We start from the raw sequence: 116,250 nt of genomic DNA, 5'->3' as shown, positions 1-116,250 counted from the left end.
AATTGAAATATTTATATTTTCTCAAGAAAAACCAGTTTCCGATTAAAAACGTGTCTTTTGACTAAATTTTACTCTCTTCAATAAATCTCATATCTGAAACGTAGTAGTGAATAATTATATGATATTTTAACTTAAAAAGAAGAAAAAACCATCTTAGAAATTAAAAGTAATTGAAACATATATTTATATATTTCACAAGTATCTTCATCACATTATTACTACTAACAACATAAAGTTATTGGATGGTAGCTTTCTAGGATAATTATAATTTGAACGATTCAACATTAACGATTGGGCCCATGCTCATTCGCTGAAGTAGGTCCACTTGACCTTCACCGTAGTGGGCATAACGTAACTTTTAAAGCATTTATTTTTCGGGTCTCTCACCTTTTTCATGAAAGACTCCATACCTCTATACCTCTTCATATGACATACACCTTCCGTACTTTCAATCAACCCAATTTTGTTCTTGTTATTTTTTTAGTACTTGCTCCGGGCGACATCGCGGTAAATGCAACAGTTTATATGTGTGTACAAAGGATTGCAAAGATATTGGTTCAATGCAAATGTAAATACTCATATCCGATTGTAATACACTTCCATAAGTGTTATTCATGTTTGTTCGATGTCAATGTTTAATTTTTAATAGAAAACGAGTACCATTTTATTAATAGTGTCTATAATCGTTAAATAGGGAATTTTTTTTTAATAGTTTCGGTAAATATACTTAAGTAGGGCGTCTCATTTGGCTATAAAAAATATGAATAAAGGATTCATATCTTCTATAAGTTTTTAAAATAATAAATACAAAGAAACAATTATTTTTAATTCAATATGTTTTATTATTAAATTATTATTATTATTATTCATTAATAATAAAGTCTAAGATTTAATATTACATGAAAAAAAGAGTAACAGAAAAATTACAGTTCCTTCAGTAATAAAAGAAGCACCGAGCAAAAAACTTAAAAATTACCGTTTCTAATAACGTTTTTATAAAATAAAATCCCAAGTATTGATTTTTACAGTTTAAAATGTAATTTTATATTTCTTAAAAATGCTTTTCTTTTAGAATTTGTAACAATTAAATTTCCAAACAGTAATTATTTAATTTTTTCACTCGGAGCACCTAGCTTATATAAATTGTAATTTTTTCTGTGTAATTTAAAAAATTTATTGCTTTTATAATTTTGATGTTAAATTTAAATTTTCATGTCACTATATCTTCGACAAACAACAATCATGTGATGAATAAATATTTAAATTGTCTACCAAATTATTTAAACTATCTAGGCGGCAAAATAAAATGTTTAAGAAAGAATAAGCACACTGGTTTGAATTTATCAAGAATTACCATAATACTCTTTCTATGGAATTGAAGTTTTATTAAACGTATTTTTTTAATGACATCATCTCAGTTTTATTTTTTTTTTTATATTTAAGTTAAATTTTATAATGAAATGTATTATTTTTATGTAATAAATAAACCATGTTTAATTTTTTTTCTCCACTCCAGAAATTCTTTATTGTAATTTTATCGTTTTAATTATTGATGATCTCTTTTCAGTACAAAATTTTCCATAAACTCCTCAGCTTAAAATGCAACAAAAAAAAAAGAGTAAACCACACAACAGTATAAGCCTCAAAAAAATGAGAACACTTCTGCATATTTACAAGTAAGTTTTTATTAACGAAAAAAAAAGATCAAAAGATTTTCCAATGGAACGAATTAAGAAATTTTCATACAACTGTTTTTTTTTGTTTTTTACTTCAGTGATAAAATTTCTAGCTAAAATTCTTCAATACCCCTGTAAAAATAAAAATTTTAATGTAACATTAACTTCTTTATCAATAAAAGTGTATTGCGCATGTAAGATGTGTGAAGTAGTCGAGGTTATAGAGCTGTAAAAGCAGTAGCGCCGCTTGACTGCTCGACAGACCGGCTGATCGGGTACGGACTGTATCTACTAACAAATGTTTTTGTAACTAAAAACCTGAAAATACAACTTTTTACCAATCATCTTCTTCCAGTGACCTCTAACTAAATAAATACATAAATAACAACAATAACTAATCAATAAAAGCCGTCGCAGGACGTAAAGTTAATCGTAATAAAGTTCACCGAGTAAATGCCGGAGCATTGAGAGGACACCATCATTGATCAGCCGAGGGTGGTTTTTGGTTCGGTATTAATATCCGAAATCGTATTACATATATTGCTAATTTTAATTACTCTATAAAGCACACAGCTAATAGTATCATGTAGTTTAGGTAATTTGTAGAAAATTAATATTTACATTTTTTATTTTTAATTATTATAATAATTATTTAAATAAGTAGAATAAGTACTTAGAATATTTTTTCAACAAATTACATATTATTAGAGGGCATTTTAAAACGTCATGTATGCTAGCAATTTTTATATTTACTTTTCTTCTTTAATAACAATAATAGTAATTTTTTTATTTCTTTTTTTAACTACTTTTGGAAATAATTAAAAATGTTCCGTAAAAATTTTTTTTTTTCTTTAATTATTAATCAACAAAAAAATGTGAATGTCTGCTGAAAGTTATCGATAGCAAGTACCGTTTCTCAGCCTCTTTTGCTCCGAACTGGGTGTATACTGAGCAATTCACTCAGAAAGGTGTATAGTATAATATATAAGCACAAGTATCATTATCGAGCTGTAGCGCATAGAATATAACACGATAGTTAATAGTTATGGTAGAGCAAGAGGAGATGTCCCGCATTGCGTTCACCTTCGATTTCTCCTAGTTAAAATGATTTTTATCTTCCCAAGAGATTGATAGAGCGTTTTTTTCCCTTTAAAATCACTAATTTGTTAAAATTTTATCACAACTCATTCCATGATTCTCATTTCTTTTAGATTAGGTGTTAACCACCAACGAAAGAATAGTAAGAGGCTGAAATAAAAATAAAAATAAAATAGTTTTTAATTTAAAACATTTTTATTTTTTTTTTTTAGTTTGTATAAATTATAAATTCTCACGTGTACTTTGCGTTAAATATAAATATACATTTTTTTCGCAACGGCTTATTAATTCGCAGGATACAATGAACCCGAACGTGTTGCCTACAGCGAGATTAAATACTCGAGATGAGATTATTATAATCGAGTTACATTACAATAATGTAAAAAAAAAAATCATGTCCTCGGCCGTGGGTCCATCATTGGTGTATTCAAGGTCAAGCTTTTAATTTTCGTGAAATAAATTAAAGACTGATTAAATAACTAGCACAGGCTGTAGACTTAATTGTCTTTAACAATTAAACAATCGAATTAGTTTTAGTTGAAATAATTGGGATAAGGTACAGACAAAAGTATTTGATGAATTACCACAAACGAGGGAAAGTTGGCCGGAAACTGTCGAGGCCTTGAAGAGATTCGAGACGATGACACGGACAGTTAAATATTGCAGAACAAGTGTATGCATGGTACTAATATGTATAAATAAACGTCTCAGTAAAAGACGTAAGAAATAAAATAATTTAGTTTAACAAAAGATAAAATAATAAACTGGTAATCGGTGTTACTCATTTTTATTTTTTTCGAAAGGGACCATCTTGCTACGACGCTCGAAAACTCGCCTACGTGATATTAGTCACACTTTTTAAAATATATTTGTGTATAAATTAAATACTAATTAAAACAACTTTTAATAAAATATTATTTTTAAGATGGGTTTATACTAAAGTTTTTATTTTAATAGTAATTGCTAACAAACAAATGAAAATTTTCACATTTTTTTCCGAGAAATTCAAATTTCAATGGACTAATTTATCATACTTCAAGTGTTTTCTAATAATTACTTAGATTTGATATTCAAATTTATATTAAACGACACATTAACTTTCTTAATTTTCTTTTTTTGTTTATTAATTTTATTAGTCTTTTGATTAATCTTTCTAATTTTGTTTTAAATATTAAAGTTTACTATTTAACTAGACATTTTTTTTTTTTTAATAAATTAAACTTTATCTTTCAAGATCTTTGTTAAATATTTTTTCACCTTAAACGAATCTCGGTACATAAGAGTGAATATTTTAAAAAAATTAAACCTAAGTGAAGTTTTAAAAAACTTAACATTAAGATCATGAATATAAAAAAATGTTTAAAATTATTTACGAAACAGGTCATGGACACTTTGCCGATCTTAAAAATGTTCTATTACACTTATACTAAAAATTTAAGTTCAATATAAATATCATAAATCAAATAAAATTAAAAAATTTATTTCTTAAAGTTAAAAAATTATATCTTCTTTTCTTCATTGATAACACAAATAAAATAAATCGAGTATCGAGGCTTAAAGTGAGGTAATACTTGTACTTATAACTTAAACATGATTGTAATAAATAATAATTAGCGTATATACTGTAAAATTGTACATTTACATACAGCTATTTCATATTCATCAATGAGTCACAGCAGTAAAGCAAAATGTAAAAATAAAGAGAAGGAAGAAATGAACAGAAAGGAAATGCAAAAAGTTTTAAGTAATCGAGAAATGAAGGTTTATAAACGCTCCGGTTTGATAATTGAGGATTTCCGGTGATGATTTACAAATAAATATACAACAATAACAGGGAAATACAAACAATCGTTTTGATTTCAAAATATTCAAATTGCCGACCGTAATATAATTAAAAAGCATACATTCATATAATTAAAAACTCATTTGTAATGAACCCGACAGTTAGAAATATTAAAATTACAAAGTTACATTAAAATAAAATTACAAAAAAGTTTGTGAAATTTTTTTTTTTTTCCAAGTATTGCCTTAAGCGTATATTGTATTATTTATTCTATTTCGTCTATTTATTAAATTACGTAATAAATTTATTTAGTGAAATATTCTCGAGACATCTATTTTGAAAGATATTATGTATTAAATAATATTTTAATGCCTATCACATTTATAAATTTATTTGAGTACGCTCCGAAACATTTTTTTTTTGAGAGTTACTATATATATTTGACGAAATAAACGTGATTACGAAATAAGTTGTTAACATTGGTGGATGTTAGTGTCCAAACAGGTTTGCCCTTTAAGATTAAACAGCACGTAATTTTTCTAATGGTACTTTTTGATTATAATATTTCATCGGGATAAAAATGTCAATATATTTAATTGCTCTTTATTATTTATAATAATTATTATTAACTTTAAAAGAAATTATTCGTTAAAAAGGTGACTACATAAATCGGTTAGTGTCGTTTTTTTTTTGTTTTTTAATAGTTACATTTTTTGAACTACATAGAAATGAGGATAATGGTGATTAATTTTGAACAAAAACCATTATTTAACTGTTTGCTAATAAATAAATATTTTAACCCATTTATTTTATTATTAAAATTTTCACGGTGTGAATAAGATGAGTGACTTTTTCTCCGTCCTACTATTATTTACGATGAGTGATAAATGAGGAATTTGAAAAACAATGACTCACTTTGACTTTGTTGAAAGTTTATACAAAGAGTTAAAACTTAATTACATGGATTTGAGTCGCATTTGTAAAATATGTTAAATTGTGACGTAAATAGTTAAATTTATGCTAAAAAATATTTCTCAAGAAAAAAAAATTTTAAAAGTTCTTTGTAAAATTTTATCACAATTTTTCACGAAGTAAACTTTAACCTTGCACCTGGCAATGTTCGATTTATGGCTATTACTTCGCTCTTATCGTTGTTATCAACGGAAATTATTCAACGTTTGACGAAGGCAAACACTAGGAAAATAATAAAAAATATTTACCTGTGGAAATTTTTCTAAGCTAGATCATTGGGACTTTTCTTTGGAAAAAAAAACCTTTAAGCACAAGATATACCTCTCAGATATACCTCTTTATATTTATATATTTATGTATGATACCTGTTTATATATTTTCGAACTAAAGAAAATATCGGGAATACCGTGACCAGGTGGTGGGAGATAGTTTTGTTAATATTTCACGGGAGACAGAGTAACTCCCATAAGTGGGACATACACTCTAACATCCCCGTATTTCGTTGTGAACTCGCGATCAGTTCGGATCGTTTTTGTCGCCTCAAGTGAACTCGAAAAATTAAGTACGATTATTTTATACAAAGAAGAAATATTATTAAACCGCTATTGTAACAAAGGATCATTGGAATTTTTTTTTTTTTTCATTTTGAGAATACAAATTTTCATTGTAAGTTTTATTTTTTATTTTAAATACTAACAATTTATTAATTTAATTTATTAATTAACAGGGTAAATTAATTAATGAAAAATATTTTAATGTATCGGCCTGATGAATTTTCCTTTTAATTAATTATTCATTTTTAGCTTGTAAGTCATTAGATTTATAGCAACTATTAGACTATAAGTAGACTTGAACTTATTAATTAATGTTTTATTATTCATTATAATTTATTAACTATCAATTACTAATTATCATCTTTTATAAGCTGAGAATGTAGAAAGCTCTTGTAATTTTAGTTTTTTTTTAAGCACCTTTACAGCCGATTCATTATACTGTGAAGAACACGTGTAACTAAACCCATCACGCATCACTCTTTCGCCCGACATACTTTCATAAATATTAGAAATCCATCTCAAGACAGACCAAATCAAATGATCAAGCAGTTTTACTGTTTTTTAACCGAAATTAACTATTTATGAGCGTGTGATTAATAAAATTATTAAGCAATTTTATAAATTACTAATTCAAATTTTTGACCATCACTAACCGAAAATAAAAATGTTTTAATTAAATAGATAATTTATATAATCGTTAAATTTACTAAAACGACTTTTTCATAATTTACATATTCGATTTAATTATTCTCTCTCTATCGAATAATTTATTTAAATATTTATATTCGAATTATGTTATATATTATTATTTTCTTACAGTATTATAATACGTAAGTTTTTATTATCAACTGGACAGCAAACAGAAACAATTATCGATAACAATAAAAGATAGCAAAAGTTAATTAGACTCGTTATCGCGAAAAAGCACGTATGCTTGTTTGGTTTTCCTCGATGGATAATGAAAAATTTTTTATTTAAAATTTTCTAAAGATATAAATTAAAAGATTCGTAAATAATTACATCTAACGGAATATTTAAGTCGACAATAATTTGCGACAAAATGAGATAGAAAGTCAATAAAAGTAAAATAATAATAAAGAGCTGTCTGATGGAAGAAAAAATTAATATGTGAATTAAGTGGAGATCGACCTGAAAAGCGCCATTGACCTCGATCTTCACTCAGAGTAGAACCCGTTTACGTTCTTGTCTCTCTGTACAAGTTCTCTTTTCTTCTTTTTATACGTAGAGATGTGTATACATTATTGTACGCTGTCTTTACTTCTTCCTCATTTCACTCCCGGTCCTCCCTCCCTCCCAACCTCCACTTGATCACATCTCGTGCTCGATAATATAACGGCAAGTCCCGTTTACTTCGTTCATTTATATTATATTTTCTCTCTAATTTCATCTATGCAGATGACGTCTTATCATTTTTATTTTCACCATATAATTTTAACGTCAATAAACAATAATTACATCTGTGGTATTTATGTTTTCTATTATTCTATAGCAAGTGTCGTTATCCTAAAAATAAAATATTAAAAAAAATATAATTATTCTAATAAAATGTTAAAATATTTTAATAATTCAAGTAAAACCATTAAACTGACCTTTTGTTTCTGACCTTTTTTTTATGATTATGTTGAAATAAATTTAAATGTAAATTTAGCCACCAAATTTCTTCATAGAATTTATAATTGAATTTGTTACAATATCTAAATCAAGAGATTTTTTATATTAAATAGTATAAAAATATATAATGTTATATTATTTACAGATAAATAATGGCGCCGAATCTTTTTGGCAATTCGGCGACCCTTTTTTTGGAGGCATCACAAAATGTTGCTCAGGATAAAAAAATAGATGTAGATATTAAAAACAATAAACCAGTTAAAGTAGCAACCAAACAACCAAAAGCAAGTGATAAAAGTAGTAATAGCGTTAATAAAGATTACAAATGGAAAATTGTATGGAGAAACGTTATCGCATTCGTTTATTTACACGTTGGAGCTCTGTATGGCTTGTATTATTTAGTTACCAGTGCTAAGCTTGCAACATTTGCCTGGAGTAAGTACCAAAAAATTATCACAATTATAAATTAATTAAAAATTAAATATGAATAAACAATAAAGTTTTTTTAAATTACTTCAGTGTTGGGGCTTGGATTTTTCGCCGGAGTTGGAATCACAGCAGGTGCTCACAGATTATGGGCACACAAAGCGTATAAAGCTAAATGGCCCATGAGAGTTCTTCTCATGATTCTGCAAACTGTCGCCTTTCAAGTAATAACTTTTACCATAATTATAATAATTAATCATCATTATCATCATCATCTTCTTCTAATATTAATAATTACTTGCAGAATCACATCTATGAATGGGTAAGAGATCACCGTGTGCATCACAAATTCACCGACACAGATGCTGATCCACACAACGCCAAGCGCGGATTCTTCTTTTCACACATGGGCTGGCTTTTGATTCGTAAGCATCCAGATGTTATTAACAAGGGAAAAACAGTTGATATGACAGATCTGGAACAAGATTTCGTTGTTGTTTGGCAAAGAAGGTCTGTGTTGTATTTACAATTAATTATCAAACAACTTATTCAATACTTGATCTCCAAATTAATTGAAAATTTTTTTTTAGACTCTACCTGATTCTGATGCCAATCTTCTGTTTTTTGATTCCGACTTGGATTCCAATTTACTGTTGGAACGAAGTACCCTTGTATGCTTGGTACGCAACTATATTCAGGTACACATTGTCACTTAATCTCACATGGTTGGTCAACTCCGCTGCTCACATCTGGGGAATGAAGCCTTATGACAGGTAAGTCCTTACTAATTTCAGTAAAATTAACATTCATTAATCTTTAACGTGTTTCTTCTTTTTTTCCAGCTCAATTAGTCCTACGGACAATTTCAAGATTGCTCTTGGAACCTTCGGAGAAGCTTGGCATAACTATCACGTTCGTACTTTTTTTTTTTTTGTTGGTTATATTTGCTAACATATTTTGATATAAACATACTCTTGTGCTACTTGAAGTATATACTCATTATTTACAGTATTAAAATTTAAAATTGTTCTACAGCACGTTTTCCCATGGGATTACAAAGCGGCTGAACTCGGAGATTACAGCGGCAATTTCACGACTGCATTTATAGACTTTTTTGCTTACATCGGCCAGGCTTATGACCTCAAAACCGTCCCGAAAGAAATGATTGAAAAGCGTGCTGCTCGTACTGGCGATGGTTCAAGGGTCGCTCAAAATCACAGTGAACATTCCCACGAAGGAGCCATTTGGGGATGGGGTGACGCCGATATGTCGGCTGAAGACATGAATCTAGCTCAGATTATTAAAAAGAGTGATTAATTGACTTAAGATAATTATCACTTTTATACTAATAAGTAATAAGTAATAAGTAATAAGTAAATAAATTATTCATTAGAAATTTTTATCAAAACTACTTTTCGGCACAAAGTAGAAAATTTTATTCAGGTAAATATTTTTAAGCTGTGAAGAAATAATTATTATTACTACTATAGTAACACCAAGTACTTAAAGTCTGCGATATATATATCGCGTGCCTAATGCCGAAAGGGCGTATTACAGCAGTTAGATAGGGTTTTATGCCAAAAGGGCGTATAAAAAAATTTTTTTTTGCCATTCTTTCTAGAATCGCTCGAAATGTAAAGATCTGCAGAAAAAAAATTTTTGACGTACTAACGCCAAAAGGGCGTATCTTAAGATATACGCCTTTTTAGATTTAGGACATTGTTGGTCTAAAGCCAAAAGGGCGTATAAAAAAAAATCAGGATTTTTCAAAGTTTCAAAAAATAGTCTTCAAAATTGTTCGGAAAAAATTTGTATAAAAAAAATTTTTTAAAAGTCAACATTTTCGATGGTAGTAACTTCAAATTTTCATCATCTTGGACAGACCAATGATTAAAAAAGCATATGAATTAAAAATTTTTTCGCGTACTAAAATGTTCATATTTTTTATAAATTTCTTTATTTTTTTTCAGACGAAAATGTAAAAGATGCACGTATAGAAGGTGCAGGAATTGTACCCCAATAAACTTTCCGTATTTTGGTATTAGTTTTTTCTAGTATTTTTTAACTTCGAATTATTATAATAATTCCTTGCCCGCAAAAGCTGCAATAAAAGATATATTTTTGTTTAATTGTATACTTTAAGCGCAAGCGTAGGTATGCTCTACTCGCCTAAAAATTCAAACCACCGATTCCGTTGCGTAAAATTGGTGTTAAAATCCATAATATGTATGCATAGAATGAAAAACACCTTAACGGGAAGTTAAAAATTATACGCCCTTTTGGTTTTAGATCACTAAATTTTCAGTGTACTAAAGCCAAAAGGGCGTATAACTTGAGACATACGCCCTTTTGGCTTTGGAAATTTTTTTTTCATTTTTAGGCTTAGAACATGTTTACAAAAGGATTGGCACCAAAAAAAAAATTATACACCCTTTTGGCATTAGGCACGCGATATTACTTAAATAAATTTCAATACGCAAAATTTTTTAATATACTATTGTATGAATTAAAAAGATAAAAAATTCATCACGTCTTCCGGTATATTATTATATTTCTGTTATTGATATAGAATTTTAAATAATGTATATTTAATAGGGAATTATTTCCCTAAAATTTTTCAATATTATTTTAATGATTATTATTATTATTTCTTTTATAATTATTCTTATTGTTACATTATAAATATCAATTTTTTTTTCACTCTGTGAATAAAATATTGTAGAGACTATATATATATATATATATATATATATATATATATATATATATATATATATATATATATATATATATTATAATTTTGTCAATTAAATTACAAAATTACATGATTGTTTAATTAAATTTTTGTTATTATGTATTGTATATTTTTTAACACCCGAAAATGTGAATATAAAAACATAATAACTTTTACAATGTATTTATGAATAAATTATTACTATAAAAATTAATAAAATAATCCGATTAGCTTTTTATTACCCGTAACTACTTAATACTTTTTTAATTTAATAAACTTGATATCAATTTATTCTTAGAGTTTTATGGAGTCACAATCTATGTAATACATATAAAAATTATCAAATACTTTTTTTTTTTATTACTATTTGTCGAAATTTATATATAATTACATGGAATTCGTCTATAATTATGTTATGTAAATTTGTGTAAGACATTAAACTTGATTCTTGACAGTTTATTTTTATACGCGTGACCTTCACACCGTATCTACTTAAACAATCTCGCAGTTTTAATATCGAATAACGATGTTTTCAAAGATGTTGAAAGTAACCAGAAACTCGAGTTAAATATTAACAATTTAAAAATTATACAAATAAACAATTCAAATACGGAAGAAAAATGTTTAAATTCACCCGTTAAAGTATTCGCGATTGCCGACGTCATCATCATGATAAATATAAATTAATTAACTCATTAATCCATACAAATTGACCCTAATTACATTCAATTCAAATCTAAGATTATAATTACAGTGTAAAAAATTTTTATTTAAATATTTTTATCTGAAAATTTATCTGATTTTTCATCAAGCTGTCAAAATATTAAAGAAGAAATAATATTTAATTCGACGCGTTTTTCAGCGCATCAACAATCACTCAATTTATCTTAAAGACATTTTAAAACCTGTTTGTAAGCTTACGTTACGTGCATCAATAAGAATAGTGGAGTAATAGGGAACTATATATAGTAGTGCTCAACTGATATCGGCTTGTTGTATTACAGCAAGCAGTTGTACCGTGCTTGAGGAGCCGATATCAGTTGAGTACTACTGTTGAGTTCCCTCTCTACCATCAGTCCGGGTAGCGAACGCGCTCACTTTATCGAAAATCCGCTCGCGTTCAATTCGCTATTATTTGACCCCAATCAAAAATTAATTTTTTTCAAAATAGCCAAGTTTTTCGCAATTAAATTCTAGATTTTTGAGAATAGGTGCGAGTGCTGTAGTAAATTTAGTTTCGGAGATATTGGCTTCTAAAAAAAGAGGTTTTTTGATTTTTAAAAATCAAATTTTTGAGATAAAAATTTTGAAAAATGTCAAAAACATTCCTTTTATTACCAGAAATATGTGGAAAAAAGCAAAAATAAAATCGGTTGATTTTTCAGTTTGCTAGCTCAATTTGTTTATAAAACTTCGATTGTTAATAACTAATAAACTATCAGTCTGACGGGAATTTACCCAAATGCAAAGTTGTAGGTTTTTTTAAGCTCTACAAATTTTATGTGAAAACTTAACCCGCCAGATTGATAGTTTCTAAGATATTTAATTTTTAATTTATATTTTTTTTGTTTACCTGTTATTTATAAACAAATTGAGACCACCAATAGATACTTGTTAGAATTTCATATTAATCTACTTGGTATCGAAATTTCAAGAAATTATAATTTTTCGATCAATTTCTAGTTGGCACAGCCGATTTGACTAATTTCTGTGGACTAAAATCATTTTTTTTTTTCAATCATTATCTACAATTCTTAATATAATTGTGAAAGAATTTTTTTTTTTATTTGAATTTTCATTGTCTGATAAAACATTAGTTACAAAAAAATTTTCACTTTCATTTTATTTTTTTTCCGTAGCTTTGAAAAATTACAAATAGGGTAAAAGACCCCATTAGTGTCGGGGATTCCATTACTAACACTTTCTTTGATTTTGGCGCTTATTCAATTAATGAAATCACTAATTTCTATTATAGATATAATATTTCTAATCTTTAAGACCTTCACGGAAAAAAGTAAACTGTAATATTCACTCGGATTCCGGTTAATTTTTATAGTTTCAAACAGTAAAGCGGACATTGGGGTGGCAAAATTATAAATATTACAGAACTTAATGTAGAAAGTATAAAAGCCACAATTTATAATTTAATATCCAAAATGAGTGATTAGTAGCTGTCACTATAGTAAATAACGACTCTTTCATCTTTAAAAATTACAGTTTCAAACAGTAAAAATTGCCATTTCAATATATAGTCCATATTATGAGGAGAAGGGGAACTCAAATAAAAGAGAAGAGGGTCTCATTCTGGGAGAATTTAACATTTGAAATAGTAAAAATTATACTTTTAAAATATACATTTTACCAGTCCAAGCAAGTCAATAATTGTTTGATTTTTAGCGTTGCGTTTAAAATTTATCATTTTACTTTGCAAATATTGACGTTGCTTGTATTAGAAATTTACTAATTTTGTTTTATACTTTTTACATTTCATAACATAATTTTTTAGGTATGAAATGATAAATATCAAAGTCTGAATTCTTAATTATTATACTTTAACATTTTAGACATTTACATATCGAATACTACTGTTTGAAATAGTATTTTCTTCCATGTAAAGAGTAAATTGTAATGTTTAAATGGTAAATATTATAAAGTGAATGGTAAAATCACGATTTTACTGTTTGAAATGGTAATTTTTAGCAGTTGATCATTACTTATTATAAATCGACTGTTATTTATTACAGTTTACTTTTCCCGTGTTTAGATCAAAAAAATTTTTAATTTTTATTCCAAATAGAACATTTTTTCATTGAAAGAAAAAGTGCCACTAATGGGGTCTTTTATCTTACAGCCATGTGCATCAGAGCTGTAAAAAAAAATTCTTCTCTATTTTTTATTGAATTATAAAATACTTTACCCCATCAAGGTTGAAACGGTCAACTATTTTATCAACTTATTAATTGTTATAACTTCTAAACTATTGATCATACGGTCTTTGACATTCAATACGATCTTTTAGATAATTTATTGATTTATAGAATAAATTTTTTTTATGCTCGAATCAAAGAAAGTGTCAGTAATGGAATCCCCGACACTAATGGGGTTTTTTACCCTATTTGTAATTTTTTAAAGCTACGGAAAAAAAATAAAATGAAAGTGAAAATTTGTTTGTAATAAATGTTTTATTAGACAATGAAAATTCAAATAAAAAAAAAATTCTTTCACAATTATATTAAGAATTGTAAATGATGATTAAAAAAAAAATGATTTCTTAATAAATAATTTAAATGGTAGATTTATGAAAAAAACAATTATAAACAATGAAGAAACTTTTTTGAGAAAAATATTTTTGTTTTTAAATCATTATTTTACTAAGACAATAAAATGACAAAAAAAAATTTTTCAAAAATATTCAACTTGTCCATTTGTTTACAACAAACTTTTAAATAATTAACGTTAAAAATTTTTTACCCAAGGTACTATACACAATATATTATTACAAAAACGACCAAAATAAAAGATTTAGGAAAAAAAATTTTTTTTATAACATTAGCCGGATATTTCAATTTTTGATAACTTTGAAAAATCATTATAAACAAATGAAAAAACTTTTATAAACTTTTACAACGGGATGTTGTTCATTATTCATATAACAAGAGCTCCCAAGAGAAAAAAAATTTATAGACACATTTTTTAAACTTTTATAAGAGATTTTATAAAAATTCAAGTCTACGAAAAATTAGTTAATTAACAATTACATAACTTAGACAAAAAGTAAGCTAAAAAAATTTTTTTTTGCGGGACTATATTCCTTCAAGTGTCTAGATGACACTATAATTTATTCAGATTTTTAAATTAATATTGAATGTTATAAAAAAATTATTTTGTGTTGCATACTTTGCTTGGCGGCGACGCCTAGGCACCGAAACGGCCGCACGGAGTCCAATTTTCAACGTTAAATTAAAATTATAAATAATGGAACTACAACTCCGGGAGTCGAGACTTCTTTTACTAAAATTTTCTCTTCTTTTTGGATCTTTTTTCAAATTTCAGATATCTTTAATATTTTTATAGTTATAGCTACAAAACGGAGACTTCTTTTTTTTCTCTTCGTTATTCGTTTATAACAAATGAAATTTTTAATGGCGGATAAATTAAAAAAATACTACTTCCTCATAATTACATTCTGAGTCCAATGCATCATTTGCCATATTTTTAAGAGCATTGTAAGTATTTTTTTCAGAAAATTAACTTCTCGACTAGACTGTATCGGGTTGGATCGTATTCAAACGGATTGAAAAACGGTGAGTTCAGAAACTGTGTTGAATTGTGTTAAAAGCGGATAGGATGTTGAATCCGACTTAATCCGATCCCGTTTGCTGGGTAGATACGAGTTTAGTTGAGTTTTCTTTTCGTGTCATAGCCAACAGGTTTTAATTTCGTTTGGCAATTTGAATGTTTATATCGATATTATCGTTAATTAAATAATAAGTTTCAAAATAAATTCCAACATCTACAAGGAATAATTTAGTCAACATTAGTAGATTTAAAAAAAATTATAATATTAAAAAAACGTGAGAATTGACAGAGAAAGTGAAACGTAGCGTAATTTATACTTGCGCTTATATTACAATATATAAAAAAAAATCGTGACATGACTACAGCCGATTGGCAGTTTCACTTTATTTGAGCTAAGAGTGTTAATACTAATATAATACAGAGTAAATTTACACTGAAAAATCAAAGCCTATTCATCAAATATTTGTTTAAGTGTTGCTAAATTTATTTTTTAAATAACGTAAAAAAGTGGGTTAACGTTACTTAGTGATTACGTGAATTATGTAAATTTATTGTCAAAAAAGGTGATAAAAATAGGAGAAAAACTATTAGTGATATAATAGCGAGTATTTTTTAAGTACGTAATTTTAAAAAAAGCGCGTAGTTACAACGCGTGCGCAATAAAAATGACGACGAATTATAATACAAACGAGGAGGTCAATGAATTTCAGTGTGACAACATACAGAAATTACAGGTTGAAAATATCCGACTCCGAAGAAAAAGTTCGCGTAGTAGTTTACTTATAGGTTGCTCATTTGGTTTCTCAATATTTCTTACATTTCTTTGCTGCATTTTAATTAGTATTATTTTACTGATTTATCATAAAAGTGATTTTTGCGCTTACATTCAAGGTGAGAAATTTTATTTTTACATTAAAATCTATTATTATTATTATTGATAATTTAACTTTACAATACAATTGTTTTCCGTACGGCTGAAGATTTTGCTAAGCGCATGCCCGTCGAGTATGTTATGGCGCGAAATTTGAACCATCCAATTCTTAAACATTTATTTCTAATAGTTTTGTTGCGTTTTAAAATAGTAAATAGAAATTACGAGTGTTCTTAATTTAAAAAAAATTTATTTGTTTAGAATTTTAATTAATTTATTATTTGTAATCAGAATGAGCGTGATATTATGTCGGATTTTAATTACAAGATTACCTCGAGCGATAAGATTGAAAAATTTGAGATTTTTATCTGTTTTAAATAATAAATGTATATCTAAATGTTATCACAATATTATTGGTATGTATCAGATATATTTAAGCATGGTACTGATGCATTTAATTAAATGACTAATTAAATTTTTTATTGCAAATTCTTACTAGTATAACTTTTGAAAAATTTTTTCAGATCCAAGTAACCCCGACAGGTACTACAAAATGGCTTACAAAGAGCAAGAACGATCGGAGTTATCATTCCGCTTGCCGAAACAAGTGAAGCCACTTCATTACGACCTGTATCTCCATCCAAACTTAATTGATGGGACCTTCAAAGGCCACGTGACGATTTTAATTGACGTGATGGAGGTGAAAAATTACATTGCTTTACATCAGAAAGATCTCAACATTACAAAAACAACACTAAAAACTTACGACCGTAATGAAAACTATGAAATACCGATAAGAGATACTTATACCATTGAAAAGTTGGAGATACTGGTTGTTAGTTGCAATGATAACCTACCGATTGGTGTCTATCAGCTGTATTTTGAGTTCAATGGGGCATTACAGCCGGATAAAATCGTTGGATTTTATGCTAGTACATATAAAGATGAAAATAACGCCACTAGGTATACCTTGCATTTATTATTATTTATTATTTTCTGTAGAATAGTACTTTAAAGTAAATTGAATTAAATTGGCTTTTATTTTAACTGAAGAACAATCGCTACTTCAAAATTCGAGCCGACTTACGCTAGAAGATCATTCCCGTGTTTCGATGAGCCGTCATTTAAGGCTGAATTTACCGTCAAGCTTGTTTATCCTTCCACTGATTGCTATGGAGCGCTTTCCAGCATGAATCTTGAAGTAATTTATACTCTTTTTTTTTTTTTTTTTTTTTTTTTATTATCCAATAAAATAAATTTATTCAAGCTTCTTATATTTGATTGATACTTTTTTTTAAACAGAGCACCGTAACTGATCAACCGGAACCGGGGATGACAACAGCAACATTTGCCAAAAGTGTGCCAATGTCTACATATCTGATGTGTTTCATCGTAAGTGATTTTGTAGCAGTAACCGCGCCTGCTAAAAAATTAGACCCCAGTAAGAGTTTTCCAATCAGCGTTTACACTAGGAGAGCTCAAAAAAAACGTGCGGCGTTTGCATTGGACATAGGAGTTCAAATAATTGAAAATTATACCAAAAAATTCAGTATTGACTTCCCCTTGCCCAAATTAGGTATGTCATTTACTTTTGGTAATAATTCGTTAGCCTGTTTCGTAATTTGAGATTGGTTGTAGCTTTAGTATAAATAAGTATCAATTATCTTGGTTAATTGGGCTGACATTGCGGTTCAATTAAAGATTACATTTGAAACTAGTTGACAAACTAATTTAATTATTATACGAAAATAGACATGGCTGCGATACCAGACTTTGTATCCGGTGCGATGGAAAATTGGGGTTTAATAACATATCGTGAAGCGCGACTGCTCTATGATGATAAAACAAGCTCTTCGGATGATAAGAAGAATGTTGTACTAGTTATTGCTCATGAATTTGCGCATATGTGGTTTGGAAATTTAGGTAAAGTAATTTCTTAATGATAAACTATTTTTGGTAATAATTGTAAATTAATTAATGATTGTTGATAAATTTTTTTTCTATATTTCAGTAACTATGAAATGGTGGAATGATTTATGGTTGAATGAAGGTTTTGCGAGCTATATGCAGTACAAAATTTCCGATCAAATTCTTCCAAACTGGAAATTAGTAAGTACAGTATTATTAATTTTTAAAAGAATTATTTAATAATTATAATTATTATTTACAGATGGATAGTTTTTTAACTTCTACGCTTCATAGTGTACTTGTGACTGATGCCAAATTAAGTTCACACCCCATAGTACAAACTGTTGATAATCCAGATGAAATCACAGCTATTTTTGATGTTATTACTTACAATAAGGTACTGAAATTTTTCTAAATATTTATTTTAAATAGACAAATATACTTAAGAATTGAAAATTAATTAATAAAAATTTTTAGGGTGCATCTGTGTTACGTATGTTAGATAATTTTATTGGAACAGAAGCATTTGACGCTGGTATAACGACATATTTAAACCAGCATGCTTACAATAATGCAGAAACAGCAGATTTATTCAAAATCCTCCAAGAATCAACAAAAAGTAACATAAATATAACAGCAATAATGGACACTTGGACTCGCCAAATGGGCTTTCCCGTAGTTAATGTTGTCAAAACAGGTTTGAACATTACATTGACGCAAAAACGATTTCTGCTTGATCCAGAAGCTACTTGTGATCCACAAGAGTCAGATTATGGCTACAAGTGGACAATTCCGATAACATACGTCACCAGCAAAAACGACACGCCAACTCTCGTGTGGTTCGACAAAGATTCCCCGAAGTTGACGATCAAGTTATCGGAACCAGTCGAATGGATTAAATTTAATTACAAGCAAATCGGTTATTATCGTATTAATTATGACAAACAGTCATGGGAAAGTCTTTATGACGTACTGCGCTGGCACCACAAGCGCCTGAGTATCTCCGACCGTACGAATTTGATAGAAGATGCATTCAGTTTAGCCCAAGCTTCCGAGTTGGATTATTCGGTTGCGCTAGATATGACTTCTTATCTCACAAAAGAGCGTAATGCAGTGCCTTGGGACGTCGCCTCCTCAATGCTACTTACTATTGACAAGTTGCTATTTTCAACAAGTATATCGTCAAAATTCCGTGATTACGTTAGAAACTTGGTTGAAATACCTTATCACGATGTAACATGGCAAGTTGACAATATCGAAGATCATGATATGCTGACATTACGTCGTATTATTTTGAATTTAGCCTGCAGCGTTGAGCACGTCGAGTGTTTGGACGAAGCTGGGGTGATTTTCAAAAATTGGATCGATGATCCCAATGACACTAGACCCCATCCTGATATACGTGGGTTCGTTTATAAATATGGTATGAGTCATGTCGGCAAAGAAGCTGACTGGGATATAATGTTTAATCGATTCATTCAAGAAACAAACGCCGATGAGAAACTTAAATTAATGAGAGGTTTAGCCGGTGTTAGATCAAGTTATTTGTTGAACAAATTTATTGGAATCGCTGTTGATCTTAAATATGTAAAGTCACAAGATACCTTCAATTGCTTGATGTCAATTGCGGCCAATCCTGTCGGCGGACCTCTGGTTTGGGACTGGGTAAGAGAAAACTGGGAGTTTTTGGTCAAACGATACACATTGAATGATCGTTACTTGGGTCAATTGGTACCTGGAATTGCCAAGTATTTCGCTACTGATGCCAAACTTGCGGAATTGAAAGCTTTCTTCGCCAAGTACCCAGAAGCTGGCGCAGGAAAAACTCAAAGAGTTGCTGCGCTGGAAACAGTTGCCAATAATATCAAGTGGTTAAAGAAAAATAGCGAAATATTAGACAATTGGTTAAGCTCACATGTTAAGTAATTTTTTTTTGTAATTACTTTTCGGTTACATGTAATATTGATGTAACATTGCATTTAATCGTTTATTTACTAATATATTATTATTAATACATTGCAATGATTAATATTAATCAATCAATTATTTGTTGATTTTGTTTATTAAACTTCTATTGTTCCATTTATATTAATTAATTATAATAAAATAAATTGGTAATATTTATGTCTTTTACTTTTACCTGAACCGTTTTTTTGTGATAAAATATTTATAATGTAGAACTGAATGTAGCAATGAAAAATTTGATATCTTATCAGTGTTTCTCGGAGGTAAAAGTATTCTGCTAGTACTTAATATTAACGTTATATTTTTATACGCTGTATCTTTCTCATCGTACGAGTTTATTTTATAGTAGATAATTTAATTTATTATGTAGCTAAATTACAGTTTATAGTTTTTAAAATGACTCGTTATAAACAATGGACGTCTAAATATTTTAGAATTATAATAGGTTGTATTCTTGGATTCGTGCTCTTTTGTACCAGTTTCGTGAGTAATTTATTATTTTTCAATAAAACCATTCATTTAAAGACATTTTTTAATAATTATAAATAATTACGTCAAAACTTTATTAAAACTTTAAATACGCTATTTTAAACAAAATTTATATTTATTCATCCAAATTATAAACCTTGGAATTTTATTGGCCAATTTATAATGATAAGATTTTACTTAAGTTCCAATTAAATTTAGTTTTATTAACGATGAACGTTTGTGTTAGTTCTAAAATTAAATATTAAAAAATTTGTATCGATTGTATGAATAATTTATTCTAGTTCCTGACGTAAAGATGAGTGTCAAAAGATAAATTTATATACTTGTTTTTAAAAATTCGTCACTAAATAAAAATATCATCAGTGACAAAAGTTAAATTTAATTATCATTTAAAAATAATTTTTTTATTCTTTACTCCGTGATATATTTCAAAAATATTAATAAATTTTAAGAAGAAGTCTTAAATATTATTTATGATATAAAAAATGCCAAAATGTTTTATTTTTAAACAAATAAATAAAATTCAACAGAAAAGAATAAAACTACTGCGTACATACAAATTTCAATCATCAATAGCCGACATAATTGATTTGGAAATAAAGTACATGCCAAATGAAATTTACCCAGAATCAGACCATTGGGTTTCAGTTCAGTCTTTAAATGGTCATATATATTCTGCGTACTTGGATATGCGACCAGAAGTTATAGTCAATAGTAATTACAACTCTTATATGAACATTGTTTGGGCAACGATACGAGTCATCGCAATTTTACCCTTTGACACAAAATCAGACGAGGTAGTTTGCGTATTTAAATTAGAATCTAAGGACCGTGAGCTCTTTTACAAAAAAGTGACCGCAAGCGAAGTTAAATTCTTCGATGACAATTGGAAATTAAAGTATTCAAGTGCATTTATTACTTGCGATCTAACTCATGTCAGTTATTACAATTATGATATTTTTTACGAGAAGCAGCAATTACCACAGTCTGTTGGAATTATTCGAAAGAATGCAGATAACTCTTCACTACAATTTGTAGATATAAATTACCCGCCGAATGGAATCAGTCAGATGGACCGGCCTTCAGATAAATTTATGGCCCTTTGTGTTCCAGGTTTGTTTGCGAATCTCAATCTCTCGCTTTAAACTTCAATATTCAACTCAATATTTAACTTTCATCAGCTAATTTTAATTAAAAGTGAATGGATTTATGTTTAAACTCCACCTAGTTTTTAATTTATTCCTTTTTTTTTTTTTTTGTATGATGCTAAAGTTAGCTGACAACTGTCAAATTTTTTAAATTTTTTTAACAAATCAATTACAATAAAAAAATTTCCACTAATCATTTTTTTTTAATTTTCACATGTGGAATTTTTTTATTAAATTTTTTTCATAATTCTATTGATGAAAATCAAAGTAGCCAACATCTGAAAATTTCTAAATTATATTTTTTTTTTATTGAAAAAATTATTATAAAAAAATTAAAAGAAAAAAATTTACCTATAAAAGATTTGAAAAATTATACGTACAATATTTTTTACTCGCTAACTTTAGTATCATATTTCATTGTTATAAAATTATAAGAAAAAAATTTTTAATGTCAGTTAACTTCAGCATCAATTCTTCTTTATATTTTCATCAGTTTTGCATCACGAATTTGATCGCCCGCTGGAATTAATCGAATTCATCGAGTACTATCGATTGATGGGAGTGAGTAGATTCGTTTTTTACAACTCATCAGTGTCAGAAGACGTCAGTAAAGTTTTGAAATTTTACCATGCCGAGCAGTATGATTTAGTAAAAATTCAACAATGGAACTTACCTGCTTTGTATATTTATGAGAAAACTCTCCGACTGGAAGGACTTTATGGTGCATTAAACGATTGTCTCTATAGAAATTCACTGCACAATTATTTTAGGTACGTCGGAGTATTTGACGTTGATGAATTTTTAATTCCTAAAGTTCATAACAATTTTACTGGTCTTATGAAGAACTTAGATCTCTCAGAAGAAAATTATGGTTATGTGTCTTTTTTATTCCGCCATGTTTATTTTTATACAATGTACCCTGACGTCAAAGAAAATTCTACTGGCAAAAAAGGTAAATAAAATTATTTGAGGTTCATTAGTATTAATTGACACTTGGAGTTATTTTCTAAAATTCTAAATTAATTAGTGGTATTTTAATTAAATTAAATTAAATTGTAGCAATTATTTTAATTAATTAATTATTAATCTAATTATTTTGTGTTTGGTTTAGAATCTAAAATAATTGGTGGGAATATAAATGAAATATTTGGTTTTGAAAAATAGAACAAACTTAACTAATTAATTACTACATTTTCTAGATCCATATCTTTTTACGAGCGCAAAAATTCAGCGATTACGAGATCCACACCCAGCAGGTGTTAAAAGCAGATATATTATTCGAGCTCGCGATGCAGTTGAAATCGGCAATTATAAATCTACTAAATTACTCAAAGGTACGTTTATAAATTTTACAAAGTGCTAACAAATTGAGTTGAAAGTAATAAAATTAAATTGAGAGTTTATTCATTAAACACAATTTTATTAATAGCCAAGAAATTGAAAGTTTTTAATTTATAGATGCATCGGGTGAAATGATTGTTAAACCTGACGTAGCTCTTTTGCACCACTATGCTCCATGCGAAGCAGAAGAAATGGGATGTTATTTGAAAACAGTTGAAATTGATAGAACTGCACTTAGGTTCACTAGCGAGCTAGCTAGAAATGTTGCAAAAGCATGCAGAGAAATATTTAGCAACCACAAGTGTCCTTCTCCTAAAAAACGTATGCCTGGTGAATTAAATTCTTGAAATCGAATTCACTGTTTTATTTACTTGAAGAGAAAATGTTTTAAATATTGATATGAAATTTCATTGTATAATATTCATTCATATTTCATTATTTTTCACTTTTATGAATATTTATTTTGTTTCTATAAAAAACGTGACGTTTGATATTGAAAACAAAAACATTATTTTATTTATTTTCTTTGATTTCAACAAAAAAAAAAATTTTTGTTTCATGTAAAGATTTATGAAACGCATACATTGTAAACAGAAATTTAATTAAGTTGTCTAATTTATAACATAATTTTCAAACAAGCTGTTTTATTAAGAGTAATGAAATTTTATTATTGTTTAATTGAAATCAAGGTAATTACTTGTCATTTATGGATTATATATTTATATTGTTTGAACGTTAGTGTCAAAACTTAAATTTTTAACTTTGACGCTTAAAATATTGATTGTGTTTTATACACAAACAGAATAATTTGCTTGATTGTATAACCAATTATTCACTATAGTTATTTTATTTATAATAATTAGTTGTTAGAGAATCTCTTTATAAATAAAATTAGGATACTTTTAAAACTTGTAGCTAAACTACCTATTATAACAATCTTTGAGGAAATTTATAAATATAAGACTTAGCTTATAAAATTGAAATACTTTTAAACTATGAAATGAGCTATCGCTCTTTTTCTATAAAAAGTTTGTTATTAATTATAAAAATATAAAATATATAAAGTATAAAATTTTTAAACTAACGTATGTTTAATGAAATAAGTTATATTACAATATAATAGCAAAAAAAAATTTAATTTTATCAAATATTAAATGAAAAAAAATTCCGAAATTATTAATCAATTGCTCTGTACCGCGATATGACCTATTACACTTTACGGATCATATTTCACAGCAAAATATTTGACCATGAGACATTATTGAATCATATTGCTATTAATTGATTGAGACCACTGTCTGAAGAAGTAATTAAACACTAAGCTGTGTATCACTCACGAAGAGTTTATAACATAATAATTAAGTGTAGTATCGAGACAGTCGAAAGGATTGGCCTTCATCTTGAATCTTGAACTATAATTTATGTGACAAAAAATTCAGTATTTTAAAATTTAGATTTTTTTAAATTTACATGCCAATAAAGGTTGAAATTTTGGACTTTAATCAACTCTAAAGATAAACAGCAACGGAAGAATTTCTATTGAAACATTCAAACTCTTAATGTTTCGATTCTTTTACGAGGTTGCATTTATTAGTTCAATTAAAATGTACGCTCTATATTCGAAAGCTTTCTTTATATGCACAGCAGTTTTTTTCATATATCCGAATCTCATTGATTTCCAACAATAAACCGGAAATAAAATACGTTATGCATGGTCTTTAGCATTTTTGCTTTATTCCAGTTTATAGTCGCATGCTTACACTGCGCCAAAAAATATACCCGTGAGCGTGAGCAAGAAATCGATTGCATAACTGTCTTGAACCGATAGTTTATTTCATTAATCAAGAGTCTTTTTAAGTATTACCCATGTGGCCAAAAGAGGCATATCTTATTACGAAATGTCCGATAATTTACATACTTTATATAAACTTCAATGATTATTTATACTGCAATTTGTTTTAACATTAAAATAGATCGTCTTCATTACATTATCTACTATGATATTTTATATTCTTCCTTCACTTTAGATTTTCTTTTAAACTACACTAAGAAAAAATATTTCTTTTGAAAAAATTAACAATTTTGTTATAAGAAATTTTAATTCTTAGGTCAAGAAATCAAATTTTTTCTCATAGTAATTTTCTTGTTGAAAAAAAGATTTTGGAAAAAACAATTTTAGATAGACAACTTGTAAATTTTCATCCAAAATTGTTTTTTTCCAAATCTCGAAAACTTTTTTTTGACAAGAAAGTTACTATGAGAAAAATTTTAATTTCTTCACCTAAGAAATAAAACTGTTTAAAATTTTTAACTTACTAATTTTTTGTAACAATTTCCATTTTTTTCAATATAAAATTGAATGAATATCATCTTTATATTTCTTTAAACTACCATAATAAACATTGAATAAAAAATATTGTTTTTTCTTTTAAAAAGTATTTTTTCAATAATATTTAATATTAGATATAAAAGACTTTTATTTTTTGCCACCTCCTACAGTCACTGGTAAAAAACAAAATTCATAATTTATAGCTGAAATATTTAAATAAAATTAAATTTATATTTGAAAGATTTATTGTGATCACAAGAAGAATAAGACGTTTTTTTTTTAAATCTTTACACTTTTTTCCTCTTTGGTCTTACCATTTATTTGGAAGATCTCAAGGATCTAGACTATGGCCGATTAGGTTGTCGACTTGACAAAATCCTTAGCATTCCCAATGGACGTGTGGATTTTCTCAACTAAATTCATGACATATGTGCAATATATAGCTGTATATTATTTTTTTCTTACCAAACAATTGGAAGACTTCCAGCTCTGATTGGCCGTCGCTTGTAATATATAAAAAAAACTGGGAAATCCTAGTTCGGAATGGCATTAAATTCAGTGTTATTGTTCTGGGACAATACCTGTAATATTTAACAAAGTCAACTATTAAAATTTTTTTAATAAACAAGTTCAAAAAACAGATAAATGAATTGAGCGCAGTACATAATAATAATCGACTCGGCGTGCAATTGTAAGAGAACAATTGGTTTCATAGATTCGGGAATTTTATGCATGAAAATAATCTGTGGGAGATATTTATCTGTTGATACGCCTACGCGAACTATAACTAAATATATATGAATTCAAATCACATATACAAACAATAATACACATGAAAATATTTACCTCTGGTTATTCATCATACTTTTCTATGCTATCTCTTGCGGAGAAAATAAATTTCAATTCAATCCTCTCGGGAATCCGTTGGCACACTGTATACAACAAAATAATAAAGTCGTAGGGTACAAAAAAATAAATTGTAGAGATAAAAAAGGAAAGTGCGTAAATCGGAACGGAAAAAGATAAGATAAAAAAATAGAAAAATTTATTAAATTTTATCCTAAAGTTTATAGTTAAAAATAGCAAATAAATATGTCAATTAACATAATCGTCCGTGTGAAAGTTTTTTTTATAAATAAAATAAAATATGATGTTGATTGTGAACTAGCGAATATTTTATACCAACTTGAAAAACTTATAGAAAAGTACAAACAAAGAAATAAACTTGTTTTCTTCTTACATCTTTATTTTTATTTTACTTTTATTCTTCTAGTCTCGATTTCTCTAATTATCTGACTTGAATTTTATTCGGGTGCGAAGTAGAACGAGGTGGCTAAAGGGAGTTGTAAAAAAAGTTGAGCCCAGTCTATATAATCTAAAAAAAAGTTTCCTGAAACTTTTTTTATATGCCAACCAAGATTTTCTTCCCAACAATATCTGAAAAAATACATCGTTAATAATTCTTTTGCGGAAAAAATGTTTCTTTTTTAGACGTGTCATCCTAGTAAATAAAAGTCAGAGTTATCTTTCACTATCAAATAGCTTCTGACTGCCGGTTTACTTTATAATCTACATACTGGGCAAAAATTATAATCTGGTTTTATTTCATACAGATGAATTAGCAGCATAACTCGAAAAATATAATGTCATTGATGTTCTTGATTAGATTCATTAGACAAACTGCTCAATTAAATGCTACAGCGCAGATTAATGTGAAAGTCGATACTCTGACGACATATATTAATTCGTTTTTGTGTTAAATAAAAAATTACGGCAATATTAACGTGTGGTGTCCAGAATTTATAAACAAACTCGATGCATCTGAAAATATATGTAGTAAAATGTACTATTTTTTTTTTTTTTTTTTTTTTCATTAATAATAATAATAATAATCTTAATTATAAATCAAAGCCTTCTCTATCCTTGTTTTAATATTAATTTTATTAAATTATTTGCACAACGGCTCGGTAAAAACTCTTTGCACTCTTCAGGTGTTGCTTACAATTGACATTTTAATTTAATTTACAATTCAATATAACATCGTAATATAATACCAGCTTCATTTTACCAACCCATTATAACATCAATGTCAAATTTAATGCTATTATATTTTTATATCACAAATTAAATTAATTAATTTAACCGTAAAATAATAAAATAAAAGTTTTCATCGAAACGTTGGGAAAATAATTTTATAAAATTAATGTCAAAACAAGGATCCAGATGGTTTTGATTTATAATTAAAATTACAATTTTACCAATCTTGAATATTATTTAAAAAATAAAAAAAAATTGTAACATTTTATAATAATTTATTATTTCTTTAAGCTTAAAATTTTCCCTTAATTTTTATAAAACATTACATTTATTATTATTAATAAAGTTGTCTCAAACTTTAAAGATAAACCATCTTCAAACATAAAAAGTAATATTAAAATTTCTTCTTTCTCTATTTACAATAATATAATTATTATAATCATCGAACCTTTAAACGGCGATAAAAAGTGACCTAAAAATAATAATTTTGCCATACAAGCATACATAAATATTTATGATTCAGGGATGCCTGAAGGTTTTGTATATGTATGGTATTGTATTGTGCTGAGGATCGCGAGTCAATGCGTATTTATCACCGGACAAGAGAAGCGCTCGGGGAGGAGCTGAAAGTGATAGTAATGATGAGAACACTGAATAAAAAAGGGGATAAAGAGAATAAGAGTTCGAGTACATCGTATAGTACTATATATTACATAATATATTTATTTTATATATTATTACATGTACGTATAAAATAAATAAAAAGAGATTATGAGTTTGCGAAGCAACAGCAGCCGCGGCAGACAGCCGAGTATGTGATGAGAGTCACTCGTTGTTAGCGCTGACGCGAACTTTTCCCACTACACCCTCGAACTCCAAGTCGAGTTCCTCCGACACGCAACCAGTCAGATATTGCAACTGACACGGGATTCAACCGGTAAAACTGTGCCGACTTTGTCAAAAATCAAGTCTAAAATTCGCATATTTCTTCTTTTTATTATATTTTATTTTATTTGAGTTCTTACTCAATCTGTGATTTAAGTTAGGCGCGTTGTTTCAAGTTATTGGTGAGATTTTAACAGAATAAATTAATAAAAAAAAAAAAATTGTCATTTCTTCTAAAATCGGTTCTGGAACACGTTAGGTCAACTTAAACTTGTGCAACAGGTCACACCAAACTGATGGTTAAAAATCAGTTAAATAATAATAACTTTAAGCTGAAATAATTTGAAATCAATCAACATACGCGACGTTTATTTAATACTTACATACGACTCTTGGAATAAATGTTTATACCACGAGCTTTATTAATTTAATGTCCCATCAAATGAAGAAAATGTACTTTTTATTATGATTAATAATAAAAAGTGATTGAATTTAGCAGATAATAAAATGTCTTTTATTGCAGAGCATCTTTTTGAGAAAATAACCGACGAGATTCGATATCAATACAAACAAAGATTCGAATGACATTAGTTTAACGATCTCTATCATTCGATACCCGAATACGCATAAACGTATAGATCCATACTCCCTCTTCGACACCTTCCATTGGAAGAGAAGAAAGAGCCCTCGATCTCCTGCAAGAGAAGCGGATCTCCCAGTTCACGTTCAAGTTGTCCTCTCACACCGATCGACACGTACGGAACCGCGACATCAGTACTGATGTAACGAGGGAGGACACGAGAGTTAACTTCCAGGGATGGAATTTCACCTTATCAAAAAAATAATTCTTTGATCCTTCGAGCCAGCATTTTCCTTTTCTTCATTCACTTGATCCATTATTTTTATATTTATTTATATTTTCATCTCAAGCCGGTCTCACTACCTTTTTTTCTTTTTTGAAAAGAAGTATTACTACCGAGTGATAAAATAACACAACAGTAACAGTAACAGTAACAGTGATCCGGGTGATTGAATAAAGTCACGGAATAAATGAATAAAGAGGATTTTTTTGTTCGGGAGCCAGCCAGCGGTGCAATTCTTCTATAAGAGAGTAATCGTATACCAGAAGAATGATCCAAATTGAATGAGGGTAATTCAATTCACTTGTGTATTTGTGGCGAGGATATACTGATAAATGTATTGACTATTTTCCGTCCGATTTATCAACGCACTTTCAACGATTGTTTAGTGACCGTTGAAATAAATAAAAAATAAAGTTAACTCAACTCTAGAGTCTCGAGTGTCGGATTTAATGGTTAAAGTTACCGATTAAGAAAAAACTATTATAGTTACTATTTATTAATAAAATAAATAAAATACTCGTTTGTTTATTTAATAAAATATAAAAATAAAAATATCATTACGATTGCAAGTTCAAGTTTGCGTGTAATCTGCAAATAAATGTAGGTCATCATAAAAGTATTTATATTTGTATTACATAAAATAAAATTTAGTTAAGCTTTGAAAAAAGCGTTAGATATTTCTTCTTCTTCTTTTTTTTTTTTTTTTTTTTTTTTTTTTTTATTATATTTCTTCAGCTTCCCCGATTTACTCTAAATCCAGTGTATACATTCATGAAATAAAATTTATCTGGCAGTGACATTGAACAGCAAAAAAATAACACAAAATGATAACAAAATTTATTAAAGAACAAAAGTCATGTTTTATTGTGTTAAATCGATAGTAGTGAAGAGAAAAAATGTTAAAAGAAGAAATAGGGTTGTAGGATGATTGAAAACGGAAAGACTTGGGTAGGTAGTGCACGTGAGGATGATGATCGCTTTAAAATAGATTCGTTTATGTTCGAAAAGAAAAATATTAAGACTGAGACTGGTATTGAGAGTGTTGCTGTGGATATTGACATTGATATTGGCAGTGATTTTGAGTGGGTATCCTCGATGCGATTCAGTGACAATTACACGAATTCATTGACGGGAATGCTGACGGCAAGTGTTGAGGCGAGTTTTAATCAGTCGACCACGGAGAGAAGAGACGCGCTTTATGTCGTTATACCGGTAACCATTATTTATGCAATTATTTTCTTAACCGGTCTGGTAGGCAATGTCTCGACATGTGTTGTTATTGCGCGAAACCGCTCGATGCATACGGCCACTAATTACTATTTATTCAGCCTTGCGATTTCCGATTTGCTGCTACTTGTTTCGGGATTACCGCCGGAGATGTATTATATCTGGTCCCACTTTCCATATATCTTTGGAGAGTCTTTTTGTATGATCCAGAGCTTCGCTGCTGAAACATCTGCTAATGCAACTGTACTTACTATTACGGCGTTTACTGTTGAGAGGTAATTTTTTTATAAGTATTGAATTTTTTTTGTTGAATTGTTTATGAGCGAGAGATGTACTAAATTAGGACATTAAGGATAAATAAATTATTTTTGGGCTTAATTACGGTTAGTTTTCTTCTTTTTCCTTGTTATTTCAAGAAAATTATAATTTAATGGCAATTGAAGATTTTATTAATGAAATTTTATGGTTATTTTTAAATTAAATTGAAAATATTAGTTAAAATATTTTTTATAAAGAATTTATTTTTTAAAATTGAAAAAAGGATATGTTATTTTTATGATTAATTTAAGAAGAAAAGTTAATTATTTTTTCTCTGATTTAATAAAGATAATTTAAATACGGTAACACGTATTTTAATTAGTAATAATAATTAATAATAATTAATTAGTAATAATTAATGAAGTTTCTTGTTTTACTTCACCAAAATTCATTATCTTTAAAGTATTTTGATTGTATTTATAAATTTTTTAAATTATAGTAATTAAATTTTCAACTAAATCAACAATTAATTAAAAAATGTAATTATTTTTTTTTAAATAATTGATAAAAATAATATCTGAAGCTTATAAATTATTTAAAATTAATTATTAAACTGGAATCATATCTATTAATTCATTGAAATTTGTAATTATTTTTTTTTATTAACTTAACACTATAATTTTCTGAACAAACTTAAATAAAAAATATATTTTTTATTAAAATACTTAACTTGAGAATATTATATATTAAAAAAAGAGTTTTAAAAGCTTCAATTCATTAAAAATTAATTATAAAATCAATAAAATGAACATCAATTTTCTAGCCCTTTTATGAATCTTTCTATGGAAGAATGGATAACTTTAATAATTAAAACAAACATTAATAATAAAGAAAAAAAAGTGTCTCACGAATTAATCCCACTTACTTTAATAGAAAGTATATCTAAAAGAAAAAGTAGCTTACAAACTTAATCGTTTGAATGGAAGCTTACAGACTAAATAAAATATAAAAAAAAGGGAACTCCGAAGTAAAGTAATTTTAAAGAAGTACGTGAGATAGTATTTTATAAAAAAAAGAACTGATGGAAAAAAATATTTACATTGTTTGTGTAGATACGTAGCAATTTGTCATCCTTTCCTGTCGCACACAATGTCCAAACTTTCACGGGCTGTCAAATACGTAGTCGCGATTTGGCTTCTTGCCCTGTGTTTGGCCATACCGCAGGCCATTCAATTTGGGGTGGTTTATTCACAAGAGATGAATGGGACGATGATAATGGATACGGCAATGTGTTCCGTCAAGTGGGTAATAATTGAACACGCTTTTGAAATATCAACTATTTTATTGTTCGTCGGGCCGATGACTATAATCACCGTGCTATACATACTCATTGGCATCAAGTTGAGACATTCCAGAGTGCTTACCACTATCAAGAGAAATCCTTTTCCCGGCTGTCTTAATCACGGCGATAGTGGCAGATCACGAGGCCTAGCTCAGCGTAATGTCATAAGGATGCTTGGTAAGATTTATTTTTTTTATATCTTTATTAGCTTTTTTATTCCAAATCAACCGTTGATTAATCTCTTTTTTATTTCTTTTTTTTTTTCCATTAGCAGCACAAAAAATTTATTCACTTCTCCAGTAAATAAATAAAATTTTTAGCTGAACAAAAATATTTATAAAAGGATCGATTTTTAAATACCATCCAGGTATTTACGGTTCCATTTTTTACTTTTAAATAACTTAAATCCGAAAGTCCAGAAATAAATTTTTTTAATCTACGGCCTTTTATAAAAAAGTAAAAAAAAAAAATTTCAGCCGTTTATAATATGACAACTTTTTATAAACACCAAAATGCCTTTTGTGAAATATGTCAAAAATCTCTGGAATTTTTTCCATTACGGGCAAAAGAATCGATTGAACTTTGCTTCAAGTTCTCAGAAAAATTTTAACGTTCCTATTAAAAATAATTGCCTGTCATTTCTTCTTTTTAAGTTTACAAAAAATTTATCCGTAAGATGGAAGTCCAAAATAATCAGGAAATCCAATAATAAATTCAGGTTACGGCTGCGAAATTTAAATTAAGAAACTCGAGCAATAAATAATGTTATTGATTAACTTTAAAACAGAGCTTCGGTATTTTCTTATGACTGCAATTACAAGTCTGATGTGTCGTAACGATGTTTATTTTTTACCCGGATTAAATGCAGCATAATCGCAACAGATGTCTGGAAGCAATCGAGTTCCCGTCGCGTGGCTTAATGATACCGTAAATGATAATGATTGTCATAAAAGCTGAGCTAAATATATTATAGACTTCAACAATGCAATAAAATAATAAATCCGAGGTGTTTTTTATGGACATAAAAGTGTTGGTTTTAAAGATCGAGTTGGTGGCGATCGCGACATTGCATTTATACAAACCGGTTGAAATTTTTTTCGCAATCAAAAAAGACCACGCCAAAGTTGATTCGCGAAAAACCATTTATGGGCAATCGACATTGAACATTAAATTAAGGCTTCTGCACATTGATTTCTATGAAACATTACTGCAAGAAGTTCAAGCTCATCTATTTATCTGTACCAAGTACTTCTGTAAAAGAGCAAAGAGCTCTTAGTTTCAGCAAAAACAGGAAGCGCTTAATTATTTCTTAGAGAAATTCTTAAACATTTAGTTTAAAATCTCGTTTATTATTTATAGATAAAAATGACTTGTATAAATAAAAACAATCATCTTAGCTCAGAATTCCATTCCAAGAGTCGTAATGATTAATTTCAATTGAACTTAACGAAACTTAATAGACTAAGATTGAATTTAAAATTTTTTAAACTAAACAATTTCTGCATTACTAAAAATTAAAATAATCTTTTTCTTCTTTTAAATAATTAAGTAAATTATTTAAATTTTATTCGTTTCAGTGTTATAACAAATGTAATAATCCAGAAGAACTTCCTACTGAGTTATAATAATTGAGAAAATTTTTTTAAATCTCCCTAATAGCCGTGTAATAATTATCCGAGGAGAGAGAACTCGAATATTCATTAAATCGTAACTAATTCTTTGTAAAGTATAAAACCTCCCGCGTAATGAATTTAAGGAAGCTTAACATTTAGAATGAGTGATTATAATTAAAACTCTCTAAAGAGGTATTTACATATTTTAATGACTGAATTATAAATTTATTATTTGCTTAACTGTCAAAGTATTTATATCTCTATAAAAAGTTCTGATTGTGACATATGTGCCTGTGCCGTACAATAAGTCTGTCGTAAAACAATGTTCTTATAGTTTTTTTTTTTATTTTTTTATTTTCATTTTCTGATTAAATAAAGAAAGTCATAAGGAAACAAAGAATAAATTTCATTGGTAAAGTATTCGGAAGAAAAAAAATAAATTCAATGGTTCGGAAATATTTTGTTCAAGGTCAAAAGCTTACAAATCTCATGTTGATTAAATAGTTTAGTTAATTTTCATAAAACCAATCCTCTTCCAGCGAGCCACTTTTTTAATCAAAAAGAATCGTCTTTCCCAATTAGTGATGTATTCAATAAAACTGAATTAAAAATAAAATTATGTTCGTACAAGGACATCCGTATCTCAGTCTCAAGAATAAAATTTAACCTTACTTTGTAAAATAACAACCGAAATATAAATAAATAAACAGAAATAAAAAGAAATTGTTTTGGTGAATTCCGCGCATTAGATAGCTGATTTTAGTTTTATCTTAAAATTCTTGTATAGAAGATCGTTACTAACATTTGAGCGGTGGTATTGCGAAATGTACTTCCGGGAAAATGAGGAAATGCGACGATTCAAGTTTATTTACTCATCCAATAGCCACACACACACGTCCTGTATCTACAAACGTAATCAACCGGACAGTAATGATGAGTACGTCTGTCAATGTATATTCTGAGATTTAGATCTCATCTCTCCTTATTTTCATAGTATATAGTATATCTTCAATGTTCTCTTCTCTGATTACTTGGTTAACAAAATATTGTTTCTATTTATTTGTCTATCGTCTTCTTCGTATCTATTCATTAATTTATTTACTTCGATAAAAGCAATAACTTGCATCTGACGTGAAATATTAAATGCAAAATTGTTGCCTGCAAGTGAAAAAAGGAAAAAAAATTAAGCGCTCGAATAAGTAACGAATGCAAATGACGTGTTTATGAAATCGATACAATAGAAAGTGGAAACAAGAAGCTTATTATGAGATTTTTAGTCACATCTTGAAAGAAAAAACTCGATGATTTTACGTAAATTTATATTTTTATTATGAAAAATCTTGTTATGTATATAATGTAACTTTGTTGTTTGAAAAAGTTACATAAAACTTTAAATAAGTAAAGGAATCAAGAATTTTCACGTAAATGAGACTTGAAACTTTTGTCGGAATTTAAGATAAAAACGTGATAAGATGATGTGTGGGCTAAAATTTTTATCTCATCGTCAGCAAAAAGGTTACAAAAGAAAAAGTAAGATCTTCGCGCTATTTTAAATTCTAAAATACATTATTTATAGAAAGGTTAATTAATATAAGTGGTATTTTTAAAATCGCAACAAATTTATTCGGAAATGGAAATAATTTAAGAACATAAATATATGTATTGATAAATGGGATGCCTATAAAAATATTTTGATCAACTGAGATTTTTTTCACGTATTTTAAAGAATCTCTGGAGGCTACTAAATCTTAACCCTCATCTTTCCATTCAAATAATGAGATTGTGTACCTAAGTCTATCTACTTGATATTTTTTATACTTTGATTCATGACTAATTTTTATGATTTTTTTAGCAAACAAAATTTATGGCCGACAATATCTGGTTCAAAACTTGTAAACTTATTTCAATATATTCAATTTTTAATTTAAAACTTTTTACTGTGTACTGCGGATATGAGTTTACTCTTTCTGTTTTCTTTACTATTATGCTCACTGTTATCTGATAGGAGATAATAAGTTTCAAGAGAAAGGAAATTAAGGATCTTTGAGGTTTTTTTCTTGTTTTCTCATGAAATCCTTTATTTTTTTGAGAAACTTTTAATACATTTGTAATCAACTCCTACTTTAAATGCACTCATTGTCGGCAGTTTTTGTGAAAAAATATATCTAATTCAATTATATTTTGACCATTTACTTTACAAAAAAAAGAGATTACTTTAATTTAATTAAACATTAAAATATTGTTCAAATGATAAAACCTGAATTTTAAAAGAAAATTTAAATTTAAAATTGATTTCAAGCGAGTGAAGAAATTTACTAAAATTAAATTAGTAGAAGAAAAGAAGAAGAATATAAAGTACTGTATTAATTACACAGATGGAAACTAATCAACGTAAAGTCAGCAGCTACTGACTGTTCAAGTTCATAAACTTTAAAAATAGTAGTAATAAAATAATAATCCTCTTTTTTAATTGAAAGAAATTATTTTTCTAGACTCCAGTAGTAACAGATTTTTTGATATTTAAGAAGCTTCCTTAACTGTTAATAAGTAATTTAATAAACAATTATGTAACAGTTTAAATTAAATAAACTTTAATATAAAAAATAAGAAAAAATAAAAGAAATAGAAGCTGAGCGACATTGAGCGTGGTTAGTATTTAGATGGGTGACAGCTTGAGAACACCACGCGCGGTTGGCACCTTCTTTCGTTTATTATTATTCATTTGTTTCTATTATTTATATGCAATAAATATTTTTTATTCGTCAAAAAATATTTAATTGGACCCTTGAATAAAAATGCACTCATAAGTGCCATAATTTTATTTTGACACTTTTTATAAAATATTTCAATAAATTCGGCAGATTTATAGTTTTTTTTTCTTTATAGTATAAAATTTAACATAAGATAAATAATAATGACGAATTACAAAATATTTTGCTCGAAGGTGTCGATTATTAACATATTTTTGCAAACTAATCAAATTTAGTTCTATTGATAATAAACTGTTAACCTAAGTAGTTTTTTCTCAAAAAACATTTATTAAAAATTAAAAAAAAAATTGCTTATAGGGAAAGGGGGGGGGGCAAAATGGGCCCATAAAATTTTCAATATCCAACAATATTTAGGGGCAAAATGGGCCCCCAACATTTTCAACTCTCGAAGTGTTTGGGAGATATAATGGGCTGATACGACTTTAAAAACCAAAGAATATTTTTCAGTTAAACGTGTTCTAGAATTTTTGAATTATAGGGGACGGACGGGCAAGACGGAGAGGGCGGGTAAAATGAATAATCGTTTTAAATCGCTGGTCGGTCGATAGAAATATTTTAGACAGCAATCTATCAATCTATTATGTAACTACACTTACCGTTATCGATAAAGCATTGGTTTTGCATACTTGTGGGAATTTTTTTTATAAATATTGAAATTTAGAAAAAAAAAAAAATTTTTAATCGTAAGTATACAGTACTTAGTTTAATGTTGTTAAGGACGATGCAGATTTGATTTTTTTTCTTCATATTCAGGACGCGGTTGATATTTTTGCGACGATTATTTTGATTGAAATGTATTTTCCAATCAGTATTCGTTTTACGCGACCTGAGTATTCATTTTGCCCGCCCGTGGTAGGGCAAAACGGATAATGTTGACTTTTTTTTTTTTTTTTAATTTCGAAGAAGAATTTCTTTGTTATTATTTTTATTTTACTTTAATTATAAACTTCAATTACCCAAAAAATTATTAGCCAAAGTTAAGAATGGATATGATTATAATATATATTTGTTATTTCATTTTTAAATTAACATATCCGTTTTGCCCGTCCTTCCCCTAGAAAAAATTATATAGTTAAAGTACGAACTAGGTCGCGAGTTAACTAACATCATTATTTACTATATTTTTTGTTAAAAAACTATTTATTTTACAGAAGCTTCCCTGACTATTTTTGCGATGGTGTGTGTGTGTGTGTGTGTGTGTGTGTGTGTGTGTGTGTGTGTGTGTGTGTGTGTGTATGAACGTAAACCTCTCATAACTTTTAAACGGCTCGACTGATTCAAACGGGATTGACAGCAATCGAAAGAGTTTCTTTGCCCCTAAATATTTTATAATATTTAAGGTAATTCGAGCCAATAGATTTTGAGTAATCGCGAAAATAAAATTTTCAGAAAATGTTTTTTTTTTTAATTAATTTTAATCTGCTGAATCAATCGTTTTCAAAAACTAATCAACTCTTAAGCTTAAAAAACTCCGTCGATTGCCGTCAACGCGATCAAAATAGGTCGATTCGTTTGTGACGTATCGTGAACAAAATATCAGGGAAAAAGTGTTTTTTTTTTCTTACATAACTCCGAAATTTATTCCTGGATCGTTTTTGATTCAACGAGATGATTTTTAGAGCTTAAAAAATCACTTCAATCGCCGCCAATAACGTCAAAATCGGTTGAATAGTTCAAGAGATATTTAATTTTAAAAAATTAAAAAAAGTAATTTTTTAACACATCTTTGAAATTTCACGTCCGATTGTTTGGTTAGTGATAAATAATCTTTTTGTTCTAGAAAGACTGCATATAATGCCTTTAATTTTTTTTTAAATTGGTTAATTCATTTGTGAGATATCGTCAAAAAAATTCTAAAAAAATTTTTTTTTTGTGATACATTTTTATTGGCTTCACCAATCGATTCGAAAAACTGATCGGTTTTTAAGCTTAGAAACCCGCGTTGATCGCCGTTAACGCGACTGAAATTGATTAATTAGTTTGAGAGATACCGTTGTCGAAATAATTCAAAAAACGCATTTTTTTTTAAAATTACTCCGACATTTTTTACCTGATTTATTATTGCTTTTGGCGTGAAATGTGGAGCGCTTAGGTATGGAGTTAGCGGGAAGTTGCAGGGATGGCTTTTAGGGTCTATTGTTATCCTAATTTTTTATACTGAATACATAATAAAGAGGTTGGCAATGGCCTGGTCGGCTCGGTGCTCGCTTTTCGAAAGAGTGGGACCCGGGTTCGATCCCAGCATGCACCAATATTTTTCAGTGATTATAATTAAAAAATATGTGCGTTACGTTACGTTGCCATCCTCTGGAAGTGGCAGAGATAGCCGGGCGGCACACGTCTGACTTGGGAGATCACACATTTTAAGCAAAAACTTGAATGGGTGACCACTCTAGTCAGCGTTGGCTAGCGCGAGGGATCTCTGCACACTAGGAGAGGGGCCTAATGCTCCAGTGGTCGATAAAGAAGAGTTTCTTATCAATCACTGTAGACTTAACCCAGCTCCGACTGTACTAACATGGGTTTTCTCTGTGGTTTTCCCATGTTACTGTTCCAATAGCCGAGTGGTGAGGATCAGGGCAAATGCGGTACAGAAGACACAAGTCGGTCCACAGCCGCAATGATAAGGCAGAGTTAACTAAGCAGAATGATAAGGCTTAGGGTGTAAAAGGGCGTTATTACGCCTGTACACTAGAAATCCGTATATAAATAATAAATACTGAATACATAATAAAAAAAATTCTAAATATAAAACAAGTAAGAAACATATTGAGTTTTTTGGGGGGCCCGTTTTACCCACCTTTCTCAATTTTTTAATTTCGATATACACAAAAAAATTAATACCATAAACTCAGTAAAAGGCAAAAAAAAGTAAAACGAGCTGAAAAACTCATATTATAAAAATTTTCTGAAGGTGGCCCATTTTGCCCCACATTTTCAATTTTTCATTTTTAATGAACAGAACAAATGGAGGTCAAATACTTGACAAGGGACTAAAAAAAAGTAAAACCAGAGAAAAACACTAAGGATATCAACATTTTTTTCTTAAGGGGCCCATTTTGCCCCCCCCCCCCTTCCCCTACTTAATAAATTAATAAATTGTTTTTAAATAAAAAATTTACTAACAGTTAATAAATTTTTCAATCATTGTTGAAGAAATATGAATGAAGGCAAAATCTCTTCAGATCTTTCAAATTTACTTTCGTTTACTATTAACTTTAAAACAACTCAAGTTTACAATTGAAACTTTAAATTTCAATAAAAGTCAAGTGAAAAAAAAAAGTTATTATCTTCTTTATAGTTATTTATATTTTTCTAAAAAAATAATTTAATAATTTTCTTTAATAAATATAAAGCCAAGCTTTAATAAAACAAATGTTCATTTATCAAAACAGTTAACTACCTAAAACTATAGACGGTATTAGCAATTATTACGAGGTGCATTTTTCCAGTTATAACAGAAACACACAGCCCTATAAAAATCAATTTACCACACTAGTAGAAAATAAAATGTAATAAAAGTCAGTATGAATATACTCCTGTACTGTATAATGAAAAAAATCTTTTAGCTGGCCGAGTGTAAGACGTAAATGAAAGCAAATGGGCTGTAGTATATTGAAGAGTAGCTGGTAGTACATCAGTGTCGTCTAATAATCTTTTGTACAAAATCCTTTTTCATTAACTTTCTGGGTCGTTTAACAGCACTTGGAACAGACCAGCATTATTGAATTTTAATTGAATGCTAGATGCTTTTATTGCCGCGATAAATTCATCCAAAAAATAATTTAAATTAAAATTAAACTAAACCATTATAATACATTATATTGCAGTTGCTGTTGTGGTCGCATTTTTTATCTGCTGGGCACCGTTCCACGCGCAAAGATTGCTAGCAGTTTATGCCCAAAGTACCGGGAATGAACCTCACGCTGCCTTAGTTACTGTCTATACAGTATTGACATATATATCAGGAATATTTTACTACCTTTCGACGACTGTTAACCCGCTGTTGTACAACATAATGTCCAATAAATTCCGCGAGGCATTCAAGGTAACTTCAACACAGCGAACCTTAATAAACATCTCTAATAATTAAATTAATAATAATAGTAGAGCATTTTTTTTTAGACCATGCTGGCGGATCATTGCCGTGCTGGAAGATCATTACAAAATCGCAGCCCCCAGTTACGAGCTTACAGCAGCCTTTCAAGACATCAAAAGTCAACATTAAGAAGACGCGAACCCCATTCATCCTCATCCGCAAGCGATGATACTCACCAGCTAGCTCCGCTGACACGACACAATAATCAGGGGCAAATAATGATGGAGCACTATATTGATAATATTAGTCCGTCAAATAATTCTGCGGGCAAAGTAATTAATTGGCGGACGAAAAAAAATTTTAATAAAAATAATAATAATAATAATAATAATAATAAATTTACGTCGAGGTCACGGCCAGGAGAAATAACTTTAGTTACGTCTCTGGCGAAAGGTTTCAACGACAGCTGTAATAATAATGGAGGGATTTCTCATGCTATCAATAGATGTTTCAGCAAGGACGAAAAAGCTATTAAACCGGTGACAATTGGTAAAATATACATACATTCTAATTCTAATAAATTTATATTTATTCAAAGTTAGATTGGTTGAATTGAGGGATTTATTTAAAACTCTAAATTCATTATGTTACTTTTTTTTTAAAGGTATTTTTCCTGATGGTAAAAAAGCCGAAGCTAATGGTCTATTTCTTCAGTGTAATAATGAAGAGATTAAGCAAAAGTTTATGGTAGAAAACGAACTCGTATCATCGAGTCATCAGGGTAATAAAATTCAAAGTCATACGAGCATTGATAGTTCGAGTACTTTAAGTAATTCAAGCCTTAAAGATCTGGATAAAACGGAATTCAAGGGGAGTGAGCTTGCAAGGTATATGAGCGTATTGAATTTTGATCCTGTTACTTGATCGAAGGTACTACTGGATTGATGGTAAAAAATAGGTTTATAAATGTGTAGATAGATAAATGATAAAAAAAAGATAGTACTGTATACTGTATATCTGGAAATATGACACAAATATCTGTATCAACGATACTTTAAAAATTGTATATGATTGATACATGTGATAATTGAGATTGATCATGGTACACTGATTTGAATATTTTATAGATCTGTATTTTGTTTTATTGTTGTAATTATTCTTTTTTTTTACGGCGTGGATTCACACGTCTGTGTATAATTTAGCGAATTTTTTTTTCGTGATAAGAGAGATAGGGAAATAGTTTTAAGATACGGGGACGTTGATAAAGCTACTCTTTATTATTTATTGATAATTTTAAATTAGCTTTTTTATATGTGTTCGATAAAACTTAATATGACGCATGTTCATTTTTTATACACTGCCTGTGATTTAGTGCAATTTTAAGAGAGAGAAATCATGGTAGTAGAAATTAGAAATTAATTAACTTATCCAGCGGTAATTAAAGTCGAAATTTTAAATATTACAGTAAATATATTTATAAGATAAAATGAAATAGAAAAAAATTTTTTATAGATTTTTTAAAATCAGTAAGAGATTAACTTTCTTAAATTAAGTGAAAAATTTTAAATTTTATCAATTTAATAATAAAATTATTCTTAATTATCAACTCAAAAACCAAAAACTAAATTAATGTATTAATTGTAATTAAAAATTATCGCTTAAATATTGTGAAAAAATTTAGTATCAATTTAGATTTTTTCTTTGTTTAAGAAGATATTTTAAATTCAATGACTTCTTGTTAAAAGTATGCAGGTATAAAAAGTATAAAAGTTTGTAAGAACAACTACGTACAAAGTAGCAATTATTATTTGGAAGACATAAATCAATTACGGTGTACATAATAAAATTTAATGTTCAAAAAATCAGAGCACCGTTAGGTGCCACGTAGAATTTTATAGCTCAAGTTTCAGGTGGGTATCCAAGTACGCCTTTATGGCAGGATCAGCTCGAATCCTACCCACGAGTTTCTTGAGTTCTGGATGATCTGTATAAAATAAATCCGCCCAAGAAATCGACCGAATGATTAACGTACTTAGATATTTGATGTGAAAATAAATAAAAATAAATAATAAGTATCAAAACTAATATCTACTTTACTTTATTGTGATAAATTATCACATGTTAACATTTCTTCTTTTGGTAGCTAATTTTACAAATTTTTTTTCCATGATTTAATTCTCAAACACTGAAACTTTTTTATTTAATCTATTAAATTGTTATAGTTGAAGCTATAATTTCTTATTGCAGATAGTAAAACAAAAGAATTTAAGTGACTAATAATAGTTCATACTTAATTTCTATCGCTTCGTTGAGTGTTTCACAGTGATAAGTGATAGAAAAATATTTTTATAGTAAAAATTTTTCAATGATTATCTTCTTTTTTTTTTTTTTTTTTTTTTTTTAATGATACATCGTAATGGTGATAACGATATGTAATGTTTAAAGTGTTATTTTATCTCAGTAAACAAAAAGTACTTTGATGGTTATGCAGCAAACAAGTAAAACTTTTCAGAAAAATATAAAAATAAAGTTTCTTCAAGTTGATGAAATTCAAAAATGTTCAAGTAAGAAAAGCTTTATATGAAAAGTAGTTTTAACCTTCAAGCTATGGATAAAATGAAGTAACGGAGACTGAAATTGCACGGTATATTGATTTTTGATCATATTACTTGGATTAACATACTATAGAACTGGATGACGCAAAAAGGTATCAATAATATCAAGGATCGACAAGTTTTTTCTAATGATGATGAAAAAATACAATTCATGATGAAAGTTTCAATGGAAATTTTTCAATAATGTAAATTATTATTATTTAAACACTAAAAAAATATTGTAATTTTAAAAACAGTTTAGATTTTAAAATGTTGTAAAAAAAATAATTTTTCAAAGGCAGTAAAAAAAGATCAGTGTAAATTTACATTCTTTAGTTTTATAACACAGATAAAATTCGATACTCATCTCAAAAAATATGTAGGCTAGAATATAAAAAAATACGCAGACAAAATAGTATGCAAAGTAGTAATTATTATTTGAAAAACATAAATCGATTATAGAAGACAATAAAGTTTAATGTGCAAAATATTGAACACCGTTTGGTACGATTTAGTATTTTACAGCGAAGTTTTCGGGCGTTTATCCAAATAAGCCTTGACGCCGGGATGAGCTCGGATTTTATCCACGAGTTTCTTAAGTTCCGGGTGATCCTTATTTAAATCGTGACCGAGAACATTAGAAAGATAGTCGGTGTAGCCTGCATAAAGTAAATCCGCCCACGACATCTGTAGAATAAATGAACAAATAAATAAAATAAACAGAGCCCACAGCTAAATACTTAAAATACATAAATTAGAATAAATAGTTGTTTTATCTATCTTAATTAAAATAAGACTAAAAAAATCATACCTTCTTATTGACAAAGAATCCTCCGTTCTTCTTCACCTGCTCTTCAAACTTAGCCATCAGCATTTCCTTTTTTTTGAAAGCAGGTTCCTTGAGTTTTGCCTTGAAGTCTGGATTTTCTTCCCAATGGTAAGTCGACAGAGCTGACAAAAAAAATGATTTATAAGGCTATAAGCCGGTGTAAAAGGGTAGTAAGTATATAATATACAAAAAATTTATACATAATAATAATATTAAAATAAAATATAATATATACTGTCGTCTAGGGAAAGTCGATTTATAATACATAATACATATAAAATAAAATAAAATAAAATTGCATCTTACGGATTCTCAGATCATCGATAGCATCTGCAGTGGCGTCAATTTCCCATGCTTCTTCATCAGATGAACCATAGAGGCCAAATTTCTTCGCCAAGCAACGCATTACCGCTTTTGATTGATTATACTTTTTCCCATCGATCTCAAGGACTGGCATCTGACCCAAGGGCATTTCTACAATATTATTACACTTTGTTAGAAATAAATTTAATAAATACCCTCCAATCATTCAAAAATTTTTTAACTTTTACAAACTTTGGAATAATAAAGTAAATAAAAATATAATTTAATAAAAATACTTACGATCTTTGTACTTGGGCCACTCATCAAATTCTATCCGTTTGTCCTCAAATGGAATGTTGTTGTAGCTTAACATCAAACGGATAGGCTCACCCAAACCGGTAAGGTTGAAATACCAGAGCTTGTAAGTCGGCATTTTCAATCACAATTCAATTATTCAATCTACAAAAATAAATATTTACACAGGATTAATAAATATGAGGTACCAATATTTTTTAATAAAAATTTTATTATATAACGCAATAAATTTAGTCGTGTAAATCGCAAAGCCGTGATACGTACATGGAACGAAGGATATGATTAAATATCCGGGTTTCAGCGGAGACAGTAATATCAGGTCTTGATGTGAGAACACTTGGATTCCAACTGACTCGCGTATATTTCGCAGTCTGAGTATAGAACCCGGCTTTAGAGTGTTATTGAATACAAGCTAAAACACTAGTTACATCACCATCGGCATATCGTCCTTATTTTTACTATTATTATTATTACTATCATGTTATCTTCTCTAATAATCCCCTCTATACTTAAAAACAGGGTATAATTGTTTCGCACAACGCTGACTCATTGTCTTTTTTCATTTTGCATGTTATAAGCCTTGTTCGTGTCTATTATGTATACTCTGTGCTATATTCTGCATTCACTAATCCCATAGCAATCTACGGCTGTATGATGATCATAATAATAATAGCAATAATCTTAATACTCAGAGACAACGCTTATTGTTCGCTGTCGGTTGGATAAAAATTGATGCTTATTATATTTTTTTAAATCAATATTCAGTCATTTTTTATTGAAAAAATTTCATTTGTGTTCCCGATATTGATATGAGCTACGGGATGAATCATGAAAATTTTCTCAACCAATGCCATTAATTAAAAAGTAAATGCTAATTACAGAGTTAAGAAAAAATTTAAACTTGTAACAATTACACGGCCTTTGTAAGTGTAATTATGGAAAAACAAAGTACATTTATTTTATTACGTTCCTTTTCAATAATCACGTGAGGATGTTGTAATTGTACGTACATTCAATATATATGTGTATATATTGAATAGAATAATATACTTCTATTCATTTTGCGCAGAGATGAATATATATTCTTCGCACGGATGTTGAAGGTCTGAGATAATTGATTAACATTTTATAGCGCGTCATTTCATTAATAATAAAGTTTAAAAACAACATCTTATTGATATAAAATCTTTATTTATAGTTAATTAATGAGGTTTATAAGTGTATTTGTGTGTGAGTGTAATAATTATTTGTACTCTTACAAATTGCAAATTACAGTATATTAATATTAATTTTAATATCTTAAGTATAATGAATGTAAAAAGGAAATGCAAATATGGTCTTCCGACTTATATAATTATATTGTACAGAATTCATTGCTCAGTTTGGGGACGTCTGCCAATCCAGGATTTAATGTTTGGAATATCGAGAATCTTATGCTTGAGAGCTGTCAGATTTTCATACTTTTCTGTAATATTAAACTTTGCCATAAAGTTTAAATAATCCAACAAAGCTACGAATACCAAATCAGCCCAAGTCAATTTTCCGTCTATCATAAATCCGCCATTATTTTTTACTTGAGCGTCCAATCGTGACAAGTAGAACGGAAGAATTTCAGTAACTAATGGCTCATATCTGGCTTCTTTAGCTTCAAGATGAGGTTCATAGTGATATGCAGCTATCTCTGCAATCAAATAATTTTTAATAATTATATTTGTAACAGTTCTAGATAGATAAGAATCATTTTAAGTTGGAATTGATGATATCTATATTTACGGCCATGCATTGTTGTTCAAACATTTCTATGCTGGTGTTGATAGTAAAAAGTAAATGACTAACAGACTTACTTGCACGAATATCGTGTATGGTTTCAACAGTAGCATCTATTTTCAGATTCTGCCAATCATCTTCACCCGCAAGGTCATATTGTTTCGCTAAATAACGGCAAATTGCTACTGATTGATTTATTTTTTTTCCATCTATCTCGAGTACCGGTACTTGGCCATACGGCATGGCTATTTTAAAAATGAGTAAATTTTCATTAATTACATTTTTTTTTACAATTAATTATTCTATAATTATTTTTATTCTATTTATAGATAAATACTCACTGGGTTTAATGTTCAGCCAATTGTCTCGTTCAAAGCGGTGGTCTTCGAACTCCACACCCGCATAGCTAAAGATAAAACGAATGGGCTCGGCCAATGCTTTTGATGGAAAATATGTTAGCTTAAACTTCGGTTGTGGTTTTACTGCAACTATCGAAATAAAAATTTACTAAATTAATTCAATTATCTTAAGCGAACTTAAAATTATCTTAAGAAAAACAAAAAAAACACACTATTTGCAATTGATAAGGTAAATGCAATCGAACTATAAAGACTTTTTTTTTCTATTCTGATATGTTTAAAAACGTTATCGTAATCAATTATATTATTGTTTGTTTTTTTTTTTTATTTTTTTTACTTACCACTATTATAGATTGTTGCAAGGAAGAAAAAATTTTCATTTCTTAGAGCAGTTTCACAAAAAATAGTTAGTAGAGTACACAAGGATATATTTCAAGTCATTCCTATTTTAATTAAATTGTATTCTGGTGGAATCAAGGAGGAAACAAAAAATAAAATACCATTAGATAAAAACAATAATGATGAATTTAAATTAAATTTGAAAATGCAAAAAAATACGGGAAATATTTAATTAAAATGTAAAAGTTTATGATAAAAAATATTGTTTTATCATTGAATTTATAGATGTATGAATTTATCAAAAACTATGGGGAATACAACGAAAAAGTAAGGGTCAACGACCTACCAGCAGTGTACGCTATTTGTTGATAGCGCGTAGCAACAGCATTGAAAACTTTTCGCAACATTATTCTTATAAAGTATTAGTAATTATTATCTATTACTCAAATAATTAATTAATTAATTAATCTTGAAGCTAATCCGTAGTCAGTAAGTTTCAACTGATAACTGACGAGAGTACAGATCGATCGGTACTCACTGGATTGAACCTCGCAAAATAACTATCAGCAAAATCTCCTTTAAAGGCCGGCTGCAATTGCCATAAAAAAACAACGTAAATTTAAGTATTTGAGCTATACTTAGAGTACAAATAACTCTAGTTGAATAAATAAACGTCAGATGACTCGAATAGTGCCAGAAAAATTAACGCCCATTACTAATTACATATGTGAACTAATTACATATTTAAGGAGGTATGGTGAAAAATCACTTTTCTTACAATATTCCTCAATTTTTGAATACGCGTACTTCTAAGTGTCCTCTATATGAATACATTTTTTTTAATAGTCCTTGCGGTGTTAATTTTCGAAATATTAGCAATTAAAAATCGTACATTTAACATGTATTCCCTATCCTGACCGTAGTTAGAGCGAACATTTTATTGAATAACAACCATACTTTTCTTAGGATTTTTTTTAAAAACTGAGAATATTTAATTGAAGTTATAACAAGTATTTTTTTTGAAAAAAAAAAAAAACATAAACGAGCGGTATTAATTTTTTTATAAACAATGTTCAAAGTTTGTTACTTTAATGATTTTCAAGCGTTCTCTTATAACTTAATAAGTGAGAGATAGTGACTTGGCAACGTTGCACTGCGCGGGAAGTTCAAAATACAGTAGAAGCCCAACAGATTCAAATAACTATAAAAATTTATTGGATATAGGTTAAGCACAAATTTACTGTATAGGAAAAATAAATATGTAAAATAATAAATAGTATAAATCAAGAATATAGCTACAATATAAATATAATAATTTTTCAAATTATTTTTTTTTGGTTTCTTAACTGAGTTTTTTAGTAATTTTTTTAAAAAGTCTAAGACGTTCTTTATAATATCTTTCTTTTTTGTTATTTACTTTTTCAGTAAACAATTGCACGATAGCTTCATCACTTCCTTGTTTAAATATTTGTTTCAAAGAATCAACTGAAATATCATTCATAGCTAATTTTTTACACATATTCAACGAAATAATATCTTTCAAGTCTGTTAATACTTTTAAATTATGTTTTGTTTTATTTGCATCAGATAGTTCTTGCAAATAAACGTCACATTTTTTATAACAAGTGAATAAATTATTTTTTAAATTTAATATTTCGACTAAATTTTGTAAAGTTAGAACGTCATAAGCTGTATCATGAAATGATTGTTGTTCATCATCTGAATATTTTAAAAAATCTTGACTGAGACTCTCTAATTTAAATTTACCAGGACCTTTTCTATCACTCAAGACCGATCGAAATATTGCTAAAGTAAAATCTGCCATTCTTTAGCCGCGAAGTCATTATTTATTATTTGCAGTCTCCAACTATACGTAACCTCAAAATTATTTCAAAACATCCACAGATTCGGTAGAATCTGGCGCTAAGTTCCGTTCAAGTCCGTTGTAAACGGAGCGCCAAACTACCGATCCACAGATTCGGTAGAATCTGGCGCCAAGTTCCGTTCAAATCCGTTGTAAACGGAGCGCCAGACTACCGAGTGTGTTTACTGTAAGCAGAACGGTATTTCGAGGTTGCAAAATTTTATTTAATTCTACGGTACTTCTTGTTCCTAAATTTTATATTATAACAGTAATTCATACTTTATTTTACTGATATCAATTAATTATATTCAATTATAACAATTAATCTACTTGAAATTATTAAATTTTATCAGCACAAACTATAGCAAGCTCAAAAATTTCGATCCTGACTTTTTTTCGATGTAAAAAGTGACATGCCACAGACTAAGTAATTCGACAATGCATGGTAATCCTCCAATAGATGGGAAACTACAGTTAAAAAAATAAATTTCACAGCTTGCATCTACACCCGCCAGGGTGCGCTGCAATTATTTTTACATAAACTGTAGCTTCAAGGGGATAGTTTGCTATAAAAATGCAGCCAACTTGAGATTTAAGTTGGTACCAATTGCAAATTTTTATTATAATTACAAAAAATACTGAAATCCGAACAAAAACAGTTTCACTGTAAAAAAATCGCGCCAAGTCCACGTTCATAAGACTATTAAGAAAAAAAAAATTTCTTTTTTTCTTTACAAAAAGATATAAAATAGAAAAATTAAAAAATCCAAGTAACCGATATGATTGTATATGATTTTCGGAAATTAAAAAAAATTTTGTTGTAAATTTAAAAATTAAGAAAAAAATTTTGGAACATACTTGGTGTGCGTCATTGTGTATTTCAATTTTTTTAAAGTCCTAGTAAATAGATTTTACGAATTTCATGAAAAGTAAAATATTTTGCAACCACGCACACTAAATACGTTCCAAAATCTTTTTCTTAATTTTTAAATTTACAACAAAATTTTTTTTAATTTCCGAAAATCATATACAATCATATCGGTTACTTGGATTTTTTAATTTTTCTATTTTATATCTTTTTGTAAAGAAAAAAAAAATTTTTTTTTTTCTTAAGTCTTATGAACGTGGACTTGGCGCGATTTTTTTACAGTGAAACTGTTTTTGTTCGGATTAAATTTTTCTACAAAACATGTCGTAAGGGGCAAACAATTCTGAGCGAGAATGCAACGTAGCCAAGTCAAAAAAAGACGCAGTAGGATTATTTTTCTACTTCTGCGCATGTGAGAGGAGGCGCAAAAGTGTACTGCATCTCAACTACTTCATATTGTAGTTATAATGCTTTACATTGGGGCATATGGGGGGGAAATTTTTCTGAAAGTTGAGAACCGTTGTAGGGTAATACCTCCTTAATGCTGTAAAAGTTTAATAACTACGACATGTGTGTTAGATTTATGATTCACAATTATGTTTTAACTCAAATGCCATACATATGACTTGCACAATTAAATCAGAATTATATAAATATTTGTAGACTGTTTAATTATCGATTAAAAATTTTTATAGTTTTTGAGATAACTGTTACTTTATTTTTTTAAACTTCTGATAGAAAATTTATCTTGGCAATATAAAATGTTTTGTTATCGCTAGAGTAATTTGTAAATAGTAAATTAGAACTGAAATTTGTATAATCATGTTTTATAACAATGGCTGTTATTTAAAAAGCAGTAATCATTTTACATAGTAACTCATTGTCTATTTTTTTAAACTGTTATTCTATATTATACTCCCACAACAATCATCATTTGATGTTATGACACTGCCAAACAAAAAACACATTGTTCGCTGTCGATTTAATGGAGATTAATACTCTAAACTATATCCATTTGTATAATAAGACCGAGTTATCAAGTAGTTTTTATTTGTATTGATTTTTTTATCTCAAATAAAAAATATAAGTATAATATTATACTATAAGTCGTTCTATTTAATGTCGTAATTTATTGAGTGTTATTTTTAAACGACGAATATTTTATTACTTATGATATGCTTCTTTGACTTTGAAGGATCTCGCGATGAAATATAATGTAATAAATATGATTGAATCAATATAAAAACTTCATAATACCCTACACGGAAGCTAATACAGTAAGCTTCTTATTTATTTATTAAAAATATCTATTACGTCATTAAATAATAAAGATTATATAAAAAAAAAAAAACACTTGTTAAAAGTTATTTGAATACTTACTTAAAAATATTTAAGTAAATATACTAATTCAGCGGAAAATATAGAAATAAAAAAAAAATAATCAGCTAGCAAAAAAATTTAATAAACTGCTTGAAATTTTAAAGGAAAATTTTTTTTTCAGGTTTTAATTTCTTCTTTAAGTAGAAGCGCTTTAAGTACTTAGCGCTTTTGTTCTAGCTAAGTATCTTAATCCCAAGGACAAGTGATTATCATTAACAAAATTGGTAGATTTCTTGATAAATATTAATTGTCTAAATCTATATTTGTAATCTGATCTTTATTATTTCGATAAGCGAAATGTTTCTGAGAAATTATAAATTCCAATGAATACGTGACCTCAAAAGAAATAATTTGAGAAAATAATGTATAATTGAATAATAGACAAATATGAATCATTCAATTGCTTGTTTCGAGTAAGTAGTTATTATCTCCTGTTTTTTTTTTTTTCTTTATCAAAGATCTCGTGAGCTATTCATTATAAATCCATTATAATACATCTACTAATTTAAAATCAGCTTCAGGATTATAGAAGAAAATAAAATGCTTAATGGTACAAAATATTTATTAAAATATTCTCTAAATAATTCAACATTGGCCAATACAAATATTATTTCTGTATTAATGTCTTTCAGAATATAATTTTAATATTTAAAAAAAGTGGAAAATTAATAATGAAAAAGTACAAATGGAAAAATGCTGAGCCTCGTGTAGCAAATATTATTCAATATAAAAAAAAAAAATCTTTCTTTTGATAAATGCTTAACACTCAGTCTGAGGGCGTTTTTCAACCCAAGCCTTGATCTTCGGCAGAACAAGAACTTTTTCTTTGAGAGCCTTCAAATTCTCATGCTTTTCAGTAATGTCAAATTTAGTCATAAAGTTCAAGTAATCCAACAAAGCGACGAATACCATGTCAGCCCATGTTAATTTACCACCAACGAAGTATCCTCCGTTTTTCTTGACTTGTTCGTCCAAGCGATCTAAGGCAAATGGAAGTTGTTCCTTCATCAATGGTTCACGTTTCGCTTCTTTTGCTTCTGGGTGTGACTCGTAATGATAAGCACCAATTTCTATGATTAAAAATTGAGCATTAGTTGGATTCCTTTGATATAAATATATATAAAATACTATTCATGGTTTTAGTGTTTTAGAGAAGCTTACTTGCACGAAGGTCATGGATGTTATCAACAGCAACATCTATTTCAAGGTTCTCCCAGTCATCTTTACCAGCAAGACCGTATTGCTTAGCTAAGTAACGACAAATCGCTGTGGATTGATTCACCTTTTTGCCATCGATTTCGAGCACTGGTACTTGACCAAATGGCATAGCTAGAAGGAAAATTTTTCGCTGTAGTAATTTTCTAAAATATTAATAAATATTTATAGTAAAAATATTATCAATTAATAAATATCAACTCACTTGGCTTGATTTTGGGCCAATCATTTCTGTCGAAACGATCATCTTCAAACTCCACACCCCCGTAGCTCAAAATAAAGCGGATGGGCTCGGCCAATGCCTTTAGTGGGAAGTAAGTCAACTTGTAGCTCGACATTATTGCTGTAATTATAACAGAAAGTTATCAAGATTAAATTATTATATGATTAAAAATTAAAAAATAATACTATTAGTGATACAATGATATCATCAGTTCTTAATGATTGTTTTAGATAAGAATGTAATGATAAGACTTTTTAAGAATGTTCGAAATATGGTACGCTAATTGAAGCAATATTTTATAACTCAAAAATCGAAGATAAGTTTTTTTTCAACAAAATAAAATAAATAATTTAAACTAATTTAATTTACATAGAAAGTTAATTAATGAAAAATTTTAATAGAAAACTGTAAAATTTTTGTGATTATCAGATAATAAAACCTAACAGAAGTACAATAATAATCATAAGCCGTTATTGATACGAAAAAAAAAAAATAAATAAGTCTAAGATTCAAGACAGGTCAATTAGTTATTAAAACAAACAGAATTAAATGAAATGAAAATATTGAAACCATAAATCAAAAAAAAATTACAGAAACGATCAAATGAGATCAATGATCTAGATGCATCAAATATACCGGCATTACACTAAAGTGGCGTCCAAAACTGAAAGTCAGAATCTAAACATTTATTCAATGAAAATAATAAAATAATTAATAATCAAGTATCGATTTTTTTTTAATACTAATTAAAATCAATGAGTACTTACAGAAATATTCAATAACTACCAATAATTAGCAAAACAAGTGTCGCTTAGCAAATGTATATTACGACGGCAATCAATGACAGAATAAACTGAAGCTGAAAAAAAGTGCCGGCTAGTTTTAACTATACTATTTCAACGATCTATCGTCAAGTGACTCAAGTAGTACAGTAGACACCCATAGAGGCGCACAAAAGTATCCCCTCTCGCTGTTCAACATGTACGTTCGGTGGTACATGTATTGGTGCTGGTTTTTTGTCTCTACAGCACCATTCAAGAGTCACTACCACATGCATATTTGAAATCCAGTTAACTTGTAAAGTTCAGAATGCAAATACACCAGCGAGAAGCCGCTGGTTGTACTGAGCCTCACTGACGTCACCACATTGTAAAATGTTGAATACTGCTCAGAGATTCTCAGCAAGTCCCACAATCATATCCATGCCTGTAACTCATTCTGAACGCTATTCCTGAAAGCTTCACTCAAGGCTGTGCTACAGTAAGCTCTGAAAACCAATCATAAATTCAAAGAATGAATATGCATATGATTTTAATTAATTTTTTTTAAGCTATCGAGTCAATGGATTATTTTATACGATCACCAATTAGTTGGTAATTAGCGCTCAATTGTTGTTGAGTTAAATGATAATTAACATGCAAAAACTTTTTGCATGAAATCTTCAGGTCCAAAAACCCCGACTAAAGCTAGTTATTTTTGCAGAAGTACATTTATAAATATATATGTAATTTCCAAATAATTAACAATTATAAAAGACAGAAAGTCGCGCCTGCGTACTTCTGCAATGTATATATAAAAGTAAGATAGCAGATAGCGCCACCACGTTTTGCTTGGATACTACACATTATTTCTTAAAAAAATGTCTCCTTACTGATCTAATAAAGTATTTTTATGTTTATTTACTTAATTTGCCAAAAAAAAAAAAATTATCCCACTTATATGCTGAATTTTTGCATGTAAACATTTTCCTAAAGCCAATGATACCCGAAATTATGAGTCAAAAAATCGTATAGTATCCAAAGTTGAATATATCGATCTTTCATTAGGATGAAAAAACGACAAAAAAATTATTTTTAACAATAATAAAGTTAATAAACTAAACGACTTTACGTTACTTGTTACTTCAGCACTATCGATTATTAGATAGTTTGCTCAAAATTGTGGACTGCAAACTATCAATACGGCAAAAAATAATGACATACTTTTAGAATATCGGTATGCAAATACCGCTCTAATGTGGAATTTTCATATAAATTAAAAAATGTCAAAAAGATAAAATAATTTCCAAAAAATGTATTGCGCATGCGCGAAAATTGTAGGTGGCCAAAAATTGAACTTGAACTTTTGGAAAATATTAAAAATATAGAAAAAAGAAGTCAAAATTTAATAAAAACTATTTAAAATTACGTATATATATATATATATATTCTTATGTAATATTCATAAAAATAATTAAAATTGTTATAATAATAATAAGTAGTTAGCAGAAATATTGAAATTTATTGTTAGGTAAACCACATTAAACGATTGCAACGTTGTATAGTCTGGCAACGTCGCATCAGCCTGTTCGGATTTTGCTGAGTTGCGTAGATGGTCGGATACAGCACATTGCGCGTCCAACTTGGCTGAAACTTCATTCACCGCGTGTGAAATTTTTTTATTTTAAAAATAGTTTTCAAATACTCGTATTGTTAATATTACGTCTACAGTATCCTGATTTAATGTAAGTATTATTTATTCTTGTATTTTACTAATATTGTACTAATAATGATTATTTCGTAAGATCTCATTGGACGGCGTATGTTATAAGACTTATCGGGTAGAGGTGGAATGCGCATACCCTTGAACTGTACATTTTTCATAATTATCACCTATTTTTAACAACATTTACTAAATTGTTATCATTTATTTTATCAAAAATTAACATTATCGAAACAAGGGTAATATTATTTTAGCTCTTTATTTGATATCGCATGATATTACGAATTTTTGAGTTTTTTAGGTTAGGATTGAACCTCAACTTAATATCAATATATTATTGACTTAGGTTGTAAATTTAAAAATCTCATTTATGCTAAAGCATATTCATAAACAATTAATTGTTTATTAGTATGCTCTAGAATGAATTTGAACTTTTTGACCCTCGAATATCTATTAATATCAAAAATAACATGAGTAAAAGCATTTTTAGTTATTTACACGATATAAATTTGGAATCAGTTCAAAAAATTTATGCAAACCCATAAGAAATAGATAATGCAAAATTGAAAATTTTTACCGTTCGTGATACGTATATATCGTACTATATATAGGTATATAATATTACAACAAAATATATGCATAAACTTATTGGCAGTGAAAGCCCAAAAGAAGTTTTCTTCTAATAAAAAATGTCGAGTTTAACTATCGTAACGTTAGAAACTTGATTCAATTTGAAGATCAACCACATCATTGAGGACAAAGTTTTATTATTAAATGAAATGTGCGTACATATGATATGTTATAACGAACTTCAATTATATTCAGCAGCGTTGTAATTAACTGAAAATAGAAGGACAGTAGAGTAAATAACATGGTTAAAATAGATATTCGTTTATTTTTGGAAACCCATCGATTGATTATTTGAGCCTATTCAATTATTTAATACATGTTTTTAGAAAAGCTTATCGATTTCTCACAAGCTGTATAGTCGTGTGTACAAATACTGCTAGTGGGGCCTTCTACAGTAGTTTTTCATTACCACGTGACCATTATCAAATGGCGCAAATCCATATAAATATGAACGCTGACAATATAATTGAAAATTTTGCAATAATCATTCTTGTCTAAAGTAATAATCTATTACTTGTCCAATGTGAGACAATTTCGAAAATATTATCAATAACTTGACAAAAAGTTAAATATCAATGTACACATTGTATCACATTATGCAAAGCGTAATTTTGTGAACGCGCAGAATCGATTAGTTTACGAATTGTACGTCACACTGTTCATGAATATAAGTGCAAAAAATTCACCATTGAAGTATTTATGGAAGGGTGTTCTGTACACCATGGTAAAAATAATTTTTTATTCGTATGATAATCATCTATTTTATGCATATGGAATAGTAAAACTTACTACTCACGCATACACGCGTGCATACATTCATACATGCAAACATACATAGATACTATGTAATAATATACAGTTACAATAAAAAATTATTACGCAAACATTCATGAACAACGTATCAATAAATCAATGGAAACATATATGCGGGCGCCATCTATAGTTCATGTACGCCTACTAAAATCACAATTCATTCTGATTCGAACAGAATTTTTTGGCAACGATCGCCCATTGCTAATAAAATTGCTTTAATTATTTATTTCGTCGAAATAGAGTTAATTAATTTGAATATTTATTTATTTAATTATGAAGAATTGAAAGATAAATTACTCTCAAATTTTGAAAGTTTCTTTAAATTTTCATTTTGAGCGCCAATATTAAATACGAAACACAGCATACTCCGAAATACATTATGAGCAGCTGTAGTGCAGCTTTATATTAATATAAACTCGAGTTTCAGTGCCTTTCACGACTAAGAGAGGCGAACAAAATTTTTATAATTTTTATTTGACATCAGAAACTCGATTTTCAGCGCCTCTAATATTTGAACGAAAAATTTTTTATCCACATTTCTGACCCATGAAAGGTACTCAAATTTATCTTGATTTTTGGCGCCAAAAAATAATTAAAAATTTTTTTTCATCTCTCATAGCTGCTAAAGGTGTCGAAATTTGAGTTTGTAAATGGAAATACGCCTACAAAATTTTTAAAATCTTATTGAATAATTCAGTAATTTTTTATTTAATATTTGCCCTTAATTGCTCATGACTTAATTCCTAGTTTTGAAATTGAAAATGACCTAACTACTCATGTGCTAATACGTATTGATTTCGTGAATAATAGAAAAAAAAAATTAAGTCATTAGGAAATGACGTATGTAATTAAATAATAACTACAAAGTTAATAGTTGATTAGTCAAAAATAAATGTGTATATATGTGCATTAGCAGTGGATCGAAATGGATCCTTTTAGAGAGTATAATAACCGCCATGTTTTTTGACTTCGTGTTTACTCGGTAGAGTTCGGTTTATGTGGTACCCCGGGGCCTAGGTTCAGTGTTCTACGTTAAACGTGCAATGCCGTCGATAAATTCGCTTTGCTAGCATTGCTACACGTTGTTTATTTTTAGTAGTATATCGGTGGTTAATTGTAAATAGCTGTAAATACACATGGATGACTTAAAGGTAAAGAATTTAATTATCTCAATAATCTTTCTTTTTTTATTTACTCTGATCTTTAAATAATGGCGTGTATATATATTTATATATATTAGTACAGTAGTTCTGAAGTGCAAGGTAGGGTTGTTTGTAGTAGTGAGTACTTGTGCTCCCCACACAGAGAAAGACGCCACGAACACACGCTCAACTTTGCCAGACTTTTACTTTCAGCTGTTCCTAAACCAGGGCCGGCACATGTTCAATCAATTAAAAATTTCCATTCAAGTTCAAAATTTTTGATTTTTTCAAAAATTATTTCTCAAAATTTTAAGTTGATTATTTTTGCGATTAAATTAATGTATCAATTTCTGAGATCAAAAAATTTTTTTTAACTCTATGTTTGAGTCCAAACTGACGAGTGATATTAACCTAAAAATTTAAAGTTCATTGCCACTGAAAATTTGTGGCAAAATTTCGTTTTCGTTTCTATTTTTAGTGAAAAAGACATTGATCAGTTTTATAAAATTAATTGCTTGAATAATTTTGCTAAGTTTTAAAAATATATTTTGCGTTTTATTGTTAGTATTTAATTATTTGGTTAAATAAATGAATAATTATTTGATTAAAAATTCGGAAAATTTTAAAGAAATAAATGAGGTTAGAAATCTCGAAGTTAAATTTGAATCGGCTTCGATATACAGTTTCGACCATACGATCGATTATAATATGTTCAGCGTGTTTCTACCCTACTCTTGGCGAATATTCTTAACATGCGCACATCGCCTCGCGCATTAGCGATTTTTATTTACATATACTTACAATTAATTGAGTTTTATAACAATTGTCATAAAAAACTAAATAACCTTACTTTTTGAATAACAACATAAAGTACAATTTTGGTATTTCTTTTCTGTCGTAGAATTTGAAGATCTTCTGTGAAAAAAGAAACAGAGTCATCTACAATGTTAAATATTTAGTTTCAACTTTATTTATAAACAATTAAAGATTAAATAATAATCACTGTCCTCTACGAGGTAACTCATTAGTTCATCTTGATCATTACTATTGATAACTATTTTAATATCTCAAAAATTAAAAAAAAATTTACTATTCTAGAGTCTTTTGAACCAATAACGAGCATCTAGTGTTTCTGATATTATTTTTTATACAAACCTCGAGTAATAAACCGGTATAGTTGTAAACAATTGAATTAATAGTAAATGATGGAACCAATAAAAACGGCTACAATGCATGTGAACGAATCTAAAGCCCTTTGTTCGCCTCTATCGTGCTCTGGACGTGGAAACGACGAGATAAGTAAAAAATTAGAGGAAGAACTGTTGTATGATGCTGGTGAAGATGGAGATGAGGATGATGCACTTTCCGATGATAGTTTGCGTTTGAGGCTGTCTGATGATGAAGCCGACGCTGACGATAGTGAAAGAACATCTAGTACTTCTAGTAATCAGCTCAAATATTTAAAGACTGAATCAACGGGTGAGTCATTAACCCTAAAATTCATATTCATATTTAACCTTTAGTAGATTTTTATTAATCATCCACTAACGAATTTTTACTTTTTTCTGTCATTAATAACCTATTTGTAATTAACACTTTATAGAACGACCAATATTTTATGTAACTAACCAATTACTGACAAATCCTTGTAGATGTGAATGTAAACAGTTTTTATAATGACATCTATGATCCTAGTCTTGATCAGAAGTTGGGAAGACCTAATTATGTGTTATAACTTATGAATGTACAAATTCAAAATCTTTTAAATCATATTAGTGAGTAATCTTGGTTAAATTAATACTTATTATTGTTAAGACTTAAGTCTCAAGAATAGTATAGTTGAATTTTGGTCAAGATTAATCAATAGTATGTAAGGATTGGTGATAATGCGGTAAATGATTTTATTGTATAAATTATATAGTTTGGTCATTTTATTTTTTCTTTTCAATTGTTTAAAATATTATATTTGTTTGTGAGCGTCACGTAGCGTCCATGAAAATAATAGAACTTTGTACTTTTACAAGCATTAAAAAATTTAAGTGGTTAATAAAATCATCATTGATTAATCAATTGTTTATGATTAATCGTTAGAGAATAAATATAATATTATAAACAGAAATTATATAAATAATTCAGTAAAAAGCGTTCAGGCCAAAAAAAATTTGAGGTTATACCTTGTTGGTTACAGACTCAGGATCAGATGTTGATGCTCCGGATAGTGATATCTTAATACATCACCAATTTATCCGAGAAATTTATTATAATAATTATTTTCATTACTATTATAATAAAGCTTACATAGTAGTTGATGATTTTGCAGATGATTATGACTTAACGGAGCATAAAATGAGTGATGACAGTAAAGTGCAAGCCATGTTTAACATATACATGGATCAAACACCCACCGCTTTCAAAAATTCATTCCCAAATAACAATAAATTAAACCCATATTACAATAATAAAATTAACTATAGTGATAATTTTGGTAGTTCATTATTACACTCTGATTCCTGTGCTCATAAAAAATATTATTATAATAATAGTTCCTATTATGGAAGACGTAGAAAAATTGAGTGTGGACGTTATTATTCGTCGTTTAAATCAGCATCGCCGTTTTCGATTTATGATAAGAAATATAATTTTAAACTAGGGTTTAATTCCCAAAAAAATGTTTCAGTTACTGCAAATTCTTCAAGTGTTGATGGTCGTTTGAATGGAATGAATGACACTCATAACAATTTGGATAACCAAGAAGAAAAATTTCAACCGTTAAGTGATAGTCGCACTTGTATCAACAAAACGGAAAAGCCAGATGTTAAACAAGAGGGAGCTGTTGTAGAAGAAACTAAAGTCAATGACCAAGCAGAAAACGAGGTGGAAAATAACTCTGACCTTAAAATTGAAGAAGATCAATCCTGTTTGGAAAAAGTAAAAGACAGTAAATTGGATGATTCATTATCTGTTAATGGTGAAAGTGAAGTGAATAAAAATAAAACGACTAATGAAAATCATGAAAAAGATTTAATTGTGAGTGTTGATGAGCAGAATAGTGAAATAAATGACGATAGTATTACGTCAACATCAGCATTGTCATCTACATTAACATCGAAAATTTCATCGTCAGCTAAGGATTCAAGTGCCGTTGAAGACAGTAATAGTCCTGTTGACGATTGTGAAGACGATAATAATTGTGATTCATTAACTTGCGAAGAAGTACTTTTAGAAATTGAAGACGACAAACTCGACGAAGTCCACGTGATTGAAGAGCTGGGAGACGAAGAAATTGAAGAGGAAGACGATATTATTCACATAGAATCAGCAAAAATGGAGACAGTTACAACAACTTCTAGCGATCGTCATTCAGAAAAGAGTAAGCCCTCTAAATCAGCTACCAATGGTGGCGATAATAGTCCTATAGAGGTTGATGAAGACATTGATAAAAGCAAAATCAATGAATCAAGTGAAACTAGCCAAATTGATTCGAATAAAGATAAAAGTGTTAAAGATAAGGTAAACAATATTATTGTTGTTAAATCACTTACTAAACTTACGTCTAATAGTGAACCGGATACTACTGAACCTGGAACTAAACGTCGTTTAATCAGTCCAGAAGATAGTCTTGAAAGTCCTAACAAAAAAATTTTCCGTGATAATAGCACAATATCTTCTAGTTCATCATCATCATCATCATCATCATCGACCGTCACGAAACAGTCTGAGAAAGATCAAACTGATACCGAGGATATTGATATTGATGAAAATAATGCAAGTGAAGACATTGTTGAGATTGACAATAATGCTGCAGAAGTTGATGATGCTAGTATAAATGATAGTTCTCAAAAAACCCCGAAGAATGGTGAAGTACTAAGCAATGTCGATGAAAGTGCAGACTGTACTACACAAGATGTTACTAATGGCTTAGAAACACAAAATAACGATAGTTTGGTAACAGAAATGGATGCCAATGAACTATCTAGTACCGAACCTCAAACTGATGCCCATCCGAGAAGAAAACTCAGAAGGAAGAAAAGAAGAAGTCCTTCATCTGTTAAGATGACTGTTCACCAAGGACAAGGTAAAAAAAATTCTTAATATAAAATTTATTTTTATTTTTTTTATAATTATTATTATTTTATCATTATTATTATGCTACTTGAAGTATGAGTTAAAAAAATATCTTTCTTTTTACTAACAAAGTTATTGAAGAATTTTTCTATCACTTACCTTAATTACTTAATTTTTTCTCATATTTGTCAACACCTTCTTGTTTAAAGTTAGTTGTGAAGTATGCTGAAGATGGCTTAAAATTATACTAATTTATTTGATGTTTTTTTGTTTTTTTTGTCATTTTTTTTTATGTATATGAAATTGAAAAAACAAATGAATTCGGTTGTTATAGTAAATAAAAAATGTATTTGATTATTGAAAGTAAGCTCAATACTAAAAATATAATATTAATTACAGAAAAAGAAAATGTTCGTCAAAAACGTGAAACAGCGCAAAAAGCCCAAGAAATAATTCGTAAATATAATGATGAAAGTGATTCAGAATCTAGTGAACAATCCTCGTTGATTCAATACAATAAACCTATTAGTCATAATAATAATAATAATAATAATAATAGTAATAGTAATAATAATACACGATCAACATCACCACCTGCATTGAAACGTAATCATTATCTTGATAAAGACGATTCGCTTAATATTGGTGCTGTATTAAAAAAACCAAAGAGAGAAGCAGAAGACGACGACAAAAGTGAACTCCGGCAAATTCTCACATCGGAAATCAAACCAAAACCTTTAGAACATGTTAGGACCTTTTTTTTGCGAGATTGTAAGCAAAAATTATCGAAATTCACACAGGAGGTAAGTTTTTTTTTTTAATAATATTGATGTACAATCTAGTTTAATATTACAAAAATAATTACTGAAGATTATTATTTATTTTGCCAGGAGCTGGAAGAGTTGTTGGTTCAAAAAATTGTGGAGACAATAACAATGCGTGATGAAATTGGAAAGCTGCGTGAACAAGCTAAAATATCAGAACGTAACCAAGAAGCAACGCGATCGAGATGCCAACAATTGGCTAAACATGTTAAGGATTTTGATATGGTAATAAAACGTTACGAAAGTGATCGTAAACTAAGTGAAAAAACTGATAAGCCCATAGTCCCTATTAAAATTAATAGATCCGTTGGATTACAAGTTAATTTTGTTACGGTAAGTTTGATTAACTGGATTATGATTCATAAATTAAACCATTGAATACGTAAATAACTTTATTTTATTTATAATAGGATCAAGGAGTGCAAAATTTGCGACAATTAGCACTTAGTAAACAGCAACCAACTCCGGTTATGAATGGAGTAACTACATATCCCGTCAAGCAAAATGATGAACCAGCTAATAATGTTTCTAATGCCGTCAGTCCAGCTCTAAGAACTATAAAAGGAATCAAAGTACGATCGCCGCGTAAAATTGAAACTCCGGGCAGTTCACCAGTAGTATCGACAGCATGCTTAATGCCGATTCAAAATGCGATTCCAAGTCAACAAGCTCAAGTAGTTATACCAGCATCAGCATTGCCACTGCAACAACAGCAACAGTTCCAAAAGCAGCAAAAACAGCAACAACAGCAACAGCAACAGCAACAGCAACAACAACAACAACAACAACAACAACAACAACAACAACAACAACAACAACAACAACAACAACAACAAAAACAAAAACAAAAACAGCAGCAGCAACAACAACAACAAACGACTATTCAACTATCGCAACCTGTAACAAATGTTACACCAGCTGCTTTGGTTGTTTCTAAACAAGTTGATTCTCGACTTCCATTAACTTCAAACGCACAACTTATTAATCATCAAATATTGTCTAATGTAAGTGTTTTTTGTAGTAATAATTCTGTAATTTAATAACGGTTTGTTCTAATTGAACATTTTTATTTACTCTAGCAAACTATTACGTTTAATGGAGTGGTTACATCCACACACAATGCAATCAACCGGTCGGCGAAGGTTCTAAATGTAAGGAGCACTAACACCAACAACGATAACACGTTGATCGATCTTACTGGAGAAGAAGAAAAGAATAAAAGTATGTTTATATTTTTTTTAATATTTTCAAATAGTACAAAAATGTTTAATGGTGTATTAATAAATAAATTTTTCACTGTCTAGAACCACCACCACTAGCAGCGATTGCACCCACACCTAAAGATCCTTCAGCGACAATAATCCAAAAAGGTCCGCCACGTTTCCAGAGGATAGTTCAATCAGCTCCAGCTATGACAATAGGGCAGCCTACTAATATTAAAGTCATTCAACCTTCCGAACGTCCTACACCAACTGCATTAGTTGTAAGTATTTTTTTTTTATTACTAGAGATTATTTTTGACCTCTAGGTATTTTCAGGCTTAACAAAGAATTATTTTATTTATTAATTCACTTTTTTCAGAACAATATGAACATGAACTCGTCTAAACAATTATTCGTCATGAAGGGCAACGGTACCGGACAACAATTATTGATAACTAATCACCATCAGATTCGGCCGGCGGTTACAACGAATGCCAGACAATCATTTCCTAATATTGCGTATTCGGGTTAGTATTTGATGCTTTATATTACTACTATTGGTTGGTATTATTAAGACTTGAATGACATTAACAGATTTTTTATTTATTCATTTTTAGCTGTATCAACATTAGGAAATGCTTCAACATTACGAGTTGTAACAACAGCTCCAAATAGTGTAGTATCAGCAGCTCTGAAAGCCAAGGTATAATAAATTATAATTTTAATTATTTATTTATTGCACAAAAACGCCGATCGGCAGTGTACATTAGTTTTAACAATCAATTATTTTAAGTGATATTTAAATATAAATATAAATAATGAGAATGAAGCCAAAAAAGAAAGTAAAAATAAAAATAAAAAACAAAGTAAGACAGAATGGAATATGTGATATTATGAATGTATTAGTTATTCAATATTATTTTTTTAATCTTGTTTTTTTAATTTTCAACGATTATTACTTCAATCGTGAAATGAATATCAATATAAATCAATAAAATTTTTAAAACTTTCAGCATCCAGCACCACTTCCAGCAACGCCGTCTTATACAATAGTTGCGGGATCGAAACTGCCACCACCTGCTCCGTCATTAAAAATATCCAAAGTTTCTACTGGTATGTAAATTATCGTTAATTAAAATAATCTACCTATCAATTATTAATGTTGTTCTTTGTACAACAAGTAATTAAAATTTTAATATTTGATAATTAACGTCAAACAATCATATCAAATTTCATTTTAGGAATTGTTTTATCTTGGAATATGACAATATCAGATAAATACGCAGAAATAGCAAGCTATCAGTTATTTGCGTATCAAGAAGTCGTAGGAACGGCACCTAGTACGTCTATGTGGAAAAGAGTCGGTGATGTTCGGGCATTAGCATTACCAATGGCTTGTACATTGACCCAGGTAATTTAATATGTATATTACTCGATCCATTATTTAATTAATTAAGTGATTAAGATTGTATTACTACTTATGATTATTTATTATTCACAGTTCTCCGAAGGTAATAATTACTATTTTGCTGTTCGAGCTGTTGATGTTTTATCTAGACTTGGGCAGTACAGTCAACCAGGAAGCATTTCTCTGTAATAAATAAGTGATAAATAATTAAATTAATATTAATTGTGTTGAAAAACTCATATATTACTAATAACATAATATTAATAGTATAATAATTATAATTTTAGTACTAGTTGTAGTAATGATGTTAAAGATGTTTTATATCTAATATTTGTTTTCAACACAATTAATTATATTAATATATTAGTTAAGTTCTCATAACAATAATGATAATGGTCCATCACATGTGGTTACAATTTTATTTACAAAAATACTAGGAACTGTGTTCTCGATATGTTTTTATACTCATACGATGTAAATATATGGCTGTAAGTCTCTTTTTTTTTTTAAATGGAAGTAATGGGTGAATGATAATTGCATTCTCTTTTAATTAGTGAAAAAAACTAAAATTTGTTACATTTGATGTTCCTCTAAAATGAAATTAAAAGTATCATATATTTCATTATTTTATGTTCAAAGTACGGTCGATTATATTTTGTTTGATTAAAAAAAAACAATGTATGTTGAATTTTAATTCTCTTTCTATAGATCATTATTAACTTTATTTAACTGGTTTTATTGTTTTTTTTTCATTTGTTTTTTTTTTAAATTTAATTGTTTGGTATAATCAATAGATACTGTTTATCGTATGTGAAAATTAAATGAACTTATTTTTCACGTGTTTAATTTATTATATTATTTTATTGTGTACTTTAAACAATTTGAAAAACAAGCTAGTAAATCTGAATTTTCTTAAATTAAAAATGATATTTTTTAAGGGACTGTGTAAAGTCAAAAATAATTAAGCGAGAAAAAAAAATAGAACAAATTAATAATTTTTCAATTATGAAATATGAGGATGAGAATGTACAATACTAGATAATAAACAATATTTATTTGATGAACAAATGAAAATAAATATTCATAACAATGGAACAATCATTTAAATATTTTATATCCTCCTAAATTATTAACATATAATTTATTTTTTTAAATTGAATGTCATCGTTAGTCTATTTTTAAAATTAAATGCTGCCACGGTAAATCGATTTTCGTGCACATAATAATTTCCTCCAGGTATAAATACAGAAAACTAGGTTTTCATTTAACATAAACTCTATGAATTTTAGATAGAAACTTGTGTTTTTATTTCCTGTGTTGGCAACATTTCAATGTTTGTAGCAAATACTAGAGATGGGCTTTTTAGTAAAATTATTGTCATAGGTTAGTCGTTACGCGTTGTATGTTAATTATTAATAAACTTTATATTTTTAAGAATTCAAATTTTATAACTTCAAATTAATTAATTGTTTTACTAACAATGGTTGTCTTGACGCAAAAATACAAGGTAAATGAAATTATCGAAGCATATAATTACATTAACAACATCTACATATACTTATGTTTATAGTTTATTAATTTTAGCATCCGGCACCACTTCCAGAAACGATTGTTTACCCTGATGATGAGACATTAAAATTACCACCACCTGTTCCATTTCTAAAAGTTTCTAAAGTTAGCCTTGGTATGATCATTTAAAAATTAATATAGCAATCAATCAATACTTCCAACTACTAATTACTCATAAAAAATCTTATTACTACTATTAGGAATCGTCGTTTCTTGGAACATGACTCTCGATAATCAATATGCAGATATTGAAAGTTATCAATTGTATACATACAGAGAAAATACAAAAGCACCTGCTTCATCAACGTGGAAAAAAGTTGGAGATATCTGTGCTTTAAAATTACCGATGGCTTGTACTTTAACTCAGGTAATAAATATTATTTATAGTTAATCAGACAAATTTCCAATAATGTATTTGCTTCCAGCTTTCAAAGGGTATTAAATATTATTTTGCCGTAAGAGCAGTTGATAAATATTCCAGAGTTGGACCATTCAGTCAGCCAGGTGTAATTTCTTTATAATTAATAATAATTATTAATAGATAAATATTCTACAGATCAATTATTTTCTCGTTAAAATAAGAATTTAATCTTTAATTCTTTATATTTATATCTCAACAATATGAGAAAAAATTTAATTGTAGTTTTTATATTTTGTTATAAGACTTAAGAGTTTAAGAATTTAGAAGAGTGTTAAATAAATAATCTATTTTAAAAATAATAAATTTTATTATAAACATTTATTTCAATCAATTTTGTATTAGAAAAAATCACTATCAAAAAGATGTCGCGATTGTTTTTCTGTAAGCAAAGAAATGAAATATCACTGAGAAGACATGTTACGAATTTTCAAGATTATATAATTTTTTTTAAAATTATTTTAATGAAATATTTATTAAAAATGAAGAAATTTTAATTTATTAATATGTAAAACAATATTCTTTAACAACTCGGTTGTTTTCCTAAAAAGTTACTGGAACAAAGTAAATAAAAAAAAAAGCGAATCTAGGGATTTATAGTCTTCTGATGTTCTCACAACTGAACAATTTTCAATGAACTTCAGAATAACCGTGTCATTTGATCGCTACTGTCGTTTTATTCGTTAAGAGTTAACGTTTTACCGTGGAAGGTGAAATCAAGAATTGCCGGATTGAGGGTGAGTCTTTAAACAAGCTACAAAGCAAAGATACTATATACGATACAACTTATAGAGACAATATATATATATCTATATATTATATTATATGTGTATACAAAAGTCATACAAGCAGCCATAGAATCCGCGAATATACCAATACCTTAATATCTATATATCTATATATAAATGTATACATAATACAACACATGCTGGAAAAATCTCCCACTCATTTGTATATTGTATATTTCCAAGTTGTTTCTCTCTCGTTTCTTATTCTTGGTAGTTTGTGTATCCTTAGCGTATTTAAAACGTGAATATAAAATGAGTCACACGGGGACGGGCGTTATGTTTAATCCAAACAAAAACAATGTACGTAAAGCTACCGCCATTATATATAATGTGTCAATCATTCGATATAATTTATATTAATATTATTAACAGCGATAAAACAATGGATCAAATTAAAGTAGTAAATAAACACTGAAGAAGAGATATTATCTAGACAAACAACAATTTATAATTATTATTTTTTTTAATCACAAGTGTTGAGTATTTATAAATAAATAGATAAATTTAATTAAGAAAATATTAATATTAATATCAAGAATAGTGATCTTATCAAGGCATCTGTAATTAACGCGCAAATCACCCAACAAAACAATAAAAATGTTAAATACTTTTACAAAATATAAAAATAAATTAAAACGTTAAATAACGAAATAATCAGTAATGATTGAAAGTATATTATTTTAAAAATAATAAAACTAAAAACGGTGAGTTTAGTGTATATACATTGGTGCCTCTCTAGCTTGACAGTGAAAGTAGTAGTGATTTTACCACAATATCTATATTTATATACTTGTATATATATATACATTTAGATCCAAGTATGAATCAGTAGAAGTATACATACATATGTATAACACATAACAGCAACCGCTGCAGTTATGAGTGCGCGGAGTCAACTATGTCAAGCACTTGGTGTAATGGAGAAAAACGAATTAGCGTATATTTTAACAGTGTTACCACTATTATTAATTAAAGCTATTAATTATTCAATTATAGAAATAACTGGAATAAAATGTATTGGTACAGTAGCAACAGAGGATCATCAATTAGCTGTGCACCGAATACTGTCACCAATAAATTTAACGTAATTTTTGTCACTCTGTATTCGTATAAAATTTTTCTAAGAAACATTATCAATAAAAAATTGATATTACTAAACAACTATTTTATAAATAATCGTATTTACAACGAATTTTGGAGTAATAATAATAGACGACTATAAAAATATTAGTGAGTGGATTATATATATATATATACATGGATTATTTTATTTAACAATTACGATTGTGATTATGATAGTGATAATTATGATTAACAAATCTTGATCTATCACGAATATATGGAAAGATCTGGGTGTTTTAATCACATCTTACAGCACCAGTAATACTGTTATCTCAATAACGTGAAATCGTGAGTGTCTCTTTTACTTAAAACATATATATATATATACATATATAAAAAAAATTTTTTTTATTCATTTCTTTATCATTACTACAGTTGGCTGCTGGTAGTATCGTTGATGCATCGAATTTTATTTTTACAGTGGATCAGTGTCATTGAAGATTGTGATAATACGTCCAGTATGTTTATTTTGTGGTTTTGATATACAAAGGAGTGTACAATGACTAATAACTGCAGTCAGTGATTTAAGAGTATATACAGGAGACATTTTAAACTACTATTATTACTATCTTGATTATCATAAATATTACTATTATTATTACTGCAATTACATAGAAGAAAAAAAACTATTAATAATAATAATAGTAATCGAGTGTAAGTTGTAAAGTGTTGAAACACAAAACTCTAATCAGGGGATGCCTAGCCTACAAACGCTCGTCGTACGACGAGCTCCTCTCATGGATATGGGTACTGCTACCAGTTCAGTAACTTCTGTGAATCCAGCGTCATCAAAAAATGGAACGATACACAAGAAACTAGATAATAATAAGACTTCTAATAAATTGAGCAATGTTGGACTTAAATTACCGTTGGTTAAACAAGAGCACACTGGTACTAGTACTGCTACTGGAAATAGTGGTAACAATTTTTTATTAACTGAGAGAACAATAATTGGGAAAGGTGGTCTAAGTAGCATAGGTTTAAGTAGTTCTGTAATAGCCACTGGTGGTTGTGATGATGGTAATGGTATCAATAGTAGTAATGGCGTTGATGTACCACTTCTTGGGCGACCAGAGAGCAGTACCAGTCTTGAAGCACGTGCTTCAATGGGTCATGGAGCTGATGTAGCTGTTGGTGGTATCCAGGGTGGTAGTTGGGCAAACTTATCACCAGGGAGTAATTTACGTAAATGTGAAACTGCTGTCGGTCTTAGTACACTACACCTGGAGAATAGACCCATCAATAAGAGCCGAGTATGCTCCAGATGCTCTAGTTTACTGTCCCTAGCGTCTAGTTCGAGGTACAGTCTTGCTGCTGGTAATTTTGTTCCGTCTACAACTACCAATCAACTTAATCAGCAGCAGCAACAGCAGCAGACTCAACAACAGCAATCGCAACAACAACAACAACAACAACAACAACAACAACAACAACAACAACAGCAGCAACAGCAACAACAACAAACTTCAAGTCAATTTCTTTGCAAGCTCTGCCTTGTTGATGTTACAGTCTCCAAGATATTTAGGATCGAAGGCTGCGGATGTTTTTATTGTAAAGATGTAAGTATGACGTCAGCGTTCTTTTTACGAAAATAAGGATAATATTTATACATTTATTTATTTATATTGAGATTGTTTTATTAATTAATATATTTTATTTCAGTGTATGAAAGCCTACGTTGAGTTTGAAATAGAAGAAGGTGCTTATGAAATTAGCTGTCCGGATGCACAGTGTGATTGGTCGTCTATTCTTACGTTAAAAGAAATATCGACGCTTGTTAGTTCGGAATTAATGGAAAAACATCAAAAATTCCGTCTCAATAGAGGTTTGTATTTTTTAAAAACAATTATTTAATGAGTATTTTAATTAATCGAACAAACTAAAAGCTATAGCAACTGCTGATTAAATTATACTTTTTTTACGTCACCAATACAAAGTCTAAAAGTACTTTTTTATAAATCTGTAAGATTAAATTATTTATTTTTTCAATTGCTGAGAAATGTAAATTAAGCTGCGAAGATTTATTTGGACAAGGTATATTTATATATGCCATTAGTCGTTAAATAATATAAAATTAAAGAATAATATATTGATGAATATACTGTTTGTAATAAAATTATTTATAGTGTTAGTTTTAATAAATATAAATAAGTTATTAGTTTATTTATTTCAAAATATTTCAATGATATTGTTAAACACTGGGTCAAGTTCTAATGTATATGACTCATCTGTGACTTTATTGATTTTGAGTTGTTTCAATAAATTACAGATACTACGTAAAGTTACTTAAAATAGATAAGAAAAATTACTCTCAGTCAGTAGCAATAATATTTAGATAAATTTTTATTGATCTGATTAAATTTAAAATTTATTATACTCCAACAAATCATGAATATTCAGATTTAATACAAACTATTAATCTTTATGCAATTAAATGTTCGTGTGAATGAATTTAAAAATACATTTTTATTGGTTAATTGTTACTAATGCTTATTAATAACTCTATTTAATAGAGACTGATTGGTATGTTTAATTAGACATTAAAAATAAATTACAAATGAAGTATAACGGCTGAATTAATTGGGAACAATAAGATATTCATTAACTGTTACATTGATTGTTATGTAACTTAGATAAATCTATGATAAGTAATTCAGTCTATTCTAATTTTTACACAGTAAATTTTTTTTAAACAATATTTATTAGTGTAATAAATTCAAATACTTTTGTTTATTAAAATACTTTTGAATAAAAAATATGCAGAGTTATTTAAAAAAACAATTCAGTAATATGACAAACAGTTAAAATATTTATTCAAACAAATAAATCTTCAGTGTCTGCTGATAAATTGGCAATAAACTGTCGCGGATAAAAAAAAAATATTTATTTATTTTGATATTCAAAAAAGTGTTAATGTGTGATTTTATTCAAAGAAATAATTCCTAAACCAAAATTTTTAAATTATAATGTAATTGAATTAAAAGAAAATTTTTTTTTTTATTGTCTAAATATATAATTTAAGATTGTATGTTTTATTTGTAGATGTGTCGATGGATAAAGGCCGCGCATGGTGTCCACGTGCTGGCTGTGAGACGATATGTTCCATAAATAGTCCAGGAAGTAATGGTATGTCACCGGGACCGGTGCACTGTCCAAATTGTTCAACAGATTTTTGTTCAGTATGCCGTGAATCATGGCACAATGGACCATGTCCAAATCTTCCTTTGGGTATACCATTTGACAATGATCACATTAAATGTTGTCCAATGTGCTCAGTGCCTATTGAAAAGGACGAAGGCTGTGCTCAGATGATGTGTAAAAGATGTCAACACGTATTCTGTTGGTATTGCTTAGCATCATTAGACGTATGTTTATTTTTTATAACTTATAAATATTTATGTCTGTTAAAACTACCACTAAACACTTAATATTTATGTTATCATCGTCAGAGATGAATTAATTATAATTGTTTATTTTTCAGGATGACTTTTTACTGAGGCATTATGACAAAGGACCATGTAAAAATAAATTAGGACATTCTCGAGCCTCTGTTATATGGCATCGAACACAAGTGATAGGTATTTTTGCGGGTTTTGGCCTTCTACTTCTTGTAGCGTCTCCACTATTGTTATTAGCTGCACCGTGTATTGTATGTTGTAAATGTCGTGTGTGCGGATCATCACGACTTGAACATGATAATAATAATGGAAATGGTAGTAATGGTGGTGGTACTAGTACTGGTAATCATGACGATTCCTCGACGTAAGTTTTAAGATTTGTTATTTACAATTATTTCAATATAAATACAACGGTAATAAAATATATATTAATTAGATATTTCAAACAATTAATACAATTAATTAATATTAAATACATTAAGTCGCGATGTATCGTTGTATTTGATACATGGCTTATATCAATGCAGTCAAAAAGTAATAAGTATCTTTGTTGATTTTTAAATATTATGATTATAATTATTACTATTACTATTGTGTTATTATTATCAATTTAAAAAACAATAATATATATAAAGAGAGATTTTTGTTTTTTAATATTTATCTTGAGGTGAAGTACAACTTGCCATATGTTAATATTTAACTTTGATGTTTCGATTGTAACAACTTTCAATTTAAAGATCAATTTTTTTAATGAACAAAGTTATTGCTTAAGAATTATAACAGGTTTAATTTATATAACAAATGATTACGTGTTAATATTAAAAAGCGCATTCCTATATAGTAATAATTAAATAATAAAATAGTTTCATTTTGTTAAACTAAAAATGAAAAATAGTCTCCAGTATAAAGAAAATGTATACTGTTAACAATAATAATAATTATTATTATTTTATTTTATTTTTTTTTTTTCAATTTTACGTAATCATATTTTTTTATAAAAATATATATATATATATATATATATATATATATATAGACAATGTAAAATACGATAAATATTTATTTATTATATTATATTTTGACAATATTTGTAGATTTTTTGTTTTTTCTTTTATTTCTAACGATATGGGGATGTGGATACTTCAGCATAACTAATTATTAATAAATTATTATTATTAATTAATTATTAATGCATTTTTGAACATGTTTTGAAGCATGTGATATGTATATTATTAAATGTGGATGTTTTACACTTCACTAAATAATTGTTAATGATAAAGAAAAAAGATCAATCAACTTACCATTAAGTACAAGAAAATTAAAACAAAAAAAATGCAAACAGATATGTCCATTGAATTAATAAATAATAACAAATTAATGCAAAGTTACCACGGTGATCTTATATACATTTAATAATAACGATTGTAATTATTGGTGTTTGTAATAAGAGGGAAAAAATGTTGAGTAAACGATAAACAAAAAATTAATACGAAAAATGGACCAGAATTATTTACGTTAATGTTTGATGATAAGAAAAAAAAAGTTCTGATATACATTTTACAATAGTGACTAAATAGTACTAAGGTGAAGGAAAATAAAATCGTTGATGTTTTGTTGTTTGTATAGAAATCATCTTTTTTTGAGAGACAGCACTGTGCAGACACAATTATTATTATTATTAACTGATGCCTCTAATCAATCTAATATATATTTACATAATATTAGTTATTATGTGTAATTAATGAATGCAGTAGCTCCCATTCTTTATTAAACGATCGGATATAAATCGCAGTGGGATAGATGACCAATTAATGTTTTAAAATATATATTGAAATAATAAAAGCAGATACATCGATGTGTGAATTAGGGTGTAAGCATTTTACGAGCCGCGATGCTTTTACTATGTTCTACTTTTTTTTTTTGTATTTTTTTTTTTTATTTTCTGAGTTTATCTATACCCGTTTGTACTATTTTAATATTTATTATTTACTGTTACTATTACTTTGTTTACCTTCAAACTAAACAAAAACAAACTTGCATTTTCTTAAGTTGTCATGGTAATTATTTATTTTTTAGATTTCTCTTTTTTTTCTTCTTTACTTGTTAAACTCAAATTCTTTGTGCCGTATGATATCCTTTTTACTGCCTTATAATACCAGCTTCCTTTTTTTTTACGTCGTACAAATGCCAAAGAGGTTGTATATTCTCATTTATCAGTTAAACGCGGCACGTTGATAAATGACAATGGTAACGTGCAACTAATCTATGATTAATAAAAAAAGTAAATAAAAATTAGAAAAAAAATGAATCGAAAAAAATAAACAAACATTGAGAAGTTTATTTTATTTAACAAACATAAAAAAGCGTCCCTTTACCGTAAATTGTGTAAATGTACCAAGCAGAAATGTTTATTTTATTTATTTATTTTCGATTTTAAAAATTGTAATCGGAGTGATAAAAAAAAAGAAACAACAACAACAAAATAAGTTATCGTAATTATTACTATTAATAATGTCAACGCATTCCACTGGAATGTATAAAAATCTCAATGCTCTGCATAAAAAAATAATGTAGGCATGTTGTACATAATAAAATTATTTAGGAAAAAAGACTTTTAAAGTAGTTTTTCGTGATCAACTTGCCAAACACATGCACACATGTTTTTCCTCTTCCATTTTCCTATTTTTAAAGACTAAAAACGAAAAAAAAAAAAGAAAATTACACATATAATAAAAAACTAAACTGAGGAAATTCATTAAAATTTCTCTCTTGATTTTTTGACGTACTAGTTTAGAGTAACCCTTCTTCGTCTTCAATTATTTTATACCCTCGTTTACCGGTACCTTGACTTTTTTTCTTATTTTAAGCTTTTTAAATTTATTTATTTTTTAATTTAAAAAAAAAAATATATATATATATCCATATATGTATATACCCATACATATTTTTCTCGCTATTTTCTCCATCGCATTTTTTTGTGTTTTTAATTCTCGTTGAATTTTTTTTTCCAGCCAGAGTCGTCAGGGCGTGAGTATTTTTCGGTGGAAAAGGAAAATACGTGGCTGATTGTGTGAGTGCTCATACACACATATAAATTTTAACACACAGATATTCACACAAGAGTATATGTTGACATGAGTGCAATAGGATGGCTGGCGGCTTGAGGCATGCTTGGCACCCCCGCGTGTTGGACTCCAAATAGGTGCAGGTGTATAATAGAGAGAACCTCTGCCCAACTCCCCACGAGTAGAGAAGACTGCCTAGTATAGTCGGATGAGGAAGAACGAAGAAAGAGCTTGGCGGAACCTTGAGGGAGTGAGAGCGCAAAGCTTCTCCGTGAGTACCAGAATAGAATGAGAAAGCGATGATAAAAAAGAGGAGAGGAGGTTGGAAAAAAGAGTTGGTGGCAGCGAGGGTGGTTGGTTAGGAGTAGGTCCGGCCGGTCGATATATCAGGGCTCGGGTGCAGCTGTCTGTCAGGCACGCGGACTCCACGCTAGACGACGTCGGGCCGGTGAGAAAAAACCGCTCACTGGTGCTTCTGGGTAATTTTTCATCGTTGTGCAGCGGACGGCAGAAGCGCCGTGATGGCATATACATATACATATATCCATATATATCACACACATATATCCATGAAATCGTAGGGGCGACGTTGCCACAGAGCATGACATACCAAGTAAACCGGGTACTGCTCTTCCACCCCCGCTTCGGTTGGCGTGCCCGTCTTTTTCGTCTTACCCTACCCTCATCGGCATCAGCAGTAGCAGTAGCAGTAGCAGTAGCAGCAGCAACAACCCCAACCCCAGCCCCAGTCATGCCCATGCCCTACCGCCTCTTCCACCCACCTCTACCTCCGTCTCCACCCCCAGCCTCTTACCCTCTACATACCTCTCAACTCAGTACCTCTGGCTGTGCTTCCACCAACTCGACTCAACTCACACTGATGCACCCGTCCACTATCGCGAATTCTCCCCCAAATAGAACCCTATGTACTATATACTACATATATGGATGTATATAAGTTTTACTTGCACAAATGTACATACACAGTGGAGTAGACGTCGAACAAGGCGTCCCGACGCGGCAGCGAACCCTGCAGCTTCAACCACCCTCTCAATCCCTCGCGTTCCCCAATCCACCATTCCTGGGGTAGTAAAAGTATAAAAGAGTGGGGTGGATCGATTTTTACTGGGGCAACTGCTGCCCCCCTTATGCCCCCTACCTGCATTCGTCCACCCCCTGATGGTGCCTCTTTCCTCCGAGCCACCTCTTTTTTTCTCTTCCTCTTCCTCTTTATATTTCTCTGAATACTACTACTACTTTTACTACTAATACTAATACTAATACTACTACTACAACAACAACAACCACCACCTCATTCTCATCCTCCGGCAGTTGGCCCCCTGTCCTCTCTGCAGGCGCCCGCCTGGCTCTTTTTCCTCTACTTGCTTTTTCCACCATCGCACATACCCTCAAAATTTTTTCTCGATGCTTTTCGTAGGCACTTGCCTTGCCGTCTAACTACTACCTTCTTATACATAATATATATGTAGTTATATAGTTTAAGGTGTACCAAGAAGACATGTACCCTCTACCTCTAACTATCGCACCCGGTCATGTTCTAATGCACCATCGTCTAGTTGAGAACTCTTCAAGGGGACACTCAATGTACCACCTTTCCATCCACTCGTCTACAATTTTTCTTAATAACCTTGCTAAAATTCCATCTCAATGATTATTTTTTCAGTTCATATTTTTGCTTATTTTTCATCGCTCCCTTTGTTCATTCACTTGAACGTTTTTATTTTTTATTTCACCTTGTAAAATAAAAATGCTTGAGCAAAGAAGAGTAAAACAGAGAAAAAACAAAAAAAAATAAAAAAACTAGTAATTTTATTAGTACAAGTTACAAGTGACAATGGTTTGAGGGCGGAGAAAGGATGAGAAGAAATGAAAGTGAGGAAGCCAAAAGATGAGGTCATGGGCACCGAAGAAGTTTGTTGTTACTGGAGGTCTGGGAGGTTCGAGTAGAGTGAAGGAACTCTCTTGGTGCAGGAGGAACAATGCGAGAAAGTACTATATAGGATAATAAAAGGAAGAAAACGAGAAACAAGTAAAGACGGTACGAGCAAGAAGAAGAAAAAGGAGTAGAACTGGGAACTGGGGTGCGGTTATGGAATTCAGGGGCGCTTCAACTTGTTTTGCTTGTTTGTATTTTTTTAGTTATTTTTCAGTATTTTTTATTTTTTTACTCCAAGAAGTAAGAATCGCGTCGTATACCGGGCAACTGGTCTGAATGGACCCAACGGTAGTCGCTTGCCCCACTAGTGCCCTACTCTACTCTTCTTCCTCATCTTATTCTCTCCGCTTTTATAATACTTCTTTTTCTTTAACCACCAGAGCTCGTTCACTTGCTAGTCCTCTTCTTATTCTTATTCTTATTACTTATACTCTACTACAACTGCTACTCGCGGTGATACTTTTGATACTCCTGCCTCCTCATTCACCTCTTTCACCTTTGTCACCTCCGAATAAGAGACTACTTTCCGACACGAGCAATTGTCACACTCTCATTCCATCTGATGTCTTTCCCGCCGAATCATGCATTCTTCTTACACCTGATGTATTTCTTCCCACATAATAGAGTGTCTTTTCACAAATGCAAGTCTTTTACAGATTTTTTTTTGTTTAACCAAAGTTGACATAACAATGCGACTTTATTGATAAATTATATTATAGTTTGTTGAACGATATTGGGTGTACAAACAATAATAGGGTGACTAATAGCGCCCCATTGGCCATCGAATAATAAATTAAAGTAAAAGTAACAATAGCTGGTGTTTAGTGTTGTATTTAACAATAGTCACAACAAAGAAACTGATGGTGTATTTTTTTAAACCAGTCATCTGTGGTTGAAAATTATTCCACCTGGCCGAAAGTTTTCCAGTTTGACACACAATCAAGTGTTGAAGCGATAATTCATATAATATACCAACGATGACCCAACAAACATTTTATTAGGTGTTTGTATACACCACTGACGATTAGACACAATATATCGGCTCATTGATTTCAACTTTGTTTTTCTCCTTTATTTTTTCTCTTTTTTTGTTCGTATTCTGTCTATCTATTACAATATCATCCACCGTCTATTTTTATATTCAATAACTTACATTGACTTTTTTTCATGTAACTCATTTACACTTTATTTAACAAAGTCCGCCGGTTCTGCATGTTTACCCCTAGCTCAAAGATATTTTTACAGCATACACAAACTATTCGGTCCGCACTAGAACCATCCGACAAAACCATACATTTTTTACCTTTTTAATTATTAGCAAATATTTTTACAGTCCTCTAATTGGGATTGCGTGGATCCTGGGATGTTAACTCTTCTTTTATGTGAACATAGTTTTTTCTCAGTATCCAGAACCCAGAGCGGAAATTTATAAAAAAAAACCATAAAAGAAAAAATATTATCTCTATTAAAAACAGTGAATCTAGATACGTAAATATTTATATTTTCATATTTACACAAAAATACCAACCAATATTTTAGCATGGGCGTAAACATTGTAGGTGAAACTTTAGATAGATTGGTACAATTTTTGAACAGTAGCTGAACAAGTAGTAGATATTTCGTGATATTTTCTTGGTGATATCTTTCATCCGTCAAGTCCAGTAGAATATGTATCTGATGCTCCAGGACAGGAGTTGAAGGATGATGCTGCAAGGCCTGAAATATATATTTTTTTTTTAGATTTTACGTATGTATGTATAAAATAATATCTACGTGGCTAGATAGATAGATATAAGCTGGTTCCATCACAACCGAAACACACACAGGCATGATAGGATAAAATGGAAGGGACGGGGTTTTTCGCATCATCAGAGCCTGCAGTTGCACTCTGCAGGAGCAGAGATACACATTGGGTTTCCTTTGCCAACTTTCCTCTCTAAAACTCACATTTACTCTCTTTAATTCCGGAGGTCTCTCTCTTTCGGATCCTCACAGGCGGTTCCTCTCACTCTGACAACCGGGCGGTAAACAAAAACTCGGTTGCAGCGTTGTCGGATCTTCCCGCTCCTCGTCGACTCCACCTCCCATTGGCTACCGGATTTTTCTTTCTATTTTCTTTTGCCTCTTCCAACCTACTCTACGACCTCCCTCTTTTTCTCTTTCTCTTTCTCTCGCTACACACCTACTTATAACACTGGAATACCGTAGTTTACGGTGCAGTGGTAGTGGTGGTAGTGGTAGTAGTTGCAGTACATAGTACTGCATGAATACCGAGAATACAGTACAGTAGTACACTGTCTGGAGGATTTGCCAGCAAGGATGTCGGATCTTCAAGCTAGAAGAATACCAGCGTTGAATTTTTAGCGTCCTTATGTTCTTTTGGAGCAAAACGAGCTAGCTCCATATCAAGCTCAAGCACCAACTATGTACTTCCTGGCAGTACATACTGTTATTGCAACTACTCTTCCTTGTACCTTATTTCTGGACTTGGACAACCAGCTACCAGCTACCAGCTACCAGCCACCAGCCATACGACTATCATCATTATGTACCAAGACGAGCATGACTAGGACAACAATTGCCGGTGGTGAGACGATCAAGGCGACCAGAAAACGAGGATTATGGCAGACCAAGAAGAGTAAAGGGCGTGATAGATGCTCAGGAATTCCCTTGGCCTCTCATCGTACTCCCAGACAACCATAGTACTGAAGATAAAGGATAGAAGAGCCAACAGCCCCTACTGCCTCCATTTTGTTAGCCAGCAACGACGTCTCGTTTCATCCATGCACCTTCGTGACTCCCCTTCTTCTTTCTTCTATTTCTCAGCCCCTTTTTTCACCCAATCTTTCTTACTCCCTCTTAGACTCAACCGACAAGTATCCCTCATTTTTTTCCCCTCCTTCACATTCGCGAATTGCACCCAGAGTCAACAGAGCCAAGACGGATGAGGAGAAGTAGGAAACTAAAAAAATTAAATAAAAATTATAAAAATAAAAAAATAAGAAGAGAAAGAGAGAGACAAACACGAAAACACGCAAGTCCTCCGAACTCCCCGTAAACGTCTCGATGACTTAGCTCACTGATGTCCTCTCGCCCTTTTTAATCTTTTTTTATTTAAATCCCTCTTTTCTCTCTCTCTCTCTCTCTCTCTCCAGGATTTTTTTTATCAATAAACTCACGTTCCAAGTACCCCGGCTTACACTTTTGTATGTTTAAATTAGGTTGCGTTCTACAATCGGAGCGTTAACTGAATCCTTAATTACTATTCTGATTGCATTTTCTAGTTGGTCCCTTGTTGGTGTACCTATAAAATATAAAAAGGTAAAACCAGCCCAGCCATTTCTCATTTAAACGTCAACATTACACGAACCAGTACTCTCAGTACTCTACATACTCACGAATTATTAAATATTAAATAATTAATAAATTACCTTAATTCTGGATAAAAATTTTTATCATTATTAATCATTGATAATTTATCCGTAATTAATTATATTATATTTTATATTATTACAATTACAATATCATTATTACATGGATTAGTCCTCTTGTAATAGTTTCTATAGTACTTCACAATATATAATTTCAGCAGCTGGCGTGACGTCGCGTCGTAATCATGCGTGTTGCCCGTCAAATGTTCTGGTTGTTCTCTGCTCTATACCATTCTCCTATACATATACATTATAATACATATACATAGATACATATAAGTAATACTAACATAAGATAACATAACCAAACCGCGAGCCATGAGCCGTGAGCAGAGCCAAGCTGATCCGTAGAATAGAGCTTAAGTTGAGCGCGACAGCGACAGCGACAGTTCTACAGTTCTCTTTGGATTCGCGTGTATCCGCATTACACATAAACGCGTGAGCGACACGAGCGCGACGGGATAGTGGATAGTATAGCTTGGGTTGGATGTCTCGACAGTGGATCGCAACGCCGGCCTAAGGGACGTACGTACATATAGCAGTCGTCGCAGTTGGTCGCACCGCGGAAACCAAACGCAAACGACTGGTTATAAATAAAGATCGCTAGAGCCATCTTGCGATATTTAAAGAGATTGACCGCACGTAAAAAACAGTATGGCCGAATCTGTTGATCTTTCGATTGTTAATTGTAACAACATTATCATTTTTATTGTTTTGTATTTAGTATAGTATATCATCATCATAAATCATCGTCATCATAGGTCCCAACATCAAATGTGCAATATCACACCGTTTTAACAAGGAGCCAAATGAAATACAATTATTTATATCAGGTAATCACACACATCCTTATATTATCAATTATCATATTATCATTACTTTCATTATTTTTAATATTTTTACACTCTTATTTTTATTCAGGTAGATCTAGTTTATTTAATTGCGCTAATCAATTGTATTTAATTCGCGCTTAGCTCGGCAATGAAATGAGAGGTTAGCCGAATAAACCGAATCATATATATATATATATAAGTTCAATACTAAGAGCGTTTTAGTTTTGTTGAATAGTATACTATCAGAGAATTCACATTTACAAATGATATGTGTATATGTATAAGTACAAGTATATGTATATGTATATCGCAAAGTAGCGTTCAGTTGAACGCGGGCTAACTTTGAAATTGGTTTACGCCTCTTGTTTTACCTATTCTGTTTGGCAAGCTATGACCCGAAATCTCTCTACCTCGACTGCACCCTTCTTGTTCTTGTTCTTGTTGGTATTCTTGTTCTTGTTCGTTTTGGTGAGCTCTCTGGAGCAGAGTCTTGCATCAACCCTCTGACTCTGTCCTCCGGTTTCTCTCTCCAGTTTTTCACTTATCTCTTTTGCTCTCACACTCACACTCTTCAGCGTAGCTCTTTACCCATGTGCCATAAGCTGGCTCCATGCAACTATTGCGTCGACCTGTTGCGCTTCATTCATTTCAGTACTGATTCAGTACCTGACCCGTCCCTTTACTTGGATGACGCGTTTACCCGCGCGAAACTGCTAAACTTTCGATACTAACAGCCCAACTACAACAAAACCTCGACAACGCAAAACGACCAAACCACCTCACCAGTACCAGTACCAGTTTGACCTGCCTTCCTTTCCTTTTCATCATCCCTTACACTTACACCCTCTGTTCATAAAAATATCTTCAGTTATATAAAGTTTCACTCGGCCAAGTCCAAACCATTTGGGTATGTATATGTCTTTGTGTTTTTATTTTTATTTTTTAGTTTTTTTTTTTCTTCTTCAACAATAACAATAACAATCGTTGACTTTTCAGACTAGACGCGCGGTAACTCCCAGGTATTTGCACGAGTATTGTGGTATTATTGTATTGGGGTTCAAAAGAAGAAGAAGAAGAAAAAACTATTTATGCACCAGAGTTTAAAGTAATCCAATACAATAGTCTTTATCACGGGTTTGCTTTAAACAAATCTCACTGGCAGAAGTGAAAAATACATATAATGAAGAAAAAAAAATAAAAAAAAAAAAAAAAAAAAAAAAAAGAAATAGTTTAATTGAGCAGAAGAAAAGTAAAAAAGAAAAAAAAGCCCTCTAAATTACTGGTTAAATGATGCGGTGATAGTTTACTAGTTCTTTGTTTATTTGGTATTTATTTATTTGTTTTTAAAAAGTTATTTTGTATATTTGTATGTAGGAGTAAGCAGAAGTTAACTTGAAACAACAACAAGAGGAACAAAAACAGAAACAGCGGCAGCAACTCATATCAACTATCTCTACTCTGGTGGAATTGTATGGTTACTATATGGCTGTGATTTTGGGGCAACAGGTGTACACAATACGTGCATGCATAATGCAAACACCACACACCACACGCGTTATTCGATGCGCTGCACGCGTACCACTAGTAGATGGCTCTGGTGGTGGCACTCGCAACACCAAAGGCATCACCCACACATTAAATCGCCGTTATTAAATTTACATATCCGAGGAGAGCGTGCGAATTAAGCTATTTGTTTGCTAATTTTATGTCGACCCTCGCGCTCTATGGGTTTATAAACGTCTCAGTACTCTTTACTCCGATAATACTCTTATATACATACTTTATTAACATATCTCCATGTATTTTATGTGTCTATCGACTCTTATTGTCTATTTATACTTTCAACTTTTTACCCTCGTTATTTTTACGCATAACATCTAAGTAATATATGTAATAATAATAATAATACTAATGTACACGGTAATGATAATGATGGTATAAATTTATGAATGCAGTGTGCAATAAGAATGCCGGAAAAAAACCGCGAATTTATTCACGCAGGCACGTGTTTATGATGTTTGTACAGTCATACAAGTACATATATTACGTTATCTTCATTATTATTATATTATTATAATAAGTACATTATATTATATATGTATATAAATAAATATATAAAAGAGATGAGGGTGAACGCAAGTTCATGACAAAGACACTACCGGATAATTAAAACTTAGCACGAGTAAAGATAGTTTGGCGTGTTGCCATCATCCTGCTCGAGTAGTGTATAGGTTTGTTTCGTTTTTTTCTTCAGCTTGTCGTCGCACGTTCACCTTTCTTTTCTTTTGATTTTTCATCTCTATTTACTCGCGTTACTTTATTTTTTTTTATATTATTTTTTCAGTCTTGTTATTTTATTTTTTTGCTGGGTGATTCGCTCGACCGTGGCTGCCAAACTCTTGACGTTCCCCTCGTTGTTTTCTTCGGGCTTTTATTTTTTTTTATTTACTTTTCTTTATTTTTTTTTTTATTATTTTCTGTTAAAGTCTTTTTCCGTGTGTTGTTTCTTCCTTTTTTTTATAACTTGATACACTTTTCGCTTGACTATCGTGCTCGCGTAGCTCTGCAGTGGCAAAGACGAAAGAAAAACCTTGGTGTATGCGGTTCAGGAGGTCGCCCAAACTAGAACGCTCTACGACTTTAACCTTCTCTCTTTTTATATATCCATTTACATATATACATATATATAATACATATATATAAATATAAATAACAGACATATGCACCCTTGAGTTTTGGTCATTACCAACAAAATTAACTTTAAACTTGAAATTTAATTAATACTTTCTTATTACTCTTATTCTTTTCTCTCTAATGATATTATTCAGCATCAGCAAATTTAATATTAAATGCTCCAGCGTTAAATTTAAATAACAAAATCCTAAAATTATTATTAATAGCAACAATAATTATAAATATAAATTATAAAATACCGGGAATAATAAAAAAGGTAAAATTAAAATTAAAAATAAAGCAAACTCGAGCTAGAATGTAGATAATTATTTCGCAAAGAAAATGAGAAAGTAGCGCAATTTCGTGCACGAGTGATTAGCTCGATTTTCTCATTAAAAAAAAAGTACAAATAGTTGCCAAAAAAAAATAAAATATATACTGTGCTATATATATAAAAATAATTGCAACAAAAACCAGGAGATGTGCATTAAATCAAAGAAGAAATAATGCAGCATGATCGAGGAATTATTTTGGTGCATAGAGGCTGGTGGTATCCCGCTGGCATTAACTAAGGTAAATGCTAGCTTACAGAGTAAGGAGTAGAGGTGCGGCTTTATACCTGGTACCTGACATAACAGTGCTGGGGTCTATATGTATAATGTACAGTGTAGTAGCAAGTAGTAAATTGGCTGGACTAGCTAGGCATGATAGGCCAGGTAGGCAAGCTGCATCAGGATGGGATAATATAACAGGCTGTTGGAGGAACCAAGGAGCCAACTAAAGAGGGAAAGAGACATATACTTAACCACATACTTATACTTATACTTATACTTATACATAACGAGTTAAGAGTTAGGATCGCAACAGTAGACTGGTGTACTAATACACAACACTAGGCACTAGGCGATGGATGATGGCAGTGAGCTTGACCGAGTGGCGCTTGGCGAGGCCGGCCGACGCCCTTCCTCATCTCCTCTCCTCTCCTCACCCTTCACTGCACGTCTCTCTTCAATTCTGCAACACACTCTACCTCTACCTCTGGTTCTACATCTAACTCTCTAGCCAGTTTGCTCGCTCGCATATCACCCTCAGCTCGCCTCATCCTTCTTTCGTTTACTGGTACGGCGAAAAAAACTCCTCTCGGTCCTCTCTTCCATCCCGCGTCTCACTCTCGCGGCCGCGAATCCGAGAGCTCGTCTTTTTTAACGCTACTTGCTGCTGCTGGTGCTAGTGCTGGTGCTGTTGGAGCTGCTGCTATGCTGGGTGTACCTCCCTCCCATAGCCTATACACTCTAGTTTCTCTTCTCTTCCTCCACAGTGCACCAGCAGCACACTGAGCTCTCTTCACTTCTCTTCTCCTCTCCTCGGGTTCGCCCCTCAAAGCCGCTCTTCCGCCTCCGAACCTCTACCACACCTGCATAGATTTTTCTATTCGCGATCGCGAGTATCCAGGCAGCTGCGCCCGCCCGATGCTAATACCCACCCGAGGCAAGGCTTCACTCTACTACCTTTTTTTTATCCTCTCTTTCTATTGCCCTCTTTCATCTCTCTTTCATCTTTCTCGCACTTTTTATATCTCTTCTCTTTCTTCTTCTTCTTTCCTCATTCCCTCTTTCACTCTTTCCGTTCGCCGGATTTACCTCCCGTTTTTTCACTTTGGTAAAATCACGCGCTAATCGAATGCACTGGACTATGTGCTTCTCCTACTATACTATTTTATCCTGAAACTTCACCCGGACTTCTAATGAGTTTTCTTTCATTATTATCATCATTATTATTTTATTGTATTTATTATACATTTTATTATTATTATTATTATTAATCTATTTATTTATTTATATTTATTTATTTATTTTGTCAGATACTTGCACTGCTAAGCACATGTCCGTTTATTCGCTTCATAGAAGTTTTAACGTCTAAATATTATTCAAGCTCTTCCTTTTATAATCTATTTCTTTCCATTTTATTATTTAATATTTTATAACATGTAGACATTATAAGTTTATTAAACGGATTAAGCTTCTTTTTTTGATAAAAAATTTAAATTGATATATTTCTTCTTCCTTTTGTAGTTTTTTTCATTTTTTTTTCTCTTTCGATATAAATATTTGTTTAGTTTTATTATAAGCCACGCGCATATTGCGCGGTATTTGTAGTTATGGATTGGAGATATAAGATAAGACTCTGCCATGTGTTTTTTCTATGCGTATACACATTTTTGCGATAGCGTATTAATTTAAATCGTTATCTCGTGATATTGAAAAACTTAAATTTTATCTCGAATTTCGAGTTACCTAAGATATTTTAACTAAAATTCATCCGCTTTAATTTGTTATATATGTATATCTTTATAACATATATAAAAAAACTTTTTGACAGTATGTGTATGAGTAAAAAAAAGTCTATAAGTAAGTGAGGAATCTCTCGAAATACGAGACTGCGAAAGCTTTCGCTCAGCTATTTTGAGCTTTGCAACTTTTAATTCACGGAAAAATCATCCATGCAGAAATACGTGAGGGAAGCCTTAATAATTTTCGAGGCTTGATGCGCCAAGGTTTTTAGTGTGAATTCCTTGTTAATAAGGAATGCCAGAAACCTTTTAATCTTCAAGGACATCCGGCCCTTTATAAATCGTTACTTTATTAAAAGTCTGCTAGCTTTTTATTCATTTAATTAATTACTTTCGTACTTTTCTGTGTCAACAAGAGTACGAAAGAAAATTTTAAAACTATTTACTGTTTGATAAAAATATTATACGAGTTTACAATTTTTTTTTTTTTTTTTTTTTTTTTTTTTTTTTTAAGAAATTGATTTATTTGATTTTTAATTGTAATTTTTATTGAATTCAAGTTGACAATTGACTGTATGACAGCTGATTGTCGTCTTCAATTTATTATGAAAAAGTTCTAAAGTTTTTTTATTTCATTTTCTAAGTATGACATTGACGCGAAAATATTGAAAAAAATAATTAATTATTATTAAATATAATTAATCAATGAATTAAAATTAAATTTTAACTTGCTTTTGATTTTGATTAATAAATTTCTTCCAATGATTTATTCAACATTAAATTTCAAATGCAAAGAAGAAATGAAAATAAAATTTTTTATAGAAAATAAAAAATAAATTCGTTTATACTTTATCTAAAATTTTAATTGAATGAAACATTATTTAACACTTAACAATATTTAATAAGTTAAAAAAAATTTTTAAAATAAAAAATAAAGCAGCCAGATAAATGATAAAAAAACAGTGACCAAACTTTTTAATAAAGGATTGTAATAAAATAAGTGTAAATGTCAATTACCGTCTCAATTACGTGAGAATGGTAACAATCTAAAAGTTTTACGACAAACAACATATCAACATATAAAATAAAAGCCATCAGCAGCTAGCAATACCATATCAGCATAATAATATCGCGAAACATTTATTAATGCTCCGATTTATATTTATTATTATTATGATTATTAGTATTTATATATATATATCTATATAATAATAAATAAAAAGATTACAAGAAGACATCACATGAAAAACTCGTTTAATCAACTACTCAGAGTTATGATGATCTTTATCGCGTTATACGAGTATATATTTATATATCAGTAAAATATGATCCAGTAGTTAACTTAAAAAAACAAAGCTTATAGCACATACAGCGTTATTGCAAACACTTTTGACTTTTAAGCACCTACCGCGTCTTAAGTTCTTACTCTTTACAGAAATAAAATAAAGTAAATAGAGAAGAAGCTCTGCCCAAGCAATAGAATAAAACAAATAAAATAAAAAGACTTGAGGAAATAAAAATAATATAAAATAATAAAAAAGGAGTAGAAGAAAAAATAAAAAGAAGTAATACTATAAAATGAAACGATGAAAGTTTACTACTGATATAGCAACCAGCGACACTGACTAACTCATTTCTTCGAATCAACAGGCGTCGTTACGTCACCTACTCTCAGACTCACCTTCGATTTATTGTAGACAAATAACATACACATTATAAAGTCAGACAAACACGCGCCAAAATACTATCGTCTTCATTATCATCATCATCAGCGTCTTCTTCATCTCAATCTTTTTCCTCAAATACCATAACCTACAAAACCGGATAATATGCTATTTCAGTATCTATAATCTTTAACTTAAATTACCGAGTTTCAAGCTCGTTGCTGCTTATAAATCAAATTAAGTATCACTTTCAAAATTTTATTTATTAAATTTAAAGAACTTATTTGTATTACACTGTTAAGAAATTATTCTTCTTGTTTAAGTCATTCAAAATTTAATCTGATTCATTACCAAAACAAAGAAACACTTGTTGAAAATATTTTTTTAATTTATTGCCGATGTTTCTTCAGAGCTCTTTAATGAAATAACAAAACTATTTATTATTAGTAATGCTACTGAACTTAACAGACATTTTTATAATTTTTTTTATCATGTACATTCTGATAAACCAAACTTTTTTGAATTTTGATTCTGAAAATTGTTAAAAATTTTTTTTAATAATTATTTTGCAGAGATTTATCCTTTTAATAAAATTTATGAGAAAAATTTCTACTACTTTTATTATAATTAATAATAGAAAAATTTTCCTTTCTATATAAACTTTAATAAAATTCTTCATAAATTCAACATTTTATCGAAAATAAATAATTTTATCTAATTAATAAATTTTTCTCTTCAATAAGAATAACTGAAATTTTAATTCAATATAAATGTCCAAATTTAAGTATTTTTAGAATTAGAATTATCAAGAATTTCCCATGCAACATCAAAAAATTTTAACGACAATATGACTCAAGTAATCAGAACAAAAAAATCAGTGCTCATCTTCATTCAATTCAAGCAGCAATTAGCCCTCCGTACCACCCAAAGTCTCTGTCATCTCTTATTAACCAAAGCCAAAATTATAAATAAAATATTATTTCTATGCAACAATAATAAATTTAAAAACTCCATGTCATGCAGACAAGCATCAGAGGCACTTGGATTGCAAAGACCGTGGAGGTTTATAATGTAATGTAAGAGTGGCCGTGGCGGAGCAGGTCGACGGGTACATGACGGATGGAGACAGTTGTTGCATCGCACTCTCTGATGATGGCTCTCCCAAGAATATCTTTCCCGCTACGCTACACTCTGGATCTGGATGCAGTCTCTTCCATACACATATACAATATAAAACCATCCACAATCCACAACTACAATAATAATAAAATAAAACTAAAAACAAAAAACCATCATACTACACACGCCATACTATTTTTCCCCCTCGTCATTTTATCTCATCCCTCTACTCACACTCTTGACCGTCTTAAGACTAGTCATCTTTCATTTATCCTTTCTCTCTCTCTCTCTCTTTCTCGAGGTTATTTTTACAATTTTTCTTCAGCAATTGCCCGCACCATTCCATGTACAAGAGCAAAAATCCGAGCGCTCATCAGCGTGCCTGGTATCGTAAAGAACCTTGCTCTGCTCTAACATATTTAATATATAATTATTGTATATCTACCCATATGTCGATGTACATAAACTTGTACTCTTAATTTACAAATTAACTCTAACTACTCAATTTTTTAAATTTATTCTGCTGCATTGGGTCAGTGCAAAGTAATTTTTATTTAATTTTCTTATCAGATATAATCTGCGCAACAGCTAATACATATTCATGTGAAAAGAAGAATTAAAAAATAAAAATTTGTGCATTTCCTTGTGCATTAGCAAGTGTTAAGATAAACTGTTTCCGTCTTTGAACATTATATACATATAATAATAAACGTGAAATGTGTATGCATTTATGTATGTAATGTACCTTTCAAGAGAGATTTAGTTCATAAAGCAAGATTGCCAGTTATCAACTCTAAAACGACGAATAGCTGAGGAGCATAGCAAGATTGTGGACTGAGAGGACGATCTGAGATCATTTATTCGACTTTCCTCAATCACTGTGCAGGTACGCTTTCTCGACTGACAATCATGTACGAGTTATTAAAGATTATTTAGATGAAAAAAAGGCATGCATTAACAAGCAATAATAATAAACCGGCATTAATATTGCAGAGGTACCTGAAGCAGAAAAAAAAAAATAAGAAGAAATAGACACATACGTGTGCGTTAAGAAGGATGACTGCGTAGATAAAAAAAGCATTAAAAGATTTGATATAATTTTTTGATACGCCGCTCGATGATCGTTTGATCGGTCTATTGATAGACCGATATTGAGAGCACACCTGGGGCCGTTTCTTCTGCGCTGAATATCATCAGGCTGCGACGGCTGGATGGAAAGGAAGTACATAAATGAAAGAGCCTGAGTGTGAGTTTGGTTCTTGAGCTAAAAGATAAAAAAAAAAAAAAAAAAAAAGAAGCAATGTTTAAGCAAAAAGGTGCAGAGGGGCGAAGAGGACTGCCATAGAAAAGAGAGAAGGACTTAACTTCTTCGCTGGATAAGATAGGAGCTTCGGTTGGATTGAACGGCGCGCCTAACCTAACGGCTTTGTCATTTTTATCGGATTTTATCCATCGAGATGCGGTTGGTGCAGCAACACCACCACCAACGGGAACGGCGTTTCGATCCCCAGTAGTTTGCATGGATAAAAACCCAAAGTGACTAATAAAAAATATATTGTTGAAATAAAAGTTGTAAAACAACAACCAGCTAAAAAATCACTGGCTTGCTCTGCTCGATCTTGCGGCTTCCGTTAACTTACTCGGTAGGAGTTTGCTAAGATCTGAAGATTCCTCATCCAGAGCTCGATGATACACCACAGCGAACCGGTTTTATATGTGTATGTATATATATATATCTCCATTCGTCCAGTCATGAAAAATTATGAATCCATTTTTTTAGCGCCCTACTAGCTCACGCATCCTTGCTAGCACATCCTATCGGATTAAAGATTCAAGTTGAGTGTATTATATGTTGGGTGTATTGAGGCTTATATTAACTTCAGACACTTGGGCGTAGGCCTGCTAGATTGCATTAGACAACTTTTCTCGTTTGCAAGAGCGGCGAGGTGTATATGAGGGTACATCCACGTCCGTACCATGAGCTTGATTTAACAGATCCACTGATATGGACGATAGCCGCCGATTAACGACAGTCTGGATTGTAAAAATAATCCACCGGAAGAGGGCGTACTGCAAAATAAGAAGAAATCATTGAAATAAAATGAAAAAAGAATATAAAAATGTTTAGTTCCTGGATCGCGTAACGCTTTTGTAAGAGTAGCTTTTCTGACGTCTGTATGTAAAGCATAAGCACACGTTATAACAGCTATATCTATAACTACACACATAAAGAATTAAGTGTAATGTATTACATAGAACTAGATCTGCTGTCGACTAATTTAAAGTTGAGAAGAGAAGTTAACAGCAGATATTTATAATATATTAATAATATTTAAAATAAATACAACAGGATGGGAAACCAGTTGTAAGAAAATCACACCTAGAAATATATATCTCCTCTCGAATGGAATAGAACCGAACCAGTAATTTTTACGTCACGAACAGACACGTGAACAAATCAACGCCATGACCATAATTACCGGGATTCATTTCCGCCCCTATACATTATACACATACAAATCCACTATCGAGTATCCACTATCCACATATGCTCCCAATCCTGATGCTGATGGTGATGCCAAGTGTAGGATAGAAAAATAACCAGCTGAAAACACGGATGATTACCTGGCGAATGGCGACTAGCTAACGTGCATGATAATAACGAAAAAAATGTGTAATAAAACGAGTAGTAAGCCGAGATGACGACGACCTACGATCGAGAAACGGCCTAACCTTCACCACGCTGTAAGTTAGTGCGAGTGGACGTAGAAAACACGCGAATGAGTTATTAATTGCACTTGTCTTACTCAGCGTATTCCTCAACGAAACCCAATCATTGATTTTGCTCGTTTATGTGTTGGTTAAGGATACTACAAGTGTTGCGAGTAACTTTATGCATGTATGGACGAACAACAAACTCAATACTAACAGCATACAGAATAACGCCGGCCATTTGCGATACAAACAACTTTTTGCCTTTTGCCTTGCCTTTACTCGCGCTTCTTTCATCTGTGTCCGTGGTCAAGGTCGTCCAGACTCCGGACGAGCGAGCAACCAGTAGATATAAGAGGAGCTGCTGCTGCTGCTGCTGCTGCGTTCCTTCGTGTATAATACCCAGTAGAAATATACATACTCATACTCATACTTGTACTTGTGTATTACTACGAGTGAAGAGAAGGCGATTTAATCCTCAGTACATACAAACTACGTTTGTATAAATGTCTATATATTGTATTTATATAAAGATGAAGAGTGAGACAAGAACGGAGTTGTGAGGAAGGCGCCAAACGAACAGCTTTATGTTTATGTATTCCATCTTTTACGCTAATAACATTCACCTAAATGCTTCATATTGCGTGCATTGGATGGTATTGATGATCTTAATCTCTGCTTATTTCTTTTATCTGTATTACCCGCAAATGCGGTAGAATTAACGAGCCTTAATGACGTTACAAGTGCTCGACAAAGTGCTATTGTTTTTTAAAACTACAATGACAATAACAATGGCAATGACAATGATTATTAATAGGAGGGAAGAATGAATAAAAATTCAGACACTACGCAAAGGTGATAATGATCTATGGAGACGGAGGCGTACATTAATTACGTTTGGAAGAAAATTAACGCAAAGTGGGTGACGAAGAAAATGTGGTGAGAAGCGAGAGTCAACCGCAAGTAGACAGATATACTAGAGTTTGTCAGACGAGGGTCTGCTCACACCCAAACAGCTAAACATAATAACATACAAGTCAAGAGTTTATTATGTGTATATATAGCCAGGGAAGCTGTATTTTATATGTATTTGTGTGTGTATGGGTACAAGAGAAGTCGAGTCGAGATAAAGAAAAACGACCAAGAACAAGAAGAACAAGAGAAGAGTAAGGGGGACGGACCCGAGGGCTAACCTAACCCGTGAATATTCACTTTTGAGAGCTTACCCGTACACTGGCTCTTAATTTTAGTCTTGCCATTCTCAAGACTTTACCACTAGAGAATGACCCACAAAAAATAACAGAGTCCATGTCAACGATGTTTTACTCTTTAGCGAAATAACTTTTTATCTTTTAACATTCTCGATAATAAGAATTATGAGTGACTTTATTGAGTTATTTCGAGGGTAATTCGATGGTCATTGCTGGCGATCATTATACTTTTTTATCATTACTGTGAATTTTTTTTTTACTACTATGATAGATAATATGGCGAGTAGTGCAGTATAATAATATTTTTTTCATCTGTTATATTTTTTTTTTTTTATTAACATTGTTATTATTATTATTTAGCTCGCATACAGCGCAAGCGATAAATGAGTTGTAAGATGAGAAAGATGAGCAAAAGAGTATAATTGTGGCCCTTTAAAATACAATTTCTTCTTTTTTCCACCAGAGAGTGTTACAATTCCGAGCGTAGTTCTCGCGTTTTATTTACCATTATTATTATTATTATTATTATTATTATTATTATTATTATTATTATTATTATTATTATAATGTTATATATTTTTTTTAATAACTTTATTTTTTCTTCTCTATTACTCTTGTTATATTTATTATTTTATTAGATTTACTTTTTGTTGTTATTTCTCGTATATTTATATATTTTTTATTATTCGGTTTTATTTTTTTTATCGGAATAAAGTTTGTTGACCTTGCATCGCGCGAAACGCCAAGAATACAGCGAAGTAGAGGAGCTCGAGAGAGGAAGCGAGAGAAGTAGTATTAAGCGAAAAGAGGAAGACGGGTTGGATCGAGAAGGAGAACAAAGTTTGTATGGGCTGGGTTGGCTGAGAAAGAGAGACAAAGATACAGACGGCTGGGACGACGTCGGTGGGTGACGGTGGCGGCAGTGAAGGCGGGGGTGCGGGTGCACGAGTGCTCCCTCGTGGCCAGGGGGGATGAAAGGGGGATACACTTGCCCCCGCGCTCTGACGTCGAGAGTGGGATGAATCGTAGGGCGACGAACTTAGCCCGCGCGAAAACGCCGCGCATCGACCGAATTACTCGACTTTTTTCATTTTATTTAACGTTTTTTTTTTTCTTCTTTTCCTTTTTTTCATCCCTTGAGATTTTTTTCTTTTACTTTATTTAAACTTTTTTCTTCCATTCATTTTTTTTTATCCTCTTTCTTCGTTTCTTGTTTCTGCATTTTTATTTTTTCTTCCGTCTACCTATTTCTCATTTTTTTTTATTTTATTTATTTCATTTTCGTCATGTTTTTTTTTTTCTATTTATTTTTCGCTTTTCGTCTTTTTTATTCAACTTGATCCCTTTTAAAGCTTCCCGATTTTATTCCACCCAATTTATCATCGTCATTGCGATACTACGAGCTGCACCCGATACCTATAATACGTGTATTGGTGCATCAAAACACCGTTGTACATTTTTTTATCTATCTATATACATATATTTATATATACAAACAAACGGAGTACAGTATACTGTACTATAAATATAAATCCGTGTGTGCGATCTATCCCAAGCACGAGCACGAGTACGAGGTTTATAGCGGGTAACGGGCTTTATAGGCTTTGCTGTGTGATGGTTTGTGGGCTCGCTTTAAAATTCAATTTTCATCAACTAAACTGGCCGCCGCTATGCCAGTTGCCCCGTGCCCGAGCCCCCTCTTACTCTTCCCAACCCCCCGACTCCCATTCGGTTCACCGTCATCACTCGGTCCACTTTAACACGCGCAACAAGTGTCATTTTTGATATTTGGCAATACACCGAAGAGCACACCGACCAAATGAAAGTGCGCAACGGGCTGCCACCGTCATTTGCACCCTTCTCGATTCATTGGTTATATATATACACATACTGATCTGTACACAAAGAGTAGAGTGTGAAAGAGCAACACCGATAGTGATAATACCGTCACCAAACGCGACAGAGACAAAATACAGTGCTCTACCCTCTAGTTAAATTATTTTATTATCCCCGTCATCATCTTCGTCATTTCATATTCCCAATTATTGTATATTACTACGTTTTCGAAACTTTATTTATTTTGGTATTTCGTTTTATTTATACGATTTTTATTTGTTTCATTTTTATGCAATATTTTTATAAATAAACTTTAGTTAAAATTGTAAAATTAATTTTGATAGATAATTTTATACAAAAGGTAAACTAACAGCATTTTAAAAGTTTTAGGATTTTCTTGACAGCTAGATTATTTTTAAAATTCTACATATATCGCAGAAAAAAATGAATGATAAATTCTTTATAATTTTTAATGTTTTAAATAGTAATTCGAACTCCGAGATTGAATTTTAACTTTTTTGACATTTATATAGCTATTATTTGACTTTTATATCATTCAATTAATTAATATTACAAATTAGTTACTAAATTCATGATTTTATTGTTTAAAATAATATTCATTATCTATTAATTATTTATTGTAGTTCACTTTTTCCGTGTAGAAATTAGAGAAAATAAATTGGTTAAATTTTCTGCATTTATTGTTTTTATAATAATTTATGTTGGTATGAAAATCTTAAGAATTGTTAAGTATATCCTAATTTCAGTATCATAATTTAGGTCGGTGAATGTTATTGTCAAGAAAATATGGGACGGTCTAAACTATTATCCAAACACTAAATCTCTTGATTATATGTCACGTGTTTTGTGTAAACTTAAATAAGGATTAAACTGTTTTCAAAGTTTCTATAAAAACAATATGCACGCTAATGGAAAAATTTGTATCAAGTAAAATTAATTTAAACTTAAAAAATTTATTGATTCAAGAACTTTTCTGCCTAGTTAAAAACAATGAAACCTTTGAAAAATTTTCTTCTTGAAACACATTTTTTTATCAATTTAGATCACAAATATTTTAAAAAGTTATTTGAACTTATATAATATGTAAATATTTAATTATAAATTTTTTATTCAATATCAAAACTTTTAAATCCGAATTAAAATTTATCGTTTGATTAAACAAAACAAGAAACTCTTTTGGTAAAATAAATTTTCTTCCCGTGAAAATAATTACCAAGATCACAATAAATTTTACGACTTAAAATCTATTTAATTTAATTCTTTATATTTAGACTCAGCTCTAAATTTAGTTAAACTGATTGTTGACTTTTTAAAATTAAATCAATAAAAATACTAATACTAATATCTGTTATTATTTATCAATTAAATGATCATCAAATAATTTCTTCTCTCAAATTCTTAGTTTTACCATTTTAAATTCATCCACTCTATAAAATTCAGTACCGCTAAGTAATTAATGATGAATTCTCCATCATTACTCTCGAAGTATGTTCCTTTTTTTTTTTCTAGAACCATCAAATAAATAAACCCCTAATAGAAATATCCTTCAGTATACTATTTATCAATCAGAGTATCATTAAACTGTTAGTCATTGAGCGAAATTCATCGGGGGAAGATAATTCGAAATTAGGTCAGCCGTAAAGACTTTTGAATAACCGAGAAATGAATGGTTATACATTATCTTACGCTTACCAACTTTAGCTTATATACTTCACAGTTCACAACGTGTATGTGAGTACATACAGTGTATAAGAGTGTGTGAGTGTGTAATGACGATAGTTTGTATGAAAGAAAGTCCAAGAAGCGCGTCATTGCTCATGAATTATCGGCGGCAAAGAGGAAATGTGAGGTAAAAAAGTGCAAAAGGAGAGACGCTCACCGGAGCGTAGCAAGAGCTGCTGCTGCTGCATGGTGCTCACTGCAGCAGCACACGAGGGTGCGTCCGGCACGCCGTACCGGCTTCTCGCGGGATAGGATAGGATTCTCTTCTCGAGCTCTATATACACATATATATTTATACATATATGCATCCACCAAACATCTCTCCATCGACTTTATCTGCTCTGGCTCTTGCTCTTTCTTCTCTTGATCCTCATTAAGTCTTCTCTCTTCTCTCTTATTCAGCCTCCATCTCCATCTCCATCTCCATCAACATCAACATTTAGATCTACATATATAATATCTACACACTACACTCGTCCTCTGGCGTGCAGCTTTACTTCTCGGTCCGGCAAACGAGTCCGATGCACATTCGTTCTTCGCGCTGCCGCTCGTTAGATATAAATACGTCGCGACAGAGGGCAAGGAACCACGCCTGCGAGAGCGACGCTTACAAGAGCAAGACCATCCAGCTCTGTCTCATGCATATACATATATAATATATAAATCCAAGTGCTAAGACTGCTTCTAACTTCTTTCTACCTCTGCAATCTCGCACTCACGTATTTACACACTCTAACATATTTACACATATGCATCCATACATTTATCACTCCTTCCGTCCATGGGGCAATGGGGTTTAGTCGCTTAACTCGAACCAGACGACCACGTTCATGTATTATGTATGTCTATGTTTCTGCAGATCCAAATATTGCATTCGTCGGATAAATATAGACATCCGAGGCTTTACTTCACGTACACCCTGCCGTAAACTACTAAAACTAAACAACCGAGAGCTCTATCTTAAAACCGGCGTTTAAGTTTTAACTTTTATTTTACATTTTCACACTTATATTTTTCATTTTTTATGCGTAGATTCATAGTTACAATTGAACTTGGAATTTTTTTAATTTTATCAATGTCAAAATTTGTTATCAAAAATGAAGTTTTATTATTTTTTAATAAAAGTATTTTTAACAATATGTAAAAGCATTAATTTTCCTAATTTTAGAGTATAAAAAGATTGAAAAAAATTAAAGGAGCAAAAATATTTAAATTATCAAACACTTTAAATCTACACTGATAAAAAAGTAACTTGATTTTAGAAAAAGAAGTTTTGAAGAATTTGTTTCGAGCGAAGCAGAAAAGTTCTTGAATTGAATAAAATTTACTTAAACCAAAAAAAATTTCTTAATAAATAGATTTTTTAGGTTCAAAATATTTATTTTCTAAAATAAACCTAAATGTTTAATCAGTTTCAGAAGTAATTTTTATATTTTATCACAAAATTGAGTTCAAATTTCAAGGATCCAAAAGTAGTATTAATTTTATTCGTTGTCATTGAACTTTTTACTTAACTATGCGTAAGAATTCTTCGCCTGGCTATTTTTGAAGACAAACTTCAGTATAAAAATGTTATTTATTTATCCTTCCAAATTATAATTATTTTTTTTCTACATTAAAAAAACTTCTCATAAAATTAACACACAAGATAAAAAAAAATTCTTAAGAAAAATCTCCAACCTTTAGTTACTTATATAATAATTAAAAAAAATTTTCTATAACCGGAGTTTGAAACGGAGCAGCCGTGAAAAATAAACGATTTTAAGAAAACATCTAATAAGTTGCACTTGGCTTATGTTGTTCTTGGGTCGGAGTCATCATCTCGTCTATCTTTATAAATCTCCCTTTGCTTTTTTTAGTCAAAGTCTCTTCACTCTTATCTTTGCAGCATTTTCCATTTTATTTCGTTGACTTTACCTCGACACTTTTGAGTTTCATCAATATTATGTGTAGCTATATATACATGTAATACATATATATATGTATATGTATATCCATATAGAAGCACCCATCCATCCATCTACCCATCTATCCATCCATCCACCGATATATACCTATAGTATATAAAAGAGTTGCTCGTTACTCTATAGCCTGGCGAAGTGAACGTTTGCCTGGTCCAGCGAATTGAACGTAGAAAAAAGGGTATGAAGTAAAAAGTGTACGAGGATGGTGAAGAGGAAGGAAAGCGAGCAGGATGAGGACGAGGATGAGGACGAGGATGAGGATGAGGACGGGGAGAAAAGAGAGCGAAGGAAAAAAAACGCAAACTCGCGGACGGGACTCGGGCGAGAGAGCGTTAGTCCAGGCAGGTCCGGATAGGTTGCCAGGGGAGGTGGGGGGACGTAGTGCGAGTCTCGCGCTCCGATCCGACAGGAGTACCAGAGAGAGGAAGAGAGGAAGCGAGAAAGAGAAAAAGATAAAAAGAGAGAGGTAGAAGGGTTTCCAATGAGCGGCCATTTATCTCCCGGGGCATCCGCCGACGTTTTTCTTCGCTAGTGTATCGATTTTAGGTTTAGGCCATTACACCCCGGTTGCAGGCGTCCATCCTATCAGTGCCCAGCACTTGCAGCTGCGCTCTAAACTCATCTGCGCAAGATATCTTACGTTTAATTTTCATTTTTTACTTAACAACTTTTATTCCAAGCTCAAACAAAAAAACAAAAAAATATTTTATCTCTTTCTTCTCAGTCATTTTTTCCGGCATGATGTTTGTTTACATCCTCGCGACCTTGAGGAGTATCTTATTGGGATACACCGGCTTATTGTAGATATGTATGTTTGTATACATATATATGTATGAATAAGGGTATTAGTAAGCGTACATAGTGAACTAAGGGGATGTTGTGGATGCAGTGAGAGTCAAAACTTGGAGGATGTTGAATATGTTTGTATGGATGTATATTGTATGTATTGTGTATATATATATATATATATATGTGTGTGTACATAACACCGAGAAGTTGAGTTTTGAATTTAGGGCAGTGGTCGTTGCGACTCATCGCGCAATGACTACACTCAACAACTTCCATCCACCACCTCTTTCACCTCCTCCCCTCCTCCCTTCGCCCCTTTGGGACTCTGACGGTTTACTCGGGAATGCTTGAGAGGTCTAGGCGACACTCGACTCCAAGTTCACTCACCAATAAACTCGTCAAGGTTACATATTGTCTCCTATATATCTTCACCAACGATCATTTGCATAATCTTTTCCTGCCTTTTTGCTTTTTTTTTATTTTATTTTATTTTATAAGATTTATTTATTTATTTGTGAGTACTACGATGGACAAAGAATGAAGAACCGGGGATTAATAAATATACGGGATACCGTATAATAAAACAATACGTAACAATTAATAAACAGGATTGACGAGGTGCTAGTAGATACAGAGAGGGCTGTCGATGGTGAATGAGAATGATTGGATAATGAAAATTGATTTCTCTATGGCAGTTTGATCTGTTGTTTATGCTATTGTTGAAATTTTTGGGGTAAAACATTTTATTTGAGTAATTTATAGCTGCTATAGTGAAGAAATGCGAAAATTTTTTTATTACTTTTTTGTTTTTCGTGAAAATATACTTTAAGATGATTATTAAATTTAGATTTTAAAATGAATTAAATTTTCTTATAACGATGTATGGAATTTTTTTGCAATAATAATATTGCAAATTTAAACTTTCTACAAAAAATACATTTATTACTAAGTTATTTTTATTTTATTATTATATAAATAAAAAAAAAAATTTTATTATTTAAGAGATAATTTATTAATAAAGTAAAATTTACTTAAATCGAGAAAATTTTCCTAGTTTAAAATTTTTTTTCATGAATCGAATTTATTTTTTCATCAGTTTAATTCAATATAAAAACATCTATTACATAAGATTCTACTAAAAGTTTTTTTTTTTTAATTTTTGTAAGAAGATTAAAAAATTTTCATAATAACATCATTAAAAAAGTTATTCCTGCTCCAAAATATTAATTTAAAGATGAGATTTAAAAATAAAATTTTTTGCAAGTATCATTTATAGATAATATCACTTTTGAATAGTAAAAAATAGTTTAATTCTATTGATAAAATTTAGAACCTTAATTATAATCTGAGTTTTGTATTATATAATTCGATGAGCGGTGAATTATTCAAAGGATTAAATTTTGAATGTCGTATTAACTGAAGAGAAAATGAACCGGGTACTTAGCTCGTATAAATTTCGGATTATCAATGAAATTTTCTCACGGTTTTAATTCAATGAAATAAATAACTTTTTAAATAATTAACCATCCACATCCACACAGAAATTTAAAGTAGTTTGTAGTCTGTTGTCTGTTGAAAATACATCCATGTGGTTAAGATTTTATCAGAGACATCAGTAAAATTTAATGGCATCAGTAACATTTACGGCAGCACCGGATCTTATGTAAATGTTACACATATTGTTGAGCTTAAATTTATTGCAGTATTCAAAAGAGTTTGGTCAGTTCTTAGCTCGCTGGTATTATATATAACATAGAAGCTATAACAAGAATAACCATTTTTATTTTTATTTCATCATTTTATTTCGCTTAAATAAATCCTCGGGCGACTACGCAGACTTGAGACGCGAGTCATTCGATATTATTCCGAATAGATTATTAATAATAATAAAAATAATAAAATAACAAAACAAAACATTTAACGTTTAGCTAAACGTCAAGTTACAGAATTTGACGGTATAAATTCACTCTAAATAGAAATATCCATATATAAAATAATATATTGGCAATGGGAATGGGCAACGGACGAAAAATTGCCGGGCAAGAGGTTATCGATGCAGAGGATAACATTGAAATTAATCTGAAAGAAAATAAAAACGGCAGATAATAATAAAACCTAAAAAAAACAATATTTTCTAAAAACAAAACGAAAAATTCACCAAATATCTGTTCTGGAAATGAATTTCGGCGTTGTCTGCATTGATGGACTATCTCGAGTGTATCTCCTGGCACATCTGTGGGCATCAGAATCAGAGAGTATACTTTTATCCTATCCACTCTCTACATACTACATACTATATTCATATTATACACATATATAAAGTGATGGAAAAAAAGCAGGCATATTCCACCTTGCCGCAAGGTCGTAACAAACAGCACCATTCACGCAACGTCTATATACCATATACTTGCTCTTTACATACAAATGTATATCTATATATCTATACATACAATACATAAATGTACATACATACCATAGAAGATAGAATCGAGTGATCCGCCGAGGGAGAACAGAATGGAAGCGCAAGTAAGAGTAAGATCGTCAGTAGAAAGGAGATAGACAGCCAGACATGTATGAAGAAGTAAAGATAATGTACATGTATGTATTAAATATCTGTGGTGGTTGACGGCGGGAGTCGCGAACACTCTTACACCAGGGGAAAGAGCAAGAGAGTAAGAGTAAAGCATATATATCTATAGATATGAAGTATGTCTGTAGAGGTGAACGCGTGGTGATGAGAATGATTCGTCGTGTAGGTATACACTCGAACGGCCGCTCGGTGAGCCGCGTGCGTTTCTATCCCTCGTGCCTCAGCTCAGCTCAGCTCAACTCAACTCTGGTGTGCTGCTCGAGTGTAAACGACTAAGGAGAGACGCAGACGGGGACGTGCTGGAGAACCCAGTCTGAGAAACTGGCGGGAAATACGTGCCTCTAATCCGCCGGCAGTAAACTCTGAGACTATACCACTGTGTACCGGGTTATATCCACCCTCTATATCTACCCTTATACTCTCTATTCTCTTTATCAACATACTAACATTAGATTCCTACAGATGACCAAAAATTACTTTCTATCACTACCAAACAATCTCTCCTATTAAATATCAAAATTAAAAATTACAAAACTCCAAATTAATCCTAATTCTTTTCCAATCTCTGGATCTTGGATCCAGAAAAAAAAAAAAAAAAAAAAAACCAAATAATTATTTAATAAAATTCCTTTCTCTGGGCAAATTCATTTCTCTCTCAGGTTTAGTTCTCTTATTTTCCTCTCCTTTTTTTAAAACGAGTGATATTGATTTGGGAGAGGCTTCGTACTCGTGGCACGAGCGTACCATGTGACTCGTAGGTAGAGAGTCGCGATGCATCAGCGCATCAGCGCAGCGCGCATCGAGGGGGCAATAGTAGTCGCGGCTGGGAAATCCCTCCTGCCGTTTGCGAAATCCCCCACCCGAGGCCCGTCCTCGCCGCGCAGATACAGACTACAGACTTGAGTCTATATTATATAGTAGATTCTCGCTCCCCTGTCTGGTGTAGACACACAAACACAAACGAGAGCCCCTCTTGCTCGGCATACCCTATCCGCGGATCTATCCGCGAGTACCCCTCCGCCCTTCACTTGGCGAATCCCTTCTCCAGTCCAACATAATACACACAACGAGAACGGACAACTCGCTTGACTTGCTTCTCTTCTTTCTCCTCTTCTCTTCTCTTCACATAAACATCTACTCGTACATCTACATTCTACATGGACGTACACCCTCTCAGTGTTTCCTCCGTCCGCCCGCAAGCTCCTCAGCCGCCCCTGGTGTGTCTGCCTCGACAACAGTGGATAGTGGATGGAGAGTGTTCTTTCTCCTCCCGTCCTTTCTCCTCTTACGACGGGTTTCTCGTCCCACAGCCTTCTTCAGCGGCACATGCACACAAGTAGAGACTGCTAGTGCTCGTGGTGGTAGTAATCTTCTACAAGAACAAGTTCTCCCTCTCTTTATCTGGTGAGTGGTATCGACAGCTCTAGCTCTCGCTCCAACTCTTGTACTCCGCAACTAGATGCTCTTCACACACGAATTCGCCGTCTGATTCTTCCCACTATAATCGCACCAGTGAGTGAGGTAGTGAGGCAGTGAGTAGTGGCGGTGGCGGTGGCGGCAGCAGCTCCATCTCGATTCTCCATCCTATCCCGTGTCCGACTCGACTAAACCCACCGTCCTGAACCCATACCATAGCATGCCATACCAATCGGTGGAGAACAGAATCTGACTCCCGACTCCCGACTCCCCACTCCGGGGTATGCCGGCGACGGAAGTGCGGCAACAACGCGGCGAGCGTCTCGGTCTTGGCGAGTACACACTCGGGGGGCCAGCCGAGTCTACCGAGTTTGTCTACCGGCGCGGGTACCAAAAGAGAGTAAGACCGAGTAGAGTAACACCGGATAGGACCACCGGACGATAAGTCGTGAGTTTTTAATATAAAACACGGCATGCCGAGACGACGACGCGTTGCGTGAATTTAACCAAGAGAGACCCGAGTGCTCGTCGTCGTCGTCGTCGTCGTCGTCATCGTCGGAGTCGACGTCGCGTCGTGTTACCGTCGTCTCTCTGTCTCTCTTAATCTTTGTCCTAACATCACAATCCTTGACAAGATTCAAAATTTATTATAAATAAATTATAATTTTATAATTGTTAATTTTATTAATTGTTAAATTAATAATTATTTTTATTGTTTAATTATTTTAAACGTCCTATTGGTGTTCTACGAGGTACAATACAGAGAGGAGATCCCGCCTCGTGTTGTATTTCTCTCCTCTCCTCTTCTCTTGGACTCTCTCCTTTCCTCGTTCCTCGTTCCTCTTTCCTCTCCCGAGATCCGTGCTCCCTCCAACCAACACAATCCTACTCTCAACCCAACCCCGCGTGCGTGAGACGTCGCACGCAACACAACGTCGTCCAGACATTTTTTTCGGCTCGCGATATTACCAGTTGCGAATTAAACACGGTGTAAATGGCGCTCTCCGCACAGAATCAGTCAACGTCGTATGTCAACCTCTATTACTCTATCGTCCAACGCGCGGCGACACGTTATTTTAAGGAATATTACAATTCCGGTGAGTATTTCATTATAAAAACACACACACAATCATCAAATGTTACATACACTCGTTACTCGTTCATTTAAATAATAAACCAACTCCAAAAGTTTATAAGTTTTCTTCTAATCTATCGCGAGTGTGGTGATGTATTTATAAATCTATGTATGATTAATATTATTACCATTAATTTCTATCCATTTTTAAATACATATATCTGTATATACATCTGCGTGGATGTGCCGAGTGACTCCTAAATCTGTGTGTGTGTGTGTGTGTATATATGTGCTGGAATTTGTGATCACCATACCAGTGTATTATAATATTAATATTATCTGTAATATACATATTATATACTCTTCCCTCTTTCCTTCAATATATAATACATCCAAATCTCCTCCCAGGCTTAAATATTTTACTGTTGCTATTTTTTCCACTCATAAATTCCGAATAAATCGAATAGAAGTGACTTAATTATATTACATACATCCAAGAAGAAACGTTTTATCCGTCAGTACATTGCGTTGCATTACATTAGTTAGATTATCTGAAAATATCGCGTGGTTTTGAACCTCCCGCCATTGCCCTTTCCCCTTGTTGCCTGCCTACAGTCAGCCACTAACGCCACTGTCGCCGATTCTCGCTGATCGTTGCGACGATAAGGCGCCTACATTGCCCGCACCAATGCGGTACCTATGTACATTGTGTTTTATATATATATTGTAAAATAAAATAAAATATATATCTTCATTCTATATCTGTATATATGTACATTTAACATTGATACAGATGTGTGCAAAGTAATATTCTCAGTCGCGTTAGATTATAACTCGGTGTAGTTTTTAAAGTACTATCATTTTTAATATTTATATTGTCTGGATTGTACTTGGCAATCTGTTTAGTGGATACTCAGCCGCAAGAAGACAAGCTATACTACAAGAAGACTCCAAACCGCGCTTTCTTTAACGCAACGCCAAAACCCACGTGCTCGTATATGTGTGCTCTCTTAACACCCATCATTATCATCTTCTTTCTTTCTTTCTTTATTATTATTATTATTATTATTATTATTATTATAATACCGTTTATAATCAACGTGTGTTACTGGTATCACACTATTACACATTACAATTACAATTAAAATTACCATTACATGGACGGATTTTAATACAAACGTCTACACCTCAACGCTGTGACAATACAACACATGCACGGAAATTAAAACGATTTTAAATGTATATGATAATAAGAACTAGAAAGATACACAGTGCTGGTGGTAACAGTGAGACTTGCTTTTACTCAAGACCCCGGATAATATAAATAATGATATACATACTATGATATATACATTATTAAATAAAACAAGACGACAAATAACCGCGGGTATTCTCAATAACTCACGGAGCGACGGACTTTTATACATTTAAATTTCTTCTAATAATAAATAATAATATTAATAATATTAAGATTTATGATAATAAGGAAAAGAAGAAGAAATAGTAGATTTATTTAGGATTTTGAATTGATCAAGTAAAAAATAATCCTCGGCAAATGATAGTGGGTCATCGGTCAACCGAAATCACGAGTCAGTAGTCAGTAGTATCATATAAAAGCCCGCGTATTTAATAATCAGTGAACGTTAATGTATATCTACACAATTATGTATAAAGAAGACGATAGATAAATTGTTACGGCAATAAAATCAGACGTTATCGAATAAAATGGTGAGCTCTTAATAAAAACCCAGTATAATTGTAATAAATATAAATATTAAGATATGTATTTGTAATATTTAAATTTGTATGGCCGTAGATGTTGTTAATAATGTGTGTATGGATGTATTTTATATATGTTATGTGTGTAGCCATCACGATGATCGACGATAGGAGGGTTCCTTATATACTCTTAACAAAGAAAACTTTGTGCGGAGGCACGTCGTCTTATAACTGTAGTTGTGCTCTCGTACTCGGTAATTCGCCATGTGGCATTCGAAAATATACTACATCGTTCTAAGTTATATATTTAGATACAAGAAACGAGAAAGCTAGAGCGAGATAGTTAGATATATAAAAGAAACGAGTTGAGATTACGTACGTTGAACTTTGTCGTCAGTGCAATGTATTCTGTAGCAATATGCTCTCGTGGGCATGTAAATACACCTTTTTATTTTATTATTTATTGTTTATTAGTTGTTATGGATTATTAGTATGACTTTGTACATCTCTATCTTTTCCATTCAAGTAGAGTTCATTTTAATTAATTCGTTTTTTTTTCGAGTCTAGCCGATTTCACGATTTTTATATTTTATATCTATGAATCTATCGCAATTGCTAAACAATTATACCGGTGAAGAGGAGGAAAAATGTCATATCGGTGATTGTAATTTCATTCAAAACCGTCAATGGACGATTGGATAGAAAGGGACGCCGGTTGTGTTACGGTCTGGAGGCTAGCTTAACTATATTGTGTTATGTTGTATTATTATGTCCGTCTGCGAGCTCGAAAGTACTTGAGATTAGAGACACTACACCGATGTTGGATATTGTATGTTGTTTGTTGCGTTATTCGTACAGTAAAGGCCACCAGAAGGTTGCCAATCCACTCGCAATTACTTATTATATTTTATTTAAATTTTACTAACATCATATCATAATAGGATATGTTATGCATACTTAACTTGATTTTACTGAAAATAAAACAGAAACTTAAATAATTTATTCTAAAATTTTAAACTATAAAATACCGCGGTAAATTTTTATCTTAATTCCGGTGATTTATTCTCAAGTATTTTATAATTTTAACTATCAAAATTAAACTTAGATAATTATAAATTAATAAGTAAATAAGCAACTTATCAATCTTCTTGAATTTAACAGAATAATCTCTGACTGATATTTTATAAATTAGTAACACGTGCTAACATAAAAAGTAAATGTACAAATAAATTAACAAGTAAATGAAAATTTTTATCAATATTGAAAAAATAATGATTTATTTGATATAAAATCAATTTAAAACAATAAAAGTTTAGAAAATTTTATGGAGCTTTGATTTATATAAAAAAAAAAAAAAAATTTCTTTCTTAAAAATTTGAGCAGTTAAAATTTTTCATGTTAGAAAATTATCTAAAATTTTTCTGATAAAAAGTTTTATTAATTTTTAGTAAATTAAAGCGCTAAATATTTGCTAAAAACAATTTTTAATTTTTAACAGAGCCGCACACTCATTATTGTTGTTTATAAATTTATTTTGTATTGAGGATTGAGGATAATATAATTTGAATAATGAGGGTAATATGATGAAGATAAAGATTTAACTTTAGTTAAAGATATATTTGTTTGTTATTTTTGTTTGTTTACTTACGAGTGGTGTCGGTTGTGTGATTTCAGGAAACGGTAATATAATGTATATTGTAATTATTTGTGGTTAGTTGGTTACACATTGGGATAAATGGAAGAAGAAGAAGATACACGTACAAGTATTAGCAGCAGCGAGGACGAGGACGAGGACGATGTATTCGGTAGACCATCAGGTACTTACTAATAATAATGGCGAACCGGTTTAAAACGTCATTGCTTTAGCAAATCGCAAGGGAATACCCGCTCGTTGCGGCTGATGGTTATTTTTCTTTCTTCACTCACCGTCAGCCCTTTTATTTACTAACAGTTACAGAAATAATAACAACAGCACAACTCAAGAACAAAACAAAACTAAAAGTAAAAAAGGCAACGAGGTGGTTTATTATTATCTTTTTTCCCCTTTTCTGATAAACTTTAAAACCCTGTTTTTCTAACCCTCCGCGGTGGTAATATCAAGTGTATTAAGACGTAATGATAGCTTACCTGCTGCGCCGGTTTAGTTACAATGTTTCATTCTTTGTTGTTTATTACATGGTTTGATGCGGACCCCAGATACAATGTTGCGAGTTAGACCAGAATAGTACAAACTTTACGGTTTATTATTCAATATAATTCAATTGAATGAGTAATAGTAATTATACAGAGGTGTATTTGTTCCTTCAATTTATATTTTTATATTTATCGCGGTTCATAATAAATTGTAGGTTTTAAAGTAGATGTACATATGCACTTGAAATTTTTTTTTGTTTTACAAACTACCTTCGTGATTTATGAATATTTAATAACACTGAAATTTTCATCAACTCGTCCTGCTTTGCATCTTCCTTCTCATCCTTCCTTACCGTCAACCATTCAATCATTTATTTATATTAACTTTATTATTATTTAAATACTCTTTTTATTTTATTATATGTCAAGTTTTTTTTTTTTTTTAAATAACGTTTGGCTGGTGTTGAGATCAAGGTAAAGGATGTTATAAGTGGGGATTGCGTTTTTGGTAATGTCTTCTAATTTTTTTTTTTAATTTAGTGAAAAAATTTCAAGTTTACAATAAAAACATATATGAGAAAACAATTTAAATTAATTTAAGAAGTTTTTTTTTTTTAAATAAATCAAATGATTAAAAAATTAAGCTTTTGAAAAATTTAAATTTAAATTTAAACAAAAAATTCCCAAGGATTTTCAATTAGTATTATTAAATTTATAATGAACAAGCAAGAAAAAACTTTAAATATTTTAAATTATTTTCATTAACTAACAAGTTTTTTTTTGTAATAAATTATATAAAAACTTTAAAAAAATTTTGTCATTAATTCACGGATAAACAAAACAAGTTAAAAAAAAAAAATAATACTCCAACTTGATCAAAGCCAAACAGTCAGAAGTTATTTTTAAAACAAAAATAAACAAAACAAAAAAAAAATGACATCAACAATTGTTGATTTGTGTTTTTGGTCTTTGGTGTTGATTGCAGATACTGGCGCGCCGTACGTATTGTACAAGGACAACATGGAGAGACCCCAGGGCCAGTGGGCGCCGGGGCCAGGATCTCTCCAAGATGGTGGTCTGTATGCACAGCAGCAGCAACAGCAACAACAGCAGCAGGCATCATCCTCCTCCGGTAGCCCACAGCAGCCTTGTGGCCCGCCGGTCGAAGGTGGTGAAACGGGGCCTCCGCCAACCCTGGCGTCTCCTGTGCCCTCACCATACCCATCAGCACCACCCGAGCCGCAGGCACTGACCCCACCCGAGGACGACATACAGTCCGGTCAGCCTACGGCTCAGCAACAAGCCCAACAACAACAAGCCCAGCAGCAGCAACAGCAGCAGCAACAACAACAACAACAACAACAACAACAGCAACAGGTCCAGCAACAAGTTCAGCAACAGCAACAGGCGCAGCAGCAGGTACAGCAGCAACAACAACAGCAGCAGCAGCAACAGCAACAACAGCAACAGCAACAGCAACAACAAGCACAACAAGAGCACTCGCCGCAGCAGCAGCTGACGCCCCACGAGGTCGACCGGAGCGATTGCTTTCCTGGTGCAGGTGAACTTCAGCAATATCCCCAGCACTACTTCAAAGAGACCCGGCCGCATCCGTCGCCCTCGGTGCCGCCTCACATGCTAACCCCGGGGGGTTTTTCAGCGCTGCACTACTTAAAACAGCCGGGGGTTATGCTGACGTCCCTGGGGCAAGGCGACGGAGGCGCGAGTCTTGAGGCTCACCAGTACGCGAGTCCCGGCGCCCCGAATATGTCGAGCGTGTTACCGGACATTGTCCAGCAGAACGGCAAGTCCTCAAAGGGTGGTGCCAACAGTGATCTGCGGTTGTTCAAGTGCTTAACGTGCGGAAAAGACTTTAAACAGAAATCGACGTTGCTGCAACACGAGAGGATTCATACGGACAGTCGGCCGTACGGGTGTCCAGAGTGCGGAAAGCGGTTCAGACAACAGTCACATCTCACGCAACACCTTAGAATTCACGCGAACGAGAAGCCGTATGCTTGCGTGTACTGCGAGCGCACATTCCGGCAGCGCGCCATCCTCAACCAGCATCTGCGCATCCACTCGGGTGAGAAGCCATACCAATGTCCGGAGTGCGGAAAACACTTCCGTCAGAAGGCGATCCTGAATCAGCACGTCCGCACACACCAAGGCGAGCATTTCTCTCTGCCTCCCCAGACTCCCAGAGGGCGTCCGCCACCACACTGACCCACCATCCACTGCTTTTTACTATCGCTGATGCGCCGCTCGCTATTCTTACCTTTTTATTTATTTTATTTTATTTAATAGATTTTTAATGTCTTAAACAGTTCCCCAAAATGCCAAACCCACCAGTTTCTTTTCTATTCTATTCTATTCTCTGATAAGACACATCACACACTCTTTCTCTATCTATCTATTCATCTATTTATCTGTCTGTCTATCTCTGTATCAGTACTACCGGACAAAATATCATCAGAGCACCATGGATACCCTGACCCTCTGCTCTCTGTAATGTGCCAATTAAACTCAATCTATTTCTGCTTATTTTCACTGAGAAAACTTGAAAAAAAATTTTTTTTCTTATTTTTATTATTATATTGTTAAGTAGTTATTTACTTACTTTTCTTCTCTGAATCTGCTATTTGCTATCTACTACCATGGCATTCCTCGGCAGACTATATTATCTTCCTGATAGATGTTCTTGTCTTTATTTCTTTATATTCTCTGAACACTCTCTGTACACCCGTACCCAGTGACTCCTGTTCCATATCGGCGTCCCCTGTTCGGAGGCCGTTTCCCCTGTCCCCTCTCCAAGGTCGAACGTTTTCCGTTTCCGCCAAGGACAAGAGGGCAGTAGTATATTATGCGGCGGAACGGCTTATCTCTCGCCACCTTTTTTTCCGCACTTGGTTCCTGACGATCGTAACGGGCGGGAATGTGTTTTCTAATTGTCCGAGTATTATCGAATTTACAAAACCTTTTATTTAAAAAAAAAAAAAAAACAAACAAACCAAATATTTTAATATATATATATACATATAAATATATTAATAATTATTTAAACAAAAACAAGACGCGCTGAACATATAATGCTTTTATTATATTTATTATCCAATCAAATAAATAAATAAAGTTATTTATTATTATCATCATCTTTGCAACTAATTTTTCCATCAATATCAATGATATTTAAATTTAAATAATTTATTAATTAACTTGAAAAAAAAAAAAAATTAATATACATAAATATATACTGCTGGATATATATTTATGTGTATACTAAAAAAGAATTGATAGAATAAAAAATTTATTTTTATTTTTTTATTTGTTATAAAAAAAAAAATGAATTAATAATTAAAAATAATAAATCAAAAAAAAAGAAATAATAAATCCTTCACCTTATTAACCATCAGCCCGTCAATCCTAAATATCTAATTGTTAATTCCAGATGTGAGTCCGCATCTGATCTTCAAGAATGGTATGACTCCAACACTGTGGCCTCAGGACGTACCATTCCCTCCAGAGGAAGGCAAAGAGGAGGTCGCCTCGACTTTCGGGGACACGGACACCCAGTCGGGGGCATTCAGTCCATCACCAGACGGTAATTCCATCCAGTACCCAGCCTACTTCAAGGACCCAAAGGGTGGGAACCACGCAGTCTTCGGAGCCGGAGGACCTGGGAGCTTCGGGGCCCTCCAGTACATTAAACAGCAGGGAGGCGGCGGCGGGGGAGGAGGAGGAGGAGGAAACAGCGGTCCCAACGGGAGCAAGTCCTGCTTACCAGACGTTATTCAGCACGGGAGATCAGCGGGTATGCCTCTCTACGTTAGGTGTCCAATTTGTCAGAAGGAGTTCAAACAGAAGAGTACCCTTTTGCAGCACGGCTGCATCCACATAGAGTCAAGGCCGTATCCATGTCCAGAGTGCGGCAAGAGATTTCGTCAGCAGTCCCACTTGACGCAGCATCTTCGCATTCACACCAACGAAAAGCCATACGGATGTGTCTACTGCGGGCGGAACTTCCGCCAGAGGACCATTCTCAATCAGCACTTGCGCATTCACACGGGGGAAAAACCCTACAAATGCCAGCAGTGCGGCAAGGATTTTCGTCAAAAGGCCATCTTGGATCAGCACACACGCACACATCAGGGGGACCGGCCCTTCTGCTGTCCCATGCCCAACTGTCGGAGGCGCTTCGCGACAGAGCCAGAAGTAAAGAAGCACATCGACAATCATATGAATCCTCACGCGAGTAAAGTAAGGAGGAATTCCAGCAGCGACGGCAAACCTTCCGGCACTCCAACCGCCCTTGGACCAGTACCAGTGCCACGGGGGCTCACACCTACAGTCGTTAAGCCTGAGCTGTACTTTCCCCAGTGCTACGCACCCGCATTTAATCATCAACCACCAGTATCATCGTCGCAGTTCCCTGGTCAGACCAACGGAGTCGCCGTTACTGGAGAATTCAAACCACCGTCGGCACTTCCACCACAGTGACTAACCGTCCATCCTGCGGCCTATTAGCAAGCAGGAATCCCGCTAAAGTATCAGCGTTGCTTCACGCCCATCGGTAATAATCATCCAACTGGAACTGGATCTGGAACTGGAACTTCGTCAACTACTTCAGCTACTAATGATGATCATGATTCAGCTCCTACGTCTGACGTTGTATCGTCGCATTTGTGCCAGCCGCTCCAGCAACACTACCCGTGACATTTATCGTGCATTTATTAGCATTTCGTCTTTCATATCTTTCCGGTTTGTTTTTATTTCATTTTGGTTACATTAATGTCATCATTATTGTCATAATTAATATTATTATTATTATTATTATTATTATTATTCCTACTACTATTAGCTTCGTTTTTTACGTTTTTTAATGTTATCGTTAATTGCTACTACTTTTATTAATATTCTTCCATTTTTGTTGTGCTGATTTGTTCAATTACGTTTAACGTTTATATATAAATATATAAATATAATAATGACGGTTACTCGATCCTCGTCTTCTTTAAAACGATTACGAGCGCGTTGTGAATTTAAAATTCGTGTTCTCAGCGATTCATGTACAGCGTAACGTATCGTGAAATCGTCAAAGGGAAGAAAGGCAAAAAATATCAAATAAAAAAAATGAAAAAAAAATAACAAGAAAAAAAAAGTAACAAATGGGTTCGTACTTTTTGCTAAAAAAAGAATTAATGAAACTCGTACTATGTAGTTTTTAAAAACCGTTTAAATAAAAAACGCGTTTCTTTCCCTAAATGGGTTGAAAATGTTCGATTTCGACCAGACTGAAACGATTGTGATACAATATTTAACTTGCCTATGTTTTAATGAATTGATGATGATGATGATGATGATGATGATAAAAAAAAATTAAAAAAAAAAAAACGTCAAGTTGAGTATAATATTGTGAATCTTGGAAAAAGTTTCAAGTAATGAATAACAAGATGGACGAAATATTTACTCCGATATGAAATGGCGGTGGAGGACGTCTGTAAATATGTAAAACGTGAAATAATTAATCGTAAAAAAAATTTTAAATTTTAAAAATGAAATAAATTAATTACAATAATAATAGTAATAATAATAATAATAAAAAAATAATAATAATAATGTTTAAATTATAAAAAGAAAGAACAAAACAACGGTTGGAAAAAAAAGTAACATCTAAACAAAAACGGTGGTGAATGAGAAATAAGATGCGACGGAAAAAATAGAGGGTGTTGAGGCAAAGGGAACCAGGAGCAAAAGGGGTTGCTGTTGATGTTAAAAACGATGATGCGAGTGTGTGGTAAACACGAAAGCGAGAACGTGAGAGAGCGTCGGTGAAGATTTAAGATGGCCGCGAGTGAGAGAAAAATCGTTTAGTTTTGCAGACGAATGCAAGAGACCTGAACAAAAAAAATGTATTGTATATATGTGTGCATGTGTATATATATATATATATTTATGTACACATGTGTACATATATGTATTTAAAAGCAAGTGAGCTGATGGGGAGTGGTCATGAAAGTTGCGAAAGAATGTGCGTACAAAGTAAAGAGTAAAGAGAGAGTGAGGTATAAATAAAGAAAACCATAAAGAAAATTAATGATAAAGAAAAATCTAAATTAAGTAATTAATTGACGTAATATAATGAAAAAAAAAAAATTGGTAAAAATGTAATAAAAGCGGACGGATACCCCACTGTGCTACGGATACGAAGATTACACGTCACAACAGATTGACAATGATACGATGTACGAAGAAAGGTATGACTCTTGTATACTATTACAATATTTGAATTTGAATGTATATTTATACGCCAGGTAATTTACAATCTATACGACGATATTTTGATTTGGTTTATAAATGAGATTGGTGCTGATAACTAACTTAGGTAAGCATTGAAAACAACAAATTTTTAAAATAATAATGATAATAGAAGTGAAAAAAAAAAAAAAATTAATAAAATAATACAGACTCGAGGGAGGGAATTTGTGGACGAAGGCTGAGACACTGTAGAGATTTTAAATCGTAAGTTTTTAATAAAATATATAAATATATTATATATTGTAAAGTAGACAGACGGCGTGGCTCAACTCGAAGACCGTGTTTTGCTGTCCGCTCATCAGATTTATTATTATTATTTTAATTAATTAATTTAATTAACTATTATCATCAATCCGCAAATTTCGTGGCAATACTTAAAGAGGAAGCAAATGTTTTATGTACTAGAAATAGTCTTTTAAATTGAGAAATATTTAAGACGTGTGATCTCTCTAATTATTGTACATTTCATTGATCTGTATCTAGGTATTCAGATAATAAGTAACGTTATTATTATTATTATTATTATTATTAATAATTAATATGATTATCGATTGTCTATTAAGTATTCTTTACTTAGTCTTATGATTTATAAAAGTAAAAGATAACAATTAAAAATAATAATAACAGATTTGAAGATGATAATTGTGCGGCCATATTCGTTATGGCCTGTTCGTAGTGCCTCGGAATTGCTGCTCGCGGCAGTGATTTGATCATATTTTAGGAATGGTATATTATATTGAAAAATTTAAAAAACCGCAATTAATTATCAGTACTCTCATACAAGTACTAAAAAATAAAAAAATATAAAAAACAAAAAAAAATATAAAAAAATAAAAATTAAAAAAATTCGTGTCATTTAATTGTCACGTTAAACTATTATATATAAAAACAAAAAGTGAAAAAACAAGAAATTTTGGTTTGATATTGTCGTCGTACGATTCGTGCAACCGCCAAAATGCTGTGCTTGACGATGTGATCGTTTTAATATTATCATTATTATAATTATAGTTATTATCTTATTATTATTATTTTATTCTATATATTATTATCATTATTATTATTTTTTAATAATACTATTATTTTATTGGCACGGTAATGCGTTATTGTCCAATTAAAAAATAAAAAAAAATGCATGAACAAAAGTAAGAGCTCGGCCAAAATGAAAATACGTAAAATTTGATAAAATTATTAAAATTATAAATCAACACGAAAACTTTAGTAGTTTAAATGATGTAACGAAAACTACAAAAACAAAATTCAATTTATTAAACTATCAGATAATTTTTTATTTTCATCAAAATAATTTAAGAATAATAATTCTATTTAAAGTGCCGTTTTTTTTACAGTCGAAACAAAATTTATTTTCTATTATCAATATAATAAGTTTTTTTTCCTGTGGACTCGTGTACAGATAGTGATATATATGTTTATATCAAATGAAAAATCAAAATTACAAAAGTAAAAAACTTTCGCGAATAAACCCAATGAAAGCAACATAAACATTAAAAAAAATTTGAATAAATAGATCACAAAGTTACT

The 116,250-nt window shown here is 30.9% G+C and overlaps 10 protein-coding genes and 3 long non-coding RNA genes across 29 annotated transcripts; 9 read left to right on the top strand and 4 right to left on the bottom strand.

Annotated features, from left to right (window-relative positions):
• Positions 1-1,925: 1,925 nt before the first annotated feature.
• LOC123266500 (acyl-CoA Delta-9 desaturase-like) lies at positions 1,926-9,828 on the top strand. 3 transcript variants are annotated; one of them, XM_044730779.1, is made up of 7 exons: positions 1,926-2,186; positions 7,861-8,150; positions 8,235-8,365; positions 8,446-8,651; positions 8,732-8,914; positions 8,984-9,053; positions 9,177-9,828. In XM_044730779.1, exons 2-7 carry the CDS (start codon positions 7,868-7,870, stop codon positions 9,456-9,458), a joined length of 1,155 nt encoding a protein of 384 aa, XP_044586714.1. In that variant the 5' UTR covers positions 1,926-2,186; positions 7,861-7,867; the 3' UTR covers positions 9,459-9,828. The 3 variants fall into 3 exon arrangements, with proteins under 3 accessions (XP_044586714.1, XP_044586704.1, XP_044586696.1); XM_044730769.1 differs by having other exon boundaries at positions 1,926-2,271; XM_044730761.1 differs by lacking the exon at positions 1,926-2,186 and adding an exon at positions 5,892-6,195.
• Positions 9,829-15,294: 5,466 nt separating this feature from the next.
• Positions 15,295-20,074, top strand: LOC123266301 (glutamyl aminopeptidase). Of its 2 annotated transcripts, XM_044730489.1 has the most exons (9): positions 15,932-16,065; positions 16,337-16,461; positions 16,570-17,008; positions 17,099-17,246; positions 17,348-17,621; positions 17,798-17,968; positions 18,057-18,154; positions 18,216-18,350; positions 18,431-20,074. In XM_044730489.1, the coding sequence occupies exons 2-9, from the start codon at positions 16,338-16,340 to the stop codon at positions 19,877-19,879; spliced, it is 2,838 nt and encodes a 945-aa protein (XP_044586424.1). In that variant the 5' UTR covers positions 15,932-16,065; position 16,337; the 3' UTR covers positions 19,880-20,074. The 2 variants fall into 2 exon arrangements, with proteins under 2 accessions (XP_044586414.1, XP_044586424.1); XM_044730479.1 differs by lacking the exon at positions 16,337-16,461 and having other exon boundaries at positions 15,295-16,065.
• A 178-nt stretch (positions 20,075-20,252) lies between these two features.
• LOC123266459 lies at positions 20,253-23,328 on the top strand. Its single transcript, XM_044730699.1, has 5 exons — positions 20,253-20,401; positions 20,938-21,520; positions 22,049-22,507; positions 22,755-22,889; positions 23,014-23,328. The coding sequence occupies exons 1-5, from the start codon at positions 20,315-20,317 to the stop codon at positions 23,241-23,243; spliced, it is 1,494 nt and encodes a 497-aa protein (XP_044586634.1). The 5' UTR covers positions 20,253-20,314; the 3' UTR covers positions 23,244-23,328.
• Positions 23,329-28,137: 4,809 nt separating this feature from the next.
• LOC123266361 (pyrokinin-1 receptor-like) lies at positions 28,138-41,384 on the top strand. 2 transcript variants are annotated; one of them, XM_044730605.1, is made up of 6 exons: positions 28,138-28,600; positions 28,671-30,512; positions 31,608-32,014; positions 40,052-40,269; positions 40,347-40,809; positions 40,925-41,384. In XM_044730605.1, the coding sequence occupies exons 2-6, from the start codon at positions 29,935-29,937 to the stop codon at positions 41,182-41,184; spliced, it is 1,926 nt and encodes a 641-aa protein (XP_044586540.1). In that variant the 5' UTR covers positions 28,138-28,600; positions 28,671-29,934; the 3' UTR covers positions 41,185-41,384. The 2 variants fall into 2 exon arrangements, 1 of the variants encoding a protein (XP_044586540.1); XR_006509755.1 differs by having other exon boundaries at positions 28,138-30,512; positions 40,347-40,592; positions 40,670-40,809; positions 40,925-41,071.
• Positions 41,385-43,267: 1,883 nt separating this feature from the next.
• LOC123266586 (glutathione S-transferase-like) lies at positions 43,268-44,725 on the bottom strand. Its single transcript, XM_044730895.1, has 5 exons — positions 44,566-44,725; positions 44,287-44,445; positions 43,990-44,157; positions 43,666-43,805; positions 43,268-43,541 (listed from the first exon to the last, which is right to left on the bottom strand). Exons 2-5 carry the CDS (start codon positions 44,417-44,419, stop codon positions 43,374-43,376), a joined length of 609 nt encoding a protein of 202 aa, XP_044586830.1. The 5' UTR covers positions 44,420-44,445; positions 44,566-44,725; the 3' UTR covers positions 43,268-43,373.
• Positions 43,773-44,211, top strand: LOC123266648. Its single transcript, XR_006509825.1, has 2 exons — positions 43,773-43,853; positions 43,929-44,211. It is a non-coding gene; the product is annotated as an uncharacterized LOC123266648 (long non-coding RNA).
• A 747-nt stretch (positions 44,726-45,472) lies between the features above and the next one.
• On the bottom strand, positions 45,473-53,308 carry LOC123275043 (glutathione S-transferase-like). Its single transcript, XM_044742942.1, has 7 exons — positions 53,084-53,308; positions 52,299-52,436; positions 52,040-52,207; positions 51,640-51,948; positions 46,410-46,556; positions 46,146-46,313; positions 45,473-45,982 (listed from the first exon to the last, which is right to left on the bottom strand). The coding sequence occupies exons 2-7, from the start codon at positions 52,429-52,431 to the stop codon at positions 45,672-45,674; spliced, it is 1,236 nt and encodes a 411-aa protein (XP_044598877.1). The 5' UTR covers positions 52,432-52,436; positions 53,084-53,308; the 3' UTR covers positions 45,473-45,671.
• Positions 53,309-54,679: 1,371 nt separating this feature from the next.
• On the top strand, positions 54,680-65,436 carry LOC123266161 (serine/threonine-protein kinase pakD-like). Of its 7 annotated transcripts, none has more exons than XM_044730225.1 (14): positions 54,680-54,819; positions 58,284-58,398; positions 58,481-58,861; positions 60,060-61,457; positions 61,847-62,250; positions 62,338-62,604; positions 62,682-63,275; positions 63,351-63,492; positions 63,576-63,754; positions 63,853-64,000; positions 64,091-64,176; positions 64,487-64,586; positions 64,715-64,884; positions 64,975-65,436. In XM_044730225.1, exons 3-14 carry the CDS (start codon positions 58,585-58,587, stop codon positions 65,068-65,070), a joined length of 3,861 nt encoding a protein of 1,286 aa, XP_044586160.1. In that variant the 5' UTR covers positions 54,680-54,819; positions 58,284-58,398; positions 58,481-58,584; the 3' UTR covers positions 65,071-65,436. The 7 variants fall into 7 exon arrangements, with proteins under 7 accessions (XP_044586160.1, XP_044586144.1, XP_044586178.1 ...); XM_044730201.1 differs by lacking the exon at positions 54,680-54,819 and adding an exon at positions 57,133-57,391; XM_044730216.1 differs by lacking the exon at positions 54,680-54,819 and adding an exon at positions 57,133-57,391 and having other exon boundaries at positions 58,284-58,861; positions 64,975-65,092; positions 65,232-65,436.
• Positions 65,437-66,042: 606 nt separating this feature from the next.
• Positions 66,043-66,998, top strand: LOC123266630 (activating transcription factor 7-interacting protein 1-like). Its single transcript, XM_044730959.1, has 4 exons — positions 66,043-66,388; positions 66,466-66,565; positions 66,651-66,817; positions 66,876-66,998. Exons 1-4 carry the CDS (start codon positions 66,362-66,364, stop codon positions 66,969-66,971), a joined length of 390 nt encoding a protein of 129 aa, XP_044586894.1. The 5' UTR covers positions 66,043-66,361; the 3' UTR covers positions 66,972-66,998.
• Positions 66,999-67,702: 704 nt separating this feature from the next.
• On the top strand, positions 67,703-72,763 carry LOC123266447. Of its 2 annotated transcripts, XM_044730677.1 has the most exons (6): positions 67,703-67,956; positions 68,029-69,066; positions 69,200-70,337; positions 70,441-70,603; positions 71,821-72,143; positions 72,260-72,763. In XM_044730677.1, the coding sequence occupies exons 3-6, from the start codon at positions 69,474-69,476 to the stop codon at positions 72,542-72,544; spliced, it is 1,635 nt and encodes a 544-aa protein (XP_044586612.1). In that variant the 5' UTR covers positions 67,703-67,956; positions 68,029-69,066; positions 69,200-69,473; the 3' UTR covers positions 72,545-72,763. The 2 variants fall into 2 exon arrangements, with proteins under 2 accessions (XP_044586612.1, XP_044586621.1); XM_044730686.1 differs by lacking the exons at positions 67,703-67,956; positions 68,029-69,066 and having other exon boundaries at positions 69,073-70,337.
• Positions 72,764-74,084: 1,321 nt separating this feature from the next.
• Positions 74,085-80,934, bottom strand: LOC123266639. The gene is made up of 5 exons (XR_006509823.1): positions 80,920-80,934; positions 80,630-80,866; positions 80,378-80,502; positions 79,146-80,160; positions 74,085-78,914 (listed from the first exon to the last, which is right to left on the bottom strand). It is a non-coding gene; the product is annotated as an uncharacterized LOC123266639 (long non-coding RNA).
• A 332-nt stretch (positions 80,935-81,266) lies between these two features.
• Positions 81,267-113,757, top strand: LOC123266331 (zinc finger protein 768-like). Of its 6 annotated transcripts, none has more exons than XM_044730566.1 (4): positions 81,267-81,462; positions 107,938-108,080; positions 109,382-110,566; positions 111,845-113,757. In XM_044730566.1, the coding sequence occupies exons 2-4, from the start codon at positions 107,999-108,001 to the stop codon at positions 112,891-112,893; spliced, it is 2,316 nt and encodes a 771-aa protein (XP_044586501.1). In that variant the 5' UTR covers positions 81,267-81,462; positions 107,938-107,998; the 3' UTR covers positions 112,894-113,757. The 6 variants fall into 6 exon arrangements, with proteins under 6 accessions (XP_044586501.1, XP_044586533.1, XP_044586524.1 ...); XM_044730580.1 differs by lacking the exon at positions 81,267-81,462 and adding an exon at positions 104,493-104,566; XM_044730574.1 differs by lacking the exon at positions 81,267-81,462 and adding an exon at positions 106,081-106,272.
• Positions 101,365-102,260, bottom strand: LOC123266643. The gene is made up of 3 exons (XR_006509824.1): positions 101,937-102,260; positions 101,622-101,696; positions 101,365-101,542 (listed from the first exon to the last, which is right to left on the bottom strand). It is a non-coding gene; the product is annotated as an uncharacterized LOC123266643 (long non-coding RNA).
• Positions 113,758-116,250: the final 2,493 nt, after the last annotated feature.

The sequence above is a fragment of the Cotesia glomerata genome, linkage group LG1 (assembly GCF_020080835.1).
Source record: "Cotesia glomerata isolate CgM1 linkage group LG1, MPM_Cglom_v2.3, whole genome shotgun sequence".
Lineage (NCBI taxonomy): Eukaryota > Metazoa > Arthropoda > Insecta > Hymenoptera > Braconidae > Cotesia > Cotesia glomerata.
The sequence above is the reverse complement of the archived record's forward strand: the minus strand, read 5'-3'. Positions and strand labels throughout refer to the sequence as shown.

Bases quoted from the DNA above. Each gene is read 5' to 3' on its own strand.
- LOC123266500 (XM_044730779.1), top strand. From the start codon at position 7,868: ATGGCGCCGAATCTTTTTGGCAATTCGGCGACCCTTTTTTTGGAGGCA. The intron at 8,652-8,731 runs GTCTGTGTTGTA...ATTTTTTTTTAG, and splicing joins GTTGTTGTTTGGCAAAGAAG to ACTCTACCTGATTCTGATGC. The intron at 9,054-9,176 runs GTTCGTACTTTT...ATTGTTCTACAG, and splicing joins AAGCTTGGCATAACTATCAC to CACGTTTTCCCATGGGATTA.
- LOC123266459 (XM_044730699.1), top strand. From the start codon at position 20,315: ATGACTCGTTATAAACAATGGACGTCTAAATATTTTAGAATTATAATA. The intron at 22,508-22,754 runs GTAAATAAAATT...TACATTTTCTAG, and splicing joins AAATTCTACTGGCAAAAAAG to ATCCATATCTTTTTACGAGC. The intron at 22,890-23,013 runs GTACGTTTATAA...TTTAATTTATAG, and splicing joins ATCTACTAAATTACTCAAAG to ATGCATCGGGTGAAATGATT.
- LOC123266331 (XM_044730557.1), top strand. From the start codon at position 104,464: ATGGCGCTCTCCGCACAGAATCAGTCAACGTCGTATGTCAACCTCTAT. The intron at 104,567-109,381 runs GTGAGTATTTCA...TGTTGATTGCAG, and splicing joins TAAGGAATATTACAATTCCG to ATACTGGCGCGCCGTACGTA. The intron at 110,567-111,844 runs GCGAGCATTTCT...TGTTAATTCCAG, and splicing joins GCACGTCCGCACACACCAAG to ATGTGAGTCCGCATCTGATC.
- LOC123266361 (XM_044730605.1), top strand. From the start codon at position 29,935: ATGATTGAAAACGGAAAGACTTGGGTAGGTAGTGCACGTGAGGATGAT. The intron at 40,270-40,346 runs GTAACTTCAACA...ATTTTTTTTTAG, and splicing joins AATTCCGCGAGGCATTCAAG to ACCATGCTGGCGGATCATTG. The intron at 40,810-40,924 runs GTAAAATATACA...TTTTTTTTAAAG, and splicing joins TATTAAACCGGTGACAATTG to GTATTTTTCCTGATGGTAAA.
- LOC123266447 (XM_044730677.1), top strand. From the start codon at position 69,474: ATGCCTAGCCTACAAACGCTCGTCGTACGACGAGCTCCTCTCATGGAT. The intron at 70,604-71,820 runs GTTTGTATTTTT...TTTTATTTGTAG, and splicing joins AAAATTCCGTCTCAATAGAG to ATGTGTCGATGGATAAAGGC. The intron at 72,144-72,259 runs GTATGTTTATTT...TTTATTTTTCAG, and splicing joins ATTGCTTAGCATCATTAGAC to GATGACTTTTTACTGAGGCA.
- LOC123266301 (XM_044730479.1), top strand. From the start codon at position 15,840: ATGACGACGAATTATAATACAAACGAGGAGGTCAATGAATTTCAGTGT. The intron at 17,969-18,056 runs GTAAAGTAATTT...TCTATATTTCAG, and splicing joins TATGTGGTTTGGAAATTTAG to TAACTATGAAATGGTGGAAT. The intron at 18,155-18,215 runs GTAAGTACAGTA...TATTATTTACAG, and splicing joins TTCTTCCAAACTGGAAATTA to ATGGATAGTTTTTTAACTTC.
- LOC123266586 (XM_044730895.1), bottom strand. From the start codon at position 44,419: ATGCCGACTTACAAGCTCTGGTATTTCAACCTTACCGGTTTGGGTGAG. The intron at 44,158-44,286 runs GTAAGTATTTTT...ATAATATTGTAG, and splicing joins GTGGCCCAAGTACAAAGATC to AAATGCCCTTGGGTCAGATG. The intron at 43,542-43,665 runs GTATGATTTTTT...TTTATTCTACAG, and splicing joins GATTCTTTGTCAATAAGAAG to ATGTCGTGGGCGGATTTACT.
- LOC123275043 (XM_044742942.1), bottom strand. From the start codon at position 52,431: ATGTCGAGCTACAAGTTGACTTACTTCCCACTAAAGGCATTGGCCGAG. The intron at 51,949-52,039 runs GTAAGCTTCTCT...TTTTAATCATAG, and splicing joins CATCCATGACCTTCGTGCAA to AAATTGGTGCTTATCATTAC. The intron at 45,983-46,145 runs GTAAGTCTGTTA...ATTTGATTGCAG, and splicing joins CATACACGATATTCGTGCAA to AGATAGCTGCATATCACTAT.
- LOC123266630 (XM_044730959.1), top strand. From the start codon at position 66,362: ATGGTTGTCTTGACGCAAAAATACAAG. The intron at 66,389-66,465 runs GTAAATGAAATT...TATTAATTTTAG, and splicing joins TCTTGACGCAAAAATACAAG to CATCCGGCACCACTTCCAGA. The intron at 66,566-66,650 runs GTATGATCATTT...TACTACTATTAG, and splicing joins AGTTTCTAAAGTTAGCCTTG to GAATCGTCGTTTCTTGGAAC.
- LOC123266161 (XM_044730225.1), top strand. From the start codon at position 58,585: ATGATGGAACCAATAAAAACGGCTACAATGCATGTGAACGAATCTAAA. The intron at 58,862-60,059 runs GTGAGTCATTAA...AAAATGTTTCAG, and splicing joins TTTAAAGACTGAATCAACGG to TTACTGCAAATTCTTCAAGT. The intron at 64,177-64,486 runs GTATAATAAATT...TAAAACTTTCAG, and splicing joins CAGCAGCTCTGAAAGCCAAG to CATCCAGCACCACTTCCAGC.